At 26.8% G+C, this 144,179-nt stretch overlaps 3 protein-coding genes and 1 long non-coding RNA gene across 4 annotated transcripts; 2 read left to right on the plus strand and 2 right to left on the minus strand.

Annotated features, from left to right (window-relative positions):
• Positions 1–1,329: 1,329 nt before the first annotated feature.
• On the plus strand, positions 1,330–67,466 carry LOC100200695 (WD repeat-containing protein 3). The gene is made up of 35 exons (XM_065792583.1): positions 1,330–4,545; positions 4,784–4,863; positions 4,969–5,031; positions 7,442–7,511; positions 7,932–7,981; positions 8,483–8,551; positions 10,150–10,228; positions 12,414–12,515; positions 12,691–12,792; positions 17,553–17,650; positions 20,004–20,028; positions 20,148–20,224; positions 21,750–21,789; positions 21,901–22,013; positions 24,557–24,628; positions 24,856–24,949; positions 25,126–25,227; positions 29,739–29,824; positions 35,243–35,311; positions 35,492–35,564; positions 35,671–35,727; positions 36,135–36,235; positions 37,077–37,092; positions 39,752–39,847; positions 39,994–40,047; positions 40,169–40,249; positions 45,426–45,476; positions 46,015–46,080; positions 46,521–46,583; positions 55,796–55,846; positions 56,692–56,735; positions 56,833–56,911; positions 60,306–60,355; positions 60,466–60,559; positions 67,256–67,466. Exons 1-35 carry the CDS (start codon positions 4,369–4,371, stop codon positions 67,394–67,396), a joined length of 2,685 nt encoding a protein of 894 aa, XP_065648655.1. The 5' UTR covers positions 1,330–4,368; the 3' UTR covers positions 67,397–67,466.
• Positions 67,467–72,885: 5,419 nt separating this feature from the next.
• LOC100197598 (ceramide synthase 6) lies at positions 72,886–75,111 on the minus strand. The gene has a single exon (XM_065792584.1). It carries the CDS (start codon positions 74,834–74,836, stop codon positions 73,868–73,870), a length of 969 nt encoding a protein of 322 aa, XP_065648656.1. The 5' UTR covers positions 74,837–75,111; the 3' UTR covers positions 72,886–73,867.
• A 36,313-nt stretch (positions 75,112–111,424) lies between these two features.
• Positions 111,425–134,119, minus strand: LOC100214311 (trichohyalin). The gene is made up of 4 exons (XM_065792585.1): positions 133,071–134,119; positions 115,590–116,080; positions 113,259–113,396; positions 111,425–112,974 (listed from the first exon to the last, which is right to left on the minus strand). The coding sequence occupies exons 1-4, from the start codon at positions 133,876–133,878 to the stop codon at positions 111,634–111,636; spliced, it is 2,778 nt and encodes a 925-aa protein (XP_065648657.1). The 5' UTR covers positions 133,879–134,119; the 3' UTR covers positions 111,425–111,633.
• Positions 134,120–141,228: 7,109 nt separating this feature from the next.
• LOC136077674 (uncharacterized) lies at positions 141,229–142,172 on the plus strand. The gene is made up of 2 exons (XR_010637175.1): positions 141,229–141,559; positions 141,640–142,172. It is a non-coding gene; the product is annotated as an uncharacterized LOC136077674 (long non-coding RNA).
• The last annotated feature ends 2,007 nt before the right edge of the window (positions 142,173–144,179 follow it).

Below are 144,179 nucleotides of genomic sequence, written 5' to 3' on the forward strand. Positions count from 1 at the left end.
ACCAATCTAAAGTGTAAGAAAATGAAACAACCCGCGCAACCTAAAATCATAACTAAAAATCAAGTAATATTTGAAAGTAGAAAAAAACACATATATATATCGCCTGCAAAAACGTAAAGATTTATATATAATTTATATATATATACCTATATATTAGTAGTAGAAAATCACTTAACAAAAATTTTTTCCATTTAACACTGTGTTTCATCAACAAAGATTCATCAGAAATGCTTTGTTGATGAAACACAGTGTTAAATGGAAAAAATTTTTGTTAAGTGATTTTCTACTACTAATATAATTGCTCTGTTCTTTTAAGAACATTGAGCACTCTATTGTGTAGAATACTTTTTAAAGTTGTTTAAATATATATATACCTATATATATATATACCTATATATATATATATATATATATATATATATAGGTATGTGGATTGAAATTTTTAAATTATTCAAGTAATAGTTATATAACATTAGAAAGAGCTTCAATAGAATATTTTAATGGTGAAAAAATAATTAAAAATGAACAATTCTACAAAAAGTTATAAAGTAACAAGTTTTGATATTTTTTTAAATATTTATTCGTTGAAGAAACTGTGGTCAAAATTTAGTTTTTATATATGTAAGTTATTATAACTTCTTCAATTCTTATCTCAATACATAAAACTTGGTATCAAAAAGTAGGTGTAATGTTAGGCCAAAAATTTATGTCAGCTTCTTATCATTGGGTGTATCTTGGGGGATAGATAGGGTGCAGAACCACCGCCTTAACCGTAAAAATATCATTTTTTTTTTCATAAAAAAGTATTTTTTTACAATGTTTTTAATTTTTTCATACAATAATACTAATATACTCATTATACTTGCACTTTTTGGAAAGATAAAATTGTTGATTTAGGCATAAACGCAAAGGAGGGGTCATACTTTTTATATCTTTGAAATCTAAAACCGTTTAAAGTTTTTTTTATGTATTACTATATTTTATGAAACATAAATAATTCTTTTTTTCGAAAAAGAAGTTATTCACATTTAGCCAGGTGAAGGGCAATAAAAGATGCTTAAAAAAGTGTTTAAATATAATATGACATAAAAATTTAAAACAATTGTCATACTTTCATTGTTTTAATGATGTCTTTTAAAGTTCAGACAAAATAACTATAATTGAAAGTATTAATAAGTTTTAATAAGTTTTGTAATAATGATGTTGTAACTATGCTTTGGGGTGAAGTTTAAATTAGTTTTAACCTGTTAAAAGTTCGTAATTATGGCTTTATGAGTTTATTGTAATTAACTATAAACTATATAAAAAGGGTTTAATTTTTTATTTGCAGTTAATAGTAAAATTAATTTTTTATAAAGATAATAAGCTTACTATGACTACTTCAAAAACAAGACTTTCTGTGGAAACAAAGTCTATGGAAACTCATTTAGCCTGAAGTAAGGATCTTCTTCCATCAGAAGTTCCGACTTTAAGAGATATCTTGAGAAAAGGTCTCCTAATCCTTTCAAGAAGAATATGTTAACAGGTAATATATCAAGACACTCAAAATTTATCATGAAACAAAATATACATCGAAATAGCTTCTCACTCATGATATTAATTGTTTTTGTTGATAGAAGGAATATATCAGTGAGAGACCTCTCTCGGCTACTAGCCGACATTGTTCTTCAACAGTGGATGAAAGCAAATGCTCTTTTCAAACCTCCGGTGGTTGTTAAAAAGAAAACTTTGGTAGAGAAAATTGAATTATCCCAGAACACGATCAGAGATATAGCACATGGGAAAGCTACTAAGACACACAAGTCTTTTTAGGAATCAAAACTGGATCAGTTATTAGATTTCACATGTAGCAAGTGCAAAAGTGTATTATGTAATAAGTATTGTTTGAAAAATTATTCTTGTGACAATCAAGTACATAGGTTGAACTTTCTTAGCTTATTGCCCAAAAGGAAAAAAAAAGGATCTATTTTAAAGTACAAGATGGGTTTAAACGATACTAAAGAGACTGCCAGGCAGATTTTGCTAGAGGAAAAAAAAATGAAGAGGAAGTCTGGAGAAGAGAAGAAATTAGAAATTTAAAAAAAATAAACAGATAATGACAGTTCTGTTGAATGTTTTTTTAAGGATGATTCAGATTTCAATGAGGAAAAGTTTTCGAAAAATCCACTTCAAAACAATAATTGGAAAAAAAACTACATGTTAATCATTCGCACTCCAGAAGTTTCAACAAGGTATAATATTTCACCAACTGCAATGTCAGCTGTGGTTACATCCTTTCTTATAGACCTTTTTGAAGCTAAGTATTTGACACCTGATATGTCCTACTTAGCAGTTGATCCTATGAAAGAAAGAAGAGCAAAGGAAGCAATAATGGAAAGAGTAAGAAAAAAGAATAATCGATAAAGAACCAATTAAAGGTTTGTTTATTGATGGAAGAAAGGATTTAACTTTAGTGTTGGAACAGAACCCTCTAACAAATAAATTTCACATGAGGACTATAAAGGAAGAACATATAGCTGTGACCTGTGAGTCTAATGGAAGACACCTTATTCATTACACTTCTGCTAAACCATACCACCAAGCAAATCAGCCAAAGAAGCAGCATATGCTCTTTACATTTAGATGGTTCCAAGGGAAATCAATGAGTCCTTAGAAGTCATAGGAGGGGATTCTACAAACTCCATGACAGGTTCAGGAAAATTCGTTGGAGGAAATTATTCTGGTCCATTTGTATTTCTGGTCCATCTGCATTATTATGAATTACCATTGAGGCATATAATCGTTGAACTGGATGGCCCAACTAATTCAAAGGATAGTTTTACTGGCTCCATTGGTAAGGCTCTATCTAAAATTAACGACATAAAAAGACTTGAAATGTTTGAACCTATAGAACAGCTGGAACCTTTGATTGAATTTCCGGAAAAAGTTCTCAAAATAATGTGAACAGATGCAGCTCTCTGTTATAAGTTGGTACAATGTTTGTCCTCAGGCAAGATGGACATACATCTTTCTAAAGCAAAGTGTGGAAATATTTGTCACATCAGATGGCTTACCACAGCAGAAGCTATCATTTTCCTCTATATGAGTGATCACGTGTTTACTGGTGATGTTCTTCAAAAGTTTTTTTTAATCGTCAAATGGGTAGCTCAAGTATATTTCCACATGTGTATAAAATCAAAGTGAAACACAGTATTGGAGATGGTCCAGGTCACATAGTTACACTGTTGTGATTGCTGAAAAGACTAGATAATGAAGTTCAAAATAATTCCACACAATACATTCAAAATGGTGCATATTTTGCCCACTCGGAATCCCTGATTTTAACTCTTTTATTAAGCTCAGATGAAGAATCGAGAACATTTGCCATTAAAACAATTAAAGATATAAGGAAAACCTTGCAGTTTGGAAACACAGCTGTAAGGTCACGAAAAAAAGGCTTTGTTCAATACAGAAGCTTTATCTATCAAAGAGCTAATAGGTTGGGAAAAGAAAATAATATCGGAACCAGTGTTTACATGCCAAATCTCTACATATGATCTTAACATATATCTGGTTTGAAAAGAGAGACGGTTTTGTGAGAGCAAGAATGAAAAATAGAAAAACTTTACCCAAGCTTTATTCAAAAAAAGGTTTTAGTAGTCTTTTTTTAACAAAATTATAAACAAAAAAATAATTAAAGATAAAACATTTCAAACAACAAATTGACTCTTTAAAAAGTATATTATTCTCCATAGGATTGCGCTCTAGATAAGACAATTGTTGTATTTTGATTTGCTATTGGTGTTCATCTATTTAGAAAAGTTCGAATAAAAGCAACTAAAAATGTTAAATTTGAATAAATTAAAATTAATTTGCTTTTTTATGATTTTAAGCTAAAAAAAAAAGCAAAGAAATCTACCATATCTATCAAATCAAAACTATCAACTTTTTTCAAATGCCCTTTGCCCCGCTGAAATTTTTTTTCAAAAAAAAAAAAATTATTCACGTCTCATATATGGTAATATATAAAAAAATCTACACAGTTTCAGATTTTAAAAGTATGACCCACCCTTGATTTATGCCTAAAATCAACAATTTCACCAAAAAGTGCAATCCTGCATAGGTAAAAATTAATTTTTTTCAATATTTTTTCTCCCTAAGTTATTATTCACATATAGTGCACCATAAAAATGATCTGCCAAATTGAAAATCGAAAAATTTTGAAAGTATGATGTACCCTAATATATATGTATATATTTAAATTTTAGATAATTTTTTGTACTTTTTAGTTTTTTTTTAATTTCAAATTTAAATTTTTTTTACAATATGAATTTTTTTAGCTGAAAAAAATAAAAATAAAAAAAGCATAAACTTGTTATTTTTTCTGAAATGCCAATATCTAAAACTTACAAACGTTATGCACCATTATGTTCTTTTGGAGTCATAGGTAGTGGGAGGAGCAATGTTATTATTGTTAATCCATCACAAACAGCAAACTCAAATATTTATGGCGCTTCTGCTGTGTTGGAAAATGTTTGCATATGGGATATGCGAAAAGCTGAAATGGTAATATTTTTGATTTTAAAATTACTTTTGTTAATTTTGATGATAAACCAAATTTTTATTTTTTATGTTTATAATTTTAAAACTTTTCTAATATTTTTTGTAAAATTTAACATTAAAAAAGTTTTATTAAAAATTTTACACAATTTTACAATCTATTTTATAAGTTAATATAAATAACACAAGTTAATAAAAAATAGTAGTTTAAATTTTTTTTTAATCTGTTAATTAAATTAACTAGGTGATGATGCTAAAAGGAGTGAATGCAGAAGTAACAGCACTAGCAAAAGCTCCAGGAAATTCTTCTATGATTGCAGTAGGGTAAATAGTTTATCAAAATATTTAAATTATAAGTTATAGAATTTAAATAAAATTACAATGTAACTTGTATTATAAATTATTTAAAAAAAAAAAATATTATTTTAGTTACAGTGATGGCGCTATTAAAATGTGGAATTTGAAAACCAATATATCAGATATATCGTTCAGGTGTTTTTTATAATTGATTAGTAAATATAATTTGAATATATATATCTGTTACTACAAATTTATGTTAAGTACTAATATGATAAATACTAATATAATCTGCTGACCAGTGTAACATTCTGCTGACATTAATTTTTGAAAGGCTAACTTTAGCCCATATACTTATTCAGAAAAATAAAATTTAGATTCTAAAAAACAATTTTTTCTTTTTTTAACATATGTACATACTCTATAAGAATAATCTGGAAGTATAATCTGGTGTTGCAGAGGGGTCTAAATGCACAAATAGACAAAATAAATTTTTTTCAAGAAAGTCTATAAAAATTATTTATTCAGAAAGCCAGGTACATTTGTCAATAAATTAAAAAAAAAAAAAATAGTTTCTGGATACTTTCTAAATGATGGTATGCAATTTGGAAGTTGTGAATTTCCTAATTTTTTTTCATTAAAAGTGAGTAAATTAAAATGGTTATCATTTAAATTAATTTTAAAATTTACCATCATGAAAATTGCTAACTAGCTGATGTAAAAGTTGTTTTTAATTTGATATTGAATTGATATTTTTTAATGAGTTGATTAAAAATTTGCAAGTTTTTGAAATAAAAAATTTTTCTACTAGTTGTTACAAACCTACATAGCTTTGTTGTAAGTTTGCAAAAATCATATTAAATTTTGAGTTTTGTCAAAAGTGCTAACTTGCCTCTATTGTGCCGCAGATTTTAAAAATATTTAAGAGCGACAGAGGTAAGTTAGCACCTTTTTATTTATTTATTATTTATATTTATAATTTAAAAAAGGTAAACAGTAGTTATTTTTTCTCCTAAATATATTTGAATATTTTATTTTTGGTTAAAAATAAAAAACCCATTTTATTTTTATTTATTTTGTTTGTTATAATGTTTGCATTAAGTTTTAAATATTATTAATATATTTATTGTAAATATGTTAAATTTATTTTATTACATCAGGCATATGTATATATATATATATATATATATATATATATTTTTTTTTTTGTTATTCACCTCCTCAAGGCCTAGAAGGCCACTACAGATGAGGAGGCTACTTAATAGTGATTATAACCCTCTCTCAACTCTATAACTCCGAAACACGAACCTTGACGAACAAGGCCGCTGCGCAGAGAAGCAAGTTGAGTGCGGTACTACCAGGGATGTGGTGGGGATCGAACTCGGAACCTCTCGTTTTTAAAGCGAGCACTTTACCACTACACCACTACCGCATATTACATATATATATATATATATATATATATATATATATATATATATATATATATATATATATATATATATATATATATATATATATACCATTCCGCAAGAGTAATGGTTGTGACATTTTATAACTTTAAGCTAATAAAAATAAATCAAAGATTGAAATGACTTAAAACTTTCTAGAAATATGAAATACTATCATATAATTTAGTATGGAATTGTAACAGCATTAAAGTCTTGGACTTTTTTCAAAAATTGATTCTACATAGCATGGCAGTCATAAGGTTTTCTTTTTTTTCCACTTCTGAATAAAATAACTTTGTCAGGCTTAATGCAGCAAATTATGTTAAAAAATACACTTGATAACATCAAAGTTCTCAATTATGGTTTTTTTTTTATACTGGGTTTGTTTAATTTGGAGGATCAACCAAAGGATGGATTTTATTTATACTTTGTTACGTTACTAAATTTTTAATAGTTTTAATGCCCTTAATGCTTCCTGTTCTCAACATAGTTAAAAAAAATATTTTCAGATTTGATTTTTGTTTGATTTCTTTTATTGGAGTTAATAATAAATCGCTTGATTTTTTTGCTTGTTTTCTTTTCTTTGTGTTAATAACTGTTTCCTGATAACTTCTCTTTCTTTCTTTTTCCATCAACACTTTTCTGTTTCTTGTTCTATAAGTTTTCAATCTCGCAGCATCTGATTTAGGCATTTAAAATACAATTTATTAAAAAAAACACCAAATGCTATAAATAAAAAACCACAAAATCAAATGAACAAAAATGTTTAATTTTAAAAATATTGCTTTTTAGCTGAAAGTTTTTATTTCTCATCAAATAATAATTTCTTTACATCAATTATTTGAAATAAATGACTTATATTTTAATAAAGAAATAAGAAATACTTTATAATGAGTAAACAAGCTGCAGATGAAACAATAAGCGAAATTAATTGTTAACTTGGTTTCAATAATAAAATTGTCAGCGAAAAGTATTATAAAGTTAATTAGATTGTCTCTTATATCAGCAAAATATAAATTCTCACAATAAAAATATCTTATCAAACAAATTTTTTTATACCCACCTAATAGAAAATGTTTAAGCAAGAACTATCTGCAATGCAGGTACTAGTCTGTGTGTATGTATAATATTATGTTACATATATATGTTTTTAGTGGGCATAAATCAGCTGTTACATGTTTATCTTTTGATATCACTGGCACAAAACTTGTCTCAGGGTCAAATGTAAGTATAAATCAAATGCTTTTTATATAACTTTAGTTTTTATATTTTTTCATATTTTTATTACATATATTTTTTTGTTCATTTTATTTTTTCCTTAATAGACAGCAAAAAAATAATGATTATAATAATGATATTATAAACAGTTTGTAAGAGTACTAGCATAATAAGTGAGTAATAATATTTATAATATATATTAAATATATATTATATATAGTAGATAGTTATTGTTATATATTTGTTGTACATTAAATAATTATATATATTTAGTGGTTATTATTAATATATAACAATTATTAAATATCAATAATTATTATATATCAAATAAATATTCTATTAGTTGAATTAATTTGGTAAAAAACAAAATAATAAAAAACAATATTTGATGAAATTATTTTCTAAAGACAAATGTTTTTTTTAAAGGATACTGATGTAATTGTTTGGGATATTGTTGGTGAGACAGGTCTTTATAGGTAAATTTTTGTTTTGTTTTTGTGAAAGCTTTTTAATCAAAAATCAGAGACCCATTAAAGTTGTATTTGATAAGGTAAAGCATTTGTAGGAGGAAAGGTAAATAAGTATTAACAAAGTAATCACTGTTGCATTATTATGTTGTCACTGTTATCAAGTAGCCAATACTGTTATGTTGTCAAGTAGCCAATACTGTACCATAGATAAGTTGAGTCTCATTTCTAAAGTAAAAATAGGAATTATCTTTTTTGATAATTATAATGAAAAAATAATTTTATTTTATTATACTTTAAGTATAGTTTGGTATCATTGCAATCTTTATTCTCAAATGTTTGAAATATATAATTAAAGGGTGCAAAGTTTGGAATATATTTCAATTAAAATAACAATGATATAAATAAAAAACCAAATAGTTTTTAAAAATTTGAAATTTAATAGTGTGCTTGTTTGTTGTAGTAATAATACTGTCACATTAATAATCTAAATTCTTTATAAAATTTTAGGTTAAAAGGTCACAAAGGAATGGTGACAAGTTGTCAATTTATGACAACACAAAATGTTCTTATAACAAGGTAACTATTTTTTGGAATAATTTGTTCTTTATTATAAGTTAATGTAAAAATTATATTTATAAATCTTATCTTGAATAAAATCTCTAAGCTGCTCTTGCAGCCAACCTTTAACCATTGTCACATTGTCGTAATGTTGCTTCTCTTTCTCTTTTTAATAAATACTATAATTGGCGCTGTTCTAAAGAGCTAGCGGCTTATGTACCATCTACTACCATCTTTATTTATGCGTCTTCTGTACCATCTACTACCATCTTGTTTATTTACAAGAATGACATCATTAATAGATTTGGCTGCCTTAATTTGTGCCTAAAATTTTTAATTTTTATTGCATATCACATTCCTTGGAAATCCAAGTTTAATATTAAATTCGAACTTAAATATGTCATGGTAAAGCCAGTATTTTGTAATCATTAGGTGTAAGATCTGGATCTCCCTTTAAAATTAGAGACGCATTTCTGCCACAGTCAGTGATGAATCGCGATATTTTTTATGTTTGTTTTTTGATTGGCTGTAGTGGCTTTCATGTGCTGGAAACAGTCTATTGTGATCACAAACACGATTTCTAATTTTTTTAATTAATTTTTTTGTGGTTTTGATGTTTACCCCGGCCATCTTCAATGGGAGCAGTAAAGTTAAGAATTTTTCCTAGATTTTTTTACCCTGTGCATAGCAAGAAATGCTGTCTCAAAACAGTTTGGTCTATTGAAGTGACTGAATAGAAGAAACTGATTAGTTCTTTGCAAATTTCTTTTCTAGACCTTCGACAAATACTATTGACGGGGGTTTAATTTATGTAACCCTGCAGATATGCATTTTATATATCTACAGAGTTGATAAGAGCAGAAAATGCAGAAAAAAGCTGTTCTTTCTCAATATCTGTGAATTTAGTAAAACATCTACAACGACATTCAATTATGGCAGGCTTCCTTGATGACTTCAGCTTTTTACCATAAGATGTGTGAGCTTCTATTAAAATAAAAAAACCTGAATAAGTTATCCATGTTTGGTAATTTTATTTATTGCATATTATTAATTTATTGTCAGTAGAGACTTTTTAAGATTGCCGCCCCATGCGAAACCCTCAGTTGATGCAGCGGAACTCCCTTGCAGCAGCAGACTATAAGTCAGTTGATATATTTACTAAAGCCAATAAATATTCTAAAATCCTCTACATCAACTATATTTATATATATATATATATATATATATATATATATATATATATATATATATATATATATAAATATATATATAAATATAAATCCGTCTTTTTTTCAAAGTTATGAGCTAGTTTTAAAAGCTGCTTGGTGGCAAAGCTAAAATAAGAAGTTCTTGACCAAAATTGAGAACATAAGTACTATTTGTCCATAAAATTGTATCATTCTTATTTTTGGCTTATTTAAAGGGGGGCATAGGTCATTTTTAAATGTTGTAATTTATCCTGTACACCAGGTTTAACCATATTTAAATATTTTTAACTAGTGTGTGCTTTATCCAATCAATCCAAAACATTTTATATAAATAATTGACTTAAAAATTTTATTTTTAATAAGACTTGTCAATTAAATCTAAGATTGTTTTAAACAATTAATTTTTAGTTCCAAAGATATGCTTGTCAAGTTTTGGGATTTAGATACTCAACATTGCTTTCTTACCCTTGTTGGACACAAAAGTGAAGTATGAACTTTTTTTACTGTAGTTATATTAACAGTAGTTTAAAAAAGTAAACAATAAATAAACAGTATTAAAGTAAACAAAAATAATCATTCATAATGTTATTATTTATTATTTTATATTATTTATTTTATATGTTTAATGTAGTTTAATGGTTTGAAGGTTCATTTAAACAAACAATAAAATATTAAGTAATAGCAGTGTAACCTTGGGTTTTGTCCAGTTGTCTCAGGCAACAAAAACATTGCTAACATCTATCTTTAGTAGACTTTATTGCTAATTAATAAACCATAAAAATGAAGGTTTTTACAGATTATTTAAAAACATGGCTTTATTAGTAAATTCTAGATAGTAACTAATAATTGAATAGTGGCTGGCTAGGGTTGCTATTTTATTATAAATTTAAGTTCTTGTTTCAGGGATAAGGATAAATTGTCTCTTATGCCTGGACAACCATAATGTTACACCTCTGAGATATATAATTTGATATAAATATAATAATAAAAAGTAGAATTAGTTAATAATAGTCTTTTTATAAGCAAACTAGTAAGTCACGTATAAACCCATGATTCATATAATGTAAGTTACATGAGTTATGGATACATGAATATATATATATATATATATATATATATATATATATATATATATATATATATATATATATATATATATATATATTCACATTCATGTACCCATAACTCATGTAATTTACATTATATGAATCATGGGTTATTTTTTTCTAAATTAAAGGTAAACAAATGTAAAAGTGAAAGCAGTAAGACTTTACAAGTTTGGAAATTAATGACAGGTTGACAAAATTATTTACAAATAACATTAAATAAAAATAAAAAACACTAAAATCAACTTTTGAATAATAGTTTAATAAACTTTTTATTTATATGAATAAATAATAAAAACTTTTTTCTTCTTTAAAGAAATGTTAAAAAGGTTTCTTTTCTTTTTTTTTAATTTTTCAATAATTAGTTTTTTTAGTTTTATATAATTTATTGATTTATTCTCCCTGTAACAATTTCTTGTTTGCAATATTATAAATTGTTATGCCCTAACATACAATATTTCTATGTTAGGGTATAGCAATTTGCTTTACATTACTATTGGTAATTATTGGTTTTACCATACTATTGTTAATATTAATAATTTGATTTGGAAAGTAACCTACTTTAATGCAAAGAAATTTTATTAAATTTATTCTCACATGACTAAATAAGAACTTTTAGAATATGTGTAGCTGATAAAAATTTTATAAAATAAATGCTGTTAATTACACTTTTGTATGGTTAAACAATACAAAACAATTTTTTAAAAACAATTTTAAAAGATAATTATTTTATCAATCAAATAAAGATAATAACCATTTAATAACATTAAAACACAAAACTAATTTATACAATAGACATGCTTAAAATATCGAAAAGATTTTATTCATTTTTTATTGTGTATTTTGCAAAAATTAGAAAATAAAATAACTAAGCAAATTGTTTAGTACTAAAACTGCAAAGTTAATTTTTGTTGGTATACATTTATTTTTTTAATCAAAAAAATTTAGTCCAAACATTTTTTGTTAATTGTTCTCTTTAATATGAACACAAAATGTCTTTGCACTTTGAGATCCTTTTAAAGGTATGGCCACCATGCTTGTATTAAAAATTCATTATGTTTAATTTTAGTTATTCTTTTAGTATATATAAAAAACACTCACAATATATAAATATAAATACAAATGTCAGCAAATAAATTGCTCATCTCAAAAAATATTTGGCTCAAAGGGTTTACCACAAAACATAGAAACAAGGTCAGCAGATACAGCTTTAGCACCTAAAATACATATAATTTAAAAAGCTGCTACCAAATACAGCTTTAGTACCTAAAATACATATAATTTAAAAAGCTGCTACCAAATACAGCTTTAGTACCTAAAATACATATAATTTAAAAAGCTGCTACCAAATACAGCTTCAGCACCTAAAGTACATATAATTTAAAAAGCTGCTACCAAATGCAGCTTTAGCACCTAAAATACATAATAATTTAAGAACTGGTTTAAATAGGTATAACAAGCATTTTTTAATTGTTGGCCTGTTGGTTAACAATAAAAAATTTGTCATTTCTAATTGTTATTTTTCTGACTTTGTTTTGTTTTATAATGTATTATTTTTGAATCCAGGTTTGGCAAACTTGTCTATTAAATGATGAAACTCGACTTATAACAGGTTGTGGCGATTCAGAATTAAGAGTTTACAAACTTATATCTGAAGAAAATAAAGAGGTTTTTATTTCTTGCTATTGTTGATCATGAAACTGTAAAAATATATAATTTTTATTTTTATTTTTTTTTCCAGTTACTTTAATCATTCATGTTATTCGTCACATTTATAGTTATTGTTAATTTTAAATTTTACTTCACTATAATGGTATTTGCTGAAACAATATTTCATTTGTAGGTACCTCTGAGTTGTGAATTGATTGGTTCGATTATTCACCAAGGAAAAGGAAGAATAACCACTTTAAAAACAGATGCTTCTCGAAGGTTTTTAGTGTGTCATGTAAGTTTTTATTAAATTAAAACTTCTATAAACCAACATAAATGTATTCAAAAATTAACAAATAAGTTATGCAATAATTGGCTTTAACTTATTTACTGTTTAATATAATAATATCTTGCTGTTAAATGTAATAAATTATATATATATTTATATTTATATAGTTTATATTACTGTTAAATATGAATTATATATATTTAGTTATATTACTGTTAAATGTAATAAATAACATATATTTAGTTAATAAATATAATATATTAGCAATTACTAATGTTCATACACTTTGCTCTGTTACTAGATTCTTTCAATTTAGATTTTAAATCTCTTTCTATAATATATCAAGACCAATAAATGTTTTATTGGTCTTGATCCTAGAAACATTTTTTTTTTTTTTTGGTTTTTAGAGAATATTATATTTAAAAAGTTGAATAACATTTTGTATGTTTAAAGACTCATTTTAGCCTAAGAAAAAAAAAATAGTTTTTGAATAATTAGTTGTCAACTTTTTAAACAGAAAGAACACAGTACAAGGTACACAGTGAAGTAACTCATTTTGGAGTTAATATATAGTTTAAACACTAGGAGAGTTTGAGAGAAAATGTGTAATCCATAAGAGTGAAAGAGGCATAAACATAAAATTTAAAAAAAATAAAATTAAGTGTTAAGTAGATACAATTTCTTCGATTTTTTTGTATTGTAGCGTGTTTTAATTAAATTTAAAGAATTACTCAGTAACCATTATTTAAAAAATCACTGGCTGGGATTTACCAATGAAACAGAATTATCATCTGTTGGCGTTGCAGCGTTTAGATGTGATGAGAAAAACACCATGAAAATTGGTTAATGGAACTGGCTATAGGAGGAATTTTAGCTGAAAAAATTATTTGAGTGATTAATATACAGAGCGTAGAGGAAGGATTAGAATACCATTTACTTTCCTCAATTTTAAAACCAGCCGTTTAGAGTTTTATTTTTTTCTCTGTTAATTTAACAGAGAGATGTGAATACGGCTGCTGCATGGTGTTCATGGTGCAGAGTATAAAAAATAGTTCATGGTAGCAATAATCAATAGTTATAGTAGCTACCAGTGGTGGATCTAGGGTATATCTAGTACGTCTGCAGTGGTGGATCTAGGGTACATCTAGTACGTCTGCAGGCGTACCCAAAAATAAAATTGAGGTTAAAGTAATAATAAGTAAATAATATTTAATTAAAAGGATCAATGGGCGTCCCTAATATTATTTTATTGAACAATAAAAAGCATAAATTTTTATTTGTTTTGATAAAAAATCAAGATATTAATTTCTTTACTAATAACAATTTTTGGATGTCCCCAAAGTAGTACACCCTACGATAATCTGTAGGTGGAATAAGTTTTAATGATTAATACATGACAAAAAAAAACCAAAGGGCGTTCCAAACATATTTTTTTATTATTTATCTTTTTATCTAGTTTCATTTTCAACATTTAATTTGTAAGTATTTGATTTTATTTATAAAAAAACACTGTCAGACGTCCCTTAATACTTACACCTGGAAATATATAAGGTTTATTATGATATTTAAAGTGTTGCTTAATGTTAGATGTTAAAAGTGTTACTCAAAAATGTCACTTGATCATAAAGTTGAAAACATCATGCTACAAAATGACGAAACAAAATTAATCTCTTTGAAAGGTTTATTACAGAAAAATATAATTTCTTGTAAAGATATGTCTTGTCAACTCTTGTAAAGTATTTAGTTTTTTTAAAAAAAGTCAAGTGTTTGCAATATTTCCGTGTTAAAGCTGGTGATAAAATTCTTCAAGATCAACTTATTATCAAAAAAAAAAAAAATGCTTCTTACATATCTAAGACACCACATCATCAGGTAATAAAGTGTTTTGGAGAAGTTATTACTGACACTATAATAAAAAAAAAATTAATTTCGAACATTTTTCTATTTTTGCTTATGAAGCCTCTAACAGTTAAAGTAAAGAACAATTATTATTAATTATATGGTTTGTTGATTCAAAGTTCAATAAGAGAATTTATCAATTTTTTAGATTGCACAAATAGTGTTATTAGTAAAGGATCTTTTTATATTTATAGCGGGCATTGATATGATGGTGCTGGAGCAATCAATGGTCACACTAAAGGTTTGTCCTCTAGTAATTTAAATCTGAGTGAAAAAGCTACATATGCTCATTGCAACAGTCATAGACTTAGTTTAGCTATTTGTGCCTCATACAAAGTGCAATATGTCAACTATTTTTGGCACAAATTAATAAAGTGTCAAACTTTTACCTACCAGGCAACAAATGTTAGAGGAGCATATTGAAAGTATTGTTCCGTTGGCTGTTAACAAAAAAAATTTAAACCTTTTGCAGATCGCCTGCAAATTGGGTGGAAAAAGTTTACTTTTATTTTGGATACTTTTCAAGGACTTGGTTCCTACAAAAAATTTTCAGATTTCAGAAGTTCAATTTTTTTGTGACACAATTAGGACTCCATCATCTTTTAGTGACATTTATGGAACAGATTTACTGAATTTCTCATGCTTTACGTTGTGAGCTTCATTTATGCAAAGCCTTTTGGTTAAATTTAAAAAAAGATGATGTCCATTTTAATAATACTGAGTTGTTAAAAGTGATAAATTCTTCTGCTTGTGAAAACATTAAAAATTTACTTGCTACCTTTCCATTAACTTCATGTGAATGTGAGTGCACATTTTATTCACTTTGGCGCCTGAAAAAATTATATGTGAAGCAACATGGTACAGGATCACCACCCAAATGGTTTATCTTTGATAAATGTTTGTACAGAGTTATTAATAGATAAATAGTCATTGATAAGTTTGCTACTTGTATTCATAAATAAATTGTTTCAGCATTTAAACTAAGTTAAAATAAATATAAAATATGAAAAAAAATAACTTTTTAAATTTGATATATAGAAAATAAAAAGCATACAAAAAAAAGTCAAATTTTTTTTGTAACTAATAACAAAAGCCCGTCATTTTTGTTGCCATGCATCCTTATAAAACCTTATTTGGCATAAAGCAACTATTAGAATCCATTGTATTTTTAATTTGAGTTCAGATATATTGCTGTTTGCAATATATCTGAACTCAAATATATATATATGTTGCAAATAAAACCAATTCAAAAAAAAAACCAATTCAAAAAAAAAAAAATTTTTTTTTTTTTTTGAATTGGTTTTTTTTAGATTTCATGTATTTATCAGCTAAATCATCTAAATTTTTTAGTTTTTTCTTTTCTGCTGCTTTTTTCGTTAACCCCCACACATTTTCAATGGGGTTTAGATCCAGTGAATTAGCGGGCCAAAAAGAAACTTTCCATTTATGTTCTGTAAACCACTCAGAAACTTATAAGCAATGATGTTTTACCTTTGGAACTAATCTCCCCCCAAGCCATGAGACTCTGTTTGAATTTTGGTTTACCAATTTTCAGTTGTTTCTTTGCCCATCAACCTTCTCGAGTTCGAAATAACTCAAAACGACTCTCTTCACAAAGTACCCATTGATTCCATCTTGTCCTTAGGTGTTCTTCACACCATTTTAACCTATTTCCTTGTTAAACAGCAGTCAATAGGGGTTGATTTTTGGGAATGAAACTTAAGTACCCACTTCGGTTAAGATAACAAGCAATGGTTCTGGGAGCAACCTTGGGACTACCTTTTTTGATTAATTCAATTTGAATATCTTGGGCGGATCGTGTGTCATCTTTTTGAGCTAATTAAATCAATCGTTGTTGGTCCTTTAAATTAAGTTTTCTTGGTCTACCACTTCCTTTCTTTCTCTCCAAGATCATTCCTTCCCTTATTTTCTTTAAATATCCTGCAACTGTTGCCTTAGGTATCCCAGTAAATTTCATCAAAGACTTTAGGTCTTTATGACCCGCTTTAAAAAGACAGTCAACACTGATAACTTTATTTCTAAAATAAATATTTTTAGGTAAATCAGAAATAATAATGAACACATAGATTTTTTGATGAATATATATGCACCTGATAAATCAAAAAATGGGTTTCATGAAATACAAAAAAAGTCATTGTATGACTTGCCAAAAATTGTATAAACTCAAACAAAAGTTTTGCATACGCGGTCTCATTTTTTTTATCCAGAAGATATATATATATTTGTGTGTGTGTTTTTGTGTGTGTGTGTGTGTGTGTGTGTGTGTGTGTGTGTGTGTGTGTGTGTGTGTGTGTGTGTGTGTGTGCATATATATATATATACGCGCGTGTGTATATATATATATGTGTGTGTGTGTGTGTATATATATATATATATATATATATATATATATATATATATATATATATATATATATATATATATATATATATATATATGTATATGTGTACTCTTTAAGAGTGGATGGGGAGGGACTGAAAAAGTCAACCAATTAGCCCATATTACACAATATATATATATATATATATATATATATATATATATATGTGTATATATATATATATATATATATATATATATATATATATATATATATATATATATATATATATATATATATATATATATATATATTGTGTAATATGGGCTAATTGGTTGATTTTTGCAGTCCCTCCCCATCCACTGTTAAAGGAGGGGGGAGGGTAAGGGGGTTAGAAGCTGTTTAAAAAAATCAAATATACCCAAATCATTTCCTGGCTACTATAATAATCAAAAATTATATTTTATTATTTTGTTCTTAATATAAATTAAAAGTCTGAAAAAAATGTTTGTACTTGTGTTTTTAGGGCATTGACTCATCTTTAGAGTTGTTCAAAGTTTATTCAGAGAGTGAAGCTCAAGCTTCATTTGAAAAAAGAATTAAAAAAGCTCAAAAGAAACAAAGGTATTTTAGTTTTATCAAAATAAATTTGCACTAAGTTTGACTTCTAAGTTTAACATGCACTAAAATCAATTACTGTATTGTTACTGAAGTAAGGGTAGGTGGCACTTCAATGAAGTAAAGGTAGGTGGCACTTCAATGAAGTAAAGGTAGGTGGCACTTCAATGAAGTAAAGGTAGGTGACACTTCAATGAAGTAAGGGTAGGTGGCACTTCAATGAAGTAAGTGTTGGTGGTACTTCAATGATAAATCAATAATATAATAATAATCACCATAATACCATAAAATATTAGCTAAAAAAAGCTAGTATATAATACTAGGGTATATAATACATATATTAGATGATTCTGTATATATTTTCTATTTATATACAGGTATATTATATCCATATGAGTATGAATATAAACATTTTGAAATAATTTAAATCTGTTTATTCAAATCTTTTCCTCTACAATTTTTCTTTAACTTTAACACACACACACACATACACACACACCCACACACACACGCACATACACACACACACACTGCATAATAAAAGTTAAAAGAATTCTATTCGACTAACTCTTTATTTATTGTTTTTATTCATAAAAATAATAACATTAACAAATTAAAACACTTTTTAAAAGATCAAAAATACAAACTGTTACCATATGATAGCTATACTAGGTTAATCTATTTTGAACTTTTTGTTGAACTGCTTTACATCGGTTTACCATCGATGAGATTTGATCTATAATATTTGAAAACCAAAAGTTGAGAATTTAGGATCATTTTTCATATCCCCATAAGGCTTTGGAAAGTTGAGTATAAGGTTGTGCAAGTATTAATCTTGCAAGTTTAAGACTATTTGTACATATCCAAGTATTTAATAAAATATTGATAAATTTGCAGTTAATCACATTATTGAAATGTTGTTCTTAGGTTTTTAGAAAATTTATTCTGATTGATTTCTTTGAGTAATATGCTCCTTTGATGCTTTGCTGTTTTGATGATTTTCAACAGCTTGGAAAAGATGCTCTCTCAACAAGTTAGTAACATTTGTCTTTGATATCTCCTTAAAGCACAAATAAAGTTGCATATCAATTTTTTTGCATCGTTGATTACTTTGTTCTAATACTCCGATGTTTACCCACTCATGAGGTCTATTTAATTTCAACAGAAATTAAATAGACCTGCATTTTCTATACAAAAAAATGCTATTTTATTAAGTATTTAGATATCTTGAGCCAGATAGAATAAATTGTGCAAAAAATCTTTAAAATTGAGCTAGAAGCATTAAGGCGACTGAAAATAGTTGATTTAACACAATGTTGCCTTTTTTTTTTTTTTAGCACCTTTTGTTGCCATTGTGTAGGTTTTCAAAAAAAATTTCAGAAAGTCAAAAAAAATTTTTAGTAAATATTGCTCTGTTTTTTCTTTGTTTTTTCCGTAGTTGTATTGTCAAAAAATCTAATCATGAGTTCCTTTGCCCTTTTCATGTTACAACATAACATTCCTGATTATATCTAAATATACATTTTGATCCACTATGCTTTCAGTGAAAGATCCACAAACCATTTTATTGTCACTGCTATGTTCAAATGTTGGCATTTAATATTTAAGAGGCAAATTCTTTACCTTTTAGTTATCTTACATACCTGATATCATTGCTGCTGAACATGCAAAAATTTGATTTGTTGCTGAATAAAACTTTTGATAATTTTGATCTTTAGCAAAATTCATTTAAGCTTTTTGATTTTTTAACAATATTAATTGTTTCTTGGCAGGACGACAATCAAATAAATTATGCTGATGCTGGCAAACTTTTGTAGTATCAAATATATACATATATATATATATATATATATATATATATATATATATATATATATATATATATATATATATATATATATATCTGTGTGTGTATACATATCTGTGGCTATTAGTCAAATTATGATAAGTGCAATATATGTATGTATATATATATATATTTATATTTATATATATATATATATATATATTTATATTTATATATATATATATATATATATATATATATATATATATATAAATATATATATATATATATATATATATAAATATATATATATATATATATATATATATATATATATATATATATATATATATATATATATATATATATATATATATATATATATATATATATATATATATATATATATTGGGGAGTTATTCAACACACAAAATAAATAGCCCTTAAAATTTTTTATAACATATATTATTCAAAGTTTATAATTCACTAAATAGTTTGTTATGTTTTTAGTTATTTTGTTTGTTAATATTTCAAAACATGTTTTAATAAAAACAAAATTATGATTTATCTTAGAAAAAAAGGAGATGAACAAAAACACGTAATTATAATATATTTTATTGTATTATTTATATTTATTATATGTATCTGGAAAATTTTGATATTAATTATTTAAAATCATTAAAGCATTAATAATAAATACTTTTTAATGCTTTATAGGAAGAATTGTCTATAGAAAGAGAAATAACAGACGAAATAAAAAAGCTTCATTTTTTTCAGTTAAAACAAAAGATAAAGTAAGTAATTTTTTATTTATAATGAAACTAAAGGTTCTAAGAATAATTTTTTTAATGATACTACTAATAATAAAAATGTTTTATGAATATTGTTTTATGAACAAAAAGCAGTATTATTTAGAGCAATAGAGTAATTTTAGATTTTATAAATATTTCTTTTAAACACTTGGCTTTATTAAACTTAAACCATACACATATTTTATTCATAAATTAAATATTCAAAAATGTGTTTTAATATTTTAAATATTTAGCAATGCAGCAGGTTACCTACCAGCCTTTACTAGTTAAATGAATAATGAAATCAACAAAAATTTATTTGAATAAAGTTTTATTATTGTTGTAAAAGTTGTAACTTAAATTGTAAAACTTAATTTACAATAAACATTATATCTGCTTATATTTGATTTACCTGGTCAAAACTCTTAAAATGTGATGTTTTACAACCACTTAACTGCATTTTTTATACAAGTTTGAATAAAATATCATATAGGAAAATCTTTTTAATCTAAATCGACAAATTGAAAAATGTTAACTTTTATTTAGCAAGTATAAACTTTATAATAGTTATAATATATATAATAGATATAATATAATAGTTTAAATATAGTTTTATAATTATATATTTTATATTTTATAATAATAGTTTTATAATTATATTATAGTATATAATAGTTTAAAGAGCAATAATAAGTAAAAGTTAGCAATTTTTCACTGATTAAATAAAGAGTTACATTTATAACAGTTGTTAGTTTGAATAACTTACCTGATACCTGACTCAAATTAGTTACTAAAAAGTTACATCTGGATGGACTTATGTCACATACTTAGCCCTCGGTAAAGTCGGCATTCTGCAATGCTGACCTAACTGCTGACCTAAAAGTGTTTGAGGTTGGCAAAAAATCGCCAACCTTGTTTCTATGTTTTATGGTAACCTTTTGTGTAAAAATTACTTTGCCAACCTGATGCTGACTTCTAATAGTTTGAGGTCGGCAATTTATTGCTGACCTCATTTTTTCTAATTCCAAGGGTTGCATACTACTGTTGAGCTTTTTCAGTCTCTATCAGTCTCTAAGGATAGACAAAAAAAAAGAAATATAATAAAATGCAGGAATAAGTAAGTTACAAAGAAAAAAAAATGTCAACATTATTAGTAAGTTCTTCAATTGAAAATTAGCAGTGGGATGTTGCAGTAGAAGTAAAAATAACAGGAAACAACAAACATCTGATTGAGACTTGTTTTCTTTTCTGTTCCACACAATCCTTACACTTCTACATGATGCTTGCTGTACCACATAATCCTTACTGTCTCACACAATTCGTTCTCTTCTGCACAATCCTTACTGTCCCACGGAATCCTTTCTGTCTCCTGTAACCTAACATAATCTAAACAATCCTGCATAATTTTATTCATTAAAATTAATTGCTTTTATTCATTGCATTTTTTGTAACTTTTGATGTAGCCCAATAATTTTATATTATTTTCATTATTTTCATCATTTCATTTTTATTTATTTTTTTATTTTAGAACTTGTGACATAACAGTTGATGATTCTGGAGAAATAAAAGTACTATCAAGTTTTAAATAATTTTTTATTATTTGAATGAATTTTGTTTTAAACATCAGTGTAATCTTAAGACTTAAACTTATGAATAATTTTTTAATATAAATTTTTTAGCTCATTGTTTTATTCACTAACAATTCATTTGGTTATTATAAAGTGCAATCTGAATTGAATAAATGTCAGCTACAATCTTTACTTTCTAACATGGGTCATAGGACAGATGTTAGGTGAGTTTACTTAATTTCATAATTTTATCTAATTTATTGTTGACAATAATCTCTCATAAGAAATAGAAGTAAAAAAAATGTAAAAGTTATTTTAAAATTGTTTTAAAAGTTAAAACTTAAAAAGTTAGAGCTTTCGTTCTTTTATTTTCATGTTTTTATTTTTTTCACGATTAAATTGACAAAATGAAAAAGAAAATCTTAAATAATGAATGAAAACTAAACATAATGTTGAGTTGTAAAAACTATATTTTATTATTAATATTGTTATAGAAATTAGCTATATGCTATTTCCTGGTACTGCAGGTAACAATATATATCAGTTTTTTCCATTTAGAATTTAATGACAGCGCATGAAAAAGCGTTTGCCCAATGGTCATTTTTAGACTTGCAGGCTTGATTTTAAAAATTAATCTTTATTTGCTATTTAAATTAAAATTAAAATAAAGAAAAGAATGCTTTGAATAAATTTTAAAAGAAAAAATAACAAAACAAATGTCCTATAAAAGTATTTAATAAACAATAAAGGTTTGTTGCTAATAAAAAATGCTTTGGCAAGTTCTTATTTATGTGTTTTTAAAAGTTTTTGCAGACATGTGGGTGAGTGCAAAAAGGCTTGAACCCAGAAGCACAGGCCAAACAGAGAAGATTGATATATATATATATATATATATATATATATATATATATATATATATATATATATATATATATATATATATATATATATATATATATATATATATATATATATATATATATACATACATATATATATATATATATACATACATATATATGTGGGCAGGCTAAATTACCACATAAATTTTTCTGTTAATCAATTTTACTGATGGCTGCAAAAAATATTGGTAATTTATTAAATTGCGGTAGTTTAAAAAAAATGTCCTAATAAAAATAATAATAAAGAGAATTTTATGTTTAACGATGATTAATTCACATAAAGCTTATGTGTTAACTATTTTTTATTTAAAACAAGGCCTGACATAAGAGAAAGGTCTTGCATCATCTGAATTGCTCTCTTCGCACAAAGATTGTTCCTTTCTATGCCAATTATGACAGAATCTTTCTGCTTCTAATGGTTATTGAAATGCTTTAAGGCTTTTATATATGACTGTAATCTTGGTCTCAAATATGCCATTGCTGATTTTAAGTCACCAAGGTGTCGCAATAAAGCTGCATAATTCTGTGAATTATGCACTAGGAGTTCAAGGGAGCAATATGAAGGCCAACAGTGCAAAAATCCCTATATATATAAGATATAATCGCTATATATAACTATATATATCTGTATCTTTATAAGATATAATCGCTTTTTAAAACACTGTAAAATTTAGAAAGATTTCTAAATTGTTGTTTCAAAACTAGGAATGTGTTTCAAAACTAGGAATGTGTTTCAAAACTAGGAATAAATCACATTGTCAAAAGATTTTTTCAGTGCAAAACTATCGAAAACAAGCCTCTCACAGGAACCCTCAAATCAAAAACTGCTTAAGTCAATAGATTTTTTGTAAGATGTTTCGAGAGTGATCTTTGCAGGAATGTTGTTGATCTTAATACAATTAATTGTCATTTTTATAGACAAAACTTAATGTTGATACTACTAAACATTGGTTATGTCAAAAATGATTCTTATCTAAGTAAGAAACGGCTGATATCAGCAAGAAATTTGAAAGCCAGAATCAATTTTGCAAAAGATTATATTAGTTGCACAGTTAATGACTGCTCGAAAGTCATTAAATGTCAAATCTTTTCTCTGATGAGTTAAGTTTTATGTTATTTGATAGTGACAAAATTAGGTATGTTAAACATCCAATAGAAAACAGAGACAATCCAAAATATTAGTTACCTATTGTTAAACATAGTGGAGGAAATAATATGGTTTAAGAATGTTTAAGTACTGACAATATATTATATATTATGTTTTGATATATTACTATGTGATATATTTTATATAGTATAATGCCTTAAAATATGCTCTTGCCTTGCCTGTAAATATCTGGTTTAGATCTAAGACATTAAATATCTAAGAATAGTCAGATATTTACACAAAAGTTCACACAAAATAAAGTTTTTTTTGCTTTTTTCATTGTTAAAGAAGTGCTTCATATTTCTTTAATTGAAGATAAGAAACATATTTAAAAGTTTTTTTTCCACTGCCACATTAAAGTTATAAGGGAAAAAGTGTAGGGCTTATAGTAAAAATTTTTATATTATTTAGGGATCAAAATAGGTGTCAGACCTTCCCCTTAAACCATTACTGAGAGCTGTTAGAGAAGTGCAACTAACCATTGTTCCTTTTTTTAGTAGAAATAAACAATGGTGGGTTTCAACCCACCTTCTCCTCCTCATCCAAAAAAAAAGGTCTCAAAAACTGTCCAGAAGGCATCAACGTCTGACACTTATTTCGACCCCTGTTATTTATATAGAAATAAAAGTTATATATAATAATATAACAATAAAAATGTTTAAAAATAAACAATTTGTTAAATAAATTGTATAAGATTAATACAGTTTCATATTGATAGAACTTTGTCGCTTAATGGTGATGCAACTATGATACTAAGTGGATCAGGAGAGTCTGTCAAAATATGGAACAGGTTCTTAAAAGTAGTTTTTTTAAATATATATATAAAATATTGTTTTAATGCATTTGCAATCTGTTTTTTTTATTTTTTTAATGCTATTTTTAAAGTTTGTTAAAATGTTTACTATTGTAAATGTTTAAAATTGTAATCGTTTAAAATTGTAAGTTTAATATTTTTATTTTTGATATGTTTTCAATTTAATGTCAAAACTTTGTTGTATACCCTTTCTATAAATTAAGGAGTTCTCAGAAATGTATACGTACATTAGATTCAGAGTATTGCCTTTGTTCATGTTTTGTTCCTGGTGATCGTCATGCTATTGTGGGTACCAAGGTATCAATTTGTTTTTTTTTAAGATGGTGATAATAGTAATAGAGAGTGATAAATGTTTAGTTAACAATCACTTTACTGTGTTTTTTTAAATTATATATAATTTATATTTTGTAAGTAGTTATGTTGTAAATTTCTGTATGATATATTAATGTATGATGATATTTGTATTAAATCAGAGTGGTAAACTTCAGCTTTTTGATATCAGTGCAGGAATTCTTCTCGAAACTGTTGATGCCCATGAGCAACCTATTTGGTCTATTGCTCTATCTCCAGATAAGGTTGTTAAAATTTTAATGTTTTATAAAGTTTTACATATTTTTTTTTAATGTTCAGTAGTAGCTTGAATATCATGTAACATGTTGCTTGAATATTGTCAAACATAAATGTTGTGCAGTCATTTTGAATCCCAAAACCGTTAATTGGTGCACATCTTAATCTTAATAGTAACAGTCTTTTTCTACTTGAAGTGGCTATGTTTTTGTGTTTTTAATCCATGTGAAAGTTAATATGTATACAAAATTCATTTAAATTGTTTTATAATTTATTAAATTGATTAGGCACTTACCATCTTGAAATGGAATGATACAAGAAAAAAATGTAAAAAATGTAGTTTCCAATATGAAACAAAACAAGATTTTTTTTTATTTTATAAAAAAATTTAAAAAAACAATTTAGATTTGTTTTTTAAAAGGTGATACAAAACCAAAAGCAAAAGTGGTACAAAGTAAAAAAAGTTTTGATTCGTTTTGTATGAGGCGATAACAAACCAAAAAATTTTTATTTTGTTAATGTATGTTATAAATCTTTTAATAAAATGCTTGTTATTTTATATAAATAAGTTGAGATTTCATTCAAATAAGTCATTTAATCATGTCGTTAAAAATTTCAAATCATTAATATGTATTATTGCTTATATATCATTTTACCAATTTAACAAGATATTATTTATATACCATTTATTACCAAGATATTTTTGATTTTTATGTGAAAATTTTTTTGGTTACTTATTTTTATGATAAATTATTTTTTTATTACTTATTTTTATGATAAATTGCAATTTTATAGTAAACTCAAGCTGCGAGAAAATCTTTTTTTTTTGTTAAGTTATCTTTAATTTAACTTATGTTTAATTTGTACCACAGTACAGTGGTCGGAAAATTTGATTTTTAGCAGACATTAAAAAAAAACTCAATAATATTTTTTAACATTATTATTTTTAAATACCACAATCCAGGCTATTCAAAAATATATAGGTTTTATTTTTTTGCTTAAAAGAAAAGTCAATAGCTGAATTCAAAAGTGATTAAAAATCGATGAGTAGTTTTTATGTAGATTTTTTTAAAAACAAATATTATAGTAAAGAGTTAAATTTCAAATAATAATTTTTTATTGCATAATCGCATAAATTATTGTTGTTTGTAATTAGCATAAAAATAAATTTTGACAACCCTGGTGTTGGTAAAGACTGATTGTGAGCTTAAGACATTTCTTCCAGATTTTTTTTTGTTTCCTTTTAATTAATAATGGTAGTTAAAAAGGTGAAGATGAGTCTGACTGTGTATATGAAAGTGTACTATTTTCAAAGATGGTTTTGTTTGTTTTAATGTAAAACATCCTTTGACTTTAGGATCTTTAGTAGGTGTTTTCACTGGTTTTGGTGTGTGGGCTTTTTCAGCATCATTTATATTTTATAAATTCATGCAAGCATGAACAAGGTCATAAATCACTTTGATCAAGGTCAATTAATTTGCTGGCTGAGTGGAAAGATTGTGTCCATTATCACTAGTAATTTCACTACTAGCACTAGACACATCTTTGCTACAGCTTGATGCAGCTAGAATCAGGAATTATCTTTTTCTGGATATTTTGCAACAGCTTGATGCAGCTAGAATGCACATTCTTTGCAACTGTGTTAATAATTGAAAAATAGAAGCCTGTTTTTTTCACCATTCAGTACATCAACTTTGTGCTTTTTTTCAACACAAGAAATAGTATGGAAGTATTTGAGCTCCATTTTAATTTTCAGGACATTTTGACTAGTATTATAGTCATTATTGCGCTGTATTAATCTCTACCCTTTATAGAGCATCATATTCATCCACCCCAGCTGGCAATTTAACTGTTGTTTCTTTTTAACTATCTCTTTCACTGATCAAAAATGCTTCCATTGATCGGAGATCATTGATAACTTTCCTGGTGAGCTCTTCCCAGATGCTGTATTGTCTGTGTATATATCTTAAAATCAGAAATAATTGAAACAATAAGTTAGTAGTTACTTAAGTTAAGTTATTTAGGATAGTAATCAGAAACTAGGAAATTAGATTTTTACAATAAAAGTTAGATTGTTATGACAATTTTTGAATTTTGAAATCTGCTTATTAGTTCTGTAGCTATGTGTATGCAGTCTTTTACTTCTTGCTATCTAAGGAAAAAAAAAAGAAAATAAAGCTTACAGAAATTCTAAAAAGCATAAATGAATTTAAGTAGAAATATAAATAATGAACAATTTAAAAGGTTTAATATGATAATTTATATGTAAAAATTTTACCTTTATTATCAAGTATAGTATATATGGTAAGCTATATCAAGTTAATATAAATTTAATTAAATCATTAATTAAAATTATATATATGTATATATATATATATATATATATATATATATATATATATATATATATATATATATATATATATATATATATATATATATATATATATATATATATATATATATATATATATATATAGTTAGTATATATTTTATATATCAAGTTGTATATCAATAGTATATATTATATATCAAGTTTATAAATTTAATTAAATCATTAATTGAATTTATATATATGTATATATATATATATATACATATATATATATATATATATATATATATATATATATATATATATATATGTATATATATATATATATATATATATATATATATATATATATATATATACAAAAGTTTGGAACACACTTGCGTTTTTGACGGGAACGACACATTTTGTGTAATAACATAGCAACATATATTTTATATAACTACCATAACAAACGAAATTAATCTACAGTCAGTAGGTCATTAAAAATCCACAGTTAGTATTTTGTATATTGTCCTCGACTTTTCAGAACAGCTTCTATACGCCTGGGCATCGAGGTTACCAAATTCTCACAATACTGCTGACTCACTTCTGTCACCCATACACACTTTATAACCTCTATTAGATCCTTTTCTGACGTAGGTGCTTGTTCAGCAACCTTTTGTTTAATTAAGGTCCACATATTTTCAATGGGATTGAGGTCTGGGCTTGATCCAGGCCATGGACCTAAGACCTCAATCTCAGAATCCCGAAGCCAACTACTCACTGCCCTTGTTTGATGGCAGGGAGCGCCATCATGCTGAAATGTGGTGCAATTGAGTATCCCCATATGATGGGGAAGTTTCTCTTGTAGGATACTAAGGTAGACCTGACCATTGATCATTGTATTTCGTGGCATGAACCAGATACCTCCCTTGCCTGCAGCGCTAAAGCTTGCCCAGACCTTCACTGTAGGTGACTTCTTTACTGTTGGTGTTGCGTATCTGGCATTGAAACGTTGATTTGGTGGTCTCCTAACACGACATGACTTTGATTGAAACTGAGTGAAGGTAGCTTCGTCCGAAAACATCACATTTCTCCAGTTTTCTGCCACCCAGTGCCGGTACTTCCTGCAGAAGGCCTATCGGTCTTTGATGTTTTTAGCGGTCAACTTGGCTTTTTGTTTTGCTGGTGGAGCACCATAATTTGCACACATTTCGTGATTGAAACGTGCGCAAATTATCCTTTCCATGTGCCATTAGAAGATTATGGGTCGGAATATCTGCAAACACATCCAGAACAAAATCTAATATTTACTAATATTTAATTAACTACTAAAACAAGGTAAATTGAACATAAAAATCAATCTTTACTCCTTCTAAAATATAATTTATAATTTCTACCTGTTTAAAATGATTCCAAATTATGGGCGTAAAATAAAGTCGTATTTAGAATTCAAAAATAGAAATTTCTAACCTGTAAAGCATGTTAGCAGATGTCTACACATGCACGTGAATCAATCTAAGAACGTAAACAAGTCAGACACTGCATAAGAAATTTATAGCTTTACGAAAATGGCTTAAATGCCAAAAATGCAAGGGTGTTCCAAACTTTTGGCCAAAGCTGTATATATATATATATATATATATATATATATATATATATATATATATATATATATATATATATATATATATATACACACACACACACACACACACACATATATATATATATATATATATATATATATATATATATATATATATACATATATATATATAGCTGTATATATATACATATATATATATAGCTGTATATATATACATATATATATATACAAAGCTGTATATATATATATATATATATATATATATATATATATACACACACACATATATATACATATATAGATATAATACAGATGTGAAATACATATATATATATATATATATATATATATATATATATAAATAAATATATATATATATATATAAAAATATATAAAAAAAAAAACACAAAAAAATGAGTAGCCTCCTCGACTGTAGTGGCCCCCCTCGGGCCTTGGGGAGGTGAATAATCTAAAAAAAAAAAAAATTATTCATATATACACATATATACATATATATATATACACACACACACATATATACATATACAGATATAATACAGATGTAAAATGTTTTTTTTAATATTTTACATGTTTAGAGAGGTTTTATAACAGGAAGTGCTGATCATGATGTAAAATTTTGGGAGTTTGAATTGATCAAAGATGAAGAATATTCTTTAACAAGGTTTTTTTTTCTTTTTTTTTACTCTATTTTATTTATACTTAGATTTAAATCAGCATTTGCAACTTCTTTTGTTTAGTTAATTCCATTTTTTCAGAAAAAAGAGTAGGGTTTGTAATCCCGTGCTATATTTAAAATCCCGGGATTTCGGGATTACATTTACCTATTCCCGAATCCCGGGATTTTGAAATACCTGTTTTTGAAAGATTTTAACATATTATTTTAGAAAAATTTAAGGAAATTAATAAGACATTTAAAGTATGTTTAGAAAAAACTTACAAATTTCAAGGAAGTTCTTTGGTTTGATAATATTATACATACTTAATTATTAAATTATAAAGACGTTGTTTTTGTAGATATAATATACGTATGAAATTATTTTTGATTATTCTTAAAATACGCTTTGAGGAAGCAGAGCACATCCAAAGTTTCATCCCCCAGACGACTTCTTATTTTTGTTGCAAAAAGTCCGGCCGCAGAAAAAGCACGTTCTGGTTCCACACTGGTAGGCTTAATAGTCATTAAAAATCACACGCTCTTTGCAAAAAATCACCACGTGTTCCTCCATTTTCAAACAACACCATTTCCTTTTGAATTTTCATCGATAATGTCTCACATCAAGTTGGTATGCTGGGCAAATGTGCTTTTTTTATAGCTTCGTCTGTGATTCTTTTGCTGTTTAAGAGCAAGAGAAATAGATTCAGATGAAGAGTCAGAAGAATCAGAAACAATTTCGAGTAGTGCCTCATTTGAAACAGAAAGTTCAACTTCTGATTCAGATTCATTAGCTGTTAATGATGTAGCTGGATTTGTAGCGTCTAGTCTTTCAAGTAACTCAACTATTAATTTGCGACATTTTATTGAAGTCGGAACTGTTACTAGCTCTATTTCAGATTCGGCCTGAATGTTGGTTCTACCATTGTGCAGATACTGAAGGATCCCACTTGCATCGGTATGCCTTTGTTGCATTCGAAGAACGAGAGATGAATGCAACTTTTGACTTATAACGTTGTTAGCATCTTTAAGTTTTTTTAACATAAAAGTTATGGCAACATCGGCTGTAAACAAATAAGCATCCCGACGGCAAAGGGCCTCAACTGTTGCTTATACTGGAAGTAGCGCATTAATGATAGCAGATACAGTTTTAAGCTCAATATTAGATAAAGCCAAAGATTCACCTTCCGGTAGACTTATGTCTATTAATGCCTTTTGTATACAATTTTTTAATAAATAGACGCGTTGAAGCATTGACAAAAGACTATTCCATCTTGTCTTGTAGTCTTTAATTAGACTTTTTTAATTAGTTTTTTTTTGTGATTGTCTGAACATTACTATTACTTTTCGTACCTTTTTGATCACTGGACCACAATTTACCTCAGTAACATCAAATTCGTTTCCTCGATGCCAATTATGACTAGCAGCAAGATCAACCAGTTTATCGTTGTCAGAAAAATCATCATCCTCGCAAGAGTTACTCTCTGAAAAATCGTCTTCTATATCTGATTGTTCGTCTTTGTCGAATTGCTGATCTACTTCTCTTTCTATATCTTGCTTTTGATATAGTACTTCAATAATGGCCAGTTGCACACCATGGGCAAAACATAACTGTTGATTTACAGGTAATATTCTCCCAACTTTTTTCATCACACTTGCTCCGTCAGTCATAATACCAACAATATCTTTTCTCAAATCAAGTCCATTTTGTGCAAGCTTTTGTTCTAATAGCTCAATACACTTATCTGTAGACATTGATCCCGTTTTACGATCTAAGCCTAAGCTCCAGAACTGACAATTTCGTGCATGTAAATTAATATTCATGTAGCAACAGTTACGCAATGATGTCCATTCATCAAAAGATAAAGAAAATCTTTCTCCTACACCGAATTCAGGTTTTTTTTTGCTAGCTATTACAGTAATTAATTTTTTTGCTGTAATCTACAACCATTTTACTCACAGTGTTGACTGTTGTGGGTAAACTTTTGAATCCTGTAGCTATAAGACCTGCACGTATATCACTAGAACGTCATATCACGTTGAACGAAATCCCATCAATGGCTGTTAATCGTGCAAGTGTAGCAGGAAGTGATTTTTCTTCTCGCTCCAATATCGGAAAATAATTGGTTAACGTTTTTTTTTAGTTGGTGTGAGGTTAATTTTATGGACAGAAAGTAAGTGCGTATAGAGACCTTTCGTTGAACCACCTCCAATTTTTAAAATTTTTTTGCAGTCAGTAGACTTACACATTGCTGTTTGCCCTTTTTCTTCTCTTAAAAAATGTTTCCAAACAGCAGAATTACTTTTTTTGTCATATTCCATGTACGAAGCCATTATAATTTTAGAAAATTTACTGTTCAAAAAACCAGCAATTTTATTTTTTATTTAAAACTTGTACTTTAAAATAGTCACAAACAGATAACATCTATTTGAGATAAAAATTGTCGGAAACTTGAATAAATGTGACTAAGCACCAAAAATTTTTAAGAATGTAATTGCAATCCAATTTCAATTGTTATAACAACTTTAATCCAATTATTCGAAAACATAACTGCAAGAATTTCGAAATTGTTAAGTTCGAATTTTAATGCAATCGAACAAAAAAAATAATTTAATTTAAAAATTTCAACTGAAAACGATTTCAAAAAAAATCCCGGGATTAAATGCTTAATCCCGGGATTTCGGGATTGTTAAAAACCGGGGAATCCCAGGATTTGGAGATTCCAGGATCCCGGTATTCCCAACCCTAAAAAGGAGGGAAAAAACAAAAAGTAAATAAAAAAATGATTGCTACTCGAGGCAAAACCCTTAATTGATGTAGCTGCACTCCTTGCATGTGACTTTATCTACTAAAGCCCATAAAGTTTTTAGTGGATTATCATCCTAACTGAACTTTTTTTTTGTACAAGTTATGTCAGCAGTGGAAATTTTTTTTTTTGACTCAACACTTATTGGTATTATTGTAAACAAAGCTTGATAAATTTGTTCAAAACGCTTTCCTATAAATGTTCATTAAACCATTGTAGTTCTTTTTTTATTCATACTGTAAAACTATTGATGTATTTTTGATAGCGTTTAAAGTTAGATGAGGTTAGCTAGTTTTTTATTAATTTTATAATGCAGTTTGTTATTTAATGATAAGATTGTTTATTTTTATTGTGTTATAACAATACAACAGTTATTTTCATTATTGTTTTTATTCATTTCTTGATCAACATTGGTATGTTTATTTTGTTAAAATCACTGTACAAGTTGAATAATAAGATTTTATAAAAAAATAAACATTGGTGTTTTGTTAAATAAACTATACTTACTGGTATTTAGCTCTTGACGTGGGTTGTGAAGATAATTCAGAACAGAATATATTATCTTTTTATCTCAAGAATTCTTTATTTTAATACTTAATAGTAGACTTTGATAATTTGTCTTAACTTAAATTTTAATGTGAAATCAGTAGTTATTCAGGTCTTGTGATGAATAAAAATTGCTCAACGCAATGGCATAACATAGTTTTTAATGTCCTAAAATTGTTTTTATTTTATTTTCATATTCAACTTTTCTGAACTACTGCAATTTACTAAAATAATTTATATATTTCAAAAATAAAAACCAAGCAATAGTTAATTTTTTTTTATCTGAGATTTTATGAAAAAATCTTTGTTATAAAAACAAATGTATGCTTTGAACATATTTTTAATGTTTACATACAATTTCATTTCTAGTAAAACAAAATTTCTAGTAAAGTAAAATAAAAAGGTGGAAAGAAAGCATTATAGGTTTAAATGATAAATAATTTTGGCAAAAAAGTAAAAGGCTTATTGAAGAAAATATATATTAATAGTAGATAATTCCAATAAAAAAAGTAAAATTTACTTATTAAATAATATAACAGGGGATAAGTAATTATGTGGAATGAGTTTAAAATATCTGTACAGCTCAATAAAAAATAAAAGCAATTAGTAACATAACATATTTTTACAAGAATATAAGATTTTTAAACATTTTTAAAAAGTTTTAAATTTAATGCTTATTTAGTTTTTTTACTCAATTGTCTTCAATAGTTTCTTTTCGACGTACATGATCTTATCAAGACTTCATCCCTCTAACAAGCTCTTGTACGTGTTCCATATCAAATTTAGGTGAACATTTCTTTAATTAAAGCCACTTTCTCTAACTAATGATTCAGCGAATCTTCTTCACAAAAATGCTATCCAAACTTTAGCTTCAAACTAAAGAGTTTTTGCATACTTTATTAATGGAGAAGCGTTTTATCATCAGTATAATTGAACCCATTTCCATTAATAATTAAATGTGAAATAAGATTCATCATTCAAAGCCCAGTCATGATCCTTATAATTCATATAAAGAAAACAACATTTGTTTCTTACTTCCACTATCTGAACAAAATTTCTATCTGGTATTTTAGTTTTTGAAACAATTAATCCACATGTTTTTGTAAGCGCTCCTTTTCAGACATTGTTTATGATTGAAACTTTTAAAATAATTTAAAAAGATAAATATGATTTTTGTAATGGGTTAAATCTAGTTTATTTATAAAAACCACATAATCGTCTATGTGCAAGAAATGTCCTAATTATTTCAAAACAAAGTCATTCCAGATAATTACTTATCACCCATTATAATAATAGTTGCGCTAAAATTTAAAATCAACAAGGTTTAACATGGACATTACATGGTTAGATAAAAAATGTAGTATATTTTTTATATAGACTAGCTTTTTTTAAGTATACATACCGTTAATAAACACTGCATTTATCAAGAGATAAAATATTTCAATTATTTCAATATTTTGATAATAAAGTTAGTTTTATAAAAATTGAAACATTTTCAAAATTTTTTCTGAATTTATTATATTTGTAAATAATGAGCATGTTTTATGTATTTGTAGTTTTAACTTTTGTAATGAATATTTTATTGCATATTAATTATTATATATTATAATATATTTATATATTATAATATATAATTATATATTTTGTGTGTGGTATTTAAAACTTTAACTAATTTATTAAAATACTGTTAAAATAAACCTTAATTACTTGATTAAAATACCATTTAAAAAACATCAATTTAGTTATTAAAACATTAGCAAACAGAAAAGTTTTTGGTTTAATATAAATAGCATAACCCCATGCTAAATCAATATTCACATGCATGAAATGCACTACATCTAATTCTTTACCATAAAGCCTGAAGTGTCTTAAGCTAATATAGTTAATTATTTGTATTAGTTTAATTGTTTAATTATTTTTATTATTCTCAATTGTATTTAATTAACTATAATTTACTATAACTATAACAACTCTGTTATAATTCTTTTATTACTCCATTACTATCTCTTATCATTTCATTGTCATCTTTTATCACTTCAAATATCATTAAATAGTTTTTTTATTTTTTATTTAGCACTCGCCTAGGTATGACACATACTCAGACTTTGAAAATGTCTGAAGAAATATTAGCAGTAAAGTTCAGGTATAAATCAAAATGTTTTTTTTTTTTTGTATGTGACTTTTATTTGCTTTAATAATATTTGATTGTTTTGAAGTATTTTAAGTTATTCAAATTCGATTGCATTCAAGTATCAATTTCAATAAGTTGTAATTATTTGCTATTGTTATTTTATTTAAATGTTTTTATTTCTATTGCATTTAGTCCTGATGGTAGACTGCTTGCTGTTTCTTTACTTGATAGTACAGTTAAAGTTTTTTTTACAGATACTTTGAAGGTAGTTTTTATTGTGTTGCCATGGTTTTGATAATGAAGTCTACTTTTTTTTTCTACTGAAAAAAAAATTATCTTAAAATTAAAATTGTTATAAATAATTATTTTAGTTTTTCTTATCAATATATGGTCATAAATTTCCTGTTTTATGTATGGATATTTCACTAGTAAGTTGCTTTAAATATATGGTCATAAATTTCCTGTTTTATGTATGGATATTTCACTAGTAAGTTGCTTTAAATATGTGGTCATAAATTTCCTGTTTTATGTATGGATATTTCACTAGTAAGTTGCTTTAAATATATGGTCATAAATTTCCTGTTTTATGTATGGATATTTCACTAGTAAGTTGCTTTAAATATATGGTCATAAATTTCCTGTTTTATGTATGGATATTTCACTAGTAAGTTGCTTTAAATATATGGTCATAAATTTCCTGTTTTATGTATGGATATTTCACTAGTAAGTTGCTTTAAATATGTAATTTATTTTTGTTAGCATAGTTTTTTTTATATTTTTATTATTGAATATTCTTTATTATTATACTTGTTATGTTATTTAAAATTTTTATCAGGATAGTACTCTGCTTATAACTGGATCTGCAGATAAAAATATCAAAATATGGGGATTGGATTTTGGTGACTGTCATAAATCAATATTTGCTCATGATGATAGGTGAGATTTTAAGTTCACATATTGTAACCAACATTTTAAAAATCTTATTTAAAAGAATTTTGTGTTTCTTAAAATTTCTAATTTTTTTGTGTAAGCTCTGAATTGTTGGTATGAATTGAGTTGAGATGTTGTGGCCGAGCCTTTAACAATTCTAATATGTCAGAATTTGATAACCTTTTTTTTTTTAGTCACCAACCCTAAACAAAACAACAAGCTAAACTTCCAATATCTCGAAAATGTTGTATAAAATTTGTTCCTGGCCATATATAATCATAACAATATCATCTAGTTTTATCCTCCAAAAAATCTATATTTCCTAATTTTTTCCTTTTGAATGAATTTCGAATAAAAGAGTAAATTTGTTGATGATCATACTTTAAGAACTTTTGATTACAAAGTGTTTAAAAAAAACAATGTTGTAAAAGTAAAAGTTTTGATTTGTAGAGTATATATATATAAAAGAAGAAAAAGAAAACGAATAAATGTCCTATGATGGGTCACATCGTTATCCTAGCATATTCAGATTGGCAGTTTTCTAATTTATTTTGCACACCTAAGTTTTAAAAATTACCTGCCCAAACCTAAACCCTCAATTTATGCATTTACTAAAACCTCACAGTTCCCTATTTTAGTATGACATCATTAATAACATTTAATGCTAAGCTAAATATGCTGTTATGTGTGTATATATATTTATATATGTGTGTATATATATATATATATATATATATATATATATATATATATATATATATACATACACGCACACACACAACAAAACTTTATTTTTTTTTTTTTTTTTTTTATCAATGTTTTTTAATTTATCTTCTCTTTTTTTTAGCATAACTGGTGTTCAGGTGAGTTTATTTTATTATGTTTCATTTATCTTTTTTTATTAAAAAAACTTTAAAAGCAAAGAGGATTTCTGATTAATGCAAGTTTTTCATATAAACAACTGATATTGGGGGAAGGGGGAATGATTTTATCTTATGTTTTAATAGAATAAATATTTTAATTTTATTGGTATAAAAATAGGTATATATAGTATCTAAAATTGCCTAATAAATAAATACCAAGTTTGTAGAGTTGCAAAATTTAGCAGCTCCAGGCTCTTGAAGTGATACAATTTTGTTTTTCAGCAGAAAAGTATTATTCATTGTTGAATAACTTTGTGGAATAAATTATTTTATTAACGCTTATATAGTAATTAATATATATTAATTAGTAATATTATTTTGCTAGTCATATTTTTATAACATAATATATAAACAACTGGCACTTCCTATATTATTGTGGATTATTCACTCTTGTGCTGGCCTTCAATAAGACATAAGGGAACACAAGACATATTACAGAACATAGAGCAAAAGTTTACGCATTTCTAATTGTCATAAAATAATCTGTTGATATACCGTCAGATGGGATAATATGGCCAAATTTTTTTTCAATAATTTGCTAAATACAAGAGCTGTAAGCATGTAGATTTTATTCAAGAATTCATGCAAAGTGTAAACTATATGTAAAAATCAGCAATGTAGCTTTAAGACTTTAACCAAAGTTTATTAGTAAAAATCATTTTTCAAAAATCTTAAAATTGTGTAATTAAGTCACTTAACAAAAAAAACCTGATTTAAACTACAAAACATTGCAATAAATGTTTAAGAAATTAAAAGAAGTATGTTTCTAATTGCAAGACTAAATTATTAAAATAAAGTTTAAAATACAAATGTAATAAAATACAAAAATTCCTAAAAAAAAATTGCAAAGGCATTTTGTGACCTTTCTGTAAATCATTTTCTCAGAGCCTGGGTCATCGCTGAAGTTAGTCTTATTGTAGTTCATTATATTAGAAAGAGTCCTTGGTCAGGGTTTGCAAATTGTTGAAAAAAACAAGCTTTTCTTCACTTGATTGTTGAAAAAAAAAAAGCTGCTTTTCACTTAAGCTGCAGAGCTCCTTACAAAGTTTTGACCAATTCTCTGTGTAATTAGGTTGTGGTGCCCTTTCAAGAATCCAAAGGGCTAATTTTTCCCAGAGTTGTTGGTGAAGGTCAGAACAATATCCTTTTGTTTTTTAAGGATACTTTCGATGAAGTGTCTTAAGCAAATAGGATTTGTCAAGTGTAATTATATTTTGAGCAATGAAAAGCTCTTCATTGGCAGGAATGACAGTTTGACCAGAGTTCCGCATTATTTTGGTCTAACCATTAATTTCTTAGAAACTTTGAAAGTCTCAGAGGTTCGGTTTAGGGTCATTTAACAGGAATACCAGCAACTATGATCTTCATAGCCTTAGCCACTCTCTCTCTCTCAATGGGGTAGTTACTGCGTGTGTAACCTCCCTTTGAGTTGTATGTCCGTGGCATATTGCAACTAAAAAAAGTAAAAGTAAGATTTATAAACCAAATAAATATATGGTCAAATTACCTCAACTTTTAAAATGGCCAGTTTACTTTTTTTTTTATATTCTCAGCCATTTTTTATGTTTATTTTATTTTTTTTTTTTAGTGTCATTAACTTTGCAGAAAGTAGGACATCTTTGATTTTTGAATTTTTCTCTTTATTTAACTTTTTTTTATTTAACTTTTCATTACATATTAAACACATTTGTAAACTAGTTGTACTTGGAATATAATCATACATTTCTGCTGGCTCAGATTTAACATCACAATATTCATCTTGATTTTTTTTGCCACTGTTTTTTTTTTTTTCTAGATAAGGCAGAGTTTTACATAATTAGATTAGATTCTGTTTCTAACCTAATAAGTCAGTTTTCATATTATCTGTATTTTCTGTTTATGAGTATTTCTTCAAAATTATTAATTTATGGTTTTTAAAAGCAATGATGACACATTTGTGTGTACAAACTTTACTCGTGCAAAATATAGGCACACAATTAAGCAAAATACATAATTTGGACACGCATTTTAAATAAAAGAGCCACACGTGTCTTGCAAACCACATGTTTCAAAATCTATAATTTAGAACCACATGTTTTCAACCCCTGGAATATACCATCAACTTTTATTGTCTTTATTGAGCTATTATACATCTTTCCATTTATTTCTTGTGCTATATTGTTTCTTCTTTTTCTTTACAGAATTCTTTTCTATACACCACTTTATTTAATTTACTTGTGTGTTTTAAATTATAAAATTACTTTAATAATCTCTTTTTGCTTACTCTCAAATTTATCTCCCCGAATCCAATTACGGTTTTGGTAACCACCATTTTTTTTGTCTCTGTACAATTAGCCTAACATCTTTAACTTTTTCTCAATTTTTAGTTTTTTAATTTTTTCAAAATATTTTTTTTATTATTGACTATAGGAGAATATACCTATGACTATAGGAGAATATAATATATATATATATATATATATATATATATATATATATATATATATATATATATATATATATATATATATATATATATATATATTCAGTAGATCTGTCCATTAGGTTTAATTATATTTCTTTGTTGTATTACATAACTCACAGTTGTATTATTATTTAGTTTGTTTCTAAGACACATTACTTCTTCTCAATAAGCAAAGATAAAACATTGAAGTATTGGGATGCTGACAAGTTTGAAAACATAATGACATTAAAAGTAAATTTTGAAATAAGTTTTATTTTTGGTTATTTTATTTATCTATACAAGTTTTCTTCTATTTAAATTTATAATTAAAACTAAATTATAAAACTTATTATTACTTTTACCATTTATTGTTATTATCATTTTATTTTCTTGTTTAGGGTCACCATGCAGAAATATGGGCTCTAGCAGTTAGTACCAATGGAGAATTCTTGGTCAGTTTTACGATGTTAAATAAATTCTTAAATTTATCCAATTTTTTTTTTCTTAACCAAAAATACAATTCTCATTTTTATTAGGTAACTTGATCTTATTTAAGCTTATCTAATTTAATAGGTAACAGGATCTCATGATAAATCAATAAGAATATGGGAAAGAACTGAAGAACTTTTGGTCTTGGATGAAGAAAGAGAACAAGTAAAAATATTTATTAGCAATGTAGCATAATAGTACAAATATCTTTTTAATGTTTTTTTTACTTAAGAAATAAGAGAAGAACAATTGTAATAATCATAATTGTAAAACATACTCAAAAAAAAAACTAAAATGATTGTAAAAATAGTTTCCAAATAAAAAAATTTTAATTGGAAAATTGACTACCATTTAAATACCATTTTTCTTCTTTTCCATTAATTTTTAGTTTAAATTCAATATACAATGATAAGTATTAGGGTGTCCCAAAAACATATCATACAAATTTAATTTTGTTTAAATAAATAAAGATTTAAGATGAAATTGATTTTAATTTACAGCTTTAACTTGTTTCAATAAAAGCAATAATAAAAAAATATTAATTGGTGTTTTAATTTAGTTTAAGTTAATTTATTATTAATTTATAAACATAGAAATAGAGTTAAAGGGTTATTTTTAATAAAAACAACTTTTAAACTTTCAAAACTATTAAATTGAAAATGTTTTAAAAGAGAACAGTTGCTCTTTTTTATTTAAAAAAGAAACAAATTTGTTTTAGATTGAATTAAAAGAGACAGAAATCGAGATGATGATGCTACAAGAAAACAATATTATCAAGTTAGGAAACAATAGATGTTGTGAAAATGCTTACAGGAAAAACTGGTAAAAATGTCAGAGAAGGTCTAAAGGCATAAAGAAAAAAGGAACCATCAAGATGCATACTTTTCAAACATAGTGACAATCAAACTGAATGTTATGAACTTTATTTACCTCCAGCTAAAGTCCAGAAACAACAACAAAAATTTCAGAATGATGTAAATGTTTGTCTTCTGTTTAGAAGACATTTTTTACAATTGGCTCCCAATTATAACCAAATTTAGACTTCTCTTAACAAGGCTTAACGAGTTGACATTGATAATATCCTGATATCAAGATTAGCTCTAAACATGAAGTTACATGCTATAGTGAAGTCTGATGGTGCACTTTGATACAAAGATTTTGAAAAGATACATTTGGGAATAAAGAAGTGAGGATAGAATTGCCATTAGGGTAAAAATGAGGATAGAATCTAAATTTGGTTAGAATTGCCATTAGCATAACTTCACTATTGTCTAGTCCACTAAACTTCCTATTTGGTATTGTAGACATCAAAAGCTCCAAGGGAGGTAATCAATCCATTACTATTTAAATCATGCTTGAGTACTATGAGATGTCTGAAAAGCTTATTATATTATTAAATTGTGTTTGGACACAACATCCAGTAACACTAGGGGGAAAATAGGGGCCTCAAGCATTATTATTTCCTATGTCCTAAGTAAGCTTCTTCGTTTAATGCACAGTGGTCCAGATATATCACTTTTGAGGCGAAAATCATATCTTTGTCATTTTTGAAGCTAATACTCTGAAATTTTTTGTGAATATTCATTATACCTCGGCCTATTATAATGATTATTGTAATGTCCCTTACCAAACCTCTGATGGACACACCAATGACATAAACCCAAGGACAAATGATATAATAATTAATAGATGTGACATATTTCATACTTAATTTTCCATATTATATTGATTATAAATAGTCACCAGCGTGATTAGATAATGATCATACATGTATAGAACACCAAAAATACATAGCATAACAAAACATTTGATCCATTTTTTTAATATACTTATTATAACAGAAATATTTTTCTTAAGACCTTTTAACTTAATAAACTTGAGACATGATTTTTGACATCTTGTTACTCAACATAAACATGAAGAGTAGCACACCAAGGACAACATCAAGGACATAAAGTATACATAACACAATTATTTAAGGTAGTTTAATAACAATCTATAATAATTTTGGATTCATAGTACATTTAAAAACTTTAGTGTGAAGCATAATCAAATAACATATAACATGTGACATGTTTTTTGCATTTATGTCTATATATTTTTAGATCTATATGATAAAATTTATTTCTATAACATATGTTTGGCTTCCTGGTTGATTAATTAACATCATCAAGAAAACCAAACAAAGGACACATATATCATAATTACCTAGACATAAATACCTAGATAATATTTTTTGTGCATGTGCTTGCAGAGCAAACACATACAGCAACATAAAAGGTGTGTAATATAGATTTAACACCAAGATTTCAAAGAACAACAATTTTTATCAAAATTTATACATTTTTACTTACCTGAACTTTTTAAACAATATTATAATAAGATATATTATATTATAATAAGATATATATTATAATAAGATATATTATATTATAATAAGATATATTATATTATAATAAGATATATTATATTATAATAAGATATATTATATTATAATAAGAGCTCAAGCAGTAGCAAAAGTAACACAAAGGATAATATAGAATCGTTTAACAAGACCTTGATCCAAATATTTTAGCAAAGATTTAGTGGCTTTTAAATGCCCTTCTTGTTGAGTTTCCATCATTATACATATCAAACCTCTGTTCTTGGAACATCAATAACAAGTCTAAAAACAAGTTTTTTTTCTGAATTTTTTTCTTCTGCATGCTAATTGTTTCCTTTCAGCTGTGCTTGCATGAAAAAATTCAGAATCATTATATCCTGGTCTTCTTCTCTGTCCAATACCAATTGTCTACTGTAAGCAGTTTCAAATTTATTCATTTTTTTTTGGGATTTTAAATTCCACAAATGTTGTAAGTTTAAAGCAGAATATGAAAAAATCATATTCTGCTTTAACAATTTGCTGATTTTCTTTAATATATTGAATTCGAACAGGGCGACAATATTATGTTGAGAATGCTTTAGGGTTTGTCCATAGAGCAACATCGGTTTACTGTACTTTAAGTTGAACAGGTGCTGCACATGAAACATTCTTCAACTAGAACTAGCAATCTGTCCTCCTCATTTTTAATTCTCTGTTTATAAATAGACTGTCCAGTTAAACCATCAAATTTGACTTTGCTTAAAAGTAGAAGAGTATTATTGCTCAGGTAGTTTGGATTTATCCATAATTTTTCAAATCCTGTTTGCAGTATGATCCATTATCCCTTGAAGGTTTACAGAAGCACTGTAGTTTGAAGTAGTAATTATGGATTCTGGAATGCAATCATTTTTAGCTTTAAAAGTATAATTATAGGAAGGGTACAATGTACAACCTTTATCTAAAGCTCCTTGGCAAATAGTTTGATAGTCAGCCGTGCTCGTTCTACAGTCTAAGATTAGAGCTAAAGCCTCTTATGCTGAGTACCTTTTATAGCATGATATATTAAAGGATCCATCAAATTTACTTTCCATCAAATGTTTTAAAACCCAGGCATCTTTTATTAACTCTTTGATAAAATTAAGAATAAGTGCATGAAACAGGCTTTCAGTGGTAACATCTAACTTTTCCGTAATTTTTGACAATCTTCTTTTCTTCAACCTTATTGAGAGATCTTTAAATGATTTTAATGGTGCACCTCGTAAATTTTTCAAGTGATTTTGCTATAAACTTTCATTTATAATAAATTCCCTATTTAACCATTCTCACTATTTAATCATTCACTCATAACAATTTATAAATCTCCCTTTTTGTCAACCTATTTCATTCCAAGTCTTTTATAAGTTCAGTTAAGTTAATAGCTTTGTGCTTGGGATAGCATTGGGAAATCAATATATGAATTTGGATTTTTGATTCCTCGCTAATTATATTTACATACTTATATTCATTTTTTCTTTTAAACTTTCAAAAATATCTTCATATTAAAGCTTGTTCTCAAAACTATTACAAATTATTTTTCGTGAGTTTTTTTTATTTTGGTTTATCCGAGCTTAAACTTTTATCCGTCATTATTCTAGAATATTCTGCTATTCATTTTCACAGAAAAAAGTGTTTAATATTGCCTTACAACTACAAATAGTGGACAAGTCAAAGGAAAGATTCTTTATCAGCATTACATTTGGTATTCTCTTGTTGATAAAGAACTAAAAACCAAAGTTTCTGAACTTTTTAACATGTTAACCAAGCTGCTTTTTTATGATATCCTGCAGTTGAGATATTTAGTTAAAAAGGAACTCAGATTGAAGTTAGTTCTACATCAAAATTAGAAAGCTTTATCAATAAACAGTCATATCTTTCATTTATGCTGCTGAAGATCTCCAAGGATGAACTTTTGCTCTGGAAAGAAAAAAGAATTTAAGCTTGAGCATTACTTTAAGCATTTAAGAGTTTTCCATTCTTTTACTTTTACTCCCATTCTTGACATTGTGTAAGAAAGCCGTTGTAATTAACCTAAAATAGCAATTTGAGGTTGAAACCTCAACATTTTTTTATCATTTGCTTAAATAATGTAAAATATATCATTTTGTTGTATTTAAAAAAAAAACTCTTCTTAAATATCATTTAGTTTTATAACACACCGTTTTGTTGTAGGCCAAATAGTCTTCATAATATATGCTGCAATCTACAGACTTGATCATTTATTCAAGCACATTTTATTACTACAAGTTTTAGTACAAGACATCATTGATTTTTTTGTTTGTTTAAAAGATTGATTTTGTTATATTATGAAGACTATTTGGCCTACAACAAAACGATGAAGACAAGCTTCAACTAAAATAAAAAAGTTATTTTTTCTTGGTATGGCATTTATTCATTTGTTTTTATCAAAAAAATTTAGCCTGAACATTTTTTTATCATTCTCTTTAATATGAATACAACATGTCTCAGAGATTTGAGATTCCTTTAAAGATTTCATGACATGCAAATTAAATTGTTTGGCACACACCGTTAACCTTTTTTTTTTTTTTTGTTAACAATGTTATCAGACAATTGTTATTTGAATACTGTTATAAATTTCTAAATTTAAAAATTTATTTATATATTATATTTTTATAAAATTATAAGTTTAAAAATTTGTTTATTAAAAAATATTTTACCAAAATAATTTTCTGCTTGAGCAAGAGATTTTTTGTTGTTGTTTGTTTTTATGGATTAAATAATGCAATGTGTACTATACAGCATATTAAAATTCAATGTATGATGTCAATGTATGATATTTTTGGGACACGCTAGTAAGATTTTGTTTCTGCTGTCAATTTTTCCTTTTCAAATCTTAAGTAGTTTATTAAAAATGAGTTTCTAATTAACTTTTTTAATTTAATTTGTATGCTTCATATTATATTTAATATTATTTACAAAAAGGAAAGAGAAGAAGCAGATGAAATGACGTTAATAGAAAGAGGAAGTCGACCTGTAAGTTGATAAATATATACCATTTGCAAGCACATATATATGTGCATATATATAAGTGTATAAAAATTTATACTTATATCATTTATGTTTAAATGTTGTTTCTTTGAGTATAGTGGTTCCCTCCTTGTGACATGTTTTCTGTAAAAATAGTTTATTGTTGTGGGAAGCAATATCACGTCAGTGTAGTTGTTTGGAAGGCAGCTATATTTCTTTTGTTTTATGAAATTTACAATCTTTGATGATGTTTTTATTAGACTTTTTTTTATTAATTAGTTGCTAAACAAAAATAATAATTTTGTTGTAACTTGACTATAACATGTATAATGTCATCAATGATGCTTTTTGCAGTTATAGGTCTCTAGTATAAGATATATATAAATCATATACTGCTTATAATATATGTGTGTGTATGAATGTATGTATGTATGTATGTATTTATGTATGTATGTATATATGTATGTATGTATTTATGTATGTATGTATGTATGTATGTATGTATATATATATATATATATATATAAATTTTTAATAATTATAGATTCCTGGTGAAACTGAAGGAGAAGCAGAGAATGCTGGGAAAAAAACAATAGAAACTGTTAAAGCGGTATAAGTTTTGTTAAAATAGTATGAAAAAAATCTTTTAATTTAGTTTTAATAATTTGATACTTTTCTTGAAGTTTTTTAAACAATATTATAAATCACATTATGAATCTATATTATTACTAATTTAGGTTTATAATGTGAAAAAAGATATCAAAATTTTTGTTAATTTTTAATTATAAGAATTTTTTAATGTAAAAATGTGATTTGATATTAATGATCTTTTTCACAACCTAGTTTCTTACACTAATGCTGAAAACATAAAATGTATGAGTATTGCTAAATATTAAATTAGTTATTAGTAATTAAATAATTGCTAAGAATATTGTTAATAAGAATATTGTTAATAAGAAGTAATAATAGTTGTACTCTTATTTTATTATTAGTTCCAAATTTTTTTCTATTTTATAATTTTTATTTATTTTTTATTTTTCAAATTTTAAGGCTGAGAGAATTATGGAAGCAATTCAATTGTTTAAAGAAGAACAAGAAAAAAGAAAAGAAAATGTAGGGTGGTTTCAGCTCAATAAGTTTTGTATTTTCACAAGTATTTGTGTGTTGTGGGCTGTTTTGATTTCATTGTAGCAATTTTGTATGTGCAATAATAAAATACTTATGACAACCTAATAATATAGAACATGAGACTCAAGGTTTAACAAAGTACTACTGACAAAGTACTTACTTTAACTAAGTAGCTACGACTTCATATAAAACATTGGATTAACTACAGTAAAATGAGTTTAAAACACAGATTTATGTTTTTATATTAAGTCTTGTGTCTATTTAACAGTTACATCATGATTTGTTCGAATTTATTATCATAATATCTTATATATTTTTTCTTTTGAATTATATCTTATTGTATGAGATAAAGCGTATAAATTTATTTATATATATATATATATATATATATATATATATATATATATATATATATATTAATATATATATTTTAATATAATATATATATATTTTTTATTAATAATGTTCAAACTAACATTTTAGTTTTTTATTATTTGTTTTTATATATTTTAGTTTATTGTTTTAGAATTTTATTTATTACCTTGAAAAAAAAAAAGTTTTAGGTTTGATTTAATAGTCTCTCTCAGATTTTCTGACGTTATGCAAAGAGTTGTTGGGGGCTCAACCTGAATATCATCAACAGAAATAAGATAATCCCAAGACTCAGCATCAAAATTTATTTTCATTATGGATTTCGGCTTAAGCTTTGGTTTAAAAGTAATGTCTTCTTTCAATGCTCTTATTTTAGGATTTTGTTGAGGGCTTGATTTCTTATATTCAGATTTTCATCCAGCAGCATGCAGTACAGGAAATTTTCTTGCAAATAACAATATGAATTTCCTTGTAAGTTCTTAAAAACAATGCTCTGAATCCTGCTGTCTTGAAGCTTGACTAATTGAATGGTTTTGTACAGAAGTTGACCAGCATCTTTGTATTTTCCAGAGCGCTTAATAGAAAACCACATTACACAATAGACTTGAACAATATATTTAGTTATTACTAATAACTCAGGAGATGGTTTATCATTCCTAACATAAACCATCATTATTCTTAAGGCTAGAGTTAGCCATCTAGCATGAAAAATTGGTCCAGGTTTTTTTGCAAGAAATTTTTTAGATATAAAACTATTTTATATAACTCTACTTCCGAATATATGGGAACAAACTCAACCAATAGCTGTTCATGAAGAGTTTGATGAGATGCAGCATCTCCAATAGGCCCCTTATAAGACTTAGGACCATTTGTGTTTCCATCTAATTCACATATAATGTGTCGCAAGTTCAACTTGATGAAGCAAACACCCTAAAAGGTGCAAAGTTCTTTTAAGAATTTTTTTGAGTTTTATAACTAAACCGTTATCTGCACCTGTATTAGAAGTTGTGTTATCTACAATAACAGCGATTAAGCTCTGAACACTTTGAATATTCTGTTAAAACATTTGCAGTAGTGTTTGCTATGGTAGCGCCAGTTCCATTATTGGAATTAAGTTTAGGATTTACTCTACTCCACAGACTGATCAACTCATTTGTCACTTTTGAATTATCTTCCGATAAATTATCTCTAGAGAACTTATACTTGTTACTTCATACATATTTTTACAAATAAGATATGAATCACATGTCGGTAGGTTGGAAGATCGCTTATTGGAAGCTCTGATGGCAAACCAGCATACCTCTTGCTTTCATTACGAATTCTTAGGTTTTTTATTATTTTAGGCATTTCCCTTCAAGTGTGTGTGTGTGTGTGTATATATATATATATATATATATATATATATATATATATATATATATATATATATATATATATTTATATATATATATATATATATATATATATATATATATATATATATATATATATATATATGTATATATATAAAGAGAGAGAGAGAGAGATAGAGAGATATATAGAGAGAGATATATATAGATATAGGTATATATATATATAGATATAGATATAGATATATATATAGATATATATATAGATATATATATAGATATATATATATATATATATATATATATATAAATATATATATATATATATATATATATATATATATATATATATATATATATATATATATATATATATATATATATATATATATATATATATATATATATATATAAAGAGAGAGAGAGAGAGAGAGAGAGAGAGAGAGATAGATATATATTTATTATATATAATTATATATATAAATTATGTTAGTGTATTCTACAAACAGAGTGCTCAATGTTCTAAAAGAACCGAGTAAAAACACTTATCTAACTTTTGATTACTTCAACACTGTGTTTCACCATCAGTAGGATCATCAGGAAGAATGTCTAAACATAAAAAAGTTTTCAAATTATAGAAAAATTATTTCACAGGAAGTTGGGAATTGTTATAATTAATTATGTAATAACTGTAGTGTTTTGCAACCAGGAAGTTGCACCAACTACATTAGATAATTAAAAAATCATGAAAAGAATTCTTTAGAATTAAGGTAAATTTGGACTGGTCATTTGTTTTTATAATTTTTTTAAAGGAACTTATTTTCATGTCTGCATTTAGAAATTAATTCTGATTTTTTATTCAGAAAATTTTCTTGATCTAAATGAGTATTAATTTCAAATTTTTCTTGTAAACATAGTATACATTTTTTGGAAATGTTATTATAGGCAGGCGCAGTTTTTAGGGTAGACCAGTTTAATTTAAAATTAATATTTTTTTCTTTTAGTTGCCAAATATATTTAGACAGCATAGTCTCTTTTGAGTATTTTTTGTGTTTAAAAGATTGTTTGTGATTGGCATAACGTTTTTTCCATTTGCCCTCGGTTAAGCCAATATAATGTTTATCAGGGTTGTTTTGCGAGGAAACAATGCATTTGTAAATAATATTTTTTGATAAGCATTTGCCATTCATAGGGCAGTCAAGTTTTTGCTTGCAGTTACAATTTTCAGTATTTTTTTCTTTGAGAAATTCATTTTTATTAATCAATGCAAAATTATGGCCTTTTATAATTCTTTCAACATTTTTTGAACAGCTATAGCTTACTTTAATAGTGTTTCTGTTAAAAGTTTTGTGCGATTTATTAGAGGGAGGGAAATGTTTATCAACTAATTTTAAAAACGCTTTTTCAATGTTTGTTGAAACATTTTTGCTGTACAGAGGGTTGAACCAAATTATATTTCTATTTCTATTTCGCTTTTTTGCAATTTTTGTTTCAAATTTTAGCTCGAAATTTTTAAATACGCTTTTTTTAAGAGCATCTTCATACACGCGTTTGGAAGAGTTAAAAATATTTTCATTAGCGGAGTTTTGATTAATTCTATTGTTAATTGAAATGGGAATTTGTTTTAAGATTTAAGGGGGATGATTCGAATTTATATTAATATACGATAATTCATCATTAGGTTTTTTATAAGGCCTATAAGAATTTTCCGAGAAGTTAAATGTGACATCAAGAAAATTCACAATTTTTAAATTAATGCTTATTTCAATTTGGAAGCCAATGTTTTTGAATTAACGTTATGCCAATCACAAACAATCTTTTAAACATAAAAAATACTCAAAAGAGACTATGCTGTCTAAATATATTTGGCAACTAAAAGAAAAAAATATTAATTTTAAATTAAACTGGTCTATCCTAAAAACTGCGCCTGCCTATAATAACATTTCCAAAAAATGTATACTATGTTTACAAGAAAAATTTGAAATTATTACTCATGTAGATCAAATAAAATCAGAATTAATTTCTAAATGCAGACATGAAAATAAGTTCCTTTAAAAAAATTAAAAAACAAATGACTAGTCCAAATTTATCTTAATTCTAAAGAATTCTTTTCATGATTTTTTAATTATCTAATGTAGTTGATGCAACTTCCTAGTTGCAAAACACTACAGTTATTACATAACTAATTATAACAATTCCCAACTTCCTGTGAAATAATTTTTCTATAATTTGAAAACTTTTTTATGTTTAGACATTTTTCCTGGTGATCCTACTGATGCACAGTGGGCCAGTAGGTGGACAAAATGGGAAAAATTTTAGTTGTCTAATCTTGAAAACCTATTTAATTTTAGTATCTACATATATTAGGAGAAATCTATTGATAATTTATTTATATTAAATCCCTTAGTTACCAGGACTCTAAGCATTTGAATATTGAGATAAAATTAAAAAAAATAAAAATTATAAATAAGTAATTAACGGTGACATCAACGTTGTGTTATATTTCAATTACATCTACGTTTTTGAAACAAAAAATTAGTACATGTTATTCTAGAGTATTTAGAGATAAGAAAAACCAATGTGTGAAATAAATTTGTCATAGCATGTTATCTCAGTTATACTTTGAAAATCACAGATTAAAAAAAAAAATTTCTTAAGAAACTTATTTTTTGCCGCACAATAACTAATAATTACCACAATTTGCCATGTGTTGTCTTATATTTATTTGAGCTATATGATGCTTCAATCGAGTTTTAATTGATTGCTCGTCCCCTTAAATCCCCGTTCAGATTTTATGTATGTTTTAACTTGGTTGCTATGGTACTAAATTTTGCATAGCAACAACTCATTTTTACATTAACGTTGTTTTAACAGTATTTTACTTGCGCTAAATACACAATATTGGGGGTATGTATTAAAATGAGATTAAGAATTCTTATGAGGTTAACTTTTTTTGGTTACTATGGATACCTTACTTTGCATAACATAGCAACAACATATTTTCGGTAGTTGTTAGTAATTTAATTACTAACACTGACAGTAATTTAATTACTTTTAATTTTAATTACTAACACTTGTAGTAACTTAATTACTAACAAGTATTAGTAGTCCAGGCGGCATATATATTATAACATTTTACTTTTAAATACAAAATACTTGTTACAATAATTATTTAGATATGGTTTTGTTAAACTTAGACATTCATAATTTTCTCCAAAAAAACAATCTTAGTATTTCAAAACAAAATATTACTGAAGATATATTAAAATTTATTCAGCCAAAATTTGCTGATTTTAAAGACGTTGATTTTAGACATGCTGTTCAACGATTTGTTTACTTGTATAAAAAAAAGTGGAAATCTGCAAACTATACTGTGAAAAATTTTGAAAAGAAGTTTGTGAACTGGCTTAATGAATACTTAATTGTCAGAAAAAAAGACAATGAACCAACTGCAAGTAGATGTGGTCGAAAACCAGTTGCATTTGATAATAGTTCTAATAAAACTAAAAAACGGCGTGTATCTTGTTTAATTGAATCTCATTCATCCAATGAATTATTTTTTGCTGCTAATAAAAAATTTAGAGATAAATCTGTTGTTATTGCTGCAAAAATGTTTTAAATATATCAAATACAGATAAAGCAACTAAATATTCAGCAGACGAAGCACTGGCTTTAATAATTGATGCAAGTCTGACAAAAGCTTCCTATCAATTGATTAGAAGTGGAGCCTTGGAGAAAGAATATAACATCTACCCCGCTTACAATGATGTCAGAGATGCAAAATTGAAATGTTATCCTGCAAACATAACAGTGGAGGACTATTCAGCTTCAGTTCCTTTAAAAGATTTAATGACTCATACTTTGCAAAGAATCTGTGCAGTTCAGGAACCTGTGCTAAGGCACTTGATATTGAACGACAAAGCAATAAAAACAATGACACTAACGTGTAAGGCTGGTTTTGATGGTGCTACTGGCCAAAGCATTTATAAACAAGTTTTATCAGAACCCGACATTAACAGAGATTTAAAGCGTGAAGAATCATTATTTATTACTTGTCTTGTCCCATTGGATTTGACTGGATTTAACAACAGCAACGAAAAGGTGCCTATTTGGTGAAATCAAAAGTCGTCCTCCACAGCCTATTGTAGACCTATAAGATTTGCATACAAAATGGAATCCAAGGAATCTGTGATTGAAGAAGATCAGTACATTAAAAGTTAGATAGAAAGCTTGGGTATGATTTTATTAGAGGTTTGCGGATCTTCTATTGAAGTGAATTGTATTATTAAACTTACAATGATTGATGGGAAGGTTCAAACAATATTATCTGAAAAAAATAACTCATACCAATGCTGTTCAGTGTGTGGTGTCTCTCCAAAAAATATGAACAGTCTTGATATCCTTAATATAGATTATACTAACAGAGAGTTCAAATATGGTCTTTCCAGTCTTCATGCATGGATTCGATTTTTTGAGATGTTATTGCACATTGCATATAAAAAAGAAACAAGAAAGTGGCAAGCAAGATCTAAAGAACACAAAGAAAAGGCATCTGTAGCTAAACAAAAGATTCAGACTGATTTTATGAACAAAATGGGACTTGTTGTTGATTTCCCTAAAAGTGGTGGTTCTGGAACAAGTAATGATGGCAATACCTCAAGGCGTGCTTTTGCAGCATATGAACAAACAGCTGAAATTCTGGGTATTGACCAAAACCTTATATTCAGATTTTACATTATCTTGGTAACGCTCTCTTCAGGATATGAAATAGACTGCTTAAAGTTCAAGGATTATTGTTTTGACACTTTTAGACTATATGTGTCCCTTTATCCATGATATTACATGGTTCAATCAGTTCACAAAGTATTGATACATGGAGATGACATAATTAAAAGCCTTACATTACCCATCGGACTTATGTCAGAGGAAGCTCAAGAGGCTAGAAATAAAGACTTTAAATCTTATCGCGAAAATTTCAGCCGAAAAACATCCAGAAAAGCAACAAATACTGATCTTATCAATAGACTCCTAGTTTCCAGTGATCCTGTTATTTCATCATTGCGTAAATCAACATCACACCAAACAAATCATAAAGCATTTCCTTCAGATGTTTTACAATTACTTAAACAATCTTCAAACGATATTATTGTTTTATAATTTTTTGATGTAATTTAAAATTGATAACGTTTTCTTGCACTATTTTTTGCTTTTATTATTCCTAAAACATTATTTACCTAAATACTCAATTTTTATTCAATATAGGTGGGTCAAAAATCCGATAAGATATTCAAATATCAATTTACCACTTTGTAACTAAGGAAAGTATCCGGTAACTAAGCAATATAAGTATCCATAACAACTAAATTTAAAAAATTATCACTTTTGTAAGAAGTGTGATCTCATATTGGTACTCATGCCAAATTTAGTGAATATAGCACTTATAAAATATCTGCAGATAACAAAAGTAGGTTGTTGCTAAGCAAAATAAAGGTATCCATAGCAACGAAATAAAAAAATATTACCTTCATAAAAAGCGCAGACATCATATTAGTACTCATACTAATTTTAGTGAATATAGCTCTAATATTAAATTAGTTATGAATTTTGTCCAGTAAAAGTGCATTCTGGCCCACTGTGTGATGGTGAAACACAGTGTTGAAGTAATCAAAAGTTAGTTAATCAAAAGTGTTTTTACTAATTTAATTATATATATACATATTATATATGTATTATATATATATATATATAAAATGTGTGTGTATATATTATATGCACACACATTATATATATATATATATATATATATATATATATATATATATATATATATATATATATATATATATATATATATATATATATATATATATATACACACACATATATATATATACATATATATATATATATACACATATATATATATATATATATATATATATATATATATATACACATATATATATATATATATATATATATATATATATATATAAAAAGATATATATATATATATATATATATATTTATACATATATTTAATATTACATTTGAAATAGTGTAAAATGAAAACATAAATTCCAGCTTAAAGTGTTTTAATTATGACTTCGGAATTCTAATTATGAGACTTTTTGTTTACCAAAATTCCTAGCGCCCCTCATCCCTAAAACAGATGATTCAATATTAATTTGAACTCAAATCCCTAAATAGTCAATAATTTTTTTAAATTTTTATTTATTGGAATTTTTTTATTTATAGCATAACAACATTTTCCAGGGTGACTCTTATTAAATCTTACTCCTGGCAGTGACCTAATATATAGTGATTAACTAAATACACTTGAATATATGTTCAGATTATAATATTTATGTTGTTCGTATTCCTGTTAATTCCACATTATTCTTGTGATGTAGTTATAGTCTTATAAAATTAATTTTATAATATAATTTTATAATAGTTTAGAATATAATTTTATTATTTATGATTTTTATTATAATTTATAATTGAGGTTTGTTATTTTTTTAAACTTTTGTTTATTTGTTACCTTTTCCACTATTTCTTAGTTGCTAAACAAAACATTTTTACATTTATTATCCCTTTTTTAACTCTTGTAATTAAAACAAAACTATAAATATAACAAAACTTGTAAACAAAACAAAAATAAAATTATAAATATTTACTATCATTTAACTCAGTAATTGTTCTCTGGTCCCTTTAAATAATGGATGAAACAAACATTATTTACTTGCTGATTGGAAATTTTCAACTCAAAACTGTTAGGGATTTTATTTATTCTGGAATTAAAAGTTGAAACAATAGAAGTTAAAAATCTTGATTTAAAGTTAAACTTAATCGAGTTTTAAATTTCTTCTATTATCTGAAAAGATTTAACTAATCTTAATCTTAATCTAACGTATTGCATTATTTTTGATTTTTTATATCTGTTGTTCTAAAAAAAAATTTTTTTTTGTAAATCTGTTGTTAAATCTCAAAAGTGTATTATTATTATTATTATTTATATCTGTTGTTCTAAAAAAATTTTCTGTTTTTTAAATCTGCTGTTCAATTTCAAAAGTGTTGTATTATTATTATTATTATATGATCAATATATCGGTTGTTCTAAAAAATTTTAAATAAGTTTTAAATAATTTTGAAAAAAAGTTTGTGCAAGTGAAAAGTAGCAACAGAAACTACAAATTAATATTAGTACTAAAATTTATTCAAAAAAAGAAAACAAGTTAAAAATACATCCAAAAAAAAAAACATTGAATGTTATTAAACAAAGAACATAAGGGTTTATATATTTTTTTAAATATAAACCCTTTAAGTCAAAAATATTGTGACTTGTTGTATGATCCACATCTATTATAAGTTAAAAGTATTGTGACTTGTTGTATGATCTACATCTATTATAAGTTAAAAATAATGTGACTTGTATGATCCACATCTATAAGTTAGTGTTTTATTTTAATATAGATTGATAGCTATGATCCACACCCAATATTAAAGGCGTTTGGTGAAAATAATGTAAGTTTTATATAATTTTGTATAGACTAACTAATGATATTGCATACAATACCTGGTGTAGTTAAGGCAATTTTAAAATATTATAGCATCTGTATGATATTTTGTTGACTACTACATATTTCCGTTAAATAATCAAGTCTGTGAATTATGAAAAGATGAAAAAAATTAAAATGATAAACTTTGCGGCATCATAAAATATAAATGTTTGTAGCGAAAAAAAACCATACCGAAGATTTTTTTCTTAAATCTTCTTAAAATCATATTCACTTGTCCAAATTTGAATAAGATTTTAATTAAATATGTTTTTTAGGTGAAATGAACATCATAGTTTAATAATATGATCTGTTCTGGTTGTTTATTAGCAATTTTTCTTAGTTATAAGTTCTTTCTTGGTTGGAATTCTTGTATTTTTTGTGAAAATTGATAGAAATACTGTATTTTGACAACTATATATAGTTAATATACATCAGAACCGAAAAAGCAAAAGTGATCTAAAGACTCCAAAACAGTGTTCTTTAGATTCACTATTAGGAGTAGTAAAAAGGTTTTGAAAATTATATAAAAAAAAAAAAGTTTCTTAAATTATTAAAAGAACAGGAAGCAAAAAAAATTATAACATCTAAAGCTCTTGTTTGGGCAAAATACGCTTATAAAATCATGCTAATTCCAAATAAAAGAATTCGAATAATTTGTAAATCGTCTTAACTACACCAAGTATGCTATTATTATTGTACATGATATTTTTGTTTTTTTTGGGTTTTGTATAGTTTTTTTATCATTATTATTAACATTTAATGTATGGTTTGGTCTTTAAAAAATTTATTTAAAGGAATAACATTTTTCAGCCAAAGAAATATGTTCTTAGCGTTCTCAAGAAAGTAAAAAGAAGGTTTCTTTATAAACATTTTAAGTTTTTTTATTTTAAATTATGTTTTACTTTAAATTTGAAAAGTTAAAATTAACTTTATAATTTTTTTTTAAATAAGTGAATTGGATGAATCTCTTCTTGTTCTTCCATTTACTTACGTTGTTGATTTGCTGGAACTCATTAACTATTGGTTGCAGGTTTTTTATTTATATTATTGTTTCTTTATTATTTATTATTATTATTATTGGAGTTGTTGCTGTTGTTAAGTGCCACAGATGTGATTTTACAGGGGAGCATTTTGAAAGTAGTAGACCAGTAACAATATAGTAGACTCGTAACATTTTAAACGGTTATTAGACTCGTAATAATTTATTGTACACTTACCATATTCGGGCACAATAATGTTAAAAAAATACAACAATTTTTGTGTACTTAGCTCAGTTTGACCAAATGTTGTACTTAATACTTCTGTGCATAATGCTATCGATATATATATACAACCCTCGGAATTAGGGCCGCCATTCGGCAATGCCGACCTAACTGCCAACCTGAAAGTGTTTGAGGTCGGCAAAAAATTGCCGACCTCTTTTATATGTATGTCAAATAATTTTTGCCGACCTGATGCCAACCTCTAAAAGATTGAGTTCGGCATATATATATATATATATATATATATATATATATATATATATATATATATATATATATATATATATATATATATATATATATATATATATATATATATATTATTTTTATTTTTTTTATTTTTTTTATTTTAAATATATTTAGTATTGAATTTTGTAAAATTAAGGGTCATCATAAAAAATATATTATCAAAAATAAAAATTTCGGTTTTTAATTTTTAACACTTTTTTTTAGAAAATTAATGAAATTTTCAAATAGTATAACTTTGTTTGCATTGATTTAAGTGAATAAGCACAAATGCATTGTGCTTTAATTCTTAATTGCTTTAGTATATTGTAACTTAGCAACTTAAAAAAAGTTAAATATTTGTTTTTTAACAATAAAAAATGTGTTTCATTTGTGTATTATTTATTAGGCATCCAAATTTATGAGATGTTATTAAAAGTTCATCAAAAAATTATCTTATTTTAAACATATTGTGTACTGTTTTTACTCATTTATATATATATATATATATATATATATATATATATATATATATATATATATATATATATATATATATATATATATATATATATGTATATGTATGTATATATATATATATATATATATATATATATATTATATATATATATATATATATATATATATATATATATATTGTAATTTTATTAATCACCCTCTGTAAATATGTTTACAAACTAACAAATATTATTAAAATCAAACAAGAATAAAAAATAAAATAAAAAGGAACATTTAAAAATGTTTTTTTTAAAGAGTATTTTTTTTAATTATTTGCTGTTGCTTTGCATTTCAACATTAAACTGCTTGTATCAAAATTTGAAGAGTATCTTTAGGGATTACATATACTGAATCTCTAATTTTAGGTTTCTGTTTAGCCAGCATTAAGTTTTTAATATTTAATCTATGAATGTTGCATAATTCCTTTATATCATCCAAAAAGGTGTATTTAACTCAACAATAATTAAGCTGGGAATTAATGATTTTAAAAGTTTTTTGATTAAAAGGAAGATAAATAGATTTACTTTTTTTTTTTTTGCTGTATATAAGTTGACTTCTCCTGAAGTTTAAATAGAGTGTATATAGTTTTTACTATACTTGGAGACATTAAAAAATAATTTAACTGCATTTCTTCTAAGTTTGTCAAGTTTTTTTCATCAATAAATCTTTATTTTCACAGAGTTCACTTTAAACTATGGGTTGGCGTCAGAACTGTAAAGGATTTATACAACTGGATAATGGAACTTAGATGTGCATACTGGATTCTAGATTGAATCAGAGTTTGTACTGTTGTCTGAAAATTTGATACTCTAGTATCAATAATTATTCTATTAAAAGTGGCAAAATTTGATTTTTTTTGTGTCCCAAGTAAAGCCTAGAAGATTGAGTTTATCATTAGGCATTATTTGATGGTCATCTAGGGTTATCGCACAATTAGTTTGTTTTTTTCCGGAGAATAAAAGTTTTGTTTTGACAGCATTAAGCTTTATGTCGTTTCAATTGTTGTATTTGTTACATGTTAATACTTTTTTTTAATTGTTCGCGTCTTTCTAGGTCAGATAAAGTAGAGCTGAATCGAATGATGTCATCAGCAAAAAAAAAACTATAAATAAAACATCGAAGGAATTTAAAATAAAGAGAAAAAAAATGGAAAGAAAAGAAAATAAAGCACTAATAAATAAAGATAATATTAATAATTGCAATAATAATAATATAATAATAATAATAACAAATAATAATAATAATAATAGCATGAATAAAAAAATATTACAAATAGTAACTACAATATGATAGCTTTACTAAAAACAGTAACTAATAATAAAAACTATGGTAAAAATAGTTATAGTAAAGTATGTATAACTATGACAGAAGTATAAATATGACAAAGTATAACTATGACTGAAGTTATTAAAATAAACATAACATTAGCAAAAATTAGAACAAAAACCATAAAACTATTACTACAATGGAATCACTATCATTAGAAATAATATTAATAAGGCTTTTAAAACAAAGATAAATTAATGATAATAGTAATTATAGTAGTAGAGTTAAAAAAGTATAAAATAAAAGTAATAATAGTTATATAAATACAGTAATATAAAAAAAGCAGTGATAATAAAAGATTAATATTCATTAGATATTCAAACAAAAATAATCATATATAATCAGACAAAAATTCCTTAATTTGGTTTTGGCTGAGAAAAAGAATGTTGGTAATAAAAGGGTATTTAGTTAAAATCTTTTTTTTTATAAATGGTATTATTTGGCTCCAGTAAGAAATACATTGATGTTTTATAGAGAGCTTGCCATATTTGATAGTGTTGAAAAAGGAAGTGTGCAAGTTAAAATTTTCAGTATTTCAAGTGTAAAATTTGTGAGTGTCACTTGTTTTAATCAAAAAATTATTAAAGGGATTTGGTAGTTTATTTTGAAGAAAATCAAGCTCAAAGAGACAATTATAAAGTTTTACAAGATTTTGAAATTTTAGAATTTATTATTCAGAAAATTGTAAAGGAGAAAATGTCATAATAGTTATGGAAATGCGTTATAAACTGTTTATACCATTTAATAAAAAACTACCTTTTAATTTTGAGATATATTTAAATATTAAAAGATCGAAATTTAATGATATTATATTATTTGATTTACATTTGTAAAGCTTCCTCTGAGAATGCTATGCAATAACAATTAATTTTTAATGTGTCATATTATTGTTGTTTGTTGGAAATTATTATCCAGTATTTATTGTTTAGTATGCAGTTTATCTTTCTAACATCATTATAGAAAATTTATAGAAATTATAGAAATCTTTCCAACATCAGAAAAGCATAAAATTCTTTTTAGTTTGGTTTATCTGATTTTTAAGATGATCTAATTTCTTAATCTAAAAATGTTATAACTTGATTTATTTTGTAGAAAAACTGGGAAGTTGAGCTTTGCACTCGCTGTTTAACATACCTTCTAAAGTTTGAATTATTTTTTTATTATGCTTTTTTTATATTTACTTAAATATGTAAAAAAGCTCTACTTTTTTTTTTGAACAAAAATAAATTTAGAAAAAAAAAATTTTTTTAAGAATACATCACAATCAAATAACAACAAGCCACTTGCTCTTAACAACAGTTGAATCATTAAAGGAAAATACAAGTCGATCAGTTCGCAGACTAAAAGTATTCAAGTTTTTTTTTCCAACAATTTGTATTTTTTCTTTCTACAATATTGTGTGTGTGTGTGTGTGTGTACATATATATATATATATATATATATATATATATATATATATATATATATATATATATATATATATATATATATATATATATATATATTATATATATATATATATATATATATATATATATATATATATATATATATATTAATATATATATATATATAAATATATATATATATATATTAATATATATATATATATATATATATATATATATATATATATATATATATATATATATATATATATATATATATATATATATAAAATGAAGAAGTACATTGGAGAACATTGATGTTTTTGAAGGCAAGTTAAACTAATCTGCATTAGCTTTGCATAAAGTAAATTGCGATGAGGCTATTGAATGGGAGCAGAAACACTTAAATTGAGGGTTTTTGAAAGAAAAGTCTGTGAAGCCTTGGAGATAAAAAAACATCAATGTTCTCCAATGTACAGTGGTATGAATTTGGACAATGGACAATATGTTAGAAACAAATTTTTGGACTTCATATTTTTCATACTTAAGTAAAAGAAGCCATTATGAAAGTGACGTCAAAATTTAAAATTTTTTTTGTTTTTATTTAGCGGTCACAATTTTTGTAATTATATCCTGAGGATGCTGGTCCTTATAATCCAGCAAAAATTTCAAATAAATTATTTAGTATTGAGAGAATTCGTATTATCTGAGGTTTTAAAATAGTTTATATATATATATATGTGTATATATATATATATATATATATATATATATATATATATATATATATATATATATATATATATATATATATATATATATATATATATATATATATATATATATATATATATGTATATATGTATGTATGTATATATATATATGCATATATATATATATATATAGCAAGCAAGCTTATGGAGAAGACCAGCATGCCAAACTTTGTTGAAAGATGGAGATATATTAAGAGTAATAGCCCTAGCCTCTCCGCTTTCATCTAATGCCCTATAAAATCTTTCATTTATAACAGTTAGCAAGTCAGCTGTAGAGCGAGAGGATTGAAAACTGTATTGATTGTCTGACAGTAATTTATTTGACTCAAGATGGGATGTGAGAAATTTGTTGATCAAAGACTCAAAGACCTTGCAAAATTAGATGCTAATTTTGCAATGGATTTGGTATATGGTTTCCAAGAAAGATCGAAATTAAGAGTTAATCCTGGAAGTCAAAGGGTAGGCGACTCATCGAGTACATTACTGTTGATAAATAATTGCAATAATGATTAGCTGAAAAAAATTGAGTTTTGTCTGAGTTAAAGTTCACCAGCCACTGAGAGCCCCATGCTATAGCAGAAGTGAGATCCATTTTGAGCTCAAATGCCCCTTCCAAGCAATCAAAGAGTGTTTGTCATATTTGTCAGCAAGAAGACAACAAATTTCTACGCAAGGGCTATCACAAAGAAAATCACAGTAAGAGTCCCAGTCAGCTTTAAGGTAGTTGTAAGTAGTTGTAAGTTGTAAGAAAGTAGTTGTAAGTTGTAAGAAGTACAATGATAGGGAATTCTGATGAAGAGGACTAAGATAATATTTTTAGAGAGATCAAGCCATGATCAGAAGCACCTAAGAGTGAATGTGGAAATACTGAGCGCTGACTAAGATCAGAAACAAGACATAAGTCAAGTAGAGAATGTAAATAATTCGAATTGTCTGGAAAATGAGTTGGTAAATTGACTGTTTGTGTTAAAGATTGAGAAAGACAAAAGTTGTGGACTTTAACATCTGCAAAGTCACTGTCATTAGAACCAAGCCACTCAGTGTGATGAGCATTTAATTCACCAATAACAAAAATATTGGCTGAAGGATAAAGAGAAAGGGCTTAGTCAATTTGATCAAAAATAACATCGAAAAGAGTACAGCCTTGAGATAAAGGAGAGTGACATAGAACAAAGAGAAAGGTGATTGAGTAAAACGGTGCTAAATGAAAGCACATAAAAGATAAGTCTGTGGATTCAAACCTAGTTTCCCAACAAATGGGTAAATTCTTACGAATGTAAATGCCCTGGCAAATTAAGTGACTATTAGAGTCTTTATCAATTAAATTAAGATAACCATCAACACTAAGATTATAAGATGAGACAACTGAACGTAGATTATTCTCACAAAGAGCAAGTCTTTTCTCTCTCAGCTGATAAATGTGCCTCCTACATAACCTCCTGGATTCAGGCAGGAATGGAAGCTTTTATTCCTCCTTGTTTGTCCCAAGTCAAGCCTTATTTTACTCCATGGTTTTCACCTTCTTGTGCAGCTGCTATATCTAATCGTAATCATTTTTTCATTTTTTTCAAAAGAATAACTCTTGAGAAAAAACAGCTATTTATTATTGCAAGAAATTGATGTAAAAAGATGCTGTCTAATGCTAAGCTCGATTATTTTTATTTCACTAAATCTTATCTCAGAATTTATGCTCTGGAGACTTTTGGAAAATCTTCAACAGTGTCGTTAACAAAGGTAGGTCTAACATTCCATTTCTCATTCATGGGGCTGAAACTCTTGAATCCTATCACCATTCCCTTTCTTCCATTCCAGTTAAACAATTTAACCTATTGTTAGACGTTCAAATAACTCTAGCTTCCATTGCTAAAGTCATACCTCAATTAAACTCTTCTACGGCTTGTGGTCCAGACAACATTCCTGTCATAGTCTTTCAAAATTGTTCTCCAACTCTCTCTAAACTATTTAATAAGTACTTGACTGAGACTCGTTAAGTATATATTAAGTAAATATTAAAAAACTCTGGTGAACATTCTGACCCCTCCTAGGATTAACTCTTAATTTCGATCTTTCTTGGAAACCATATACCAAATCCATTGCAAAATTAGCATCTAATTTTGCATCTCTTTTGCATCTAAGGTTGTATCTCTTTATCATGCTCAACACTTTCTTACTTCAGATTCTATTCTTTATCTCTATAAATCTCTAATCCATCCTTGTATACTGTTGTCATATCTGGAGAGGATCTTCCAACGATGCTCTTTCTCTTTTAGACAAGGTGCAAAAATGCATTGTAAACATATATGGAACTGCTCTTGCAGCCAATCTTCAGCCATTGTGTTTCTCTTTTCTATAAATACTATAATGGACGCTGCTCTAAACAGCTAGCGTCTCTTGTGCCATCTTAAATTAATTCTCGTTTTACTCATTACTAAGTCTCATTCTTTTACTGTGACTGTTCGGAAGCGCTTCAAAAATTCTTTTTTGTCTAATTTTTTTTCCTTGAACATCAGTTATTTGGAATTCATTTCTTTTATCTTGTTTTCGTGATTCATATAATTTGCAATCTTTTAAGTCCTCTGTTAATCGTTATCTTGCTTAATAAACTTCATCTTTTCTCTTCCAGTAACTTTAAACTCTAATAAAGTTTGCTTGCAACTTTGTTGGAAGCATTGTTATAATTTTAAATTTATTTATAAAAGTATTTGAATAAACTCAAACAACTCCTTGTGGTTTTACCACTTTAAGTTGTTTACATTTGTTAATATTTTTTTATAGTTTTTTTTTTCTTTTTTATCATTTAGGTTTACTTTTAAATTTTTTCAGTAAGATTTTTAAAGTCACTGAGAAAATACAAATATGTTAGAGCTCCTTTATTATTATCATGTCAGACCTGTTACTGTAATTATATTTATAAGCAAGTTAATGTATAGTCTTTAATAAAACTCGAACTGAAAATTTTTTTCTGAAGCTTTTTTTGAACGTTTTTTTTTATTTTAGAAATTTTTTATCTTTAAGAACTATTTTAGTTGGTTGTATAATCGGTATAATTTGATTGGTTGAATTATTGATATAATATGATTGGTTGAATAATTGATATAATTAGTTTAGTTGCATATAGTTTAGTTATTGTTAATTATTATTAGAATTGAAGTTTTGAAGATTTTCACAAAACAAAGTAATTATTTATAAAACTAAGTTTTACAATCATTTTGTATCCAAGATCACAAAGGGCTTCCAACATTTTAACAACTAAATATGCATAGTTTTCTAACTTTTATTTTCAAGAAAATTTTTTGCAACAACTACAAGTTAGCTGCTTTTTCATTGCTGCCTTTTCTTTTAACAAATTCTTTATCATTTATAAGTTAGCAAGTTTGTGATCTATCAAAAACTCCTGTTTTTTTTCTCTAATGAAAAACCTGGCAATGCTGTAACTATGTATTAAAAGAAAATACTATAAGTTTCGTTTTTAAATCTACATGAATAATTTAGTTATGTTCTGGATAATCAAATTAAGTACCATTTTAATGACTTAGTAAGAATCTCGCAAATAAAAAGAATGACCATTTGAGACAAAAAACAAAATTATTGCCATTATGCAAAACAACACATTCGAGGCTTCTCTCTTAGAAATATATACTAACAGTCTCTATTCAATTTGATTATATGTAGATAATACCTAAATTATATGAGAAATACCCAACTGTAACTGTATTGCTATCAAAAAGGGGCTGTAAATGCTTCTAAAGCTTATTAGGTATCAATAAACATGAAAAAAAAGTTTTAAATGCTGTTACTTTTTTTTTTAATTGTAATTTACATGCCAATATTTGTGGATGAAATTTATATTGTAATATTTGTGGATGGAGTTGATAATCTTTAACTTATTTTTTCCAATTGTTTAATCAATATGTACTATTTGTTGGCACTATATTTGTTGGCACTATATTTGTTGGCACTATATTTGTTGGCACTATATTTGTTGGCACTATAACGACACAATTATTTTGTTTGCATCTTTATATATTATTTCTGTTTTTCTTCGTTGTAATTGATTGAATTTTATTTGAAAGTTTCTAATATGATGATTGTATTTCATTTTCTCAGGCTAAAATATCTAATATTATTTTTTCTATTCTTATCCTTCCAGCGGGTACTAGGGGTTACTCACCTTGAGTAGTCACCAATTACTCACCTTGAGTAGTCACCAATTACTCACCTTGAGTAGTCACCAATTACTCACCTTGAGTAGTCACCAATTACTCACCTTGAGTAGTCACCAATTACTCACCTTGAGTAGTCACCAATTACTCACCTTGATTAGTCACCAATTACTCACCTTGATTAGTCACCAATTACTCACCTTGATTAGTCACCAATTACTCACCTTGATTAGTCACCAATTACTAAGCATGAAGTAAAATATTAGTAAAAAAAAATTTTTTTAAATTAGTAACTGACTGTTAATGATACAGTAATATGGTACAACAAAAAACCATCACATTTCTGCAGACCAGTTTGTTTGCAGTACCAGAAGGAAACAGATGTGCTAATAAAAAAAGAAAAGGAACGATTACGAATTGAGATTGAGAAACTTGAACCATTTGTAGTAAGTTTGGAGTCAGAACCGACTGAGTCATTTACATTGATAGTAATTATAAAGTATAATTTAGATTTGACTATGTTTGATGGAAAGGTTGTTAATGCACTGTCAAGTATTACCTCTTCTCAAAGTTGTAATGTATGTTCAGTAAAGCCAACAGAGATGAACGATATTAAATTGATTAGATCTAAACCTGTCAATAAAGAAGCTTTGTTTTTTGGCCTTTCATCTTTTCACTGTTGGATAAGATGTTTTGAGTACATTCTTCACCTTGGATATAAATTGGAAGTTAGGTTATTATAAGCTAAAAGAAAGCATGAGCAGAAATCTGAGCAGAAAGAATCAGTTTAAGAAAGAAAAGCAATTATCCAAAAGAGGTTTAGGGAAGAACTAAGTCTTATTGTTGACATGCCAAAACAAGATTTTGGAAACACTAATAATGGTAATACTGCAGAAGAACCTTTGAGGAATCGAATACCTTCTCTGACATAACTGGTGTAGATGTTGACATCATTTCTAGGCTTAAAACAATTTTAAAAGCAGTTTGTTTAGGATATGATTCAGATCCAAGCTCTTTTCAACAATATTGTAATTATACAACAGATAAAGTTCTTTCTGAATCCAATTGGTATGTTATTCCTCCAAGCGTTCACATACTTTTAGAACATGGTTTACAGATGCCGATGCATTAGAACTTTCCATTGAAGTTTATTCAGAAGAATCACTAGAGGCTCTTAACAAAGAGATTAGAAATACATGAATAAATCATTCATGCAAAATATCAAAAATCAATGTTATGAAAAACCAATTTAACTTATGATAAGAAGTGATCCAGTTATATCGAGCATTTAATTTACTAACCATCAATGTGAAAATGGGAAATTGCTCCCAATAGAAGTTCTTTCTCTTCTTAAACAGTGATGATTTTTTTGAGAAATTTTGTCAGAAATGGTTTCAGTAATTTTACTGTTGTTCATTGTTTATAATTTTATATTTTTAATAATTTTTTCAAATTTTATTCGATTAACTGTATTAATTAATATGCATATTAGTTGAGGACTATACATGCGATAAGTATTGTAATACTTTATAGTGCGTTATTTATTATTACAGAGATATGGGTGGGTTTGTTACAATTATCCTAGTCCTCATGTTAATATGCTTGCGATAATGTTATAGTACAATACTTAAAATGTTATTTTTTTTAGAGTTTTTTTTACTTAACGCAAAAAAATATGATAGTTTATATTTAAAGTTATTTTTTTTATGTTATTATAGGATGAAGTCGGCTTCAATCGCGCTGGTCTGCGATTTTTACTTAATCAGATAGAACTTAAAAAGAACATTACTTTCTTTGAAGATGCTATAGATAAGTCAAAGAAGAAGAAAAAAACAAAGAAAATAATGGCTTTTACTTAACTATACTAAATTATGTTTTTGTTTTTTGTACATGTCATAATAATGTAATAAAAATATGTTTATAACAGTAGAGAACAGTTTGTTTTTATAAACGCGATATTCAAAACTTTTTTAAAAATTAAAACAACCATATAGTTTATGGCTATAATTGTTAAAGGATTTTTAATTTATAGAATGGCTTTCAAAAGTATAACGTCACTTTTATAGCGATTGCTTTTAAATAATGTCACTTTTTAACGATTGCTTAAATTATTTTCAAGCTTATTAAAGAAAGAAATAAAAATAAATTAAAAAAAAAATCAATCAAAAAAGAGAATCAGATCAAAAAGTAATATTAAAAAAGTGTGTCAAAGAATATTTTTTTCATTAAACTTTGAAGAACTGTATATGCATCATAATTATTTAGCTAAATTGTTTACTTTAAAAATAAATATTTGTTTTAGTAGTTTTTTTTTAATTACTTTTAGAAATATAATTTATTGAAATAATGCCAAGAAACTACATTAAAAAATAGAATCCCAAAAAAAAGACGTGCCTCTGATCTGTTGCAAATTGCTATTGGTAAAGTTAAAAATAAAGAAATGTCTTTGTGTGCTGCATCAAAAGCATACGGTGTTCCATGAAATACAGGGTGCGGATGCGATTCGTGAACTAATTTTCGGCTAGGTTTTGTGATGTAAATAAAATACTTCCGCAATTTGTTTTTGTTGATTAATGTTCAATGGCCGTCTTAGATTTATATAAAGTAGTAAATAAAACACATTTTAGTTAAAAGTTTTACAATGAAAGCCAAAAGAACCGAAGTTTTAAATTAGATTCACGTGGGTTGTCTGCACGTGAAGTTATTCGTGTTTCTGGAGTATCTAAAACTACATTTTACAAAGTGGTTAAACGTGGCAATGCTGAAAGAGCCAAAATGCCTTCTCCAGTGAATAAAAAGGTTGATAAAAAGTTCACAAAAAAGCTTAAAAAGCATGTTGAAAGGAATCCTACTGTATCCATCAGAAAGAAGCAAATTGTTCAATGTTGATGGAAGGACAGTCAGAAGAACTCTAAAAACACTTGGAAAAGTCAGTGTGGCCCGACCTTCATGTCAACTTTTAACAGAAAGATTGAAAACTTTACGATAGGAACAATCAAAGAAGCTTCTAAATCAGCTAAAAAGCCATGCTTCATTAACAGTTAAAGTTTTCTCAGATGAAAAACTTTTTAGTGTTGACTGTGATAAATAGGCGAAATGACAGATTTTTTTTTTTTTTTTTTTTTTTTTTAAATTTTAATTTTGGCTAAAGAAGACATTCCCAGAAAACAATTACATTTTTCAACAGTGCATTGTCCACTTGTCATGGGTCCAGAAAAACTTAACAATATCTTCAGGACAATATGGCTAATTTCTGGCCCAAACACTTTTGGCCACCATCCAGCCCTGACCTGAATCCCCTTGACTATAGTGTGTGGAGCGTAGTTGAGAGTAAGGATTGCAAAACCCACTCAAGTGTCAAGTCACTGAAGGCATCAATTACCTGTGGTTGGAACTCAATGTCAAGGGACTATATAATAAGCATCTGCCAGTCCTTCCGTCCTAGGTTTGAGGCAGTGATCAAAAAAAAAGGGAGACAATTGAATGTTAAGGTGGAAAAAGTACTTATCTTCAACTTTTCTTCTATTAATATTCCATGAATATAATTTTTTAGTGCTTTAAAAATTCATTTTGAGAAATGTTCTAAAAAGTTTGCGAATTGCTGCCGCACCCTGTACAATTGCAAGACATCTTCTAGACATGCTCAAAATTTGGTGAAGAGCGATCAAACTAATTGTCTGTGGATGCTGAAAAATAAAAAAGATCTTGTTTTGCTTATATCTGCATTTTCTGATTTTTGATTTAAATTGGAAAAAAAGCAATATTTATGAAACTTTTTCAAATGTATATAAAAAAATATATATATATTTCAGAAAAAATTTGTGAATGGTGTTTGCTGGTAGTTTCATAATTTTATTAATCATTGGCAGAAAAAATTATCTATAGGAGTACATAGCCTTTAACATTAACAAAAGGTTTAGCTTGTAAGAAAATTTTAATCGACGTTTTCCTGATTTAAAACTACGTAAGAAAAATGTGACATTATAAATAGACCTGCTGAAATACTAAACTGTGATGAAAGTGGGTTTAGCTCTACCCCAAGAAATTGTTTGTCAACTTGTTTCTCCACGCAGCGGCCTTGTTCCTCAAGGTTCGTGTTTAGGAGTTATAGAGTTGAGAGAGAGTTATAACCACTATTAAGTAGCCTCCTCATCAGTAGTGGCCTTCTCGGCCTTGAGGAGGTGAATAACAAAAAAAAAAAAAAAAAAAAAAAAAAAAAAAAAAAAAAAAAATTAGTAATAAATGGAGTAAAAACCCCGTTACTATTGCTCCTGGATCAGAAAAAGAACAGTTTACTATACTAGCATCAATATTAACAATACATCCTTACAATTCACAAAAAAATTTGGTACCAGTAGATAAAGACTTGAGCAATAAATAAAAAAGCAACCATTAATACCAGATGTAGATTGTTTTACTGGAAATCAAACCATTAAGAGAAATAATGAAAGATCAGTCAATGGCCACAAAAATATGATGCTATTAACAATATTATAAAGCCGCGTGAAAAACCTAAAATTTCACTCTTTCGAAACCATTGAATTTATTTGTTCTTTTATTTAGTCATTTAAAATAAGCTTTACAATGTTTTACAACATGAAAATACTACGGATAAAATTTTTTACTAGAGCTGGCATATCATCCTGCCCAGAATTAAATGATACCTTTCCAAAAGTGTTCGAGTCAGAGGATATAGATTAACTTGTTATTACTAACAATAAATTAGTTAAATAATATTATGCCTACCAAGCATAAACAAATCCCAGGAACAATCCTAAAAGATTACGCTACCCTTTTGGGTGCCCATTTAACGCTAATATACAATTAAAGCTCATCTCAACTTGAGTTTCTATTTGTAAGAAAAAAAACTCTTGTATTTCAAGGTGCCCCATATGTGACTATGCACCGTGGCGCCGTGGTCATTTGGAATTAATTTAAAATATTGATGTTTGAAAAGATTAACTTTTTATAGCATATATCAGTTACGTTCCACAGTGTATCGCTTTATACAAGCTAGGTGGACCAAAGTCAGTTCAGGAAATCAACTTATTGATGGTATTTTCACAATTACTACTACCAATTGATAACAACTTGAGGTATTATGAAAAGTATTCCAGGGCATTGAGTCATACAGTAGCGAGCAAAATATTAGGTGTGAATAATAAATTTCACTTAAATTGACATTTTACAGTATATTTTATAAAGTGACATCTAGGAACTGATTGCTACACAAACTATGCTTATTTTATTATAACAGAGAGCGGTATATTTCCAATTTCTTACAAATTTATGAGGGGAATACCCTATTTATATATTTAACCTACAAATTTGGTAAAGCAAAATAATAGGTATGTGTTTATTTTAACCTGTTTGCTGTAGGATTAAAAACATTTTATTACTTTTATTTGTTGTTGATATAAAGGTAAGGTCAATATTTATGCAACTTATATGAAATAATAACATATCATATTTGTATTGAATTAGAATTAGATATAAAATGGGACGAGGAAAATATTGCACGGCGATAGAAAAAAAACTTATTAGAAATTTAAGAAAACAAGGAAAAACTTACAAGGAAATTTCAGTTACGATGGGATGTTCTCAAAATAAAGTTACAAATGCCTTAAAACCAGAAAAATCACGTGAGAATAGAGGAAGACCACGCAAAACGTGTCAGCGTACGGATGATCACATTACAGTTATTTCAAAAAAAGACCCATTCAAGCCAGCAACAAAAATTTTAAATGAAATTAATGAAAATATTAGTGTTTGGGCAGTTAGAAGAAGGCTTTTAGAAAGTAAGTTGCCAGCTCGAACTCCGAGGAAAGTACCATTACTTGGTAGAAAGAACATTATGAAAAGAAAAATTTTTGCAAAAAATCATATTGCTTGGCGGGGACTGCCAAGCAATATGATTTTTTGTTTCAGCCAAGAGGTCTTAGGTTCAGCCAAGAGGTCTTAGATTTTTTGGTTCAGCCAAGAGGTCTTAGGTTCGACGCTGGCCCTAGCCCAATAAGCGACATTAGTAAAGAAGAAAGCGTGAACTTTTAGGTGCTTTTCGGCGGTGCTCTTTTGTAAGACCATATGTAAGGACTTCTGGGAGCATCTTAATAATAAAATGTAAATTCATTTATATTCATTAAAAAGATTTTATTTCCTAATTTACAGTGCTTGTATACCATTTAACAAGATTTAAAAATTTTTGTTACGGTGATGGATTTTACTCTAGAAAACAAGTATTTTTAATAATAATTTTTTTCAAAAGAAAAGCAACATGTTATATTATGGTTGAAAAAAACTTGATGTCGTAAAATCTTTTTTTGTTTTTGATTTTTCAATTTTTCTGCTTTTTGAATTCACATGTATTCGAGCTAAATTTTTAATAGTTTATAGCCAAAGTACTTAGCTGCAACATATTCGGTTGATCTACTTTATCTTATTTAATTAGTTTATAACTAAAGTGGTCTTTCGTAAAGTGCGTATGGGGATGGAGGTTTACCTAAAAACGTAATGTGTACAAGGGAGGGGTTTAAGAAGGCGAGTACATAAGCGATTTGACTACCTTTCGTTCTCTGTCTCTCTTAAAACTTTAATTATTTTAACAAAATCATTGAACATCACTAGTTTCAAAAATTAGTATTATGTTATGTAACAAAATTGTTGAGACAACTAAATATTTTTTAGTTTTTAGGTTGGGGAAAGGAGGTGATTTTGTAATAAATAATAAAGATAATAAAGTGATTTTTGTAATAAAAAATGCGTACGTAGCTAAATGTTCTTTTCCAGAACTAAATTAAATACAAAGATTCGAAAGAAAATTTTGTCACTTTAAAAAAAGACAGACAAAATTATATATTTATAAAACTTGTGTGTGTGTGTGTATAAACACACACACACACACACACACACACACACACACACACACACACACACACACACACACACACACACACACACACACACACACACACACACACACACACACACAAGTTTTATACATATATATATAATTTCTGTATATATACAAAATTTATATGTGCTTTAAAAATAAAAAAACACAACAGTAAATTTTAATTTACATAAAAATTACTCTTTTCAACTTACTGCATTAAAATCTTTGACTATATTCATTATTTATTTTTATTTATCAAGCTTGTTAACTTCTTTCTCTTTTTTTTTTTTCCAAATTATTATTTCCATTCTTTTTCATTTTTAAAATCTCACACCAAGGAACTATTTATGAAGTTATAAAAACAACTTAATTACGTAATTTTTTTAAAATTTTAAACAGATTTTTAACTAAACATATATCTTTTGTATTTTTTTTTCTAAACAAAGAAATCTACTCGTAATGTTATTTATTTAAAAAAATATTACAAAATATTATTTATACATCATTTTTATAAATTAAAAGATTATAACTTTTTTTTAAAATCAAAAGGTTTTTTGTGCAAAAAGCTGGAATGGAGAAGAAAAAACTTACTCAATAGAGAATAAAATCATATGAATATAAAACTTATTTTATGGTGAAAATTTTATTTTGTATAAGTTTTATGTTTTATAAGTATACAACAAAGTTAATGTGTGCATGGGTACACAGTATAAAATTAGACCACCTAATTGATACAAATTTTATAAGGCAAAATCCTTTATAGCAAACATAATTTATCAATTATCAAATTCTATTTTTTCATACAATTTAAGATGACTTCTTATTTTGATTGGCCAGAGTAAGTCTTTCAAAACACTTTTCAAGCATTAAAAATTATTTTTAAATGTTTTTCCTTATAAAACTTGTGCATCAACCTAGTGGTAGAACTGAGAACAAATTTCTCATTTTAATTTAAATAAATTTAATAACAAAATATATTACTAATCAAAATATATTATTATATTTCAGCTTTGTCATCTAAGATTAATAGTATAAAATGATTATAAATGTATTTATAAAAGAATAAAAAATAATTTCAACGCAACAACTTTGAAAATAAAAGATAACAAAACAAGATTTGCAACCAAGCTTTTTTTTACTCTATAACAAATGAAATGGTTTTTTCTATAGAAAACATGTTATATGTTATTAACTGAAATTTGAAATATTAATGACATACACAAAAGAAATTGAACTAGCAACATTAAATTAAAAAATATATATAAGTAATTGTGCTACATTCCATTAGAAACTTAACTGCTTCAAAAGATTCGTTTAACTTTGTATATTATCAGATGTTTGCATTACCTTACAAAATTATAAAGATTCGATTTTTGATAATATTAAAAGATTTAAATAACCACCAGTCGCGTTTTTTTTAAAACATTTTTTACTGAGATCATTCATCAGAATCACTATTATCGCTTCTTGAATCCTTAGTCTTTTTTCCAGAAACAGTTATTCTATACAACATACTTACAACTAAGTAACCCCAATAAAAATTCAAAAACAAAATAAGGAAACACATTGATACCATACCCTTCTGTATAATGCTTGTGTCATAAGTATTATAAACAAAATATCCATAACTAACCCAAATCGGGTAATAAATTAAGCGAGTAAAAACAAATACAATTGCAAATATACCAAAACAAACATTACAAACTTTATCACATTTAGCATATTTTGCAATTTTAGCTGTTTCAAGCCAAAAGTCTGATGCATCGTGAATGAACATGATCACCACAGCGAACCTATACATTGAAGTAATGTACGAGCCAATTAATAGAAACAAAGTAACAAAGTGATGAATGAGCATTTGATAAAAGTCCTTGCGTTTTGTATCTGTGAACTGGGATACTGATAGAGATAAATAAAAAGATATTTCTAAAAAAAAATACCACTTCATTAACAGTGTAAGCTCATGATATTTATAATCAGTGAGCCATGTAGAATTGTTCCAAAACCAGTTTGACTCACTTACTACCATAACACCCCAACCAAATAGAATAAAATAGCTGAATGCACGCCAACATGATTCAGTCGATTTTTTTAATAAAGTTTCTCTAGTTGATAGAGCAACTTGTGAGTACACTCTACCTTTGATAGTTAACTTTTGATCTTCAAAATTTCGTGATCTGATCGGTGATTCTATCCCAAGATAAAGGCAAAACTTAGAAGCAGCAAACTTTTCAAAAATATAACGTGCTAAGCATATACACAAAAAAAGTACAGGTACCATATACAGATCTTTAACTTTTGCTTTTTTCAATTTATCAGAAGATTCTATATCATTCCATTTGTATTGCTTTGGAAGCCATATATTTTCTGACCAGAATAAATCGTAAAAATAATCAACTAAATCCATATCTAGTAAATCAATACTTTTTACTGTTAGTTTTGTCTTTTAACGTGGCTTGCAATTGCAAGTCAGCGTGAAAATGTTCGACGTAAGTAGACAGAGTATGGGAACGGGGTGGCTGGAAATTTTCCTCAAACCTGTCGAATGCTGTGTTTTATTTTGTTGTAAAAATAAAATAAAAGGCGATAAGATGTAAATGACTACTGATATTCGTTTATATTTTAAATGCGAAATATGTTAGTCACAGACAAATTTTAATTAATGGACGTATGTTGACGATTATGCCCGTCTATGTAGAAGGCTTTTTCTGAAACGCGTAATTTCTTTAAAACGGTTTAATTTGTCATTTCGGTGTTGGAAATATACTTCTCAATTACAAAAGCGTGGCTTTGGTGTTAACCCACCCACCTGGAAAACGATTGTTCGTAAATTAACTTGTAAAAATTAATTTAAGGAGGTTCACCCCCTTTAAAAATTTTAAAATTGATTACAAGGATTTTAAGGATATTTATAGCAAAAAGGTATATATTTTTAAATGTAACGGTATTTAAATAAAATATATTTGTGTTAAAAAAAAAGTTATCGGCTATTGCCATGGTTACTTATTCAAAATGGTGGAAATAAAAATCCTTGAAATTTGGAAAGCTGTTTCATTGGATTGGGAAATCAGATATATCTATGAAACTTTCCAACATTATTTAGTCACACCAAATGCATGCAAAAATATAATAAATAAAATATTTGACTTTCTTGTAATAAGCTATAATAGGACATTATTCCTCAAGGGGCCGTCCATTAGTTACTTCATTAGTTTTCTGGCAATTTTTACCTCCCCAACCCTCCCCTTTGTCAACAATTTGTCAAACTTCCAGAGACCCCTTAAAAATTAAGTCCACATACAACACCCCCCCCCCCCCTACAAAAAAAAGCTATTCAGAGAACCATTTAAAAAGACAAATGCTTGCTCTGAACAAAAAATGAATAAAATCAAAAGGTATAGAAAAAAAGTTATTAAACTTTTAACTTAAGAACATATTTCTCGTTATAACCACAAATACTTACTCCGAACAAAAAAACAAAGATTAAAGGGTTCATAAAAATGTATACACCTTACATGTTTAAAATATGAATATTTTTATAATTAATGCAACACTTTATTATGTGCCAACATGTGCCAATGCTCTGATCAAATCCTCCTCACTTTAACGTTAGACCTAATTCAATCTCAATAAAAGCCAATTATTTCTAATAAAGTTGATTATAACGGAGAAAGGCATTTAACAAATTGTATAAACCAGGAGTCAGCAACCTATTGAGACAGAAGAGCCAAAAGTTACTATTGTACTATTGCAACTTACAAAGTTTTTGTCTGTTGTACAAACAAAAAATATATATGTAAGTACATGGTCTACATTATTTAAACGTTTATACCAGAGCACAGTGGGACAGAGTGTGCCAAAATACCAAAAATCAATATCGGCATTGCACGGTGAAAATTTGTCATAATGGTGAAGACATGTTCATTAGAGGAAATATCTAGTTAAAAAAACATTAAATATTAATTTAAGCGTAGTTTTATGCGGTTATTTACACGTTAATTTGACATGTGTTCCAAAACGCTATTTTGCATTTTTTATTTATCAACTTTCTTACTCTACTATTGTTTTAAATTAACTTCATTGACTTTCATTTTAAACTATATTATTTTAATTAAGAATGTTTTTTTCGCTAAGGCTTTTAAAAATAAATTAAAGTAAATGTAATCTTTAGTTTTTATGCATCGAAAACAGACAGTTTTTGATATTTTTTTGCTACTAACCTTTACTTTATCAGATAAACTATCCTCCAACATCCTCCAAACATTTGATTATGTAAATCTCACGCTAAATGTATGTAAATAGCCATGCATTATAAATATTTTGCAACTTTTTGCAATAAAAAAAGTTATAACAAAAGATTGGTCTTCGGTTAATGGTCAGTCGATGAGAAATACTGAACATGTAAAAAAGATGTTTTGTACACAAAGAATACCTACAAAATCTTTCATTACTGTTATAATATATAAGTTTAGTAAATATAAATCTAAAAAAGTTATTTTATGACAAATACATGCATAGAAAAGTAATATTTTTAATGTTTACATTGATAAAAGTTGTCTTGTCCATTAAAAATATTTCGTATTTTTCACCAAAATAATTAGTTTTTCTAATATTTTTTTATATTGTATAATTACATGTTCATTACTTTATTTATGCATTTTATATCAAATATAGCTATTCTAATAAAAAAAACTACGAAAATAATTTTGGCACAAAAAATTCGATTTTGTCCCACTGTGCAGGGGTCGGCAACCTGCGGCTTGCAAGCCTCGTGTGGTTCTTTCGATATCAAGATGCTCATTTGCTCCATGCATAAATATTATTATAATATTGAAATAAAGATATTGGTAGCACTTTAAAACAGAATTTTTAAAGACTACCAACATCTTCATTTCAAATCATCTACCAAATCTTTATTTAAATATCATATTAATATTTGCGCATGGAGCTAATAATACACATCAACCGCAGATTGCTGATCCCTGGTATAAACGTTTAAATAATAAAAGGTTGACCAAGTACTTACATAAATCTTTTTTGTTGATAGCACTTTAAAACAGAATTTTTAAGGTGGTTATCAGGTAAAAAAATAGCGATTTTTGTGAAAAAAAGTGTTTTTTAGTTTATTAGCCAACTTTGTGTAAAATTTAATTGGCTTTTCAACCATATATAACATGATATAGGTTTATTAATAAAAAAAATGTAAAAAATTGTTTTAGTTGGTAAGAGTAAAAAAACTTTACTTAGCAACCTCATAGCAACCAATTTTTTTTATAGATATATTATCCTTAGAACTAGATTTAAATAATTATTTATTTTCTTGGGTCTGTATAATTAACTAAACTTTTGAACTAGAGTTATAAAGCAAAGTAGTATGTTTTGATGTTATTTTTTAAGCAGAGAGGAAAAAGTTTGAATTTGTTAAAAAAGGTTTTATTATGGCAAAGAATAAAAGTTTTAAACTTAGCTAAGTTAAACGAGTTTTTCTTTGAAAAAGTGCCCAAAAAACATTTTTGTTACAAAAAAGGTACTAGATATGGGTGTTGCTTCAGCTGTAATAAATTATAATGATGGTTTAAGAGGTTTCACAAGAATTTTTAAACATTTGCAGCTTGCCCCTGGAAGTTTTATGATCCAAGGATCGTGGAAGAAGGACGTATCAAGAGTAAAGAACACGATTAAAAATTCAACTCCTAAACAAAAAATGACTAGAAGGAAAAGGAGATGTATCAGGAAAGGCTATATTGATAAGGAAAAAGAAAAAGAGGGAGTTGACTCTTATATTTCAGGGAATTTTTAATTAATTAATTGTTTTTAAACTTTGAAGCTTGATTTCTCAATTGTATTTTTTTGCCTGACTGCGAAGAGCAAATCATTCATATCTTTTTAACCAGATATGCAATTGAGTTCAAATTTTCAGGGTTGTTTCTTTATAGATAGAACTACAATAGCTTACTAGAACTAATCTTAAACTTGTTTCCATTTGAATATATTAATATTTTACCTGGGGTTTTTGTATCAATAATTTTGTTTAATATTGAAAAAGCTGCCATTTTAAAAATAATTATTATTTTTAGTTTTTCTAGTAAACTTTTGTTTATTACACTATAATCTAGCAGTGTTGTAATTTTTAGCTCATAATGTCATAAAGAAGCTGAGAAAATGTTGTTTCCTTTTTCATTGATTTTTTTGCATTTAATGCTAATTCAGCAAAAAAAAAAAAAAAAAAAAAAAAATTTTAAGCGATTTTAATTATATTAATAAGTATGTTTCTTTTAAACTAATTTTGGTACATGAATAAGTTGGCAATCAAAAAATATTTTTTTTACCTGATAACCACCTTAAAGAGCTATCAACATCTTCATTTTAAATCATTTACCAATTCTTTATTTCAATATTATATTAATAACTATGCACGGAGCTAATGAGCCGCATCAACCGCAGGTAGCCGACACCAGGTATAAACGTTTAAATAATATAATATAGATCAAGTACTTACATAAATCTTTTTTGATCCCCTCCCCTATTTTGTTGACGTAATTTATGAACAGCCCTTAAGATGGTACAACACCAAAATTGCATAAGATTAAAGTCAAATTAATCCAAGAACATTAAGCCAAAGTTTCAGAGCTAAATAATTTATCTTTCTTAAGATATGAGCATTATGATAGAACACTCTGTATCTTTTTTTCCTTAGCGATGAAGAGACTAAATATTTAACATGGTTGTTAGGGCATTTACTCCCTATAAAGAAGCTCAATTTTACTGCAGTCTTCAAGCTTTATAAGCTTGATGTCACTTCTATGTTTTTCGAACAATGATATATTATATAACTAGATATCTAACTTCGATCTGAAAAGTGAAGCCACTTTTTACCCTTTTTACAAATGGCGGATTAAGTTTGTAAACAAATATTTTCAATTTTTCTTTTCTTAAACGATGTAAATATATTTTAAACTTAAATACTATTTATGTAGAAGTGTTAAGCGGAAATAAGAATACTTGTAAAATAACAATTTATGATTCCTTAATTTATTTCAATTAAAAAAGGATTAAGGTTTTGAATAGAAAAGTAAAACGAAAAAACGCTTTTGAAGCATTGTTATGAATTAAATACTTTTTAACTTTTTTTAATAAACAAAAAAAAAGTTTAATAAGTATTTTATAATTATCAAAATTTGGTTTTGAATTATCTTTAATTTATTGCGAATTTTTGATTTGCATTTTTCACTTTTGTTCTACACTTCAGCTTCAGCTTTTTACAAATGGCGGGCTATTGTTATAAACAAAAAAAAGCGGCTTTTTTTGTTGTCCAATAAAATCCCGCAAGTTAGATATCTAGTTTAAATAATATATCATTGTTTTAGAATTTAAATTAATCATTCATTGTCAATTATTCAAAAGTTATTCATATTCAATTATTCATTGCCAATTGTCATTGACAATTATTCATTGTCAATTATTCAAAAAAATCAGTTATTCAATTTAAACTAATCATTCAATTAAAAGTCCTTGTTCTTAATCACTAAACACGTTTCGTAACAGTTAACAGATTTGAAAGGTTTGGAGTGTTATTGTTTGTTTACCCTTTATATATATATATATATATATAAATATATATATATATATATATATATATATATATATATATATATATATATATATATATATATATATATATATATAAATTAAATAAAAGAAATGCCAAATAAACAAAATAGTACTAGAAGAAAGAGCAGAAAATGGAATGGGTTCAAACCATCTGAATTTCTCAAATCAAAACCTGATGATCATGAGATTTCTTGTGTTAGCTCAAGAAAGTTAGATGTATCGTTCAACTCGGATAAATGTGAATCTGACGACTATTTTATACTTATTACAGGGTTCCCACCTTAAACATCCTTAAAAAAAAAGTTCTCCTTAAATGTCTTTAAATAATCTTAAAAAAAGATGAAGTTTGACAGCTCTCCTTAATTTCTCCTTAATTTTTTTTATTTTTTAATCATCTTGGAAATTTTATTAAAGTGAAGGGTTATACTTATTAACAAAGAAAAAAATATATGGTTCATTGATAGTTTGCAAACCTATATTTCTATTATATATATATTTATATATATGTAAAGTAATAAATAAATTTATAATAATGTTTCTGTTTATATTTAAAATTTATTGAAAAAAATAAGATTCCGTTTCTAATGTTTTCTCCTTAATTCTCTTTACTTTTTTTTAAAAAAAGTGTCGTTTGTGACCAAATCTCCTTAAATATTAGGAAAATATCTCCTTAAATATCCTTAAAATCCTTATTTTTAGCCTCAGTTTTAATAGAGTGAACCCTGTATTAACTTTTTATTGTTAAAGAAATTAATTGCACACACTGTTTGCTCCAATTTCTTTATTGAAAATTTGTTAATCGAAGGTAACGTTGGTTATTCTCGGATGGGTTATTGTCATTTACTACAGAGATGAAGTGTACATTTTCTAAAATTTTTAAAACTTTACCAAAGGCAAAGAATTCTTTAAACACAAATGAGTTTCCTATTGATACTGTTAAAAAAGAACTTTCATCTCTAGAATCACCACAGCTCAAAGGTTGATGTCGTTTTTTATGACATCAACCTCCGAGCTGTCATGAAATAAGTGCTGGTCATGAGTCGGTAAAAACTTTTTCCTTCTGTATGAATCTTTATTGTTTGTTGCCTAATGGCTTTAATAAGTTAAATAAAACTGCAATGTTAGTATAAAAAATTGCTGCTGAGGAAAGTATGCAGAATGCTGCTTCTGAAACCAAATCAAAAAACAACTCTCTTGAAATAAAATAAGTCAGAATTCCTATTGATGGTTCATGGCAAAAGCGAGGTCATAATTTGTTGAATTTTGTTATAACTGCTGTTTGTAGTGATAAATGTATTGATTCAGAGATATTTACCAAACATTGCAATGAATGTTAAATGTGGAGATCTAAAAGAGGAACTCCAGAGTATCAGTGTTGGTTGGTCACTAGTGTGAATTGAATCTCGAGGGTTTATCGGGTAGTATGGAACCTGTATGAGCTGTTGCTATGTGTAACAGATCTTTTAAAAAAAATAAGTTGATATATAAAAAATATCTAGGAGATAAGAATACATCTTCTCTTAATGATGTAATAGTAGCAGATCCTTACAAAGAGTATGGTATTATGCCTGTAAAACTAGATTGTGTTGGACATGTTCAAAATTGGTTAGGAACATGTCTACAAAACTTTGTCAAAGCCCAAAAAGTTATTAAAAAACAAATATCAGGCCGAGGTAAACTCACTCAAAACTGCATTAATTCAATGCAAAACTTCTATGATCTTGCAATCAGATCTAATGTGGGAAACTTGTATTCAATGAAAAAGCGGTTTACGCTATACTTTTCCACTTTACCGATTTTCCTGATTCTTACACACACCACCAGTTTTGTCATCGTGGAAAATATAGTTGGTGTAAATACTGGGCTCTAAATCAAAAGAATTACAAGCCCAAATCTACCATACCATTTAATTCTACTAATAATTACTAATTTACAATAAGATGAATTGTTAGCAAATGTTTACATGGAAATACACAAAATGTTAACGAGGCACTTAATGGACTTATTTGGGCTCGTGTACCAAAAAGAGTTTTTGTTTCTAGACAACACTGGAAATGGAAACATATTTAGCTATTTTAGCATATAATGATGGTGCAAAGGATGTTATTTGTCTTTTTAAACATTTTGATTTACATGGTAAGGTATCAAATATTTCAGCAACTTCTGAAAATAGGATTTGTCAAATTATGTGCAAGTCATTAGAAAAAGCAAAAAAAAAAAAAGAAAAAAAAACTCTTAAAGCCATGAAAAAAGGTCACCTAGATGAGGAGAAAGCAAAAAAATATAATGACAGTTATGTTTCAGGACAATTTTAAATAAATATTGTAAATAATATATCAAGAATTTTTCAAAGCTGTTTATCTCAGTTCATGTTTTTTCGTTTTTGCTTAATCTTCAAAACTTTCTTGAGTTAGCAATGTTCATTTGATCTAAAATTTCTGTGCTTGCTCTAAATATAAAATTCATTTAACAGATGGATTTTTTTTTATGATTAGTAATTTTTTTTTTTTAGAGTCAAATCTCTTTAAAATGTCTAAAAATAAATAGAATATGAGGAAAATCTACATAACTCATCATTTAGTTTGATATTAAAAAAATCTATCTGTTAAAAGGAATAAAATAGTGTTTAGAGTAAGTGTACTAAATTTCAGGTCATATGATGATATCTAGCCTTAGATATTATGTTTTGAAATTTAGTCTAAAAACGCATTTTTGATAGTTTTTCCGCCATTATGTTTCTAATGCTAATTTTTTTTAATTTTTTTTTTTGCTTTTTTTTATTTGAATCTTTTGAGTAAGCTATATTTAAAAGCATTTTTATTTTGGAGGTTTATTTCATTTTTTATTTGTTTGGTGTTGTACCACCTTAAAGCTTTCAATTATAAACTTAACAAAATCAATTTAAAACATCAAGGCCGTAGATAACTTTTTTTATGTTTGAGCTAAGCAACTTTGAAATATAAAGAAAACTTCATATTTAAGTATGTTCATGTATATGAGGAATGAGGATGTTATGCAAAAAATTGCGGTAACTGGAGACTGGGAACAACAAAAACCCTAAAACGTTAGCCCTCCCAGCCCTAAATAAAAGGGCATTAATTTAATTTGTTTTTTTTTTTCAATCTTAAACTTAATTTATATTCATCGACAAATTTCAAATTTGATTAAATATCTCTTGTTCGGCTTTTATGACCTTATAAAGTTTACAGCATCCTCAATTTGAGGGGGTGATTATTGAATCAAATTTGAAATTCGTTGATGAATATAAATTAAGTTTAAAATTGAAAAAAAATAACAAACTTGAACTCATTGCCCTCCTATTTGGGGCTGGGGGAGGGGGTTAACATTTTAGTGTCTTTATTATTCCCAGTCTCCACCACAACTTTTCGCATAGAATCCTCATTCTTCATGTATATGAACATACTTAAATATGGAGTTTTCTTCATGTTTCAAAGTTGCTTAGCTCAAACATCAAAAAAAGTTGTCTACGGGCTTGAACTTTGCTTATGGAGAACATCGTGTTTATTGTTTAAAAGGTACTTTGGTTATGGAGATCAACGTGTAAATTATTTAAAAATTCAGATAAGTAAATAAATATATGTTACAACATTTTTTTTGTAATACGACGAAAAATTTTTTTTCGGAAAAGTATGCAGTTTAGGACAGCGGTAGTAAAGGACTATAAAAAAGAAATACTTTCCACCTAAACGTCGCAGGATTTTTCTTACGAAGACAGTAGCTCTTCTACAAACATTTTATGATTTCTGATTTCTAAACATTTTTTTTATTCAAAAACGTAAAGGTTTACAGAAAAAAAAGTGTTATCTTATATTTTCAGTTAAGTAATATGTTCTCCAATGTAAAAAATAAGTTCAATGACAAAATATAAAATTATTATGTTTTTGTGGAATACTTTATGGCGCACATTAGGACGCATATTTTGAAACCCTAAACAGGCGATGGGATTTTATCTATTGTTAACTTAAAGAAATGATACAAAATAATGAATGTGTTCTTGTTAATGAGAAAAATATATATATAAATATGTTTCCATTAAAAGGTTTTATCGCTGGTCATACTGAAGCATACTCCATACAATATTTATATGCTACTTTTGTACTACTGGTGAAATACTTTATGCTAAATGTAATTCTTATGCTGCCCAGGAGTTGTTGTAAGCTCGTTGCTGTATCTTAATACCAACTTATTAATTTTAAAAAGTTAAACGTTAGAGTTTTTGTAATAAGAAAATTTGTGCTAATGTTTTATAGACTGGCTTACGCATTCTATGTGAATTTACAAACTCTGAAGAGATTTAATTTAACAACCTAAACTTTGACAAGGGGAATATTTTTTATTACTTATCTTTAATAACTTTTATTACTTATCTTTAATAAAACATCATCCTAAACCTTTTGTGAATTTTGTGAATATTTGGAAAAAGTTTGGTAGTTTATATTAACTTATGTATAATAAAAATGACAGTTACATATTATTACTCTAGTTAAAAATTTAACAAAAGAACTAAAGTTTATTTGTTTGTCTACTGAACAGTAATTTTTTGTTCAATTACATATAAGCATCTACACTACAATCTAGTAAAAAGTATTAAAGTCAAAAAACGTAAATAATTGATTGTTGCACTTTTTTGTATTGCAATAGTTAAGAAAATTAAAAATTAATTTAAAGAAATTAACTTAATTCCAAAATGGTCTTAGTAATGTTATAGCCTTGATGGATTAGTTAACAGTAAAAATTTATAGTTATTGTAGTAAAATGAACTTCGTCAAAACAAGATTTTACATTTTAAGAAGCAGGTCTTCAATAAAAATTAACAATTTTATTTTAAATTAGAAAATGCGTTATCTATTATTATATTATATTATTATCCAAGTAGGTATCCACAGCAATCAAAAAAAACACACAATTGATTTTATTAATTTTACCAAAAAATCTTCTTACTAAAATGTTGTGGTGTTTTTATCATAGCTTTTTAGCTAGCGATATTGGTTACCTATCGAAATATATGTTTTAACAAGCTACAAAGTTACGATATGTAGCTGTCAAAATATTGTTTTAAAACTATTAACAAAAAACATTCGATCAGCATATACATATTGCTATAACTGTAGGTGGCTATAGTCACATAGTAGCTATTGAGTTGTTGTTGTGAAGTAGCTTATAGTCACATAGTAGCTGTAGGGGAGAGTGGGGAGAAGTGAGACACGTAATCTTTTTTTAGGGTAAATGCAATATCTTTTTTATTTGATGTATAAACTGAACCAAACAAGTTTATACGAATAAACCTTCTTTTTAGGCACCGATTCAATCCGCTTAGATTTCCAGCTAATTATAACTTAGTATATAAATTTTTGCTTCTAGAGAATCTGTGTCATTGGGGTAAAGTGGGACAAGTGTGAGTAGAAGTGGGACAAATAAATTTAAAGCAACATTTTAACACAAATCATTAAATAGAAACTGATAAAAACATAAAATCACAAAATTGACATAAAAATGTTCAAGAGCTTTCACCAATCTAAATAATTAAATGGCGGCGGGAAGAGATGGGGCATAAGTATTTCTTTTTTCTGTCCCACTTCATTTCAATGTAAACACTTTTGAAGGTATTTTCAAAATTAGGGCACGCAGGAAAATAAATCAATTTCTGCTAAATAGAGGGAAAGAAATTACATTGTTTACATTAAATAACAGTATTTGGGCACGAATCCTAATTAGAAATTTCAGGCTGTTCCACTTCTCCCGCGTCCCACTTCTTCCCACTCTCTCCTAGAGTTGTCGTTATGTAGTAGCTCATAGTCACATAGTAGCTATAGAGTTGTCGTTATGTAGTAGCTTATGATGAAGCTATTATCTGCAGCTATTGATCATAACAAAATTGCTAGCTAAAAAGCTACGATAAGTAGCTATCGACTAACTTTGGATTTGTCGTTATGTTAAAGTTAGCAACAAACCTACAATCTGTAGCTATCAATATTTCGTAATAAAATGCACTAGCTGCAAAGCTGCGATATGTAGCCTTTGCTGCGATAAAGCTGCGATATGTAGCCTTTGACAAGCTACAGATTTTTTGTTATGTTGTAGCTAACTACAATGCTACAATGTGTAGCCAACGATATGTCGTAGTAGTATCAATAGCCACAAAGCTGCAATAAGAAGATAACGACAATCGAAATTAAATTTATTATAATAGATGCACGAGATTCAATAATTAAACCCGAATTTTTTAAAACGTGAAAAACATAATAAAACAATAATGTAAGATTAAAAAAAAATTGCTCAAAAACGGCTATAAAGCTAGCTGCTTTTTCCCAAACTAGTCGTTAGTTCATTACAAAAGAAAAAATGACGCGTCACAATTAAAATATTATTTAAGAGGTATTCACACAAAAAAATAAAAAAAGTGATTTTATTGATTTTACCAAAAAATCATTACATGTTAAAACTATTGACAAAACTTAGAAATACGGTATACATTTTATTTTTTCATTTTTTCTAGAACTAACAAATTTTTATTCATCAGATAATCTTATATGATAGCATGATAAATATAAAATTTATCAAAGTTTAATGCTTTGTTAAATATTAATTACTATTAATAATTATACTGGACTATAACTGGACTATAACTGGACTATAACTGGACTATAACTGGACTGTAACTGGACTATAACTGGACTTACTATGCTAACTATACTACAATAACAAGGGAGTTCTCATACTTGATATGTTTAATGTTAATACCCAGCAAACATTGTTTTAGTGGATTTGTAGTGGACCAATATAGGCATTTTAGAGCAATTTATTGGAGTTTTGCTCATCGATTATCTAGTGAACCAAAAATTCATTGCATAGCAATTTTTGCGGCTGCCACTAATGGCCCACAAAGTAACCAATGAGCAAAACTACAGCAGACCGCTCAAAATGCCACGGTCCACTGAAATTCCGCTATAGAATGTTTGCTGGGTAATTTATATATGGGGTAATCACAGTTTTAAAATTCTGAACGTAATACAAACGAAATGTCTCGAAAAATATATTTTGGGAGGTATTCTAGACACATGTAGGTGTCCATTGTAAGTGATTTTGAAATTTTTCGAAACCGTCCGTGAGACTTTTTTTACTTTTAACTTTTTCCACGTTTTTTATTTTTATTTTCGTCTATGATTGAATAAGTTTTTCATCAAAATGAGGTTCAAAAATTTGTTTTAACAAATGAGTACTAACTTTTTCCAAAACTTTTTTTATTTTATGCAAATTTGTGCTGCAAGCGATAGTTCTTGAGATATTTACAAATGGTGGTAAAAATGTTAACTAAATTTTGTTATTTTTTTTTTAAATACATTGTTTCATTAGTTTTTAGTTTAAGATAGTAAACTTGAAAATTTTATTACATCAGTGCCCTCACGTTTGGGCAGAGGGGAGCAAGCTTTTTAGGGCTTTTTTGTTCCCAAGCCTTCACCATTTCAAATTTTTGAAAAGCTTCCTCATTTGGCATAGGTATGAACATACTTAAGTTTGGAGTTTGCACAATGTGTGAAAGTGTCCTATCTGAAACATCAAAAAATCATATGACATTAAAAGGTTTTGTCTAATATTGTTTAAAAGTTGATCTTTTTCAAAAGCATCTTTATCTCCACTACATACTTCAAGGAACCTCTGACAACCCAAAACATGTTGCGAATTCAGCAAAACATAGGTCTTTCCAACAACAGGATGAGAAAGTTAGGATCTGCTATGAACCTTTTAAGTCCTGATAGAATTTTGGAACTTAACTTTCAACAGAAATTAGTTTAAGCAGGTCAAAAGCTCAAAAATTATTAAATGTTGACAAGTATTCAGCTCAGTGAAGGAAAAACAACAAGCCAAGTTGTTCACCGTCGTGATCTCAACAAGCTCAGTAAAATATCCATGTCAACAAGTAAAACTTCTGACTCTGCTGTTGTGAAACTTGGAATAGATAGAGAAGGAAAATTTCTGAAAGTTAGCTTTACCCTCATTATAGTTCAAGAAAAAGGTGACCCTCAAGGCCCACTTCAGAAAACTGTCAGATTGATGGCACCTACATCATCAAAAACTACCATAGTCAAGCAAAAAATACTGGTAGCAATTTCTCAAGACACTCAGAGACCTATGCTAATGCCAAGCCTATTCTTGATCTCAACAAAGTTTAAGAAAAGTGTATTAAAGATTTCGATTGATGGGGGCATCGAATCAACAAATCTCCTCAACTGTGGAAGCCTGTGAATTCTTTTGTGATATAAGAAGCAAGCAAAAAGAGTTTCTCAGCTCAGGTGGCGATTCGAGAAAATCAAAAGTTGTCCAAAACGTGGTGCATCTAACCGTGTCAGATAGTTTGAACTATAAAAATCTTGACCTACTAAGTTGTTCTACAAAAAAAAAAAACTACTAAAGAGTGGAACTATTTTTCAGATGTACTACTGAGGCCTATATCGTTTTCAACCAATATATGACGCTTTCATTTTCGACCGAATTTTTTTCGACCGATTTTATAGATTTTCATTTTCAACCGATTTGATATAAATTAATTTTCAACCGATTATAGGCAATATTTATTTCAACCTACTAGTCTGTGTTTTTAACGTTTTTTACTTGCGTTTATTTTTTTTTTTTACAAACTAGTATAGTGGGAAAAGGTAAAAAACATTTAAATTCATAAAAAAATATAATAAAGCTCTTAAGTACAGTTATTCAGAAATATAACCGAAAAAAAAAACAAAAAAAAACCCAATCCATTTCCCATGGGTCACGGAAATGTCCATACTTGGGCACATAGAGAATAGTTTGACTTAAAAAAATCCACTTCAAATACACCGTTGAAAAGATAATATTATACTGAATAATAATTGTATAAAAACCTTATTTCTAAAATGAATTCCTTTAAAATTATATTAAAAAGTTGATTTAAACAATCGTAACGCTTTCATTACTTAAATTATAAACCTACGCATTAGCGCAGCAATAAATAACAGTGTAACAGTTATCTATGCAGTACAGTATAACGTTATAACAGTAAAAGTATAATAGTTATTTGTCTATGCAGTACAGTATAATTCCATTTGCAGTTCAGCTCTATAAAGTACATTATAAATGGAGATTTTGAGGAACTCTACATTACATTATATCAGCGTATAGCGTATCACTATTATAATGAAATGCTTTATTATAATGTAAAACAAATACATTAGATAAAATTTTATCCTTTTTTTTTTTACCCCTTTTCCCCCTCTCTTATTTTTAGCGAGTGAGAACAACCGCCCCTAGATGTGCCACGGCTGGCTCTAACTCAAATCTTTAAAAATATATACAAAATACCTACCGGAAAAAACGAAGATATAAAATCGATCAAAAAAAGAGTCGGTTGAAAATAAAGTAGGTTGAAAATTCAGTAGATTGAAAACTCAGTAGGTCAAAAATACAGTGGATCAACGATTCAGTAGCTTAGAAAATTAGTAGCACATGTTTTAATTAGGTGTAAATATAAAAATCAAATGTTGTTGGTTGAAAATCAAAATCGTCATAATCAACGAATTTCGAAATTTTAAAATTAGGTTGAGTTATAGGCCACCCATCTACCATTGTTGGAGTTTCCATACCAAAAGTCTATATTAGAAGTTATTCCGCCAATGAAAATAGCTTTTTCACCTATTCACAACACCTAGCAACAAATGTAGCATTTGTTGCTAGGTTTTGTGATTAGGTGAAAAATTTAGTTGATCTTTTGCCTAATGCAAAGAAATGGCCTTAGCATTGCATACTTTACCTCAGCCCTACCATAGTAGTTATTTCAATGGCAATGATTGTATGAAGCTTTTGAGATATTTGGGCAAGTTGCAGTAGTTTGCTGATTCTGCCAATTTCAATTAGGCTATTCCCTTTATCCAAACTCTGTCTTATTTTAGAGATTTGGTTACTGCATGCTTTAGCATCCAGTATGGATCCAGACTTTATAATAAAATTTATGAAACTTAGAGACAGCTTCACCAAGCTCCCGATTTGCATCTCACCAAAAGTACATGCTGTTTTTTAACCTTTTACCGCAGTTGATCAAAATCAAAAAGACAGGACATAGTCTCGACAGTAAAGATGCAAGAGAAGCTATACATTTAAAATTCAAATCTCACTGGGGATGATACAAAAGTAATGTTACGCATTTAAAATATTCACAGCAACCTTTGAGATGTGTTGTTAATTATAACAGTAAGAGGGTTAAGAATAACTACTAACTGTTTGAGAATGTTTTTACTAGCCATTGTTGTTTTTTTACTAGTCGTTGATGTTTTTTGCTAGTCATGTGGGATGTGTTAAACAATAATTGTCATAAACTTAGAGAAAACAAAGTGTGAAAATAAAATTTTAAGAGTTTTGTAGCTACTTTTTAATCTATTACAAATTATTCAACTTAAGTGAGTTTTTAGTAGTTTCCAATTAAAATAATTTTAAATTTTCAAGGTCTAAAGACCAATTATTATTTAATGAATTTTTTTAATGATAAAGTTTTAACGCTCATTTTGTGAAAAAGCAAAACCTAAAAAAGCCAAAATTAAAAAAAAAGAAGTGAAAAAAATAAAAAGTCCACACACGGTTTTAAAACATTTCTAAATCACTTGCATTGGACCTTAACATGTATCTAGAACCACCAAAATATCTTTTTCGGGGTACTTTATTCATATTACTTTCAGAATTTTTAGGCAGTGTAGTAGGGTATATCGATTTTAGCTTTTTTTTTATAATTTTATGTAGCTTAATGTTGCAGTTGTATCTAGGTTAGAAATGAGGTCTTGCCTAATCTCAAGTATCCTGGTTTAAAAATGGCTTGCGGATTTACATTTCAAGCCTTATTTTTGAACTATATTTGTTAGATTGTGAATTTTAAACATAGAAATATGTTATTTTAAGTCTAGTAATCTCGTTTTAAAACATCTCGTTTCGAATTCATAAAGTAACCAATAAACGATTTTAAAAAGCGCAACTGCTTTAAGGAGCCAATAAATTTTCGTTAAGTCGTTTACACGCGTTTAAATTCTAATTTTGTAAATATTTTTTGTATTTAAAAGTAGGGTAGACCGGGGTCGAAAGTAATTGGGGTCGGTTGTATCAGTGTGAATATCTCTGTACATATAGATAGGACGCTGCCATATTCGATGATTTTTACCTACAATTGATATCCACTGTTGCTTTAGTTTGTTTGCCACTGGCGCACGAGTTGTTCGCGTATTCTGTGGTGCATGGTGTTTATCTAAGCAAAACTAACATTTTTACACCGTATTTGGAAAGCAATAATATAATTTCTGTATCAGCTGAGTACATTTTGTTTTGGTAGTTTCAAAATATTGTTATTTTTACGTAATTTAGTGTAAATTTAAATTATCTTTACCACGATTAAATAGAAAAAATATAATGTCAAACGAAAAAAAACCTACCGGGGCGGTTGTATCAATGAACTACAAAAAATCCCGGGGTCAATTGAACCAATACAACCAACCCCAGGATATCATTTTTAATATTTGTTATAGTTTATTTGCATTCGAACTGACAAAATAAATATTTTTTAAGTTTGTAGTGGTTCGTACCTCTGTATTTTATTTGTAGGTAATGAAGTATACAGGTTTCATATTTTATGTTTTTTTTATATAATGTTTAGTAAATGTTGAAAAGAACACAGAAAATGTCAAAAAAACTTATTAAATACATATTAAATTTATTGTCATAAACTAATATGGATTTATTCTACTTCAGGATGCCCCGAAACTGCATAAAAAGAACAGATTGGGGTAGCCAACCCCAATCTTCGTACGAATCTGCCTACAATGATGTAGTCAAAGAGGGAGTTTCTAATAGAAAAGTTGCACAAAAACATGGTTTGTGCTATGCCTCATTACGAAGGTATATATTAAAAAGAAAATTGGAAGGTATATATTAAAAAGAAAAACATCAAACGAACCTGTAAATGTTGGTTACCAAGCATGGCACAAAGTTTTTACTGCTGACCACGAAATTTCTATAAAGAAAAATATCATGAAGGCAGCTGATATATATTACGGATTTTCGCCGCGGGAAATAAGAAGACTGTCATTTGAAATGGCATCTATATATGAGCTCAATATGCTGTTACAATGGAAAAATAACAAACGTGCAGGGGAAGATTGGTTCAGCAGTTTCATGAAACGACATCCAGAATTGTCAAGAAGATGCGCCCAACCCACTAGCTTAGCAAGGTCTACAAGCTTCAATGAAGCAAGTGTGAATTTATTCTCTGAAAATTACGAAAAGGTTCTAGACAAACACAAATTTAAACCAAAAGACATATACAACGTAGATGAAACCGGTGTCACGACGGTACAGAAACCATGTAAAATTGTGAAGAAAAGAGTATCTCATCAGGTCGGCGCCTTAACTTCTGCCGAACGTGGAAATCTGGTTACCGTTGCACGTGCAGTGAATGCTATTGGAAATTATATACCCCCTATGTTTGTATTTCCTCGGATTAGATATCAAGATCACTTCGTCAGAGACGATCCAGTTGAAGTATTGGCGCTGGCAACAGCAGTGGCTGGATGCAGGAAGATGATATTTTTGAAGCACTTTCAAAAGTACACATTGTCATCAAAAGACAGGAAAGCTCTCCTCCTTTTGGAAAATCATTCGTCACATATTTCAATTTGGGCATTGGATTATTGTAGTGAAAATGGAATAATAGTTTTATCTTTCCTACCTCATTGCTCACACAAATTGCAGGCTTTGAACCGTTCAGTATATGGCCCATTCAAAAAAGCTGTTTACTCCACCAGTGATGCTTGGATGCAAAATAATCCAGGTAAAACCATGACCATACATAACATACCATTTACTGTTCAAACGGCTTTACCAAGAGCATTCACGTCTACTAATACTCAAGTTGGGTTTAGTTGTACTGGTATTTATCCATATAATAGACAAGTTTTACAGGTTTTACGCCATCATTTGTTACGGACAGACCAATGCCAGAAGATAGACCAATTCTAGAAAACAGACCAGTTACAGAAGACAGTCCATTGATAAACGATAGATAGACAAATGTTAGAAGTGACACCATTGTCAGAAAACAGGCTACAAAATTTTGCAGATGATCCAATACCGTCCACGTCAACTATTTTTAATCCTGAAAGCATTTGCCCATTCTTGAAAGCTCCACCTTGAAAGGAAAGCACAAGAGGAAAAAAGAAAAGAAAGTCGACTGTGTCACAGATACACCCAAAATAGAAAAAATCAGATTGGAAAACCATGAAATGGTCATGAAAATGGATAAAAACAAAACAAAACATGTAGCTAAAAAAAGAAAAGTAAGGAAAAATATAGTCAACGATGACAATAGCGACGAATGTTTATGCTTAATTTGTTTGACGCCTTTCTATAAAAGTAAACCTAACAAAAAGTGGGTTCAATGCATGGACTGCAAAAATTGGGCACATGTGGATTGTGCACATCAAACCATTTATTATGCTTGCATAAATTGTGAATCTGAATAAAAGTTTGTTACTTAATGTAATTTTGATGAGAAGTTCCTAAATATTTTTTATGTTACAGGATCATTGTGATTTATTTTTGTTTATTTAGTAAGTAATGTAGTAGAGCCACTTTCGATGTTAATCTTTATTCTTAAAATATAGGTTTCGATGTCGTTTTTTGTTATTGTGATTGACCGTATATTTTTTTTATTACCTTTTTTGATAATTTTTGAGATATTGTTTTTCATTTGTAAATGTCATAAGAGAGAGTCGCAGTTTATTTTTTGGATACAAAAATACTTAAATAGGTTAAGCAAAATACTTAAATAGGTTAAGTGTCTCGTTTAAGTGTCTCGTTTTTTTTTTCTTCATAATATTTTTACACTTCGAAATATTTTTTTGTTAGTTGTTAAAAGTGAAATAGTTCACATTTATATATTTTTTAGAATTTATAGATTTTTTTCATTTGATGTATTGTCTTGTGGGTATAAAAATATAATATATTGGACCTCGTTTGTTTTATTGTTCTATTAATAAAAAAGATTAGTCGAAAATATATCTTTAAATGACTGTCCCTTTAGGAAGACCAGTAATTCCTTAATAGCCTGTCGTAATACAATCGACCCCTAGAGGTGCTTCAACCGCCCCGGGGTCCGGGACGGTTGCATCACTTTCCCATTTTGTAAACTTTGTTGTATTTCTCAGTTATTATTGTTTTAAAATCCGTCATATTACATTCATTTAATAGCTGAATATATTAGCTATACAGAAACGCTGTTGCTTTTTGTGTATGTTGAATAGTCTCGTTAATTTCGGCTTAAAGTTAAATTGATGCATTCGATGCATTCCCGGTCTACCCTATTGCATTTTGTTTGTATTTAAAATTGGTTTTAAAATTAAATATAAAGTATTTTAAAGTTAGTTCAAAAATAAAATTGCAATTTAAACAAATCGTTTAACATCAAAAGTAAATACTTATGATTACTATATTTAGAATAATGTTTTTACCTGTTTAATATTACCTAAGTTTTGTTTTGCAACTTCTGAAGCAGAATAAAATATTAAACTTTTCGAAGGAACTAATAGTTTTACTTAATTTAGTTGGAGGAACTAATTGTTTTACTCAATTCATGAGGCGGCCATGGCCCCCAAATTTTTTCAAAAGGGATTTTTTTTTTTTTTTTTTTACCAAGCGGGTTTTTAATTGTAAGTTTTGATATTTTAGGGTTTTTCGATGCTTTGGCCTCCACTAAAAAGTCACGCCGTGGTTCATTACTCTAAGTGTTATAATTTAATATGTAGAGCGGGCTCATCGAACAGGAATAAAAAGAAATGGACGGTCTAGAACAATTGTTATTAATTTGCTGAGGTATAATGACAAGATAAAAATTCTGAAAGAATCACATAAGCTTAAAAGAAATAACGTGTATGTGAACCAAGACTTTTCCCGTGAAACTGTGGATATAAGAAAAAAGTTATTAGCGGAAGTGATGAAAAGGCGATCCAATGGTGAAAATGTTCATCTTAGGCATGATAAAGTTATTACTTCAAAAAACTCTTTATTTAAATTTAGTAATAATAAATCAAATCAAAATTAAAAAGTTATATATATTTTAAATGAATATTTAAAGGTATACATGCATATACATTTTTTTTTTAAATGGCGGAAAACAATATTTTAAATGTTTTTGATATATCTACTAGAGAAAACATGATACTTTTAACAAACAACTTTGACCCTGACGCGAACAAATAACTTTTCAATAGATAATGTTTATTTTAATATAAGTGATGCCTCGAGTTATTTCAACTCTTCATTATCCAATTTTTCATTATTAAATTTGAACATCAGAAGTATGAGTAAAATTTTGAATCTCTAAAAATAACTTTAAAAAACTTAAACTACAATTTTAGTGTAATCTGTCTAACGGAAACTTGGTGTCAAAATGGCGATAAGTTAAGTTCTAATTTTTTTCTACCAGGTTATAATTCAATACACCAATCCAGGAAAAATGGCATTGACGGGGGTGTATGTATTTTTATTCTTAATCCTTTTACTTTTAGAAAATTACTAAACCTCAGTGTCAATGGCGCTAATTATGAGTCGTTAACAATTGAAATTCTTAATTAGAAAACCAAAAATCCTGCTGAAAATAAAACATTCCAATCCTACTTAAAAAAAAAAATACTATGTAATGGATGAGTCGGAGCTGTCTCTAAATGAACTTCAGGCATCCTTTAATGCGCTTAAAATAAATAAAAGTGCCGGGTTTGATGATATTAATGTTAATGTTCTAAAAGCTGTTTTTGATGTTATTAAATTACCTCTTGTTTATCTTTAATCTTTCAATAACAACTCGTATTTTTCCTTGTCAATTAAAAATAGCAAGAGTAGTCCTTATATACAAAAATGGCGACGATTCTATACCATCTAACTACAGACCTATATCTATCCTTTCTTGTTTTTCAAAGTTGCTTGAGCGTATTATGTATAACAGACTATATAGTTATCTTGAAAAACATAATATCTTATACAGCTAACAGTCTGGTTTCCGAAAAAGGCATTCAACACATCATGCAGTAACTGATTTAGCCAGCCAAATTCTGGATGGGTTTGCTGAAAAAGTTATACTCTCGGCTTGTTCATCGACTTATCAAAAGCTTTTAGCACTGTTGATCATAAAATTCTCTTGTACAAACTAGAAACATATGAAGTAATAAATAGCAACTTAAAATTGCTGCAAAGTTACCTTAAAAATAGAAAACAAGGAGTATCTTGATTCAACGTGTACAAAGTTAGAAACAATAAGCTGCGGAGTTCCTCAAGGCTCTATTCTTGGACCCTTGCTATTTCTGATTTATGTAAATGATATCTACCTATCTTCAAACATGCTTAATTTTGTTCTTTTTGCTGATGACACTAATCTTTTTTATACCAATTCCAATATAAAAACACTTTTCTTTACAGTAAATCGTGAGCTGGAAAACCTTAATGACTGGTTTAAATCAAACAAATTCTCTTTGAACATCAGTAAAAACTAAGTACATTTTCTTTCATCACCAATCTAAATCCGATAACTTGCCTCTGCAACTTCCTCAACAAATAATAAATAAATATTATAGTAAACAGAGTTTCATCACTTAAAATTTTAGGAATAATATTTGATGAACATCTTATTTAGAACAATCATATTACGCTAGTTGAAAACAAAATTTCTAAAACTATAGACATTATGCATAAAACAAAACACCTACTAAGTGAAAAATGTTTAATAGATTTATATTTCTCTTTTATCCATAGCTACAAAAGCTATTGTAATATTTCTTGGGCAAGTACTTGCCGTTTAGCATTAAAAAATATATATATTAAGCAAAAACAAGCCAGTAGAATTATATGTAATGTGTATAAATACGCCCACTCCAAGCCGTTACTCCGGGAAATTAAAGCCCTTAATGTCTATGAGTTAAACGTGTTCCAAAACTTGTTACTCATGTTTAAATATCAAAATGACATGCTTCCAAAATCCTTTAATAACCGATTTCTAAAAATTAATCATAAATACTTAACGAGGTGCTCTATCTATAATTTAAATTTACCTAAGTCAACTCTCAAAACATCGGATTACTCAGTTTCATATAGAGGACCTCGTCTGTGGAACATAATTCTTAATGAAAATATGAAAAGTATTACTTCAACTAATTGTTTTAAAAATATAGTTAAACAGTATTTACTTGAATTAACAGACACAAACATATTTTTGTATTTTTAAGTGAAAAAAGAAATCTTGTAATATTTCTTGCTGTATGCATTTATTTAATTTTTGCAACTTGTTGTATTCTTGTTGTAATTATGTATTAAGTTGTTTTACATAACGAGTATGTGTAAATTTATATAATGAGAAATTTGTAAAAAATATTTTACGCTTACTATGGGACTTGATGACAAGGCTTCTGTCGTCTACTTGCTCCTGTCGTTATTAATTTTTTTTTTAATTTAAATTTTATTGACAAAAATTGTAAAACAAGAACGTTGTAAAATGTTTATAAATAATGCAGTTTACATATATTTTTAGTCTACGAAGTTGCCGAAAGTTAAGGCTACAATTACACGGATGAAAAAAAAAAAAAAAATATTGAGGTGGCCCATGTGAACTATTAATGACAGATCCAAGTACTTTTAGACAGGTTATTTAGTACTATTACTATCTTTTTCATATAAATTCAAATGTAGATATTGTATTAGTGACTCAGCAAATTAGCAATAATATAAAATCAATTTGAACTACAGTAAACCCAAGTTTACCTCTTATAATTGACAAATCTATTTATAGAAAAGGTAAAAGTCTTCTCGTTCTTGTTAAGGATATTAATCACAAGCACGGAAAAGCAAGCGCTAATTGAAATGATGATGCAAACTTGGACAAACTTTTGATATTTCTGCGTGTTCCTGTTCATTAGATATGTTTGCCTGTAGTGACAGAAAAGTTTCATGTAATAAAGAAAATTGCATCGAAGAACATATTGTATGACTTTGCTCTCAAAGTAATAAAGTACCTCTCGAAGACAGAGCTTATCTTCGTGATCAGAGGAATTAAATTGGTCCAAAAGGTGCATATCAACTTTCTTCCGTTGATAGATTATCTGTCAAATGGATTTGATAAAGAATGACAAAAAATCTCATGAGCTCGTTAATGAAGATGAATCCCTCATACCACACGTAAACTTAATTGAAAAAGCAAGTGGTTTATCCAATACGGAGGTAGATATTTTATAAATACATGAAATATTTGTAGAAGATGAAACAGAAAGCATTTAATTTTATTAACTTTTTTAAGGATGAAGGTGAATGGAAACCAATAAAAAATCCTATCGGAAAATACAAATTGGTTAAACTTCCAATGTTTGCAATAGAACTAGTCAGAAACGAGTGTTCGTCAAACGTAGGAGCAGCCCTTGCAAATGCTTTACTACATGACATTAAACATCTCCTGAAAAAAGACGTTGATATAAAAGATATTTTGATTGGATGCGTCTTACATCAAAATGAACTTCCGTTACGAGCTCTTTTTATAAAACTTGATGGTGACACAACTGGGCCAAGAAGCTTCAGTGGTCTAGTTGGCAAAAGATGTGCTGAAAATATTCAGGATAGAAATAAAGTTTTGTTTCAACGTATTGAAAACCCAATTGTAGATGGATATATTTCAGAAGAAATACTAATAAGCCTCAGTTGCGAGCAAAGACTTTTATTTGAATATTGCAAAAGAATAGACTTTGTTAAAGTTTCTGATAAATGGGCCGCCAATAAAATTGGCTTGTTTAACCATGCAAAGTGGTTAACTCTAGCTACTCGCCTTTTCTGTTTGTATACTAGAGACAATCAACCAACCGTTTCTTTAAAAAACTTGTATATTTTATTGTTTAGGTTTACGCTCTAGCGTGGATCGAAATAAAAAAATCTTCAAAATTTCACAAGTCCCCTTATTTTTTCTACTATTACCAGAACAAATATTCTCCCCTTTAATAATGCTTAAATTATTGTAAAAGAAAACATAAAAAACAATGGATTGTGCCTAAAACCTGAAAATATTCTTTATGCCATGCTAAAAGGTAAAGATAGCAATATACGAAACTTTGGTTTTTAAATCCTACTGGCTCTTAGGCAAAAGTATTTTTTTATAGTGAACTAAAATAAAGCTTTGAAAAAAAATGATACATTTAATGTAATTAGTAATTGACTTCGGTTTATATTTATAGAGTAAACAACGAAAGTTTAAAAGTAAATTTGAAGAAAATTCCGGAAATTAATTTTAATGCTAATTATTGGTCTGAGTTGGTTGACATCAGCATTACGGAGTACGGAGTTACGGAGCCCCCTACAACACTTTATAATTGAGCAAATCTAATATATGATTGACAATAATGTTAAACCTGAAATTCCCGACTTTACATCTCACTCCCAGAGTGTTAAGCGAGCGGAAGAATCCCAATATGGATTCGAGAATCAACACAGCTGCATTTTAACTAAACTTCTAAGCAGGAAGATACGTAAACCATATTTAATCCATTTTTTTTTGCCATAAATATGAAAATTTACAATAATATATTATAAACTCACATAAATAAGGTTAGGTGTCACTCATGTAGTTAAAAACTAGTCAATAGAATGACACCTAAAAAAAAAACAAAAAAAAAACAAACAACAAAGAAGGAATTTAAAATAGAACAAAGAGAAAAAGAAAAAAAAAAGGAAAGAAAAGAAAATAAAGCACTAATAAATAAAGACAATATTAATAATTGCAATAGTAATATAATAAAGATATGAATAACAAAAACATTGCAAATATTAACCATAACACATTAACTTTACTAAAAACTGTAACTAATGATAAAAACTATGGTAAAATAATTTTAGTAAAGTTTATAACTATGACAGAAATTATTTAAATAAACATAACATTATCAAAGTCTAGGACAAAAACCATAAAACTATTACTACAATGAAATCACTATCATTTTAAATATTATTAATAAGACTTCTAAAACAAAGGTAAATTAATGATGGTAGTAATTATAGTAGTAGAATTAAAACAGTATAAAATAAAAGTAATAATAATTTTATAAATACATTAATATATAAAAAAGCAATAATAATAAAAGATAAAATTAATATTCATTAAATATATACTCAAAAAAAAATTTCTTAATTTGGTTTCGATTGAGAAGTAGAATGTTGGTAATAAAAGGGTATTTAGTTAAAATCTTTTTTTCATAAATGGTATTATTTGGTTCCAGTGAGAAATACATTGATGTTTTATAGAAAGCTTGCCATGTTTGATTGTGTTGAAAAAAGAAGTGTGCAAGTTAAAATTTTCAGATCATAATTGAAAAATAATAATGATATTTGTAGTTATTGCAGTCAAGTTTTGAGTCCTTTTTATGGATTCGTTTAACAGATGCAGCTTTTAAAATATTGAGAATATACCAGTAGTGAATGAGAGATTAAATAGTTAAGAATTTACTAAAGAAATATCATTAGCAAGAAATTTTAGAATGAAGGTTGGAACGCTGTTTGTACCAGAAGCCTTGCCATAATTTAGAGAAAGAATAACTGATATTATTTCATTTTTTTCAGTAGGTTTAATGAAAAGAGAGTCATGGTTTGATGTTTTTAAATACTTATAGGAGTCAGTATAGGATGATTGAATACTTTTTTGCCGTACTTCAGGGATTAAAATAAGTTGAAAAATTCCGAGATTTTAACTGGATCATTTATAATTATAATGGTGTTGTTTGAAGATATACAAGATGGATATGAGATATCATCAGAAAGTATATTCAAAAGAGTTCTAGGCTCCAGTTAAACCACATATATTTTAAAAGGGCATTATTCCCATTCTTATGATGATCTTTTTTAATTGAAAATGTTTTCCTAAAAAATATATATCCCTGTTCAAAATGTTTTAAATTGTGAAAATAATGTTTATTTTGATATTCTTATGTAAATATAAGAACAAAAGTTTCACTATTTAAATCTTCAAATCGTTAACACTTGTTATAAATTTAGCTTAATTGTTATAAATTATTATAACTTTAAGTTATTGAGCAATGCAAATAATATTAGAATACATTTAAATATGAACATATTTAAAACGTCAACTTTTGCATATAACGCTTTTAAAGGTGTTTTTCTTGCATAATCTAACAAATCTTAAAAATTAAATCCGCAAGAAATTTTTCATCCAAAAACTCTCAAATTTTGAAAGTACTTGCTGATGATTTAACTGTCCCCAACTACTGCAATATTACGCAATATGCGGAATTAAAATCGACGAACCCTAGTGTGTAGTTATGGTAAAATTCTTAAAAATAGTTAAGCATTTTTTATATAGTTTTTAGTAACGATGAGAACTTAATGTGAAAAAAATAATTCGAAGTTATTTATATTCTATTGATATTACCAGGTAAAATATAAAACTGTATTGGAAAATCGTAAATGAATCGCAGCATAGTCAAGTTTGATAGTTTTCAAACAATTGTTGTCTTTTTTATGTTTAGAGTTATAAAAACCTTTAGGAAAATAAACTATTTTTTTTTAATTTTTACTATTAAGATAATATTTTGTACTCTGAAAATCAAAGTTATTTTGAGTAGTGAAGTTTAGCAAAAGTATATTTTACTTGATTAAATAAATAAAAAATAAATTGGAAGAGAACACGGGAAAAAACGGCAGTCACATTTAAAAAGTTTTGAGAAAGTATATATTAATCATTTATAAAAGTTTTCATATAAAGCATAGAAGTAAATTAGAAAAAATTATTTCTTGATTTATCTTATTTCTTTAAATATTTATTTAAATATTTCTTAATTTATCTGAAGTTTACATTTTTAATAAAATATTTGTAACTTTTAATAAAAAATTTTTTTTTCTAACTTTATGCAAAGACTTTTATACATGATTCATAAATGGTTTCTTAAAACTTTTTAAATGCAACTATGCCTTTTTTTCCCGTGCACTCTTCGTTTAATAAAGAGTACAAGTATATTTTTTGTTTATCTAAGTCAATAGATCCAAACTTTTTTGTTAATATTATTCGACTTTTTATATCACTATTTAGTTTCACTTTTATGATTTAATACGCTTTTTAACTTTGATTTTGATTTTTTAGATAAATTATCGACAAACGCACGCATACCTCTCTTTCTAAATTAGCGAATCAAGTTGCGCTACCCTCTGCATATTCTGAGCCTGTATATGGTTTCAATATATGTCTACCAGTATGCACAATAAAAGCAATTCTTGTTTGAAAATATGTTTCAATTTTATGGATAAGCCTTTTATATACACAGAAAAATTAAAAACCAAAGCATTAAATCCTCGAGATTTCTGTTTAGTCTAATGTGCAGTTCACAACTCGACATTAGTCTTTTTTGCAGAATTGAAGAAATAAATGAAAATATTTTGATAATTAATTTTTTGAAAGAAAAAATAGGGTGTCATATTTTTTACTTTCCTGATATACAAAAACGATCGTGTGCATATTGCAGATGTCTTTGCTAAATTTTCTCTGCCAATCAATGCAGGCAGTGTCAAGCAGTTCTGGGATGATATTCAAATCTAATTTTTTCGATGTTTAAACTTAGTTAAATATTACTTTTTGAAATTGAAACGAAAAATGATAATTTAAGAAACGTTTCTTGTCTTTTTATTAATTTCCCATAACTGCCTAAAGATCGTCCAAAACTAATCCTTCTTGTGTAGTGTTTTTGTTAATGAATAGCTTCGTTTATAATAAAAATCTCGCCTGGGTGGTTGATAATTTTTTTAACAAAAGTATATTTTTGTCAGCTAATTCTATGATTACTAATTTAAAATAGTGGAAATAAAAAATCCTGTGACAGTTGATGATATGGTAAAACACTGCATTTATTTTCATCTATTTATGCCATTAGCGCTGACTCCCAGGCTAAATTTTAGAAAAGATTTTTCCAACATCAATTACGATTTTGAAAATTGTGATGAGGAAAGTATTCTTAAACATGGAAAATTCGATTTGTTAAATCATGAAGATTTTTAAAACGAACAACATCCCTTCCCAGCTCTGGTTTTCCTTTCTCAATTTCAATACTCAAGTTTGACAAAACAAAAAAGTTTGAGAGTGTTTTGCCAGCTGCATCAAATTTTGTTTTGAATTGTGCTCAACAAGGTAAAAGCCAGTTGACTTGTTTAACTTGGATGCAAGCTGTTGTTTAAGAGTTCAGTTTTCTGTTGCACATTAATCATGTCTTTAATTGTAAATGTCATGTCAAAATCCTTTTGTGTAGTAGAAGGTCCTGTATTAAAATATATAATATTATTACTGAAGCAAGCAGGAAAATAAATTCTAAAAGAAAGCGTTTGTTGAGCCCGATAATTATGAAAAAATCTTTTCAAAATCATCAAGATCAACAAACAAAAATAAATGAACTAACTGTAAGTTTAAATATTTTATAATTAAATGTGAAAAAATTACAGAATAAATTATATTTTCCAGTTTATTGATATGTATGTAATATATATATATATATATATATATATATATATATATATATATATATATATATATATATATATATATATATATATATATATATATATATATATATATAGTAATAAACTGGAAAATATCTAACATCAGTTGGTTGGCTTAGGTGACTCGTGCCATTTAGTAAAGTTTCTTTGCTGGCAAAGACATTTGTGATTTTTTGGTCAGACCCAATAGGATTCTTTTGTACAAAAAGGAAAAGGTTCTAATGTCTTTTTCTAAGTGTACACAAATATGGATGGTCTCTTGCAAGAACAGACAAGTAGTGCGTGCACACTTTCTCAGTGCTGGAAGATGTTGTCTGCTCTACCCTTTTGCAGTGCCTGATGATTGCAATATCTGTCTTAGATGTAATGGTAGAATTTTTCCATTTAGTAGGATAAGTTCTGAGACGGTATTAAACAATATCTTTTTAAGTTCAAAATATCTTTTTAAGTTGTTTTTTTTATATATATATTAGGTATGATTTTTTTAGAAGGGATGATTGTTTATAGCATTGGCCCTAGGTTACGTTTTTGTGGTTCTCAACATGTAATTTAAGCATACTTTTTCAAGTAATGTTTTCAGTTTAATTACTTCATTAATAAAAAAAAGTTGTAAAGTATTTTTAAAATAATAAATATATGATAATTACATTAATTAAACTTAGTAAAAAAACCCTTTTAAAATTTTTTTTCTCAGAAAATGTAAAAAATCTTCGCGAACTATGGAAAGGCATTAACATTCTAATTAATGTAAAAAATTTTAATAAATCATCTCTCAACTGTTTGCATGAAAATGAAATATATATAACTGATCCTACTCTAATCTCTGAATCATTTAACAATTTTTTTGCAAATGTTGCTCATAAACTCAAATCCAATATTTATTTAATTTCTTAATATACCTGACATTGCACTTTGTTCCACCTCCTTAATGCAGTTTATAAATTAAAATTATAATGTGCTCCGTTTTATCTGTTTTATATTTGTTTTTTTTATGTTATTATGTTTATTTTTCAGAGACCATAGTTATTACATTGAACTTTCTTATATATATATTGTTCATGGTTTGGGTATTATTGTTATTTGTTTATTATTATGTATATATATATTTTTTTTTTTAGAAACTGATCTGACTGTTCTTGGATATCCTAATGGTGCACTTGTAATAGCATCAGCTAGTCGTCTGCGCCCACATGGAGGCCAAACTAGGAAACGAAAGTCAGCACCTAAAACTTGGATACAGAATGTGAGAAAGCAGTTGAGACAATCTGGTCAAGCTTATAAAAATAGAAAAGAAGAAAATGTTCCATGCAAGTCTGTAACCAGACTTGCATGGAACATTTTCTCCTTTTCTATTTTTATAAGCTTGACCAGATTGTCTCAACTGCTTTCTCCATAAGAAAAGACTGTTTAAATTCTTGTAAATTTAAATGTAGACAACATATCAGTGATGAAGAACGAGCACATATATTTTCTGATTTTTGGTCTATGGATGATACCCAAAAAAAGCATTTCTACAGTAAAAATACTGAACGACTCCAGAAGAAACGTCATCGAAGCATCAATGAAAATTCGCGAAAAACATATTCATTTTATTACAGCTTTTTTGTTGGTGATTTGCAAACTCGAGTTTGTAAAGAATTTTACCTCACTACTTTAAATATAAGTAGTAGAAGAGTTTATTATCATCATGAAAACAAGAATGATGCTACTGGAAGCCCAGCCTTTTCAAAATGGGGGAAACACACCAAAAAGGTTGTTGATCAAAGATCAAAACAAAGTGTTAAAGATCATATCAATGAATTTCCACGTGTACCATCACACTACTGTCGTAAAAGAACAAAAAAAGAATATTTTGAAGCTTTTTTAAATCTTAATAAAATGTATGAACTTTACTCTACCTATTGCAAAGAAAAGATTTTTGCCCCTGTTAAGAAGCATATGTATAGATTCATATTTGAGCATGACTTTAACATCGAATTTCAAAAGCCAAAAACTGATTTATGTGATACATGTTATGAATACCATAATGTAGTAAATCCAACTGAGGAGCAAACCCCCAAATTTTCCAAACATGTAATGTTGAAGAATGAAAATCGAGCAGAACGTGAAAAAGACCGCAAACTTAAGGGAAAAAATGTAGCTGTAGTATTCATTGACCTTGAAAATGTAATAAGTTTACCAAAATCAAACATAGGAGCATTTTTTTACAAACGTAAACTCTCAGCTTATAATTTAACTGGGTATTGCTCCTAAATAAAAAAGGTTATTGTATGCTTTGGCATGAAGGCATTTCAGGTCGTGCAGGAAATGACCTTGCAAGTAGTGTAACATGCTTGCTAGAGAAGATAATTGCTGACCACCCAGATGTTAATAAACTCATACTATGGTTTGATTCCTGCGTGCCTCAAAATAGAAATAGTCACATGTCCATTGCCTTACGTGAGTTTTTGATACGTTATCCAAAAATCAGGGTAATAGAGCAAAAGTTCTGTGAATCAGGGCATTCTAGTATACAAGAAGTTGACAATATACATAGTCAAATTGATAGAGAGCACTAGCTCCTCTTGAAATATTTAGTCCACTTGGTTTAATCAGAGCAATTGCTAATATTCAAAAGAGAAATCCTTTTTCTGTCTACCAAATGAAAAGATTGGATTTTAAGCATTTTTCAGCTATTGCAGGCTATTTTAATTATAACCTTGTTCCCTATACCCAAATAAAGCATCTGGTTTACAGGGCAGAGTTTTCAGATCATATATACTACAGAAAGTCATTTACTGATGTTTGTTCAGAAGTACGAATTAAGCGTCTTCCTAACAATCCACGATCTTCATTAGCTGTGACAAGACCTCTTGCAGTTATACCAATGGCTTCTGACTTAAACCAGTGTGCTCAAATTTCTAATGATAAAGCTAAGGACCTTCAAAGTATGTTCAAGTATATGCCTGCTGTAGACATAACGTTTTATAATAGTATTTTAAAATAATTTATTTTAATGTCAAAATATTTATGTTTTATGTTTATGTTATGGTGTTAAATGGGCTTCTTATTGAAATTGTTGTTTTTAATGAATTAACCAGATGTGCTTACCTTGCTGAATTTAATCTTTGAAATTCATTTCACTGTGAAATATATTTTGGATAATATGTTCTTGGAATTTATTTCAACCAAAGTTTTATTTTTTGTAAAAATCTTGGTACATACTTTAGATAATTAAACTTTATAAATATTGCATCATTGGTACTCTAAATCAGGGTGTGGTAATTCAGATACCTGCACATTATATCTTTTGAAGTATTTACTTTTAAACTGTGGTAGCAAGTATGAGAAATTAATATGAATCTAATTTGTTTACGTCTTTTATGCTTAAGTGGTCTACAGGTCCTTTTAAAACTTTGAATTTGATTTTCTTAATTTGGGAAAACATGGAGTTAGAACAAAATAATTATAACCTCGCGTATTATCTCCGGCAAATAACCTAGAAATTTCATCTCTTATATCTAAATTGAATCCAAAAAATCATTAGGTCTAAACAGCATTCCCACAAATATTCTTATAGATTTTAACTATGAATTTTCAAATATTCTTTCTAAACTATTTAATACCTCATTTATAAAATAATTCCTTGATATTTTGAAATTATCTTGCGTTATTCCAATATTTAAAAATGGCTCTAAAATTTCATGCACTAACTACAGTCCTATTTCTCTTTTATCTAACATTAGTAAGCTTCTTGAGAAACTTATATATTCTACAGTATACTCTTTTTCTAAACTCATTTAATTGTTTAAATGATTTTCAATTTGGTTTTCGATCAAAACATTCTACTTGCCATGCATTAATAAGTATAACGGAAAAAATTAGTAAAGCTCTTGTAAGTATTAATGATTTCAATTCTAGTAATAAATCAGTTTTGTGTGGTGTTCCTCAAGGTTCTGTTCTAGGTCCTCTTTTATTTTTACTCTACTTTAACGACCTAATCAACTCTGTTCACTTCTGATCAGTTCATCTGTTTGCTGATTATACAAATCTCTTGCACATCAACAAATTGTATCATTCTTTATGTAAAAATGTTAATTCGAATCTAAAAAGTATAGTTCACTGGTTAAATGCTAACCTAATATGTCTCAACACTGAAAAAATTGAAAACTTTTCATCTCCGAGAAAAAACTATTTCTTTAAAAGTGTTGAAATCAAAATTAATAATGAACGGCTGTATCCTTCAAGAGTTATTAAATGTCTTAGTGTTTAATTGATTGCAATCTTTCATGGAACTATCATATAAGGAACTAAGCAAGAAATCTTGAGCTAACGGTATGCTTTCGATAATTCGTCGTTATGTCGATAAAGTTACACTAAAGAATATTTACTATGCATTATTCTCATCTCATCTTAGATATTGTTGTCAAGTTTGGCGTCAAGTTGGAAACTATCGCATTAACAAGTTGCTATCGTCTCAGCGTCAATCCATTAAAATAATAAACTTTCAACCAATTAAATCAGATACATCGAAGTCTTTCAAAAAACTTTTCATCCCAACATTTCCAGCGCTAAGTAAAGTATGCTAATCTTTTTTTTTGTTTTTGACTCCTTAAATAAAAACTTACCATCTTACCATCTCATCCTTAAATAAAAACTTACCAACTTATCCTTGTTCACAGAAAGTAAACTATTACATTCCTACTCTACTAGAAATATACACAATGGGCAACTAAATGTACCATCTTTTAAAACCCAGAAGTATGGTAAAAATTCTATTTTTTATCAGTGCGTCTGTGAATGGAACAGGAGCCTTGTATGCATTTTGAATGAGTCTAAAAAACTATATCCTAAAATACCTTTACTCCATCTTAAACAATATCAATTTAAAAAAATTCTGAAAAACTTTTTATTCTAACTTTCAGACATATTATCCTTCCGAATAAAATATTATTTTAATTTTCTTTTCTAATTACTACAACTATCATCAGTACTATTTGTTTATTTTTTTTATTATTAAAACCTGCAAATTATGATTTCTACATGTTTGTTTTAATGTATGTTCTATGTGCTTTAATCTATGTGTTTACGGTCCATATGTTTCAATGCATGTCTTTACTCAACTATTACTTATATTATGTCTAAAAATTGGTATCACTCCTTTGATCAGATTTCTGTATGAGTGACACCATCCTAAATAAATCATTAACTTATTATTATAAATAATTTTATGCTCATAACTACCAATATAATACCTGTAATATTAGTTATTATTACTATTTTTTCATTGTAACCATTGTAAACCTACTTATTATTACTATTACTATAATTTGTATTAATCTTATATTATAATTTTTTTTTTTTATTATTATTACGGTGCCCCAAGAAGACCTAACGGTCTTATCACAGAGCACCGCGGAAGTGCATTTAACCAGGAAGTTCACGCCTCCTTCCTTACCGTGACGCGAAAATGTATCCAATGCTCGTTTCGAACCTCGATCTCCTGCTTTATAGCAAGCGCTCTAACCACGGCACCACGGCCGCATAATATTTTATTATTATTATTACTACTATTATTACTATTATCATCAAAACTATTGTAAAAATGATTTACGGAAAATAAATAGCTTGTTGTTGTTGTTGTATAATAAAATTGCTGATGTTTTTTTTGTTAGATGTTTGTGATTATTTAATAGTTAATGCCGCTAAAAATATTATAAAAAGCATGTCGTTTTGAAGAAAAATAAGTAACATATTTAGTTATTTCTTTTTTTGTCAATAATAGTTGTTAAAAAATATATTTGAAAAAATAAAAATCTCAATTGGTTAGCCGACTTTAATAAATAATAACTTCCTTTATAGTCAATTTTTTAAATATGAACTTAGATATGAGTTTTAATCTCATCAAGTTTTATTATTCACATCATAGTTTTTTCAAGTTTAGTCTTAATTTTTCATTTCCTGCCAAATTTATGTACGCCGGACAAATATCGACTGTCGTATTAAGTTAATATATTTTCGGAAAAAGCGTTTACACACACGGATTACTGTAATGTAAATTACACTTTGCAGGATATGAGAAAATTGGATAATTTAATTTTTGTTAAATCGTAATATATAGGATTTTGCGGAGGCCAACCGAGGCCTCTTCAAAAGAAGGGCCCCCACAATAGAGACTTCGGGAGAGAAAAAAAGTCAAAGTACTGCGAAATCATCAACGATTTTTCGGCAAAAAAAGCTCAGGAAGTTCAGTTCGTTAACGCTAAAAATTAATTTCAGATAATTCTTGTTTCCAATTATATTTATATTTTTGTTAAATAATAAAAGCATCTATACTTGGTTTCACAATAAATTATTTATTGGAAAACTCGACTAAAAAATGTTCTGAAAAAAATTAAAGTTGCTTGGTTAATTCAAAACCCACTGCAGTGTTTTACCAATTCAAACCAAAAGTAGCGTTTCAAACTTTTGTTGTTCTTTTTTTTTAAATATCTTCTGTGTCTACTGAAAACAGGCCAAAATTAATTGCGTCATGCTATATTCTTATTTAATTGGCAAGTTTAAGTACAATTAGGATATGGGTTTCTCACTGCATTGTCAACAAAAAAAATTAAATTATTACTTTACCACCTCCTCCCCCTCCCAACCCTCCTGATATTTTTAATTTGTACAGCGGACGTAGTTACGTTTTTTTGACGAGGTAAACTAAAAACTTGCGTCAACCCCTATTTATGAAAATGTAAACGAATTTTTACAACCAAAAGTTTATGATATCCTTAACTTCTCTTTACTTTTTGTTGAATGGTCCCAATCCGTTTACGAGGAAAATCTGCATCCGACTATGCTAGATCTTCCCTAATACTAAAAAAAAAAGAAACACTGGGAATCTAATTTTTAAATAAATAATCTTGAATACCTTAAAATTTTCTGTTTTTGAATATATATATATATATAGATAGATAAATTTATATAAATTAATATGCCTTGTTAAAAATTTATATGATAATATTGTAATGTATAAGTTACGAAAAAAACGTTATAAAAAGCAATGCGTATACTATAACTTCGACACAAAATAAATTTTACTAATTCAACATATATATATATATAAATATATATATATATATATATATATATATATATATATATATATATATATATATATATATATTACACACACATTAAGTGGTCGAAGTAAAGAAAAAAGTAACGATTTGGTTTTTCATTCGTAAAAAGGTGCCCACATGATTAATACTTTATAAAAAGATAATGGGATGGCATACTGCCGCATCCTGCTTCACTTTGAGCACTATATATTTATATATATATATATATAAATATATATATATATATAAATATATATATATATATAAATATATATATATATATAAATATATATATATATATATAAATATAACTATATATATAAATATATATATATATAAATATATATATATAAATATATATATATAAATATATATATATATATATATATATATATATATATATATATATATATATGTATATATATGTATATATATGTATATATATATATATATATATACATATATATACATATATATATATATATATATATATATATATATATATATATATATATATATATATATATATATATATATATATATATATATATATATATATATATATATATATATATATATATATATATATATATATATATATATATATATATATATATATATATATATATATATATACATTTATGTGTGAGTGTTTTATATACAGAAACTTATAAAAAGTTATTTCATATAAAAAAAAACGATTTTTCGTGCAGCGATGAAAACCGGAAATGTGGATATTGAGAAAAATTGGATAGTAGAAGAGAAATTAAACTCACCCTTACCATTTTCTTTTTCTTTTTTTTTTTGTGCATAACTTTATGCTTTGTAGAAACAATTTTCAATTTTATTGTTAAGTGAACAACCCCTCCCTTGAAAAACAAACTATATCCACATTTAAAAAAGTAAAAACTTAAATTAAAATTAATTCTTCAAGATTAGCAATAAAGTTATCAGATCGATCAGAATTCAACTTGTTTGTATGTCGTTGTTGTCTTGACATAGGTTTATTAGAAATCGTTGGCTGGTAACTAGAATAGTTATTTAGCTCGTCGTCTGAATTATTGAGTAAATTTTGTTTTTTTTCATAAGTATTCTTTTTTTTTGCATTAAATGGATCATCAAACATATCAAATGGAGAGTTTTTTTTAAATGTATTATTTTTAGGAAACTCTTCTAATGAATCTTCTCTCATGCCATTGTTAATTTTATGACGTTTGCCATTTGCCCGTTGATCGGAATTGGTAAAAAGGTCGTCATCAGAACGCAGCCCACGAACTGGATTATTCTCAGTTTGTTCAGCAACATTTCTTCGTCTAGTGACAGGTGAATCTGAATCAAAGTGTGCAGGCAGACCTTTATGCAAATTCTCATCTGTTTTCTTGAAATCCCATGACAATTTTCTTTCAGGCTTATGATGATTTGAGAGTCTCTCGTGTTCAACTTCTAAATGTTTATCACTAGAACTAAAATATTTTTTTTCGTTATTCGGAGAATTAGTTTGTAGGAAAATTGGTTTTTCTTTCTTCTTTACTTCAGTCGGTTTAGCTATTAAATCGTTATGAGATTCATCTTTGAAATCATCAGGATGCATGCCTAAATCAATGGCCTTCATTCGGGCTAACAAAAGCTCTTTTTTTCTCTGCTTTTCTAAATCCTCATTTTCTTTTAACTTTTGAAGCAAATACTTGTTTTCTTCTTCTATTTTTGCTTTTTCCTCTTTTATTTTTAGTTCCTCCTCTTTTTTTTTAATGTCCTTTGATTCTAAATCTTCGAAAATAAGTTTTTTCGCTTCGTTTATTCTTTCTTGTTCTAATCTTAAATTTTCTTCTTTCTTACGATCGTTCTCTTTTCTTAGCTTTTTTTTTTCTGAAATCCTTAGCTCCGGTTCTTCTTCTGTTTTTTGACCTTCTGGATATAACTCTGGACCTTCGTGTTTTTTTATTTCGTATTTTAAATTATTTCCAATTTCATTGTCTGATTTGTCTTGATCAAATTCTTCTTTAGCTATAAGTTTAGCGTGATTTTTTTTTTGTTTAGCTCGCCGTTGAGATGAATCTTTTGTCGGAGCATTTGATTCACGGGAAGTCTCAGATTCTTCATGTTTCTGTTGTTGTTCTTCTTGATAGCGTTTTATAGCCGGGGGGACCGGTTCTGTAGGGGAAAATATCATAACCCTTTCTTCTTCTTTACTACTACGACGATTAACCCGCAGAGAATATATGTTTGTTAGCTCTAGCAGCTTTTCTTTTTCCTAAAAATATTTTAATTATATAATTATAAAAAAGCAAAATAGACTTTATTATTTCATTTTTTTAATATTATTATATATTATATTATCTATATATTATATATTATATATATCATATATTATATTACTATATTTATATCATTATATATTATATTATTTATATTTTATGTTATATTATATTATTATTTATTAATTAAATAGACTACTATTTTAATACAAAACATGAATGTAAATTTTTAGTCTACAAAATCACTATTTTAAAAACTGCATAAAAAAAAAATTCAAACCTTCAATTTACGAGTAAGTTCAGCGCAATCATTTTCTGATCGATGCAAGTCATCCAATACTTTTTTATGTTTTTCACTAGTTTCCTTTATTTCTCTAATGTGACTTTTTTTAGTAATAGCCAGCAAACGAGTTAGTTCCTAAGTATTACAAAGGTACTTCGATAAGAAGTAATAAAAGTAAAAACGTAAAAAGTATTTATAAAAGTAACAAAAAAAGAGACAGTAAAAGTAAAACGAAGAGTAAAAGCAACAGTAACAAAAAAAGAATGTATGGTAAGACGGGGCAAAATGAGACAGCGGGGCAAAATGAGACAGATCGCATTTATAGTGTTCTTAATCTCGCAATTTAATGTTTTAATGGTTTTTAAAAGTTGAGTTGTGTTCTTAAATTATTTATTGTTACAATTTTGATACCGACATGTTGCGGGGCAAAACGAGACATTTTAGTTTTTTTGTTTTGCCGATATCAACTGTGTTTATTTAGAAAGTTAAATATGGTTAGAAACGTTATGGGAAAAACTAAATATGTCAATTTTTCTGAGCAGAGCATGTTATGTTAAAATTAAAAGAAATCTCATTGAGAATAGTAGCTTTGACATTTATCGTAAATAAAGATGCTTTACACTGAAAGATTTAAAGAAAATTAAAGAGTTTAGACTATTATTATGCATAAAAAATCACTTGGTTCATTTAATTATTGCCAGATGATACTAAAATTTAAGTATTGCCAGATGATACTGAAAGTCAATTAGTTAACTACATAAAAGAAATTGATTGTCTATAAGTGACATTCGACGAGTTGCCAGTATGTTGAAAAGTGAAATAGTTTATCCATTAAATAAGTATAATGGTGTTGCAGGAAGAGATTTTTAAAGATTGTAAGTGGGTTGTTAAAGAGACATCCAGACCTTTCAATCAGAAAGCCTTAAGGTTTGTCTTTAAATTGTGTTTATGGTTTAAACAGAAGGTTTTGTGAATATTTATTTCAATGAATAGAAGTTGTTATGAAAAAGTAAAAGTTGTTAAAGTTATAACAATAAAAGGAAAACATTGTGTTTCTTCTGTAACTAGTGGTGAACGAGGTTTAACGACAACTGTTGTTTTAAACCGCTTAAAACTTTTTACAATATATAATGTGGATCATGGTTACATGAGCATCCTGGACAAATATAACAAATGATCAACTTAGAGGTATATTCTCTAAAGCATATGATAAAGTTGCCTACTCTGGCTTTTGTATATCTGGAATTTATCTTTTGTGTTGGGATATAATTGCAGACATTAAGTTTAATAATGACAAAAGCTCTAATGCCAACTTATATAAATCTGATAAAATTGATTTACAAGTTAATTCAAGCAACTTATTACTTTTGTCGTCAGGATGTTCAGAAAATATTGATTTTAATATAGTAATACCATGCTTTTCTAATATTTTAGCTATTTCAAAGATAACTTTATTACCAAGAAAAGGAAAAGAATCACAGATAATAACAACATCACATTATAAAAAATCACTATTTGAATCCTCTGAAAAATCAAAAAAGTTAAAAGAACAAAAAATAGAAAATAAATGGGCAAAGGAAAGGGTAATGAAAGAGTTAAAAGTGTTTAAAACTGTGAATATTTTTGTAACGGATTATGGAGTATGGCTGCAAAAGTATTGAAGCAGAGTCAATGTTTAAAATTTACAACTTGGGTTCATTCAGACTGATGTTAATTTCTGTTAATACTGGTGAAGCATTATGTGATTTATGTGACTAGTGACAGTGTGTTTGATTACATGATTAATTAGTGACAGTTTGATTATGTATTACATTTGTTTGATTATATATTATGTATTATTATTAGCTGTATTATATTATAAAATATTTATCTTGCTAAACCTCTTAAAAATCTGTTTTTATCATTATTTATTTGAATTACTTATTAAAAAAATATGTCTCATTTTGCCTCCCATAGCGGGGCAAAATGACACAGAATAGGTGTTGTCAATAAATGATCTCTGGTGACCAAACCACTGCAATTTTGCAACTCATATTTTGTAAGGTTATAGTAGGATGGTAGAAGATTTGAAAAATATTAATTTTTTTTTTCAAAAGTTCTTAGATGGATAATTAGATAAATTAGAGCTTAAGTGTCTCATTTTGCCCTTCGTTACCCTAGTATAAGTAACAAATTTAGTAACAGTAAAAAAGACTGTAAAAGTACCAGTAAAAGAAACAGTAAAAAAGACAGAAAAAGTAACATTAGCAGTGAAAAGTAAACAACAAGCTTAAAAAACATAACTACAATCACCAATAAAAATATAAAGTATAGTAAAGAAAGACTAACTGAGATTTTTTTATCTTTATCTTCTGATTCTTTTTCCATATTTTTTATCTTTTCCTGCAAAGCATATCGTTCATCTAGCTTTTTATCTTTTACAATTGCTTCATACTTTTTCAATGATTCTTGTGTCTTCAATAAAATTTCTTCTTGTTTCTTTACAGAATTCCTATATTGTTCTGCTTTTTCTTTCATACGTCTATACCTCTCCTGCATAGCATTTATTTCATTACTGTGTTTCTTTAAAAGCAAAGGAAGTTCTGCTTCAGCATTATCTAACTTACGAATTTCACGATCCTGCAGCTTTGCCGATCTCTGCAAATATCTATTTTCAGAAGACAAATCTTTAATTTCTTGTTGCAATTGTGCAATAATATTATGCAAATTTCGTGCTTTATTTCGATTTGCAGAAAGTACTCGATCCACCACAATACTTTTTTTCTCTGGGTTCTTACCATTGTTTATGCTGCCTCGACCTCGACCTTTAGCTGCACCCCCTAAAAATAAAAAATACATATTATATATATATATATATATATATATATATATATATATATATATATATATATATATATATATATATATATTTATATACATATTATATATATATATATATATATATATATATATATATATATATATATATATATATATATATATTATGTATGCATATATATATATATATATATATATGTATGTATGCATATATATATATATGTATGCATATATATATATATATATATATATATATATATATATGTATGCATATATTTATTTTATACATATATGTGTGTGTGTGTGTATATATATGTCATGGCTCAGGCCTAAAGTTTTTAAATTAAAATGTAATAATTTTTTTATTTAGCACTTCTGACAAAATCTTCAGTCTTTATTTTATTACCTTAACACATGCATGCTGTTATCAGTTTTTAATTAAAATAAAAAATATTAAGATAAAAAATCATCAATGTAAAACAGCTCGTGAAAAACACAGTACAGTATAAAAAAAAAATTTTTATACTGTTTTTCTTTTTATGCTTTTTATTTTTAGTTTAATGAAAAATTTTCTTCAGTATTACATTTTTTCTGATATACATATGTATATATATCTCAGTGTGCTTCATGACAATGTGGTAAAGTTGTGGATGATAAAGGGGATTGGGAATTTTAGCACAAATTGTAGAGTCATTTTCTCTTCAATAGTTATGATGTCATCTTTGTGAATCCAGAGTATATGTATATGTGCATGAGGAATCTCTTGACCTCTCTTTTTTTCATGTCCTCTCTTTTGGAAATCAATTACTTAAATTATGGCAACTTGAAATCCCAGCACTATTTATCATTGATTTTCTAAATGAATTTCTTATGCTTCAGCTGGAACACATGGGTGATAATATCAGGACAATTTTTTGCAGCTTGATGAGGAAAAATATTGCTGGTTATTTCCTACCACTTTGGGTTACAGGTAAATGTTACAAGTAACAAAAATCAGCTCTGACTTAATCAGCTAGTGCAAAAATTTAGACCCTGAAGCAAAAGGGCAACCTCCAAGAACCTAAGAAAACATCAGAATACAGAGTCTTTAGGTCATTCCTGGGCCTTGTACACTACAATTACCGAGTAGTAATGAGTTTGATATCATAGCAGCATGGTAACAAGGTTGAGTACTGTATATAAATTCATGTTGCTAAGAATATAAATCCATATTTTCAATTACAAAGATTTAAGTTGAAAAAAACATAAACATTTTAAACAACCCTTTAAACTTTCCAAATTCATACCTTGATTATTTAATTTACAAATTATCTCTAAAAGCACTAAAATTTCAACTAAAAAACAACAAATTTTAATCAAAATTTAAAAAAAGTTTAATCAATAGATTACATACAACTTATAAGTCATAAATAGTACAAATTTTACTCTACAGTACTCAAGAGAATTAAGTTAAGTATCAATAATTAATCAGAGCAGTATGACATCTTTTGCAGCTATCTAGTATCATTTCTAGTTATTTGTTTAGACATCTTTCTGCAACTTTAGAAATATTTATAAACATATTTTATGCAATGTATCTTTTTTAAAATACTAAAAAAAAGTATAGCTAGATTTTGTATAACAAATTTTTACATTAGAACAAACTTTAACATTAGACAAAAGGGCCTAAGTTTGTTTTGAAATAGAGCAAAATAAAATAGCAGAATAAATGAAGATAATTACTTCCCTAATGTGGTATACTACTATTTTTTTAAAACCCTATTTAAAACTATTACCAAAGATAATAAATACAATTGATTTTATAAAAAAATGACTGTTATCAACAAACGTAATTAAAGTAAAATAAAAAGTGAAAAACTTCATTAAGGTAATAATAAAATCTTTAAACTAATTTCTAAATTTTATTTTTTGAAAAAGAAACTAATTCTTATTATTATTGAGCCGATAATGCTTTATAGTAAAAAAAATATTTTATATTAGTATTGCAAGCCAACAATGTTTTGTAGTTAAAATAATATTTTATATTTGAGTTGCAAGCCAACAATGAATTATAGTAAGTATAATATATTAAGGTTGCAAGCCAAGAATGTTTTATAATAAAAATAATAATTTATATTAGTGCTGGTTCTATGCTTTCTAGCCTACAGAGTATAAAACTTATTTGGACCATTCATGAATACAAATTCAAGAATAATTAGTAAACAGAACATTTCAAGATGGAATAAAATTTGAAATTTTATCTTACCTAGTACTTTTTAACAATAACTCTCACTATGCTCTTGATCTTCACAAGACCTCCAAAATCAGTTAAAAAACAAAACCTCACTATCACTTATCCAACTCTTTATTCAACTGTCACAACTAAATGCAAGGGTCTTTTTTTCTCTATTCTATTTTGCTTCAAATTTGCACTCATATTTTCACAATTGATTTTTCTAATACTTTCACACTTTTCTTTTTTTTTTTAATTCACACTTTTCTTTGAATTGTTTGCTTGTGTAAGCAGAAATATTTACAACTATATATAGCTAACACAACCAAAAAAACCAAATAAATATAATCTTCTTTGTTCTTTAAGTACAAAAACTATTTTTAAAGTTCCATAAATCTTAAGATTTGCTCGCCTAAACTATTGTAATCTAATCATCTGTAACTAAACTATTGCATAGTTTGCATTTGTACATATGAGGAGTGCTTATATCGAAGGACTTTCAAACCATACTTTTTTGCAACATTAACTTTTTATTAAATAATACATTTGTAAAAACAATAAAAGTACTTTTTGGAATTAATGTTTTTTATAAACCAAAAAACAGGTTTTGACTTTGTGTCATACCTGTTGCAGATTCAAATATTGCTTACATCTCTGACAGCTTTACAAGGTTTTTGTCATACTGACTGATTTTAATCTTGGAATCAAGTTAAATCAATAAATCAGTGTGAACTTTGAGTATTCTAGAGAGTTGCATTGGCCATTTAAAGTCTTAGTTCACCTTGCAACAAATTTGATGTTAAAAAAAAAAAAAAAGATTCTGAGTACCATCAATGAACTTTCATGAGAACTTCTATTCCATGAGAACCGCTTAATATTTATTTAAAAAGTTTAAGGGCAAACAATTTTATACTTCGAAGCAATTTGAAAATCAACGAGTTAATTAATTTTATTACTAAGTGTTTTTAAGTATATTAATTTTTTTTTTTTACTAGAAATTAATTAAAGTAATCTGATGCTAAGTGAGTGATATGTGAAACAGGAGTGACATGTGAAATTTAGAAAAAATGTGGGGGTTGATATTTGATCAAAATAAACAAAAATAATTGTTTTAAAATACATCATGGTTTAAACATTTTCTGTTATTAAATATCTGAAAAATACAATAATATTTTAAAGAATAGAAATTTATAAAAATAATTTATAAATTTTTTCAAACTTTTAATAACACACTTTATTTCATTGTTTCAATTTGTAAAATTGTCAATTAAAAAAATTAAACAGATTTATACTCAGGTATAAATAGAACTAATTTAATCAAAGTATATTATATTACATTAAAGAAATAAAGATTACTTTAAAAATCATAAAATAGTTTGTTCTTTGTTTGACTTTGATGTAGAATGTTTGCAGTGGTTTTTGATTAAAAAATATCAGACAGTATATTTATAGTAAGCACAAGATAAGTTTAACATGTCTAAAAAACGTATTAATACATTTAATATGCGTTTTAGATGTTTTAAATATGCCTTCTGTTTACTGGGTCGCCATGATGTTGTTCTATTTCAATAGAGTAATGCATAAAAATATAAGGAAAAAAGTGTTGTACAGAGATGCCTGACAAACTTTATCTTTAATAAAGTAAAAATGTATAATTGAGAAGAAAACCCATTGAACAGTATTGTCAAAAGGAATTTTTAACCCACCTCTATTGACTAATTTTACATATTGACCTAACTTTTTAACTACAACATTGTCAAATGATCACCTTTGTTAAGCCAGTTATCATTAAAACAAACATATCTTACAATATAAACAAGACATCTTTAATTGTACAGTTAAATTTTTTTTATAGTTTTGTATAGTAAAATAGTCCTCAACTGAAAATTCTTCAAGTAAAAATAAACAAAATTGAGAAGAATGTCCTGCATTATAAATTTATTTCTTAATGTCATTTAATAACATAACTGTAGTTTTAGTAATATCAAACTTTTCAATTATTTATTGGACACTTAATAAACATTAAACCAGATACTTGTCTAGCTGAATTCTTTTTCAAGTCGAACTGTGGTAAATTCCCAATGTAGCATATTTGTGTGATTCCTTTGTGAACACTATTTCCATAGCGTTTTTGTCAACTCTACTATTCTTTTACATGAATGATTTATGGAATGTGCTGTATTATGCATTAATTGTTGCAGACGTTTATTCTAATTTTTGTTATGACTTAGTCCATTTCTCCAAAATAAAAATAAAAACTTTTTTAACTGTTCGTCATTTAAATCTCTGATGAAAGCTTGTCAACCGTCATGGAACATCCAATACACACCATCTTTTTACACTTAAAATTTTTCATTATATGACAAAAAGTTTAATAAAACCAAGAGTCTTGCTTATGTATGAAATGTTTGTGGTTTCATGGTAATTAATTAGAATGTTGCAAGTTTTGCTAGAAAACACCTTTAGAAGCAGTTAGAAACAAATTGCACTTCAATATGATACACAAATGCTTCTAACAAGCTTTTTTCTCAAAGCCCTTGTCATTAAAATAAAGCTCTGTTTTTTATGTGAGCCAATTGTTTTGAAAGTTTTTGATTAGTTGGACAAAATCAAACAACAAATAAGTTAAACTTTACATTTTACTGTTACGCATTACATATTGTAACACAAACAAGATTCATTACATGCAAAATGTCCATTATTTTTATGTAACCGAGATGTAACATTTTACGTAATGATATGTAACATTGTAATGTAACGTTACATGCAAAATGTTTGTTATTTTTATGTAACAAAGACAAAACATTTTAGGTAATGATAAGTAACATTGCTTATGGGTTTATAAAACTCATAAAGTATTATACTTGTATTATTGACCAAATGAAATGTAATGTAATGCAAAAAAATCTAGATATGAGACATAATTAAAATATGTCTCAAATATAGATTTTTTAAATTTAAGTTATGCCTATGTTGCACTTTTATAAGTTTTTAAAAAAACCAATTGAGACATAACTTTGCAAATAGAAACTTCTTTTTTTTTCGTGACAAATTTATTAAAAAAAAAAAAAATTAAAGTAACTAATTGAGAGCTATATTTTACAATAGAAATAAAATAAAAGATGATAGTTAGCAACACAGCAATGATAAGCAAACATTTACTGCATTATCAAGTTTATTTACTTAATATTTAAATAAAAATTAGAGAATGTAGCCAATGAAATTAAAAACCAATTAAAACTGATTAAGATTTCACGTAACTTTAAAATGTTATAGGGGGTAATGAAAATACGTCACAAATATAGATTTTCTTAAGTTACATTATGCCTCAACTGTTTTTTTTAATTTAACATTTTAAAGTGTAACCAATTGAGACATAACATAACATTAAAAAAATATATATTTAAGACGTATTTTAGTTACATCTTAAATCTAGATTATTTTATATTACATTACATCTAAATTGGGGGTTACACTTTAAAAAGTTAAAATAAAAAAATATATAGATGTAACATTGCGAATTGTAGCCTTATTTTTTTTCCTGACTAACTAACCAATTGAGATAAAGCTATTTTACAATAAAAACAAAATAAAAGATAATAATTAACAATATGGCAATGATAAACAAACATTTACATAATATTTAAATAAAAATTAGAGAACGTAACATTGTTAGCAATTGTAATTTTTTAACAAATAAAAACTTTTAACAATAAGGCATTTTTTTTTAAATTAAACATTGTTCCTTGGTCGCACTGCAATGTTTTTTTTATTTAACTTTGTAGTTTTTTTTGAACAAATATCACAAAAAGAATAATCTATTGACAACTGTATTCAAAATGCCAAAAACTGACCCTGAAAGAACAAAAGATTAAGAGCAGTATAGGATCATCCATAAAAGACGTCACTTTAAATTAACTGATGGTAAGAAGTAGGAGAATGTTGAATCTAGCGTGCAGAGACTTTAAGAGTAATATAGAGCTCTATGTTCAATGAAAATCTCCGTGGAAGGGAGCCAATAAACTTCTACTTCAGGTTAATAATTAAATTCTGAATGACATCCTTTATGGACAACCCCTAAAGAGAAATGTTGTTGGAAAATGAAAAAAAGAGAAGTTATCGAAGAAGTCAGTTATTGACAACAAGAAAAGAAAACAAATAAAGAAATTAGACTTACAAAAGCAAAAATTTTTACAAAATTAAAGATTAGGAATGAAAAACTTAGATTTGATTAAAAGAAAGATTTAAAACTTTTTCAAAATCTAAAATTTTTTATTTACTTAGAACTCTACTTTTTTTTACCCCATGTAATAACATTAAAGTAAAAATTAATTCCGTTTTGTACTAAATAAAGTCAATAGAGTACCCTCACCTACTCTAAATAAAGCAACAGCAGGATCAAAAAACTATAATTAGGTACCTTGATAATGAAGTGTATAATTTTAACTTATGTTACTATGCTTCTATGATCATTCATCATTTTTGTTAAATTATTAAGAACATCATTAATTATTTGTTAGTTTTCATCAAACCTTCCCAGGAGATGTGTGCAGTTTTTTGTCTTGTTTGTCCACGGTTAAGTTTTTTATTTATACAACTTGATCACAGCCATTTGCAAGTTTCATTATATTAAGCATTTCAATACTATTCAAAAAAAAACATTGTTTCCAAAACAAAAAGAGCAAAACTAACAAAATAGGAAGTTAATATAAATTTAAATCAAAAAAAATAATAATTAATAATTCAAATAATTTGTGTACTGTTTTTACTTTTGTTTCTTTAGGGTGGTTGTTATTTTTAGCAATGAAATTGTATAAAGCAAAGCAAAAAAAAAAAAACAATTTTCCTATACTTTATTTGTTTTTCAAGAGAAAAGCGAAAATATAAATTGTTTGTAAAATATATTTGTATAATTTTAATGTTTATGTATGCAATTAGTATTTCATTTATGCATATGTACGTATCTAATTCATAGGCTTTACTTTCTACATCACTTTTTTATTTATATAATTAAATTTATTTGTTGATTAGTATATGCAGGTTTAGTTTATTTGGATAAGGTATTTACTTCATCCACATAATGGACATGGTTCGAATCCCACCATTATACAATTTTCCAGTGTTTTTCTTTTAAATCTGGCTGCTTGTATATTTTCTTTGTAACCATTTATCTTTTCATTTTTGTATATAAAAAATCTTTCAATGATAAATAATAAATGATACACATCTCTTCACATTCAGATTTCTTGTACCATTTAAGCCTCTCAGTACATTTTCTATGTAAGGCGCGCACACACACACACACACACACACACACACACACACACACACACACACACACACACACACACACACACACACACACACACATATATATACACACATATATATTATGCAGTCTACACATCTTTTACATAGCCTTAATTGTTTCTATTTCTTTCTATTCTGTACATTTCTATTTCACATAGCCTAAATTATTTCTATACCTTTCTATTCCTGTACATTTTTTATCCCCAACCTTTTAGCGCTTTGTAATTTTGGATACCTGTTGCTTTTTAACAGTGCAATTAGTTTTACCTGGCCCCGCCCGTTTGGTCTACTATGTTGCTGGTAAAACATATGTAAAAATTATTTATAATAAATCTTTGCTTGAACTTTGCGCTTATATACCGGACATCTGTCCAACACCTTTTAATAAAGCTAACTCTTACTCTAATATAATCTTTTCTCCTCCTTCCCTGAGGCTCCTACAGCGGTATATGTTCCACTAAAGTATCAGTTATCAAGTCCGTTGCGAATAATAAATGTTAATGTAACAAGTATTGCAAAAAAAAAATTATATATGTATCGCAAAAATAATAAATATGTAATAAATATGTATTGCAAAAAAAATCTTTTGAAATACTAAATTTAATAATAACCACCCTAAAAAAACGAAAATAAAAATAATACACAAATTATTTAAATATTTAAATTTTTTCATTTTTTTAAATTTAAATTTATTTTAATTTCCTATTTTGTTATTTTTGCTACTACAAAAGCTGTTATATAGCTACTACATAGCCCACTCATAGTTACTACATAGTCTATGGCCCGCAACATAATTATTTCATAAGCATGTTATCAGCTAATTGCCTATATTTTCATCATATATTACAAACTTTACAAAAATGTAAAAAAAAAACTATTTAATTTAATGATAACAATTTTAAAATAAATTTACTACCTGATTTTCTCAAAAATTGTACACGTTAATTTGATATCAAATATATTTCAATAGCGCTTTTTATATATATTTAAAAATATATAAAACAGCTATAAATCCTTATCAAATTAGTTTTTTTAAATTTTTTACTTTTTACTTTTTCTCTATACATAGTTTTTGAGTTTACCTTAGATACCAACAGATTACCAAACAGATAACCTTTATATTTTTATGTTAATAATGAAAGAATGAATATATATATATATACACAGTAGCGTGCAAAAGTAACCGGACAAGAGCATAACTTGAGATTACTTTTGAATGAAAAGTCCAATTTCTTTCAAATTTTTCACTGAAATGTCAAAAAATTGATTACAAATCTAAAACCAAATGAATTTTTACTAAATCTAAGCAATTTAATCTTAAAAGTTCATTTAATTAAAATATGCGCGTGCAAAAGTATCTTTAAAAGTATTTTTTTAACACTTTTTAAATTGAAAATGCTCTATTTTAAAGTATTGCTTTACTACTTTGTCAGGAAGCCCTTAGCATTAATTATTGACAAAGACAGGCCATTGAGTAATTTTAATTTTTAATAATTTTAATTTTTTCCATTCTTTTTTCACAGATTCAATAAATCATGTTTACTTGTTAGTTTTCGACCTGAAATTTGTCGATCAATTAGCTTACATAGACATTCAATAGAATTAAGGTCAGGACTTTGCTAAGGCTATTCCACTAATCGAATTTCATTGGTTTTGAAAAAGTTTTTCACAAGGGTTGAAGTGTGCTTTGGGTCATTGTCCTGTTAAAACATCCTTCCTCGAGGCATTTTGTCTTTAGCATGTGGTAGCATAACATTCTTAACTATATATTTGTACATATTTTTGTCCATTATGCCATCAATCAAATGGATAGGACTGATACAATCTCTATTCAAGTTAGCCCAGTTCATAACGTTTCGACTTCTGTACTTTACTGTTGGTAGCTGGTATTTAGGATCGTTTTTATGGCTTTTTGGTCAATGGACATATCTAATATTATCAGACCAAATAAAATAAACTTAAATTCATCACTAAAAAGTACTTTCAATCACTGTTTTCTTGCCCAAATCAAATTTTCATTAGCAAATCTTAAGTGTGCTTTTCGATTCTTTATATAAATAAAAAGTCTTCTGTAGGATGTCTTCCAAGTAGATTTGCAGACCTCAAAAGACGTTTGATCGTGTCAACACCACATTTTTCATTATAAAGTTCTTTAATTTCAGCATTTACCAAGACAGCATTTTGCGTGGAACATTTTTCAGGGCTCGAAGATGGATATTTCAACAGGATAATGACTCAAAAGACACTTCAACCTTTATAAAAGACTTTTTCAAAAACAAAAAGATTCAATTAATGGAATTGACATAGCAAAGTCTTGACCTTAATTCTATTAAACATCTATGGAAACACATAGATTGACGAATTTCAGGTTGAAAATCAGCAAGTAAATTTGATTTATTGAATATTCTGAAACAAGAATGGCGAAAAATCAAAATTATTGTGATTATGAAGCTGGTGGACTCAATTCCTTGTCACTGTCAAGCAGTAATTAATGCTAAGGGCTTCCTGACAAAGTACTAAAGCAATTTACTTCAAAATAAAGTATTTTCAATTTAAAATGTTTAAAAAAAAAATCTAATTTAAGTTTTTTTTTTCTGTCCGGATACTTTTGCATGTGAAAATTTTAATTAAATGAACTTTTAAGATTGGATTGCTTAGATTTAGTAAAAAGTCATTTGCTTTTAGATTTCTATTCAATTTTTTGACATTTCAGTGAAAATTTGAAAGAAATTGGACTTTTTATTCAAAAGTTATCTCAAGTTACTTTTGCACTCTACTGTATATATATATATATATATATATATATATATATATATATATATATATATATATATATATATATATATATATATATATATATATATATATATATATATATATATATATATATATATATATATATATATATATATATATATATATATATATATATATATATATATATATATATATATATATATATATATATATATATATATATATATATATATATATATATATATATATATATATATATATATATATATTAGGGTGCATTGAAAAACAGAATTTTTTTAAAATTGCCTTGTAATAGCTCTAAATATATGCTATATAATAAAATATCATTGAATTAACAAAAAATTTCGAAGTTAAAATATTTTTAGAGTTGCCTCTAGTCTCTTGAACATTTTAGGCCCCCTAATATTCTGGGAAAAAAAAATTATTCAAAAGTAGATCAACCTGGTACTCAAAAGAAGTGAAATTTTATGAAAAGTTTGAAAATAATAATTGTTTTATAAAAAAACTTTCAAAACAAAAATATTATCGAAAAACCTGTAAAAATGCACTTTTTTTATTTTTAGTTGAAAAACCATAGTTATTATGCAATGAAATTCAAAATAATAATTTTTACATATATATATATATATATATATATATATATATATATATATATATATATATATATATATATATATATATATATATACACACACACATCAGTGTGGAAAATAAGAAAATGAAGGCGAGCAGTCATTTTGACCAGCTAAGACATGGATATGATGGTCAATTGTTTTTTTTAATGGTCAAAATTTTTTTAAACTTTTATCTTAATAAGAGTTTTTTATGACTGAGTTTTATATATCCAAAAATAATGATTAATGCTTGAAAATCAATGAATTTGTATTCCTTTTAAAACAATTTTAAATAAAATCAATGCATTTTTAAATGGAAGCGCAAATAACTAATGGTTATAAAACAGAAATAAATGAATTTTGATCATCATTACAACCAAGGTTTACAATGGAAAGAACCTTGCCAGGAACAAGATGCTTCCACCATTTTATACCAATTAATAAATGCACAATTTCTTTAAAAAGGATGAGTCAACTGATGTTCAGACATTTAACCCTGTGCAGATACCAAATGAGCTGGTTGTGCAGCATGTTATTTATAATCATATGGATTAAGTAGCTAGCAAGTATGACAATTTTTGGTGGATTAGATTATAACCAAAAAAGTTGAAAGAGGAGATTATAAAATTCAATTTATACATCCACATGGTTCCAGCCCAAGTTTTTTGGGCCCGCACGGGAAGATATTTGTTGGGTCCCATCAAATCATGTTTTATGTACCATCAATCTGCCATGTACAACAAATGGTTGCATATATAAAGTTTCAAAAACTGAGTTTCTGAAATTTTATATATGAAAAAATTATTGAACAAAATAATAAAGATTTATAGAAAAATTTCTAATGCAGCATTATTTTTATATTTGTATGATGTTTTTTCAAATTTAGTTAAGATATGACTTTATGTGTGTATGTGTAACTGCATGTGTAATTGGTACAATTTAGCTACAAAATTCTCTTTGTCACTTGTCTTTATGTTTTTAACAAAACAAAAAAAAAAAAAAAAAAAGGAAGAGTGGTTGGTAAAATGCTTAATTGCTTCCCTCCCCTTTAAATCATGAGCCCTCCCCAGGTACAAAAAAAATATATTTATAAAGTATAAATTTATTATTGCCCTCAAAAAGACTTTAACAATATCTTTTTACAACATAAAATTAAGTTATAGCTGATTTTGTCATAAATAAGTTAGCAATAAATTTTATGCTGACTCAGCATATATATTACTTAAAAGGCTGTATTTAGAAAAGTTGGAAAATGCAGAAATATATTTTTTATTACATAAATGAGTTTATGACTTTATAATAAATCCTTTAAATCCTTTTTTTGAAAATCCCGGAAAATCCCAGAAAACTATACAACCAACAAATTGATGAAGATATGTGGATAAATTTGGATAAAAGGATAAATAAAGTAACTAAACACTACTGAATAATTATGTTTCTTTGAAATTCTCTAAAAGAAAATATCAGTTTTACTGTAAACAATCTGCAAAGCGTAATAATTTATCTACTTTTTAAATATAAAATGTCAGACAATGATTCAGAAATTAATACTTTTTATTCTTATGACTTTCTGCTGCAAAAATTCGTCAGCTTTTCTTTTTCTGCACTTTTTTGCATGAACAATAATAGATTCTTTAACTGTTTTTCACCGTTCATGTGAGGCAATCTTTTTTTTTCCCATTGAATTTACATTATAAAAACATTCTTCAACTTTTCTGTTTTTCCGATGGAATTCCATTTTTTTAAATTTTTTAAACTTTTGTAAACTTTTAAAATGAAATTTAGATTATTTAACTTTTTACAAAAAGAGTTTCTAATATTCGAAAAAGTTAATTTGAATGAATTAAAAAGAAAAAAAAAGAAAAAATAATTGTTAAGAAAAATTGGTCTTGTGAAAATTTCAATTATAGAAAACATATTTGTTGTTTTCTATAATTGAAAATGTTGTATTTAAAATTTTATATAACTTTTTTTTAATTAACAAGAAAAAACATTTGGAAATTTCTGAAAAATTAAAGGAGTTTCAAGTGAACTTCTGAAATTCTGAAAATTCCCAAAAAAAACTCATCTAGGTTATTATAGCGATGTTTGATACCTATATTGTAAGTTATAACAAAATATTGCTATTTAATAACAAAAAAGTATTTTGCAAAAAATGCTAAGTCAGCATAAATAAGAAAATTGAATCCTAAATATCTCAAGAACCAAAAGGGGTTGGAGGTTCCAAAATTCAGATTTTCTTAATTTTCATATACCCCATAACATATAAAAAAAATTAGCAAATTCCAAAATATGGGGTGACATGACCCTATTGATTTGATATGGAATTACCCTAGTGTTTAAATTACCAGCTAATGTTAGTAGTTTAAAATAAATGTTGCGCATAAAGATTTCCAATAAATTAAAAAAGGAGGTTTGGTACTATCCAAATATTTTAATTTTGAATTATTTTTTTTTAATATCAAAACAATTTTTATAAAATATTAAAAATTTTTAACTGAATACTTAAAGAAATCATTTTGTGAATCTAACAGTTTACATATTCTTAGCATTCTACTTAACAACTTATTATTTTTCTATGTGACAACATTTTTCTTAAGATATAGAATTTAAAGTTATAGAATTGCAGAGCTAGGTGGTAGCGCTACTCAGTCCGCTATTGCGCAACTCTGCTACATGCAGACTTTCCATTTGTTAGTTTCTGAAAATGCTTTCACTCTGCAACTAATTTGATGTACTATTTATATTATGCATTAACTTAAAGTAATCTTGATCTAAAGTTAAACAACAACTTTTTAAAATACAACTGCACAACAACTGCTATTTTTATATTTTATAGTGACAAATTATAAATGCTATGTATTCAATGCTCTTTACATTAGAAATTTCTTCATGTAAATAATGCTCATTCTTGTTACTTTTAACTTTCAGTTTTTCAAATGTTTTTCATTTAACGGTAAGGTTCTTTAAGTTGTAGTTATTATTCTCAAAAACAGTTTCAAGGAGTCAAGAGTTAAGAAGTTAAATAAAGCTCAATCTGGGAAGTTTTTTGCAGACATTATGTTATTCTTGTATTTGGAGTTTAGTATATACAAGAGAGTGTATAGAAGCAAAATATTTCTGTCAACAGTTAACTGTTTCTTGTTCCAGAAAATATTTTTCAAATTTAAAAGTTTTGTAGTCAATTAAAATTTGGTATTTTTACTAGATTTTTTTAATCCTCAGATAGATGCAACAACTATAGATAATGGTTCAAACTATGTTAGTACCTTTAACCAGTTTGGAATATTTGAGTACAAAAAAAAAGAGAAAAAGTGTATCCTGAACTGGTCAAATTGATGCCTTTCTTTTAGAGGAAATTTCTAGGTAGTTGCAATGATGATATCATTCTACCAAACCACCGTTGCTGTGCAGTTCTGACAATGAACTTGCTGGGTTGTAAGAATGCCTAATTAATGCCGAGTTTAAATTTGAATCCCAGGCCATCATTTTTAAAGCCAGTTACAAAGGTTCAAGGTAAATGAATGCCTAAAACAAGAGGACTAATGGCAAATGACATCATGTTTAAACTCCGCCTATTGTGCATTAAAATTCTGGCAATATCTAAAATTAAAATACTTAGTAATATCTAGGTATTCTCTGTTACATTAAATGGATTCTGGTGCAAAATCTTTATTTTTTATGATGATTATGCACAAAAAGTCCTTAATCATGCATCTTTTTACTCCATCTGTTGTATCTCCCATTGTGCTATATTCAGGGAAGATGTAGTTGACAACTGGCAGCTCCTAATAGGGATGCGCTAAAAAATGGTAACACCATTCATATGTAAACCTTTTTAAAAATTTGTATTTCTAAAAAAAAACATATAGTATATATTCTTTGATTGATAATTTTTAAAAAAAATTATTTTATATCATCTCATATGGATATCAGAAACTCAAAGTGGGAGAAAAAGAAAGTAAGTTTTTTTTTTTTTAATTTTATTTTTGGTAGCGAAATAGTTGCAGACTAGCAGTAGCAGCTTCTGGTTCCCAAAGATATGGCAGGTAGCAGTAGCGCTTTCAAATATTTAGTAGCAATGCCAAGTTCTGTAAAATTAGGAAAAAAATGATTTACTTACTCAGTAACAGTGACCTATACTGTAGTGGAAACATGGATTGCAGAATTTGCAAAAATGTTTGCAAAAACATGCTTCCTTATAAGGAAGTATGTTTTTACAAACATTTTACAACCTAATAGGTATATTTAAAAAATGAAAATTTTATATGGCAGATTTTAATTTTAAAATATATAAATTATCTATTTTGATATATTTTTTTTGTTAAAAGTAACATATTGCTTTAAAGATAAAAGCAATAATTTAAATTGCTATGTAGTTCTAACAACAAGTAACAACTAATAAACAAATAAAGTAACTTAACTCAATTCATATGACATGCTATATGACTTTTTTTAATCATATTTAGTAACTAACTGACAGTAACTAGATAATAACAATTTTTTCAATCCATTTATTCAACCATAAAATATGAAAATTTACAATAATATTTTATAAGTTCACATAAATAAGGTTAGGTGTCACTCATATAGTTAAAAACTAGTCAATGAAGTGACACCTAAAAAAAATATATATATATAAATAAAACATAGAAAGAATTTAAAATAAAATAAAGAGGAAAAAATTAAAAATAAAAAAATAAAAGAAAGAAAGAAAGGAAAATAAAGCACTAATTAAATAAAGATAATATTAATAATTACAATAATAATATAATAATAATAATAATATTAACAATAATGTGAATAAAAAAACATTACAAATAGTAAGTATATCATGATAACTTTACTAAAAATTATAACTAATGATAAAAACTATGGTAAAAATAATTATAGTAAAGTTTATAACTCTGAAAGAAATTATTAAAATAAACATAACAATTGTAAAAATTAGGACAATAACCATAAAACCATTACTACAATTAAATCACTATTATTATAAATGATATTAATAAGATTTATAAAACAAAGGTAATTTAATGATAATAGTAATATTAGTAGAGTTAAAAAAGACAGTATACAATAAAAGTAATAATAGTTTTATAAATACAATAATATAAAAAAAGCAATAATAATAAAAGATAAAATTAATATTCATTAAATATGTACTCAAATAAAAATTTCTTAATTTGGTTTCGATTGAGAAGAAGAATGTTGATAATAAAAGGGTATTTAGTTAAAATCTTTTTTTTTATAAATGGTATTATTTGGTTCCAGTAAGAAATACATTGATGTTTAATAGAGAGCTTGCCATATTTGATAGTGTTGAAAAAGGAAGTGTGCAAGTTAAAATTTTCAGTATTTCAAGTGTAATATTTGTGTGTGTCACTTGTTTTAATAAAAAAAAATTATTGAACGAACTTAATAGTTTATTTTGAAGAAAATCAAACACAAAGAGACAATTATAAAGCTTTACAAGATCTTGAAATTTTAGAATTTTTAATTCAGAAAACCTATTTTCGATATTAGATTGTAAAGGAGAAAATGTCATTATTCTTTAGGAAGTGCGTTGTAAACTGTATATACGATAATATTAATAGAAAATAAAAGGTAGTTTTCTATTACAATAAATGTAATAGAAAACTACCTTTTTGACCCCAAACAGTGCAACAATAACTTAGATGTAAGGAGAACAAGGAATAGTAAATTGATATTAGAACATGTTGGGGAACATAGTGCCATAATAATGACAGCATACTATTAACACGTGAGAGTTTTTTATTTAATTGAATTAATTAATAGTACTATGATAAGTTTTTGTCAAGAAATAGTTTGAGGTATTTTATATATTTAGATGGGAAAAGTCTTTAACCGTTAATTCTAATTTTCACATTATCATTATCAATCTTTTTTTTTGGACGGTGAAAAATAATAAATTAAGTTTTATTGATATTTAGGCAAAAACTGTTACTACATAACTGATGACATAAATGATGGAGATCTGAATTAACTTTTTTACAAAGCTTTTACTTAGAAATATGTATTTTATACTACATCTAATTTTTATAAACAAAAATATACCTGGTTTTCTTGGACTTGACACAAATGCAATTCTTCCTTTAGGTGGAGGTTTATTTGAATGAACAACTTTTTGATTAGGCTGTGTTTTTTTAGTTTCTTTATTCTCAGTATTTTTTTCAGACAAATCATTTTTATCCTTTTCATTTTTAATTAATGAAGTTTCATTTTCACTATCTTCTTCACTGTGATCTGTACTTTTTAGTGAGCTAGGTCTGGAATAAGCAGTATCATTTTCAGAAAATGTATCATCATAATGTTTGTTGTCATTAATTTGAGAATTATCATTACTTTGAATTTTAGCTGAAACCTTTTGATCATCATTCGAAAAATCTGGTGAACTTTTTCTTACACTCTGTCGTGAAGTATTACTTAGTTGTGAGTTTCTATCATTATTATCAGAATTTTCATAATTGGAATATCTTGAATTATTTCTACTTTCTTGAACATCGTTAATCAAGGATCTTGCTGATGCTGGTAATTTTGATGTTTCAGAATTTGGTTTTGATTTTATATTATAATCAATTTCTTGAGAATTTTTTGGTGAAAGCAATAATTCATCTTCACTATCAGCAGATCCAGTATAACTTTTTTGCAAAGAAACTTTATTAATTGAGCTTGTGCTTGATTTTCTACTATGCAAACGAGATGAGGGCTTTGAACTATTAGAGTTAACTAATTTCTCTTCATTATCAGATTCATTTATTTTATAAGTAGAATTAAGATCATTTGTAATATTATTTTCATTACTACTTAAAAAAAAATCATCATCAAATTGCTTTTCCTCTTGATCTTGACTGTTATTTACCATAATTTAAAATACTTTTTTTTTAACTGAAAAGACAATATACATATGAACAATAATTTTTTTTTCATAAAAATATACATAACAACCTTTAACTAAGAGCGTTTGAAAGCAAATCATTTGTTTTCATCATTAGTAGTAGAATATAAATAAACTAGGTACTTATGATTTTATTAATATTTTTGATGCATTGTATTATTGTTTAATGTTAGATTGCATCAATGTCAGATATATAAAATTATGTGTGAATATCTTAATTTTCTCTACAAATTTATTTTGCTCTATTTATTTTAAAAAATTGAGAACTTTATATAAAAAGTTGTATATTATATATATATATATATATATATATATATATATATATATATATATATATATATATATATATATATATATATATATATATATATATATATATACATACATACATACATATATATATATATATATATATATATATATATATATATATATATATATATATATATATATATATATATATATATATAGAATATTATATATCATATAGAATATATAAATATATATGTATATGTATATATATATACATATAATTACATTTATTATAAATAAATTATATATATAATAATAATAGTAATAATAATAATAATAATAATAATAATAATAATAACAATAATAATAATAATAATAGAAAATAGTAATTAAAATATAACTCAGCTTTTAAGTATTTCTTTAAATCCACAATAACAAAATTCAATAGTAAATCTTTTTAACGCCATCTTTAATAATTCAAAATTTTGCATGATAAATTTAAAAAAATAATTCTTGTTGCTAAGAGACGACACAATAAAAAAACTAATTATAGAGGGGCAATTTTAAAGATATCAACGGACGCAAAATAATTATTTTTTGTAATTAAAGATTTGCTTTTTTTATTTAGATGAGCGCTGTTTTGTACCTTAATTGGTATATGTTAATTGTAACTGATTAAACAAATACATAAATAAAAATCCAATATAACTCTACATTCAATATAACTTTTCTGGAAAATCATTAATAATTTTCATGGTTGATGGTTAACCATCGCTAATGGCTAACCGTCAAACCAGCCTATTCAACCAAGTTTAAAAAAATTAGTTTATGGTAAAAAAAGTTATTTATGTAGTGTTTCTTTGCAAACACCAATATTTTGTACTTAAACTTTTTAACAGCACTGAACTGCAATTACTTTTAGTTTTTTGGTTTATAGACTTTAGTTTAAAACTTATAAACTTTGCGCCTTATTATCTCTTTCAACATATTCGTTGTATAGGCTGGTTTGGCGCTAAGTCATCCATATTTTGTAAATATTACTTTTTCATCGAAAAACAGCGTTTAAAATGTAAACGAAAAATCGTTCAAAAAAAATTTTATTTAAAAAAAATCATAAATAAGTGATTGACCTTATCGTAACTTATTTATAAATTTGTTTTATATCACAAAACTAATTTATGTGTTTAGTTGCTATGTTTTTATTTAATAAAAACATGGCAACTTCGTATCTACTATGCATGTTATTTTAAAAACGTTTTTATTTATTAATAACTTTATAATAAATCTTATAGTTTAGCTTTAAGATATTACAGAAATTGTAATGCGTTTTCATTTAAATATTGCAATAAAAATTTTTTTATATGAAAATAGAAAGATTCAGGAGAAAAAAAGGTTATTTATTCGGGTGCTCACTTTTGTAATTGCTTTGATTTTTTTTATTTTCTATATTCACAAGTTGTTATCTTGTAGTTGGAGAAGATGTCAATGATAACATACTTAACTTCATAAATTTAATATCCTGAAGACCCAAAATAAAAATTTGATATTGATCCATTCTCTGTAATATGTATAATAATTATAACACTCAGGATTTTTAGCGGTTTTGCTTTTTTAAAAATTATTCTCAATAAAAAACAAAATGAAGTGCTTAACCCATGGCAATAGTACCTGTTGTCCAAGAGTAATTACAGCCAGAGTCGAAAATAGGAGAAGGGGGCGTGGGGAAGTGTTTCCCCCTTCCCAAAACACTAACGTCTTGTTGGCAAAAAATTAGTTGAGTTACCTTAGTTGGCTATTTAAAATGATTCCCTTTTAGATATGATATTTTATACATTATTTTTAGACCTAAATTTTTGCTATCAATAATAACAAACGGTTTAAAACCGTTTTAATAATAGAATGTTGGTCAGTAACAACATTATATAGATACTTTAGTAAATAAAATTGTGCAGAAATTAAATACAAGAGCGGTAAGAACAGATAATTGAAATACATTTAAACCCAGTTTGAAGTAAAGTATAATCAGATATAAATGCAACTACATTGCTACTACTACGACAACTGGTTTTATTCATTGGTTCATACAGCTCTTTTATCTGTTTTCTGAACAATTTTATTCAAGTTCAGATTTACTTTGTTAGAGGTTACAATGAATATAAAAACAAAAAACGAAAGAGAACAAAATTTATAAGTCGTGTATGTAATAGCACATTTGATAATATGTATATATATATATGATATAAAACATATAGTATTATGTCTGGCAAAGTAAATAATAAACAACAAAAATTATCTGATCTTCTTAACTGCCCAATTCCATTTATATGCCATGCCAGGCCCATAGAATTAATACATTATTTAAACACCGCTGCGATGCTAGTTTTATCATTAGATTTGATTTATTTTCTGAGTTAGAATGATAATTCTTTCTTTTCTTCCAGTACAAAGACATATAGACACTACAAAAAAATTTATCATTGATTATAAATTCTTTAAAACTCCGTAATTTATTTAAAATAAGATAAACAGTTCGAGCCGAATCAACAAAATCTGCATGGGTTTTATTAGTATCAATTATAAATAACCGTTGTAGAAACCTCAGCTGATCGATGTTTAGATAAAAAATACTAGAACTCAATTTTTATGATTATCTAAAAATTTGCTAACATTTGAATTGTTATTATTTTTGTATTTTATGAAAAACATAATGTACAAAATGAAAATGAACTTAAAGATCTTAACATAATTGATGCTCTTGTGTTGCTAAACAGATCAACTGAGATTTTTTTTACAATTTTAATGTCGACAACCTGGCTATGGACAATTTAGTGCAATAAAGTATGCCCTCCAATTAGGCATTGATTCTGAATCTAATTTTAAAAGAGTTCATAGAATAAGACTATTACTAAAAATCATTGATTCAAACCCATATAATCAGATGATATTTAATTTTCATACATTTTAGAAATAGGAACTCAAAAAAATTTCAAATACTCCAGTTTTATTATCTTTGAGCAATTTAAAAAAAGCGTTACTATAGTATTGAACCATTTTTTATTTTATTAAAAGCACCGTTGAGTACCAAATACTTTATATAGATCACTTTGAAAAAAATTACAAAATTATTCCCTTCATGTTGTGATGCATCTAAAATAAATAATTATGGTGGAATTTATTCTGAGTTTTTAGTGTTGGTTCATTGTTGCAAAGGCATTTCTAATTTATCAGAAGATTTGAATGCATCAGAAACGCACAAGAAATTTCTACCAACTATAAAAAAAATATTAAGAACAATGTTAACAACACCCATAGTTAACAGCACCCATAGATACATCATCCAGGGTTTTAGAAACACATAAAATCTGCAGGCTTCCAAAAAAAAAATTTTTATAGTTTTTTTATAATTACCTATTAAACACGTCTTTTATACATAATTATTTTCAAATGTTGTTGCTACATAACTGCAAAAGCTAAGGCACTTATGGCTTTCACAGCGCCGGGGGCCTTGTCATCAAACAAACGAACATTTCGCAAATTAAAATTGGTTATAATATATTTCAAATCCACAATGCACGTTGATGGACTAAAAAACTTGATTCTTCTTAATACTAACTATGATATGTTGGGCATAGTTAATTTAAAAAGCGTGGTAGAAAATGGGCGTCAGTGAAACAACGGAAAATCAATTTCTAATAAAATTGAGAATCAATTCTCTGGTTTAAGAAATACGTTAGTGTATTTATAAAACAAGTTGCTGGTTTTTTATTGCTATAAAAAACAAGCATGTTTTTAATTGCTTATTAAAATTAAAACTTTCTTAGAAACTAGTTATGCCTAAATGGCTTATGCTGAATCAGTCAACTTGTTCAAAGATAGTGTTTACAAATTGAAGTTTAATATAGAATAATGCTCGGACACACGAGTGTCTTTTCTTTCAGCATGGAAGTGCCTGGTGTAGCACTTTCTCATCAAATTATATATATATATATATATATATATATATATATATATATATATATATATATATATATATATATATATATATATATTATATATATATATATATATATATATATATATATATATATATATATATATATAATATACGCATATATAATTGATTTTTGAAGTGCATCAACTCAAAATCCATGTGTCTCTTATTGATTTCTGACATTAACCCTGTCTACATAGGTTTATGCTTATTCCGGTTTGCCGTAAATTTACTCACGTTTAATTTACCGTATATGTGCCTTTACTTACACCTATTTTTATGTCAGTTATTAACTGTAATTCTAATTAGCAATGTTATGGAATAAGTATATTATCGACAAAACAAAACAATTTATATGAAATGGTATTTAATTGTATTGACGACATCAAAAACAGGACTGTGTATTTTAAAAAACATATTTCTAAATGGGAAAAAGTTTTAAGGTGCACTTGTAAAAGATGGCGATTTTGCGTTTAAATTTAATCTAAAACTTTAAAGTTAATCAGCACGGGACGGCTGAATAAACGCGAATTTCATAAGTGTGAACTGGCGTAAGTGCGAATGGCGTAAGTCCAAACATGCATAAGTGCAAACTGGCATAAGTGCAAAGCAGTTGCAAAAACTGGCACAAGTGCTAATTGCATAAGTACGTTAAAATAATTTGCAAACATCAGCATGAGTGCAAATAGGCATATGTGCAAACTGTCATAAATGCGAGTTAGTTTTAAAAACTGGCACCATCGCGAACTGATATAAGTACGAACTCCCATAAGTGCGCCAGAAGAATTTGCAAACATCGGCATAAGTGCGAACTGACATAAGTGCAAAGCAGTTACAAAAACTCGAACTGAAATAAGTGCAAATTAGCATAAGAGCGGCGAATGAACTTGGAAACATAGGCATAAGTACGAATTGGCATAAATGCGAAATGCCAATTTGCAATCTTAATATTTGCAATTTTATTATGGAAATCGTGGTTTTTTAATTGATGATGAATCGTACTTTATATTGAGCCATGCTGATCAGCCAGGCAATGACGATACTGTCAAATACAGTTTCAAAGAAAAACATCCTTAAAAGTTGCTTGTATGGCTTGCTATATCACTAAAAGGATTGGCAAAACCTTTTTTTGAAAATCTGGAAACGCGATTAACCGAGATGTTTAATGTGAAGTTCCAAAGAACAAACTCCTTACATTTATTAAAAAAAAATTACAGCGCTGGTAGCTTTGTGTTTTAACCTGACTCAGTGTCCGCTCATTAAGTTTCCAAGGTAACTAAATTTTTGGAAGACCAGATTATATCTTTTATCCCAAAATTTATGAATCCAGCAAATTTGCAGGAAGCTCGTCCAATAGAAGATTTTGGGGAAAACTTGAAAATGGAGGTTTACATGAACAACTGGACAGCAAAAAATCTTGTTGAGTTAGAAAAAAAGAAAGTTAAATGCCTCAGCAATATGGACTTAAAGTTTGTACAAAACTATTCTTTATCAGTCAGAAAAAGGCTTAATAAAATAGTTAGATATCGTCTCTAATTATTTTTTCATTATTATTTTTTTATAATAGACTTAATTGACAATATCGTAATGTATTTGATGATCTAAAATAAAATTACTAACATTATTAAATTTCAGTTTAAATTAATTATCACCCGTTAGTGATTAAAAGGTTGCCACTGCTTTGTCTGATAAAAGGTAATGTTGTTTAGTGTTTGGTACTAAACCTGCTTAAACGAATAACATTTACTTTCTTACCCAGATGCATCAACTACCTTTTGTCCTTTTTTGTACCTTTACCTTTTGTACCTTTTTTTTTCTTTCTAAGTATTCATAACTGTGAAACATTTTCTTTAATGAATTTTATTAAACACCGATAAGAAACAGACTTGCAAATAATTTGACCATATCTAAAATGTTTCTTCGTTTGTTTGTTTTATAAAAAAAATGTGTATTAGTAAAACGCTAGAAAACTCCCAGACGGAAAGTTAACTCTTGCGTAGTTAATACAATGAATGGTGGGAGTAATAACGGACTTGTTTTATTTTTGCTGCTCTACATAAATATTTCAAAATGGCTAACAAATTTTCATCTAAATAAATAAAGACATATTGAAAGTTCATTAAAATATTCATATAAAGATATTTAATGATAATTGATAAACTTCAAAACAAATTAAATACAGTAATCGACGAGAATAAGGAATTAAAAAGGAAATAGATGAGCTTAAAAAAAACTGTTGAATTTCTGAGTACTAGTTATGATAAAATAGTTACTGATCACTAAAACATCAAACATTATTGAAAACGAAAATACTGATATGTGTAACTAATTGGCCAAACTCGAAGACAGAAGTCGATGCAACAGTTTGCGATTCTGTTGGATGAAGGAAGACGAAAATGAAAGTTAGGAAGACAGTGAAACGAAAGTAAGGAAAGTTTTAGGTTATAAACTTCAGTTAGAAGGAAACTTTGAAATTGAATGAGCCCATTAAGTTGGGAATAAACTACTTGATTATAATAAGAAAATCAGATTAATCGTCATCAGATTTCTGAATTATAAAGACAAATCTACGGTATTAAGAAAATACACTACGATGAAGTTTGGACCGAAAAGATTTTTATAAACGAGGATTATAGTAAACATACGAACATATTTTTTATTAGACAATGAATCTGATTCTGATCTAAATTATTTTACTGAATCTAATGCTTTGCAAAATATATGCAACTAATTTTATACACCTGAAATTAAACGATTTCTTGATCAAAATAAAGTTAACACAATTCTCATTAATATACAAAGTTTAAGAAAAACTTAATTTAACTATTTAAGAAATATTTTGTAATTTTATTAAAGAAATTTTTAATATTTTTTATATAATTTGCTTAACAGAAACTTGATTCAGTTCGGATGACGTAAATTCATTTACAAACTTCGAACTGCCGGTGTCGCATTAAATAAGTAGACCGTTAAATAAGTAGACAGTGGATTTTCCACCGTTCCTACCTCGTCATTAATTTATTCTAATTATACGGAACTAAACTATACCGCCATTATGGAGGACAAACAAACGTAAACAAATAGTTCGGCAAGGTCAACAGAAAGCGAATATTTGTCTTAGCTTGATTCTGATGCAAAGCAAAGATATTTGAAAAAATGAGCTTTATAAACCACGTTGACCCATATCTTCTTAAAGATATTGATTTCTCCGATAATATAGATAGTTGTCCAAATGTTACATAGCTGGATATTGCGAACTATTTTTTATTTGCTCCAAGTCTTCTTACTAAAGATCAATTGAAAGTATATAATAAATCTCTTAGTTCTTATAATCAATTTGTATCAGGTTGAGTTATCAACGTTGGTGCGAAATTATTTGAGAAATATGTTCTTATTCATGGCAGAGTAGGTTATTTAATTTTAAGTTCAATATTTAAATAGAAATAGCTTTCTTGTTTTAATTATTTTTTTATCCAATATTTTAGGTGAAACATTCTCAAAAAATGAATAATGTACCATTACATCCATGGGTTATTTCGGAGAAGTCAGGAATTATAGTTTGTGCACATTGCAATTGCATGGCTGGTCTTGGAGAAAGCTGTTCATTTGTTGGTGCGGTACTGTTTCCTATTGAGTGTGCAGTTAACATTAAAAGTTCAAAAACATGCACTGAAGAAAAAGCTTATTGGTTACTACCCAGCTCAAAAAAGATTAAATTGAAACCTGTTTCAGATATTGATTTTACCTCAGCCAAATCTTTGTAACGTAATTCAAATAATAAAGTTCATGGCGTAATCAAAGAAAAAAAAAATCACATAAAAAAATGTTTCTATTCCAACAAAAGAGGAAACTGATAAATTGTTTTTAGACCTGAGTCAATGTCGAACAAAACCAGCTATTCTTTCAATTATTCCTGGGTATACCAAACCTTATAAACCATCAATAATAACAGAAAAATATCCTGAATCATTGTTAGATCTTTACCAGAACAATATATTTTTAAACTTTGAACAACTCCTAGCTGCTTGTAAAAAAAAAAAAGAATTACAATAACGATTGAGCAAAGTAAAAATGTTAAAAATACACTGCGACTTCAAGCAAAAAGTAAAAACTGGTTTTTACTTTAGGGCAGGTCGTATAACTGCTTCAAAATTTGGGAGTGTATGCTGCGCAAGCATCACACAACCACAAATCAGTTTGATTATGCAAATATGTTACCCCATTAAAGCACGTTTTTGCACAGCATCAACAAAATAGGGAAATGACCATGAAAAAAAAGCATTGATTTTGTATTCCACAACTATGGAAAAGAAACACTCTAAATTTTCAACTAAAAATTGTGGGTTTTTTATTTCAGTTCATCAACCCTTCCTTGGTGCATCGCCAGATGCAGTTATTAATTGTGATTGTTGTGAAAATGGTTCTCTGGAGATAAAGTGTCCATATAGCGCAAGAGTTAAATACAAATTCTTGTCTGGAAAATATTGGAGTTTATATAGCTCTCAAAAAATCACATAAATATTACTATCAGGTTCAGTGTCAGTTATATGCTTCATCAAGTAACTACTGTGTTTTTTTTATTTGAACATCAAAAGATTCGCATTGCGAAAGAATTTTTCTGGATTTGGAATTTATGGACAGGAATATAATAAAATGTAAACAATTTTTTGAAGAATGTATTTTACCTGAACTAATTAACAAATTTTAGAGCCATAGAAGTAATTTTATGAAAGAAATATCGGATAAAAACAAATTTATACTAATAGAACCAGGGTGTTAGCCAGGAAAAAAATTCATACAGCGTTTTAGCGAAATTGGGAAATTAGGTGCCGCCAAAAAAAAAAAAAAAAAAGGTCATTACATTCTGACATTTAAAAAAGTAGATACAATTTTTTAGAAACAATTAAGTTTCAATAAAAATTTTTTATTTTTGCTGGGTTATTCATAGGAATATTTTTATATTTTATATTTCAGGAATATTTTTATATTTTATAAATGTTTAATTCTAATTATTCAACTTGTTTCATTTTGAACAATCTTCGTCAGTTTTCATTTTTAAATCACTTAATATTAGTTTTCATTTTTAAATCACATAAATTTATTCATTGAAACTTTGATCTATTTTAATTGCGTACATCGCTTTTAAATACCGTTTTAAAAGGTTTAAACAATTAGTTACATATATTGTTTTCTGTTATTTTTATTTTCATTTTTAAATTATAAATGTAAAAAAATGCTAAATAGAATTTAATTTTTAACAAAACATTTTTGACGATTTCCAAGATCCTCTTGTAACTTTTTAACTTGCTAAAACAACTTTTTAATTAACGACAGTCAATAAAAAACACTATACGTTATACATAGGAATGCCAGAATTTTACGGCTTTTACGAAGGAAAACACTAAAAAAAAGTTGTTACAGGTTTTTAAAATCCGTAAAATTTTAATTTTCGTAAAATCCAGACGTTGGCAACCCTAATTATATGGAAAGATTTTGAATGTTTCAGTTTTTAAATACTTTAGCATTTTATAACTAAAAATTTTAAAACACTTAAAAAAATTTTCTAAACTTTCTTACATAGGTAATCGTATTATTGTTCATCATATTTTATATTACAGTTTTTATCATAGATACATTCAAAAGTTAAAAAACTTATTTAAATCGATAGCTTTTAAATGAAAGTTAAATTAAAGTTTCCAAAATTTTAATAACATTTAATTGAAAAACTTGGTTGGCTCGCCAAATTATTATTGGTTGGCGATTTACAAATTATTCGAACTTATTTATTTGAAATTAGCATGATTTTATTATGTCCAAACAAAAGCTTTAGATGTTATATTTTTTTTCGCTTCAGGTTTTTTAATATTTGAAGAAACTTTTCTCTTTTTTGTATCATTTTCTAATCCTTTTTACTACCCATAATAATGAATTTAAAGAATACCATTTCGGAATTTTTAGATCACTTTCGCTCATCGGCGTTAACTAAATTTAGTTAAAAATCTTTTGAAAAAGTGCCTTAATTTTC

This window comes from Hydra vulgaris, chromosome 03 (assembly GCF_038396675.1).
Source record: "Hydra vulgaris chromosome 03, alternate assembly HydraT2T_AEP".
NCBI lineage: Eukaryota > Metazoa > Cnidaria > Hydrozoa > Anthoathecata > Hydridae > Hydra > Hydra vulgaris.

What these genes read in the sequence shown, in the direction of transcription:
- LOC100200695 (XM_065792583.1), top strand. Translation starts at nt 4,369, where the DNA reads ATGCCAATATCTAAAACTTACAAACGTTATGCACCATTATGTTCTTTT. An exon ending in TCTTCTATGATTGCAGTAGG is followed by an intron (nt 4,864 to 4,968) that starts GTAAATAGTTTA and finishes ATATTATTTTAG; the next exon opens with TTACAGTGATGGCGCTATTA. An exon ending in ATATCAGATATATCGTTCAG is followed by an intron (nt 5,032 to 7,441) that starts GTGTTTTTTATA and finishes ATATGTTTTTAG; the next exon opens with TGGGCATAAATCAGCTGTTA.
- LOC100197598 (XM_065792584.1), bottom strand. Translation starts at nt 74,836, where the DNA reads ATGGATTTAGTTGATTATTTTTACGATTTATTCTGGTCAGAAAATATA.
- LOC100214311 (XM_065792585.1), bottom strand. Translation starts at nt 133,878, where the DNA reads ATGGTAAATAACAGTCAAGATCAAGAGGAAAAGCAATTTGATGATGAT. An exon ending in GTCAAGTCCAAGAAAACCAG is followed by an intron (nt 116,081 to 133,070) that starts GTATATTTTTGT and finishes TTTTATTTTTAG; the next exon opens with GGGGTGCAGCTAAAGGTCGA. An exon ending in AACTTACTCGTAAATTGAAG is followed by an intron (nt 112,975 to 113,258) that starts GTTTGAATTTTT and finishes AAATATTTTTAG; the next exon opens with GAAAAAGAAAAGCTGCTAGA.